At 41.3% G+C, this 144,179-nt stretch overlaps 4 protein-coding genes and 1 long non-coding RNA gene across 10 annotated transcripts; 3 read left to right on the forward strand and 2 right to left on the reverse strand.

Annotated features, from left to right (window-relative positions):
• The first annotated feature begins 30,872 nt into the window (after window positions 1-30,872).
• Window positions 30,873-58,823, forward strand: LOC139409988 (calcium-binding protein 7-like). Its single transcript, XM_071155405.1, has 5 exons — window positions 30,873-32,116; window positions 54,001-54,144; window positions 54,280-54,392; window positions 55,103-55,250; window positions 58,360-58,823. The coding sequence occupies exons 1-5, from the start codon at window positions 32,002-32,004 to the stop codon at window positions 58,482-58,484; spliced, it is 645 nt and encodes a 214-aa protein (XP_071011506.1). The 5' UTR covers window positions 30,873-32,001; the 3' UTR covers window positions 58,485-58,823.
• Window positions 58,824-67,542: 8,719 nt separating this feature from the next.
• LOC139408761 (zinc finger, matrin-type 5) lies at window positions 67,543-74,342 on the reverse strand. Of its 4 annotated transcripts, none has more exons than XM_071153055.1 (6): window positions 74,168-74,342; window positions 73,042-73,218; window positions 71,057-71,119; window positions 70,881-70,961; window positions 70,456-70,564; window positions 67,543-70,293 (listed from the first exon to the last, which is right to left on the reverse strand). In XM_071153055.1, the coding sequence occupies exons 2-6, from the start codon at window positions 73,166-73,168 to the stop codon at window positions 70,143-70,145; spliced, it is 531 nt and encodes a 176-aa protein (XP_071009156.1). In that variant the 5' UTR covers window positions 73,169-73,218; window positions 74,168-74,342; the 3' UTR covers window positions 67,543-70,142. The 4 variants fall into 4 exon arrangements, with proteins under 4 accessions (XP_071009156.1, XP_071009157.1, XP_071009159.1 ...); XM_071153056.1 differs by having other exon boundaries at window positions 73,772-74,342; XM_071153058.1 differs by having other exon boundaries at window positions 67,546-70,293; window positions 73,302-74,342.
• A 7,451-nt stretch (window positions 74,343-81,793) lies between these two features.
• LOC139408762 (uncharacterized) lies at window positions 81,794-84,065 on the forward strand. The gene is made up of 2 exons (XR_011634318.1): window positions 81,794-82,324; window positions 82,665-84,065. It is a non-coding gene; the product is annotated as an uncharacterized lncRNA (long non-coding RNA).
• Window positions 84,066-87,973: 3,908 nt separating this feature from the next.
• Window positions 87,974-97,322, reverse strand: LOC139408763 (scavenger receptor class F member 2-like). The gene is made up of 11 exons (XM_071153060.1): window positions 96,943-97,322; window positions 96,450-96,508; window positions 96,205-96,306; window positions 95,118-95,637; window positions 94,481-94,699; window positions 94,234-94,362; window positions 93,992-94,095; window positions 92,107-92,206; window positions 91,894-91,997; window positions 91,202-91,351; window positions 87,974-90,515 (listed from the first exon to the last, which is right to left on the reverse strand). The coding sequence occupies exons 1-11, from the start codon at window positions 97,152-97,154 to the stop codon at window positions 89,413-89,415; spliced, it is 2,802 nt and encodes a 933-aa protein (XP_071009161.1). The 5' UTR covers window positions 97,155-97,322; the 3' UTR covers window positions 87,974-89,412.
• Window positions 97,323-102,024: 4,702 nt separating this feature from the next.
• LOC139408764 (proline dehydrogenase 1, mitochondrial-like) lies at window positions 102,025-116,835 on the forward strand. 3 transcript variants are annotated; one of them, XR_011634320.1, is made up of 15 exons: window positions 102,042-102,475; window positions 106,415-106,623; window positions 109,602-109,636; window positions 110,524-110,673; window positions 110,898-110,962; window positions 111,084-111,200; window positions 111,456-111,535; window positions 111,659-111,740; window positions 111,973-112,065; window positions 112,721-112,867; window positions 113,352-113,527; window positions 113,798-113,896; window positions 114,136-114,224; window positions 114,642-115,182; window positions 116,748-116,835. XR_011634320.1 is itself a non-coding variant. In XM_071153061.1 (14 exons), exons 1-14 carry the CDS (start codon window positions 102,125-102,127, stop codon window positions 114,830-114,832), a joined length of 1,884 nt encoding a protein of 627 aa, XP_071009162.1. In that variant the 5' UTR covers window positions 102,025-102,124; the 3' UTR covers window positions 114,833-116,835. The 3 variants fall into 3 exon arrangements, 1 of the variants encoding a protein (XP_071009162.1); XR_011634319.1 differs by having other exon boundaries at window positions 102,043-102,475; window positions 114,642-115,384; XM_071153061.1 differs by having other exon boundaries at window positions 102,025-102,475; window positions 114,642-116,835.
• Window positions 116,836-144,179: the final 27,344 nt, after the last annotated feature.

Consider the following 144,179-nt stretch of genomic DNA (forward strand, 5'->3'; position numbering starts at 1 on the left):
GTCAATTAGCCTGTCAGAAGCTTCTAAAGCCAAGACCTCATTTTCTGGAATTTTCTAAGCTGTTGAAAGGCAGTCAATTTAGTGTATGTAAACTTCTGACCAACTGTAATTGTGATACAGTGAATTATAAGTGAAATAATCTGTCTGTAAACAATTGTTGGAAAGATTAATTGTGTCATGCACACAGTAGATGTCCTAACAGACTTGTCAAAGCTATAGTTTGTTAACAAGAAATTTGTGGAGTGGTTGAAAAACAAGTTTTAATGACTCCACCCTAAGTGTATGTAAACGTCCGACTTCAACTGTATCTTAAAGATCAGTGTTGTGTAATATTTTGCCATTAATGCTGTTTCCTCTCTATAGTGGAGGTTGAGCCCGCATAGAAGTGAACAGCTTCATTACTTGAGAGGCTGACTACCCACAGAACTGTAAAATTGGTCTCAAAAATGGTATTGATCCAGCCACTCAAAGCAGCACAGTTGTGACCAGACTCTCAAACATCTCTGTGTGATAGTTCCTCTGTGCTATCCTGCTGCTGTTCTCTGAACCAAGACTCCAGACCCTCACTGCATCACAAGCCCTTAACCAACAATGTGGTTTTAAGAAAAATGAGTGATAAGTAAAAAATAAAATAATAAATAACTAATCATTAAAGAGAAGCGGTAAAATAGCAGTAACAAGGCTATATATACAGGGGGATCCGGTACAGAGTCAATGTGGAGGGGCACAGGTATTTGTGGTAATATATACATGTAGGTAGAGTTAAAGTGACTATGCACAGATAATAAACAGAGAGAAGCAGCAGCGTAAAAGAGGGGGTGGGGGGGGGGGGCAAAGCAAATAGTCTGGGCAGCCATGTGATTAGCTGTTCAGGAGTCTTATGGCAGGCAGTGATGCAACCAGTCAGGATGCTCTCGATGGTGCAGCTGTAGATCATTTTGAGGATCTGAGGACCCATTGTAAATCTTTTCAGTCTCCTTGAAGGGGAATAGGCTTTGTTGTGCCCTCTTCACGACCGTCTTGGTGTGTTTGGACCATGATAGTTTGATGCTGATGTGGACACCAAGGAACTTGAGCTCTCAACCTGCTCCACTACAACCCCGTCGATGAGAATGGGGGCATGCTCAGTCCTCTTTTTACCGTAGTCCAAAATCATCTCCTTTGTATTGATCATGTTGAGGGAGAGGTTGTTATCCTGTATCCAAACGGCAAGGTCTCTGACCTCCTCCCTATAGGCTGTCTCATTGTTGTCCGTGATCAGGCATACCACTGTCGTGTCATCAGGAAACTTAATGATGGTGTTGGAGTTGTGCCTGGTCATGCAGTCATGGGTGAACAGGGAGTAGAGGAGGGGACTGAGCATGCAACACTGAGGGGACCAGTGTTGAGGATCAGCGTGGCAGATGTGTTGTTACCTAGCCTTACTACCTGGGGGCAGCCCATCAGGAAGTCCAGGATCCAGTTGCAGAGGGAAGTGTTTAGTCCCAGGGTCCTTAGCTTATTGATGAGCTTTGAGGTCACTCTGGTATTGAACGCTGAGCTGTAGTCAATGAATAGCATTCTCACGTAAGTTTACCTTTTGTCCAGGTGGGAAAGGGCAGTGTGGACTGCATTCGATCTTAGTCCTGTATTGATGCTTTGCCTGTTTGATGGCTTGTCAGAGGGCACAGCGGGATGTCTTATCAGCGTCCGGGTTAGAGTCCCACTCCTTGAAGCTCTACCCTTTAGCTCAGTGCGGATGTTGCCTGTAATCCATGGCTTCTGGTTGGGATATGTACGTACGGTCAATGTGGGGATGACATCATCAATGCACTCATTGATGAAGCCAGTGACTGATGTGGTGTACTCCTCAATGCCACGCGGAAGAATCCCGGAACATATTCCAGTCTGTGCAAGCTAAACAGTCCTGTAGCTTAGCATCTGTGTCATCTGACCAATTCTTTATTGACCGAGTCACTGGTGCTTCCTGCTTTAGTTTTTGTGTGTAAGCTGGAATCAGGGGGATAGAATTGTGGTCAGATTTGCCAAATGGAGGTGAGGGAGAGCTTTGTAAGCTTCTCTATGTGTGGAGTAAAGGTGGTCTAGAGTTTTTTTTCCCCCTCTGATTGCACATTTAACATGCTGGTTTAAGTCCCCAGCCTCCAAGAGCGCCGCCTCTGGATGAGCATTTTCCTGTTTGCTTATGGCCTTATATAGCTCATTGAGTATGGTCTTAGTGCCAGCATCGGTTTGTGGTGGTAAATAGACAGCTACGAAAAATATAGATGAAAAATATTTTGGTAAATAGTGCGGTCTACAGCTTATCATGAGATACTCTACCTCAGGTGAGTAAAACCTTGAGACTTGCTTAATATCAGATTTCTTGCACCAGCTGTTGTTTGCAAATATACACAGACCGCCACCCCTTGTCTTACTGGAGGCGGCTGTTCTATCTTGCCAATGCAGCGTAAACCCCGCCATCTGTATGTTATCCGTGTTGTCGTTCAGCCACAACTCGGTGAAACATAAGATATTACAGTTTTTAATGTTCCGTTGGTAGGATATTTGTGATCATAGCTTGCCTATTTTGTTATCCAACGATTGTACGTTGGCTAATAGGACTGATGGTAGAGGTAGCTTACCCACAAGCCGTCGTATCCTTACAAGGCACCCCGACCTACGTCCCCGATATCTCCGTCTCTTTCTCCTGCGAATGACAGGGATGAGGGCCTTGTCGGGTGTCTGAACTAAATCCTTTGCGTCCGACTTGTTAAAGAAAAAATCTTCGTCCAGTACGGGGTGAGTAATCGCTGTTCTGATATCCAGAAGCTCTTTTCAGTCATAAGAGATGTGCTGGAAACATTACGTACAAAAATAAGTTACAAATAATGCAAAAGAAAATACACACAATAGCACAACTGGTTCGGAGCCCATAAAACTAACACCATCTTTTCCGGCGCCATTATTAGAATATCTGTCTGCATTCATCTAGGATGGATCTCACATAGCCCAACTGTCCCGTACACAACAATCTGAAATATTTTGCGCTGGTATTGTGCAAATTCTCTCAGTCGTGAGCAATGGATGAAGATTGAAAGTCAAATATCGGAAGCAGAATGTCCTGTCTGCTATCGTGATGGTGTTGGAGCAGCAGACATGGCATGATTTAATATTCGTCCATTGAAACAAACTGATATTTTCGAGGAAGAACATAACAACTGTAATGCTAATTTGAGTGGACATGGGATTACACGAGTTGGACACATGCAGACAATTATACCCCTGCGAAGGTATGCTGGCTTCAGGAAATCCCACATGAGTGCTTGGACTCAGCTTCCATCAATAATATCGAGTTGTGTAATCGTAAAAATAAACACGGGACTGTCTTGTTGCCTTGGCTACGTCTCCACAGGGTGACCTTGGAGGAAGCGGAGAAGCGGGGATGGTCCCTACGCATATATCCACCTAGGCTGGGATGTAATGGGATGGTAGATGTGTGGAATGAGGCCGACAGTGCAACCGGTTCTTGCGGACAATGACTGATTGCCTGGGGAATGCAACCATACATGTTGCATTACTGCTACATAATTGACTTTAGTGGCAGACAAGATCCCCAAGGGCTAACGGTTTATCCACAATATCACTTTTTTTTGCGCAGGAAGCAACATTCTTATGAGGATGTTCATGTCAAGATGTCCCAATATGCAGATCAAAAGGTAAAAAAGGTAAAGCCATTATCCATGACCTTGTGTAGAGTAACATCTGTCAGAGGACAACACTCTCACTAACCCAGGGCCCTCTTCAATTAAAACTGTAACCTGTAACGTTATAAGTCAATGACTGTTCTCCCTGTGTTACGAGAATTCAAGTTTATATTGTCCTGCTGTTCATGCTTTATTTGTTTCACCTTGTAGACATGGTTTTGGTGAGTACATTCATCGAAATGTGCAACAAGCACTAAATGATTTATACAGGACATAGCCTACTACAAGATTAATTGAATTTGGCCCACAGTTCTGCATGTTCTCTTAAACTTGAAAAGCTAACGCTTGTAAACCCTTATGAAGGTCTACTGACCAAAATATTGTTTTGAAGTGATGCCAGCCAGTGTGCAGGAGTTTCTGTTTTAAGTTATTCAGTGTGCTTCGCCAAACACCTCAAGTTGTGACAACTTTTCCTTCTCTAACTCATTAAAACACTTGAAAATGTGAAAAGTTGTGATAAACAACATAACACACAGGGAATATAACCCACTGGAGGCAATTTAGTTAGTAGCTAACACTCCAGGCACATACAGTGAGTATACCAAACACTAGGAACACACCCCCCTCGCCTTCAGAACAGTCTCAATTCGTCAGAGCATGGATCAACAGGGATGTTGGCCCATGTTGACTCCAATGCTTCTCACTGTTGTGTGAAGTTGGCTGGATGTCCTTTGGGTGGTGGACCATTCTTGAATCACTGTTGGAAACTGTTGAGTGTAAAAAACCCAGCAGCGTTGCAGTTCTTGGCACCTGGCATCTACTACCATACCCCTTTCAAAGGCACTGAAATCTTTTGTCTTGCCCATTCACCCTCGGAATGGCACACATACACAATCCATGTCTCAAATGTCTCAAAGCTTAAAAATCCTTCTTCTAACCTGTCTCCTCCCCGTCACCTACACTGATTGAATTGGGTTTAACAAGTGACATCAATAAGGGATCCTAGCTTTCACCTGAATTAACCTGGTCAGTCTATGTCATGGAATGAGCAGGTGTTCTTAATGTACTCAGAGTATTCCTCCAGTCTATCAGAAAACAAAGAGGCAGGAACCAAGGAGAAGTGAACTTGGCTCTGACTCTTTGGCGAGGCTGGTTAATTGAGCTTGACTCTCTTTCCTGGCCCAATGACAGCGTATTTAGTGTCAGCACCCATCAAGCATCTGCCGGTCTGCTGTGTCTCTTACCATGACGGACTGTCACACACAGGCGTTCAGTGACTCGACAGAGACAACCTACCACTGTGTCACTCTCAGTGGTTAACGGTCCCCTCAAGGGATGTGACAAGAATACTAGTTGAATGTCCAGCCTGACCCTTGGTCGCATATGAGCATCCCCACGGAAACACTAACACAAACAGTACTAGAGAAATCCTTTAAATCCTTGTGGCAGTTTTGTTGTCTCTAATATCTGTGTCAAATGGGCATATTATGTCCGCCACATTGTGCATTCATGACTTAAATATTTGGTTTTTTTCCCCCTGTGTGACAAAGGACGATGGTTCCTCCATGGAGACACACGGACAAACACATCTGTATAATGTGTAGTGTATTCCAGTCCTATAAACTGAAGTACCCTGGGATTCCACGGTGCCACACGACCCAGCAGTAGACATAAGGAGTTATTGAACAGTTTTTGTTCTGAAAAAGCCTTGGTGCTTTCTGAGCATCCTGAGACCTAACGATGAGTGTGCCGTCTGCAACTTAATGCTGCCGCTTTGTGACACACACACTGGTCAAGGTCACTGACTGTTGATGTTTCGTTGCCTCAGCTATTGACACAATCATTTCCCGGAATGAACTGGAGACTTTATATTGCTGAACGTCTCAATAACTCATAGTATAGACACTGTCTGTGTTGCATCAATATGCCTCAATTCATTGAATGTGCTGGGATAGTTTCATAAAGCACGTGGAGTCTCCTACACACTCATTAGCCACGATCCATAAGAGGAGGAGAGGCATTGAGAGACTTTACAAGGCCCTAATGTCCAGCATGCTGCCATGCAAAACTGATGAGACTGAGTGTGAGCTGTGTGACATGGTAGTGATGGGAGGCGAGGCTGTGGAGATCAACTGCAGGGGTCACACACAAATCTGTCAGGGCATTTGTTAGAGCCTGCCCTGTTCCGTAATCCCCTCTGGTTGAGACCCCTATCTCTCTCTTCTCTCCCTCCAAGGATTCACCACCGAGAGATGCCCCCCTCCCTCCCATGGATTTCACATGGATTCACAGAGAAGGTCACAAGAGGAATTTCAGTGGAAAGTATATGGCAGGTGGGGATTTTCCATTACACCTCCATTACGACTGACATAACCTGAGAGAAAGGCTGGGATGGAAGAGCTGCACCATTGCAGGAAAAGAGGGGAAAACAGCTGCTTATATGCTACAGCTAGATAGAGACGACGAAAACACACATACGCACGCACGCAAGGAAGCACCCACACCCACACACACACACACACACACACACACACACACACACACACACACACTTAATGTAGGGTTCATACACCAGCCAACAAAGTGAGATAAACAAGCTACATCATGGCTGTTGGCCTCTGAACAATATATTTTTATCTCAGAGAAGCAAAACAAACTGAGCTAGAGAAAATAACACTCATGGCCCTTGTCAAATGAAAACTAACAATTTAACTTTGAGGTGTCTATACCTTGAGGCAGGTTACCAAAAAGTTCCCTCAAAGAACCTACTCAATTTTGACTGATCCTTTTTTTGATATCCCTATTTACTTGTTGTTCAATTACACAGCAAAATGGTAATGCCATAAATCTTACCTACAGTAATGATGTCACTTTTGTATTAAAACAAGCAACATTACATTCAATTCCCTACCAAGTAGTTACCGTAGTTACCGTCATAGATATCCTATTCAATTATTTCAAATTCCTAATTCTATGGTTTACAAATGTATTGTATATATTTTTAAGGCAAAGTAACCATGGTTGCCAAGTAATTTATGTGAAATATCAGGTAAATACCATGTGAAACAGGACGGTGTTACCTTGAGGGTAATCTGGCAGCACCAGACGAGTGTCTGAATGTGGAATGTATTCCATAAAGCCTGTCAGGCTTGAGGGTGAAATGCTCAGAGAGATTGAGGGAGATAGGGAGAGAGAATGGTAGAGATGCAGGAACATGTTTCTTATTCCAGGCAGACTCTCCAAGTGCCCCGACGAGACTAGTCTTCCATGAGGGGCTGGCCATTGAACATGAAGGGTCCCCTTAGAGCTCTTTTCCACCTGTCAGGAAGTTTTCATGTCCAGGCTGCCTGTACCAGGCATGCATTCTTGATGGAGAGACAAAGCAGAGGGATAGCATGTGCACTTTCATGACCAGCGTGACACTCGCCGGGGGCTCCGTGAAACTGCGGTATGCAACTGCCGCGTGGGCCTTGCAGACAACATGATGGCGGAGATCCCACTCTTATCCAGAGCAACTTACAGTTAGTTCAGATAGCTAGGTTAGACAACCACATATCTCAGTGATAGTAAATATATTTTCCCTCAATAAAGTAACTATCAGAAAAGTCAGTGCCAGTAAGGGGGAAAAAGACAAATGAGAATGTTAGTTCACAAAATACTTTTACTTTTCAGGTGGGGAGGGGTGAAGAGGGGATGCGAGGGGGTGGGGTGCTGTGGGATTATTTAAGATACTCTATAAAGGGTTTCAGATGTTTTCGGGAAGATGGGCAGGGACTCTGCTGTTTTAGCTTCAGGGGGAAACTGGTTCCACCATTGGGGTGCCAGAACAGAGAAAAGCTAAGTCTGGGCTAAGCGGGAGCTGCCCTCCCGTAGGGGTGGGAGGGCCAAGAAACTAGAGGTGTAGGGTTTGAACATAGCCTGAAGGTAGGGATGGGCAGTTTCTCTTGCTGCTCCATAGACAAGAACCATGGTACTGTAGTGGATGAGAGCTTCGACTGGAAGCCAGTGGAATGTGCGCACGAGCAACGTGACATTGAAGAACTTGGGAAGGTTCAACACCAGGCGCGAAGCAGAGTTATGGATAAGTTGCAGGTGTTTGATGGCACAAGCCAACAACAAGTTGTAGTAGTCCAGACGGGAGATGACAAGTGCCTGGATTAGAACCTGTGCTGCTTCCTGTGTGAGTTAGGGTCGTACTCTACGGATGTTGTAGAGCATGAACCTGCAGGAGCGAGTCACTGCTTTGATGTTTGCAGAGAACGACAGGGTGTTGCCCAGGGTCACACGTTCTTTGCACTCTGGGAGGGGGACACTGTGGAGTTGTCAACCGTGATGGAGAGGTCTTGGATCGGGCAGGCCTTCCCTGGTAGTAAGAGCAGCTCTGTCTTGTCTAGGTTGAGATTGAGGTGGTGGGCTGACATCCAAGCTGAGATATCTGCCAGGCACGCAGAGATGCATGTCGCCACCTGGGTGTCTGAAGGAGGGAAGGAGAAGAGTAGTTGAGTGTCATCCACATAGCCATGTCTTGACATATCATCATACAGTATGTGTGTGAAACCATCTTGTCAACCACATTAGAGAAACCAGAACCATTTATTTATTCTCATTTCCTGTTTCAACAACCTCACTTTACAGAAGAGATGGTAAGACAATTTCATGAAAATAAAGAAGATAATGTCCAGATTGAGGTAAATACAGATGTGCCTGTGTTTTACTTTAAAGCGTTCAGACATATTTTTATATGTACAACACTTTAACACTGGAAGCTCTATCTGTCTCTGTTGGCCTTTTATCTGTCCTCACAGGATGGAGGAACACATTCATTACACAGCCATTAGTCATGAACATCCATGTTGAATGTCTAATCCGGAAGCCATGTTATTTCCCTGCGTTTATGTTACTGACAAAGCCTGGCATCTGCTGCAGCAACAGGTCATTTAAGAGTTACATTTCGCCACCACCTCTTGGCACATGCTGTTGCCTTGGCATGATCTGTGAATGTGAAGAGATGAGCCGTCATATAGCTGATACACCCACTTGACTTAATTGACTGAACCAGGCTAACAGCATGTGGGAATCAATGTGTGTGAATAGTTCAATGGAACTGTGTCCAAGGTCATTTGCCTAACTGAAAGGAGGTCCATGCTACTTTTTAGATTTAAAGACAATGAGAGAGCAGTCAGTGTGGCTGATGATGGGAATGCAGATAGCTTCCCATCAGTCCCATGTGTACACGAGGAGGCTATTGTGGCATCATTAGACAGTTTTACTGACCTCTGAATAATGCATGCTGAGGAGATATAGGAGAGAACTGAATGAATAGTAAATGAATAAGACCTAATTGCAATTGGGAGTGTGAAGTGAGGAGCGTGACATGATTCAAATGCCATCACAAAACATTATTGGAGTTTCCCTTATGGCCTCTCCTATGGCTACTGACCCTCCCATCCCTTATTCAGGTTGCTCTCAAACTATGTAAGCTAAGGGGCCTATTAGTATTCTTTTGGTATTCCCAGCTGAAGCCACCAACTCTTCAACCTTTATGAAGTTCCCGTGTGCCCGTTCAAAAGAGATTATTCATGAATGTGTGTGTGTGCTCATATGCATTTGTACTGTATGTGTGCCTCTATGTGTGTATGCCTGTCTGTGTGTGTATCTGTGCTGCAGAGTGCAGGCAGTGACTGGGCTGTTTGCCCTACGCTCAAGGCGAAGTGCAGTCTGGGTCTCCAGTAATTCTGTTACTCTGCCTGAGCCTGGCCCTCCTCTGGTAAGAGGGGCTAGTAGGAAGGATGCCTCTTCACCGTCAGCAAATTAATGTAAATGGTAATTCTCACGTGGTGACATGAAGGACATGCAAGAGGATGACACTATTACTTGACTTCTGGCTGATGGATAGGACGGATTGTATCTTTACGCACCTTGAGCAAACAGCAAAGTTGATTAGGTGTGAGCTCAATGACAACGGGACCTAACGACAGACTGTTTTGTCTGTGATAATAGCTTGGTTTTTTTCCAAGAGATTACAGTCGAACATTACTATCATTCTATTGTCAGGATATAATTAATAAAATCACTCATGTGGTTTAAATAGGGCTTAACACATTATTTTATAGGAACAGGGACAATCCTTCAGTGCATGACAGGAACCCAGGCTAATGGTTGATGAGTTGGTCAGTGTGTAAACCAGCTGTCGAGGTTGAAAGGACTGCAAGAGTTCCTTAGAAGTGAATAAGAATATCATAACAAAAAACAAATCTACCACCCACTGAAAAAAACAACTCTGAGCTGATAAACGGAGCAATGAAGATAACAGCTTGTAATGTAGGATGCAACAGAATGAAAAAGCAATTGTCAAAAAAATGAGCTTATAAAAAGAGATAAAATAGGAATGTTTTCCAAGTATTGTACTGGCATGAGGATACATCTTCCTGGGTTGATGAAGTGTATGTAAGTAGGGTTGAAATGAAACAGGAATACGGCAGATTTGATATATAGTGGCTTACGAAAGTATTCAGCCCCCCTTGGCATTTTTCTATTTTGTTGCCTTTACAACCTGGAATTAAAATAGATTTTTTTGGGGTGTTTGTATCATTTGATTTACACAACATGCCTACCACTTTGAAGATGCAAAATATTTTTTATTGTGAAACAAACAAGTAATAATACAAAAAAAAACTGAAAACTTGACCGTGCGTAACTATTCACCCCCCCCAAAGTCAATACATTGGAGAGGAACCTTTTGCATTGATTACAGCTGCAAGTCTCTTGGGCTATGTCTCTATAAGCTTGGCACATCTAGCCACTGGGATTTTTGCCCATTCTTCAAGGCAAAACTGCTCCAGCTCCTTCAAGATGGATGAGTTCTGCTGGTGTACAGAAATCTTTGTCATGCCACAGATTCTCAATTGGATTGAGGTCTGGGCTTTGACTAGGCCATTTAATTGTTTCCCCTTAAACCACTCAAGTGTTGCTTTAGCAGTATGCTTAGGGTCATTGTCCTGCTGGAAGGTGAACCTCCGTCCTAGTCTCAAATCTCTGGAAGACTGAAACAGGTTTCCCTCAAGAATGTCCCTGTATTTAGCGCCATCCATCATCCCTTCAATTCTGACCAGTTTCCCAGTCCCTGCCGATGAAAAACACCCCCACAGCATGATGCTGCCACCACCATGCTTCACTGCGGTGATGGTGTTCTCTTGGTGATGAGAGGTGTTGGGTTTGCGCCAGACATAGCGTTTTCCTTGATGGCCAAAAAGCTCAATTTTAGTCTCATCTGACCAGAATACCTTCTTCCATATGTTTGGGGAGTCTCCCACACGCCTTTTGGCAAACACTAAACGTGTTCACATGTTTCTTCTTTAAGCAATGGCTTTTTTTTCTGGCCACTCTTCCTCAAAGCCGAGCTCTGTGGAGTGTTTGGCTTAAAGTGGTCCTATGGACAGATATTCCAATCTCAGCTGTGGAGCTTTGCAGCTCCTTCGAGGTTATCTTTGGTCTCTTTGTTGCCTCTCTGATTAATGCCCTCCTTGCCTGGTCCGTGAGTTTTGATGGGCCTCTCTTGGCAGGTTTGTTGTGGTGCCATATTCTTTCAATTTTTTAATAATGGTGCTCCGTGGGATGTTCAAAGTTCTGGATATTTTTTAATAACCCAACCCTGATCTGTACTTCTCCACAACTTTGTCCCTGACCTGTTTGGAGAGCTCCTTGGTCTTCATGGTGCCCCTTGCTTAGTGGTGTTGCAGACTCTGGGGCATTTCAGAACAGGTGTATATATACTGAGATCATGTGACAGATCATGTGACACTTTGATTGTACACAGATGGACTTTATTTAACTAATTATGTGACTTCTGAAGGTAATTGGTTGCACCAGATCATATTAAGGGGCTTCATAGCAAAGGGGGTGAATACATACGCACTCACCACTTTTCCTTTTTTATTTTATTTGTTAAATTTTTTGAAACATTTTTTTTTTTCATTTCACTTCACCAATTTGGACTATTTTGTGTATGTCCATTGCATGAAATCCAAATAAAAATCCATTTAAATTACAGGTTGTAATGCAACAAAATAGGAAAAACACCAAGGGGAGTGAATACTTTTGCAAGGCACTGTAGCCAGCTATCCTGTGATTATGCTCCACCCTAGGATAATGCTCAGTGACAGATTGTGCATCTCAAACTAATGTAAAACCAGGCGTATCATCTCTTTCTTCACACAGAGGGTCTGCAGAATGAAAATCAATACTTATGCTGAAACATAAGCTGGTGCCAAAGCCTGTTTATCATGCAAATCCATTTGATAGACAATGGATTTCAGGATGAGTCAAACCAGATAAGGTGGCCATTTTAAGTGGGAACTCAAACACTCATACCACGCACATTCAACTCTGCATCAGTCATCCTTGCTGATGGTGAAAAATAGTCATGTCAGAACGCAAAAGTGTGGAAGAGTGGAGTGTCCTGTTTCTTCTCCCAGTGAATGAATAATAGTAGAAACCGCTGGAGACACACTGTACTGAATAACTGTACTGTAATAATAGAACTATAACACTGACCTGACTGAGAGCCTTTACCTGGAATTACTACTAGTCACCATGGAATCTTACCAGTATGAGTCACTGCATGAGACTGCAGAGAGGGGACTAACGTTTGAAAACCAATTGTGTGGAAATATAATTGTTTGGATGAGATTTGTTGACAAGTAACAGCACTTTTACAAAGAAACCCACAAGGATGCCCTTGAGGTGTCATTTTCCCTTATGTCGGTCAGACTGGAAGGAAGTGACATATCTTCATCTGTCCTGTTTTCATTCTTTCATTCTTCCCTTCCTGTCTTTTTGCTTCTCTCCAAAATAATTTTTCCTCTTTGTCACAAATGCCAACGCTTGTCATTCTATGGCCCCATTGGCATGTCAAAGAGGAGACTGCCCTATTAGCAGTCACAGTAATAGAGATGCCTCTCGGTGTGGCAGCTCCTGTCACCTCAGGAAATAATGGAACACTTTTTGATTGCCTTAAAAAAAAACATGAATATTTTAACACCTGCTATAAGCCTACATTGAACAATTTCAGTTCACGATGGCTTGTTCACCAGAGGCACTCCACTGTCTTTCTGAATAATTTGGAATTAATCAAGTTTTGCCCTTTGGTTTATTACTCATGGTAATTTTTACATCCCAATCAGATTTCAATCAGATTGTCAGGCTCTGCTAAAGGTATTATCAAGGACCATTGTCACAAGATTTAACCATCAAAAAGTAAAACAACTGAATGGGTCATTACTATATTGTTCACAGACTCATAATGACTACGCATGATAAGTGTGAAATGTATTTGAATTATAATGCTGATAGGTCCAAACATACATGCAATAATGACATTTTTGAACATATGTAACTTTTTAAACATTTCTAGGTCATCTTGAACTGACAATTTCCTTCCTTAATTTCCAAATGAGAGTGTGGTGAAAAGAATAACTTGTGCTTGCTTATCCTCAGTTATCATTTCTCCTCATAGGATAATGACCGGTCTTCATCGGGAATCTCAATTGAAAGTCTTCTGTTGTTCTTCAAAGATTTACAAACCTGCTCATTAACTTGGAGCATTCTACACCACCTCATTGATGATACATTTTCGTTAATTATCTAAGTTGCATTGATGGTAAAGACACTATCTTGTGTCTAAGATCTGTGACAAAATACTTAGATCATTGAAACAGCACAAACAAGACATGCTTGTCTTCTGGCTGCACCAGTCAATGGATTTTACCCTGAGTTTCACCCACTGATGCTAGACTTTAATAATTCATCCCAGACTAGTCTGTGAAAGTCATCATGCCAAAATCGAAAAACAGTAGTGATAATATTGCTTAAAATGTAGTCCACTATACTCATGTTGGTCCATCCTGCAAATAAACGGCGTGAATTATTAGCTGACATTCAAGTGTATTAGTGTTTTGAATCTAGAAGGTCATTGTTTTGAATAGACTGAACACTCCATTGCACTGTCGAAGACATTTCTGATGGCTGTGCATTGCTGGCAAGTGCCAGGAGCGCAGCAGAAAAGGACTGTGTAATTTATGTATCTATGCTGTTTTGACTTTCCCAGTGAGCGTAGTGGAAAGCTCCAGAAGGTAACCTAATTGGATACAGAGTGTCTGTGTGCCCTTCACAAACAGAAAAACAGGCTACACTGCTAGATGCTCTACTCTGTAGAACACAGATAGAGAAGGCATGTTTGGAGTTTTTCAAGCAACATATAAAACCACACAGGCACAGGTACACAAATCATATTTTGTCGTGTTTTGCACTAATAAAAGAGAAGGGTTAGGGCAGGGATCATCAACTAGATTGAGCCGCGGGCCATTTTTTTCTTGAGTGGATGGTCGGGGGGCTGGAACATGCTTGCAAATAATTTGTTGACTGCAAATTGACCGATGGTGCCCAAACAGATACAATGTTTGACTAAAACATAATCAATTCAAACCTTGCTTACGTTTGTATAGGATCAAATGTCTCTCTATTATGCGTTGGAGCTGATTTCCTGTGGTTTAACAGTCTTTTATGTCCAACAATAAAAAAATAAAAAAATGTTTATTTTTTTGCTCAGAAAACTTGTGAGGGCAAATAAAACCACCTGTGGGCCAAATACAGCCCGCAATCCGCCAGTTGGGGAACCCTGGGTTACGGATTAGGTTGCAGTGTTTATACCTGTCTGCCACAGACAGTGAGACAAATATCTTCTGTCAAATTCAAGGTAACGATCTGTTTGACATTGGATACACACAACTCATGCTGTACTTCCCATCATCACCTAGTTGATTAAATATTAATGTAATTCCAGTCTCATTATGTGTGCTAACATTCGGAATATCACACATCAACTTCCTGTCGCTATTAATCTAAATAATACAAACCAACACTTTGCAATACAGCCAGGTACTGTCCCGTATATATATGTACAGTACCAGTCAAAAGTTCAAACACACAGTGAATTTTCTTGTTATGACCGCTGATCAGTTATTGATAAGTTTTGACTCAATCATGGGAACCAATTTGTGGGTCCAATACTGCATTGAGTGCGGGATATACGCTCTACAAATTAAATATTGTTATTACTGTTCAAAAGTTTGGGGTCACTTAGAAATGTCCTTGTTTTTGATGGAAAACAACATAAAATAACATCAAATTGATCAGAAATACAGTGTAGACATTGTTAATGTTGTAAATGACTATTGTAGCTGGAAAAGGCTGTTTTTTAATGGAATATCTACATAGGCGTACAGAGGCCCATTATCAGCAACCATCACTCCTGTGTTCCAATGGCACGTTGTGTTAGCTAATCCAAGTTCATCATTTTAAAATGCTAATTGATCATTATAAAATCCTTTTGCAATTATGTTAGCTTCATTAAATAGTACCCGCAAAACACCAGTCTCAACGTCAACAGTGAAGAGGCGACTACGGGACGCTGGCCTTCTAGGCAGAGTTGCAAAGAAAAAGCCACATCTCAGACTGGCCAATAAAAAATAAAGATTAAGATGGGCAAAAGAACACAGACACTGGACAGAGGAACTCTGCCTAGAAGGCCAGCATCCTGGAGTATTTGCGGGTACAATTTCATGAAGCTGCCAGTTGAGGACTTGTGAGGAGTCTATTTCTCAAACTGGACACTCTAATGTACTTGTCCTCCTGCTCAGTTGTGCACTGGGGCCTCCCACTCCTCTTTCTATTCTGATTAGAGCCAGTTTGCACTGTTCTGTGAAGGGAGTAGTACACAGCATTGTACAAGAGCTTCAGTTTCTTGGCAATTTCTCGCATGGAATGGCCTTAATTTCTCAGAACAAGAATAGACTGACTAGTTTCAGAAGAAAGTTATTTGTTTCTGGCCATTTTGAGCCTGAAATCGAACCCACAAATGCTGATGCTCCAGACACTCAATTAGTCTAAAGAAGGTCAGATTTATTGATTCTTTAATCAGAACATCAGTTTTCAGCTGTGCAAACATAATTGCAAAAAGGTTTTCTAATGATCAATTTACCTTTTAAAATGATAACAATAGTCATTTACAACATTTGCAATGTCTACACTGTATTTCTGATCAATTTGATATTATTTTAATGGACAAAAAATTATATTTTCTTTCTAAAACAAGGACATCTTGAAGTGACCCCAAACTTTTGAACGGTAGTGTACATTGTAGTGAAGACATCAAAACTATGAGATAACACATATGGAATCATGTAGTAACCAAAAAAGTGTTATTAAACAAATCAAAATATATTTTAGATTTTAGATTCTTCAAAGTAGCCACCCTTCGCATTGATGGCAGCTTCGCATTCTGGAGTTCCCACATATTTTGAGCTATTGTTGGCTACTTTTCCTTCACTCTGAGGTCCAACTCATCCCAAACCATCTCAATTTGGTTGAGGTCGGGTGATTGTGGAGGCCAGGTCATCTGATGCAGCACTCCATCGCTCCCCTTCTTGGTGAAATAGCCCGTACACAGCCTGGAGGTGTGTTGGGCCAATGTCCTGTTAAAAACAAATGATAGTCCCACTAAGTGCAAACCAGATGGGATGGTGTATCGCTGACAAATGCTGTGGTAGCCATGCTGATTAAGTGTGCCTTGAATTCTAAATAAATCACAGACAGTGTCACCAATAAAGGACCCCCACACCATCACACCTCCCCCATGCTTCACAGTACAAACCACACATGCGGACATCATCCGTTCACCTACTCTGCATCTCACAAAGACACGGCAGTTAGAACCAAATATCTCAAATTTGGACTCATCAGACCAAAGGACAGATTTCCACTGGTCTAATGTCCATTGCTCGTGTTTCTTTGCCCAATCAAGTCTCTTCTTATTATTGGTGTCCTTTAGTAGTGTTTTCTTTGCAGCAATTCAACCATGAAGGCCTGATTCATGCAGTCTCCTCTGAACAGTTGATGTTGAGATGTGAAGAATTTGTATAGGCTGCAACTTCTTGACTGTCTTGACTGTCCACGAGAATACAAATGGGTCAAATCAGGTATACAATGAATAACTTCAATCAGACCCCCTCTCACCCTAGAGCGGGAAGGAAAGAACTAGGCGGGTTAACAACCGGCCTGTTGTAAAGGGAGAAGATTCAGATCTGCGCTCTCAAGATTCACCAAAGCAAACTTTTTCCCGCTGAAACTCTAACCCGTTCATAAGCAAATACTGGAACAATATTTCTGACTTAAATCGTGAGGAATGGTCAGAGGTGATAAATGGAACACTAATGTCATTTTGTTTGTCATTTTGTGATTTTATTAAAAATGTTATAAAGGAAATACTGTAACTTGGAAAGTATAGACACTACATATATGAAGTTTCCATACTCTGTGTTGTGCATGTAATATGACAAATTATGAACGTGTTTTTGTTAAGAGAGAGAGATGTGATTTGAGAAGCTAGAAGATTATTTTTTTAACCTAACTTTGCACAGTGAGTAGTTAGGGAGCCCCTTTTGAGCATATACATAATTGGTTAAGAAAAAAAACACATTAGACCAGAAAAGAGTGAGGCTGCAGCTGCACGTTTAAAGTGGTTTGAATTTTGAATCTCAACACAAGGTGGAGACAATAAACTCACCTCCCAGACAATCATTGATACGGCTGATTAGCTGTTTGAAAGCAACATTTAAGTAGGATCATCCTGTTACTCTGCTCAAACCATCGATACGTTTGGCTAGCCTATCTTTAAAGAAGCCTCTTCAAGAGTGAATGGAAGGAAAGTCAACTCTGTAGTTCGGTTCAGTACTACACAACAAGTCCCCGGCTACCAGACAACTACAAAGAAGGATAACAGTAGAAAACTTGTTGTAACCATTTTGTTCAATTAGAACCTTACAAGTGTGCCACGAAAAGGCCCAACCCCCTTTCCAAGGCTGCCCTGTTCACCAAGAGACCCCCAGCAAACCCAGGCATTTCACGTAAAAACATTCATGATTTCTTACTCAGTGGGCAGCAGTTCGTGTTCAAAGTATGTGGTAGATGAGAGTGGTTTCTGAATGTACCAATGTTAAGTGTCTCTGTACCTCTCTCTCCCTCTCCATCGCTCCTTTAAAAAGCATCAATACTGTTGTCATTCCGCTAGGGACCTGTTTTCAGTGTATTACAGTCAATAGCTAGTGCAGAGTGTGTATGTTTATCTTGTGTTCCCATTTAATTATCTTGTAAATAAATAATTAAACACATTTGTGTAGTAGTGAATCATAAGTAAGGCTCTGGTTTTTGCAGATCCAAGGAGGTTACGACTGTTCAGAATGGTCATATGATACGAGGTTATGATTAATAAGTTGACTGTTTATAGATGTGATAGGTAATGCCCTTTTAGAGTTTAATTCGGGAGATGATAACTCTTTAAAGAACCGCTCTCGTGGTGCCCCAGATACTTATGAATTAATTGTTACATTATTAATTTAATCGCGTAACAATTAAACATAGTTAGTTAAAACTTCTCGAGGATAGGGGGCAGCATTTAATTGAAAAGCATGCCCAATTTCAACTGCCTGCTACTCATCCCCAGAAGATAAGATATGCCATAGTATGTATTTTTTATGTCGAGTAATAAATGCTTGAACTTCTTTTGGACTGGGGGGCAGTATTGAGTAGCTTGGATGAATAAGGTAAACTGGCTGCTACTCAGGCCCCATTGCTAATATATGCATGTTATTAGTATATTTGGATAGAAAACACTCTGAAGTTTCTAAAACTGTTTGAATCATGTCTCTGAGTATAACAGAACTTATGTAGCAGGCGAAACCCAGAGGACAAACCATTCAGATTTGTTTTTTTGAAGTCACCATCTTTTCAATGAGGTTTCATTGGGAATCCGGATTTCTAAGGGACTTGCTTGCATTTCCTACCGCTTCCACTGGGTGTCACCAGTCTTTAGAAATTGGTTGAGATTATTCCTTTGTGTAATGAAGAAGTACGGCCATCTTGAATGAGTGTCACTTCATGTGTACTGTTTGATAGAGGCGCAAGACCAGAAAGCATGCTTGAGTTTGTTTTCTTCCTGTATTGAACACAGATCATCCCGTCTTCAATTTTATCGATTATTTACCTTACCTAAAGTTGTATTACAAAAGTAGTTTGAAATGTTTTGGCAAAGTTTACAGGTAACTTTTGTGATATTTTGTCGTCACGTTGCGCAAGTTGGAACCGGTGTTTTTCTGGATCAAACGCGCCAAATAAATGGACATTTTGGATATATATGGACGGAATTAATCGAAGAAAAGGATCATTTGTGATGTTTATGGGACATATTGGAGTGCCAACAGAAGAAGCTCGTCAAAGGTAAGGCATGATTTATATTTTTATTTCTGCGTTTTGTGTTGCACCTGCAGGGTTGAAATGTTTTCTCACTTTTGTTTACTATGGTGCTATGCTCAGATAATAGCATTGTTTGATTACGCCGAAAAGCCTTTTTGAAATCTGACATGTTGGCTGGATTCACAACACGTGTAGCTTTAATTTGGTATCTTACATGTGTGATTTCATGAAAGTTAGATTTTTATAGGAATTTATTTGAATTTGGCGCTATGCATTTTATCTGGCTTTTGGCCAAGTGGGACGCTACTGTCCCACATATCCCAGAGAGGTTTTAATTGGATAAATAGCAGTCTTCAGATTGATGTTAAAGTCAAGTCACGACAGCATTGACTGACCTTCATGTCTTAAAGTAATGATGGACTGTCATTTCTCTTTGCTTATTTGAGCTGTTCTTGCAATAATCTAGTGCTATCTTCTGTATAGAACTCCTACCTTGTCACAACACAACTGGTTGGCTCAAACGCATTAAGAAGGAAAGAAATTCCACAAATTAACTTTTAACAAGGCACACCTGTTAATTTAAATACATTCCAGGTGACTACCTGATGAAGCTGGCTGAGAGAATGCCAAGCGTGTGCAAAGCTGTCATCAAGGCAAAGGGTGGCTACTTTCTACAATGTAGAAAATAGTACAAATTAAGAAAAACCCTGGAATGAGTAGGTGTGTCTATACGTTTGACTGGTACTGTGTATAGCATAGTATAGTAATAGTATTAAATTATTATATAGTAATATATACTACCTTTTATTGTACAAGTCCAGTAAGTGTGTGTGTGTGTGTGTGTGTGAGAGAGAGCCCTATTTCCCCATATTAAGGCAAAACTAATTTCCCTCATTGTCACGTTCGTTATAAGGATCGGACCAAGGCGCAGACATACAAAACCCTAGACATACAACACTAGAGTACCCACCCTAGTCACACCCTGACCTAACCAAAATATATAGAAAACAGAGATATCTAAGGTCAGGGCATTACAGTACTCCCCCCCAAAGGTGCGGACTCCCGGCTTCTACCTTCGGTGGCGGCTCTGGTTCTGGACGCAGTCCCCCCTCCTTACGCTGATCCCTCCGCTTTTGTGGATGCGGACCACGAATCATCAGCGACAACCCCGGACCGGGGATCGTCGCCAGAGAGCCCGGACCGGGGACCGTCGCTGGAGGTTCCGGACCGGGGACCGTCGCTGGAGGTTCCGGACCAAGGGACCGTCGCTGGAGGTTCCGGACTGAGGGACCGTCGCTGGAGGTTCCGGACCGAGGGACCGTCGCTGGAGGTTCCGGACCGAGGGACCGTCGCTGGAGGTTCCGGACCGGGGACCGTCGCCGGAGGTTCCGGACTGTGGACCGTTGCCGGAGGTTCCGGACTGTGGACCGTTGCCGGAGGTTCCGGACTGTGGACCGTTGCCGGAGGTTCCGGACTGTGGACCGTCGACGGAAGCTCTGGACTGGGAACTGTCGCCGGAAGCTCTGGACTGTGGAGGCGCACTGGAGGCCTGATGTGTGGCACCGGTACTGATGGTACCGGGCTGATGACACGCACCTCAGGGCGAATGTGGGGAGGAGGCACAGGATGTACTGGACTGTGGAGGGGCACTGGAGGTCTGATGCGTGGTGCCGGCACTGGTGGTACTGGGCTGGGGACACGCATCTCAGGGCAAGTGCGGGGAACTGACTCAGGTGGCATCGGACGGCAAACACGCTCCTCAGGGCGAATGCCATGCATACTACGCCAAACCAACAGCTCTCTATCTTCACTCTCCTCCAATTTGTCCAACAGTTCCTCGAAGGTTTCTAACTCTCCCCTCCGTTCACTCTCCTCCAATTTGTCCAATAACTAATCGACAGTCTCTGACTCACCCCTCGGCTTGGCCGACCAACCCGTGTGCCCCCCTAAAGAATTTTCTTGGGGCTGCCTCTCGGGCTTCCGTCGACGACATTGCTGTCCTCTCATGCTCCTAGGCGACTCCCGCCAAGGAAGGCGATCCTGTCCTGCCAGGATTTCCTCCCAAGTCCAGGATCCCTTCCCATGCAGGATCTCTTCCCAAGTTCAGGATACTTCCTCCTCCTGGGCACGCTGCTTGGTCCTTTGTTGGTGGGATCTTCGGTCACGTTCGTTATAAGGATCGGACCAAGGAGCAGCGAGCTGTGCGTAAATTCTTATTCATTTATAGAATGAAACACTGAACAAACTAACAAAACGAAACGTGAAGCTATACAAACGAGTGCTGACAGGCAACTATACATAGACAAGATCTCACAGCAGAAAGTGGGAAACAGGGCTGCCTAAATATGATCCCCAATCAGAGACAACGATAAACAGCTGTCTCTGATTGGGAACCATATCAGGCCAACATAGAAATACAAAACCCCTAGATTACAACAACCCTAGACATACAAAACCCTAGACATACAAAACCCTAGACATACAACACTAGAGTACCCACCCTAGTCACACCCTGACCTAACCAAAATATATAGAAAAGAGAGATATCTAAGGTCAGGGCATGACACTCATCCAGCAATTAAGCAGTCAAATAGAGCTCTAAGTCATAGCTGCCAGGTTAAAATTATTAACTGTTATTTAAAGCTGCAATATGTAACTCTTTTAGGCGACCTGACCAAATTCACATAGAAATCTTTATTATAGATCTGTCATTCTCAATTAAAGCAAGTCTAAGATCTGTTCTATTTGCACTATTTTTATGCTTCCCGTTCTTAAGTTTAGTTTTTTCATCTTTCAATTTTGTGCACCAGCTTCAAAAAGCTGAATATACAATATTTTTGCTTATGGAAAATATATTTCACAGTAGTTTAGATGGTACAATGATTCTCTACACTTGCTCATTTTATCATATAAACTGAAATTAGACGACCTATTCAAATTTTTGCAACCAGGAAATGGCAGAGCAAGTTCTGCATAGTGCATCTTTAATGCAAGTCTGTCCCTGGAGGCTGATGTAATGTCTCAATCTGAATGACCTTGGCTCTTCTGCACTACAGTGGTGTTCTCTCCCTTACTCTCTCTCTCCCTCCCTCCACATCTCCCTCTCTACCTGAGTTTATGCATAGCAGGAAAAGGATAAAGCTCTGTGATCAGACACAGTGACACAGTCCAGGAAGTGTATCGTCAAGGCACGGCTTATACTTAAACAGAATAAAAACACATGCAGTATTTTTAGGTCATCTCACTGTTGTACTGGAATTGAATGAACACCTATCCAATGCTATGTTGATCTACAGAAATGTAAGCCAATATTGAGAGATTAAACATGTAATGAGAGGTCCGTCTCATTTGTTATGAGAACAGAAAAGCAATATTTGGTTTTTAATACCTCTTACACTGATGGATTTAGGGAGTAATTTCTATCGACATCTTGTAATTGAACAACAGTTGGCTCTGAGAGCAGACTTAAGGTTGAGACATGAATGTCATTTGGCCACTTTTTAGTTGTCCAACTCAATCTTGCAAATCACCTAGATAAAACTGCAACAGCAGTAAGCCTTCACTCCCTCTCTCTCTTTAAGAAAAGAAAATATCAACCAACCATCAACAAATTATTCCAACAATCCAGTATCCAGTTGATCATACTTGACGCAGCATATGGCTGAATAGTGTAAATAATAATAACGTTCTGGGTTAACTACTCAATGAGTATTTGTTTGTTTTCCTTCACACTAATTACATTTACATCTCAGCATGGTTGTGGTGCTGAAATCCACATGTAAATGAGGGGAAATGAAAATGAAGACTATTCCCTGCAGTGAGAGCCGCCTCAACAGATGTGTTAATGTCATAGGCAATCTTTACTAAAGGGGTAGAAAAGGTTTATGTATTCCAGGCAAACATTGGGCCCAAGCTCTGATTGAGTTACAGTCACAGTTAATGCTGGGTAATCAGATCAGAGAGAAAGTTGTCCTGGCTGCAGTCCCGTATGGCCCTGGCAATAGCTGTGGAAGAAAATAAGGTCAGTCTCACACCTTCAGTAATATACAGTGCCCACTCACTCACTTGGTGACTCTTGAGAATGCCTCAGTTAGACCCTCATAACTTGTAACGTCCATGTACATCCTTTAACAACAGATAGCAAGCATAACTCAGATCTCCCACAGAGACTCAAGTAAACAGGGTTTGGAAAAGAACACTTTGACTGTTTATTTTCATCCTTTCTTGACATGATTCCCAGCAAACAATATTTGTTATTCAGTGGTATATGTGATCTGGAGTGCCTCTCTAAAGTGAAGGGAACAGCTGCAGAGGATGGATCAACATATTGGCTGCTCTCCACCTTTACCCACCGACAAACTCTCCTCTGAATAAACTGGTTTTAATTGGGCCTTCAAGTGCATAATCTGAAGTCAACATGTACATGAATTAGTTTGATCCATCATCTTCATTTGATGGGAACCGTCCATCAATATGCCTACTGTACCTCATGCTGTCAAAGGGAGAGCAGGGAAGTTGACATACAGTGGGTAGTATAGTTTAGAGAATATAGGCCTATAATGCTGTCAATATTCCACCATAGTCAAGCTAACAATGACAGGCTCATCTGGGGGCTGACTCCCAAGGCTCTGCTGCTGCAGCATTCATCACCACAAACTGTGACACTGCTCTGTCATTATTGCTTATGACACCCATTGCGTTGTGCTTAGGGCTGCAGTTGTGCTGAAGTTGTGTTCAAGAGGAGCATCGTTTGATGAAAGACGAACTGTCTTATATTCAAGCCGAGGGTCTGTTTGAGTGTTTTAATGATTTTATTCCACCAAGAGAAACTTCTTTGAGAAGTGGAAGATTGTCAAGAAAGGGAGTTGGTGTTAAAGCGTCTGTCTCTGATATTGATTCAGCTCCTACAAATCAGCTCTATAACTTGGGAGCCTGATGAGGCATGTCACATCTGTGCTGGAAAAGAAGCACTCTGCCAAACCACCGCAGGCTCATCCTTATACCATTTCTTCTGCTTGGATGTCGAATACTTTGCAGAAAAAGGGAATAGGAAAATAACTTTGGAAAGGAAGTATTTTTATTCAGAGGAGCATCTCTCAACTGGGAAGCAATCTAAAAGAACTACAGAAAAACCTCAAGGCTCTTTCTTACATAATCTGTTTTTTTTTTTTTTACTTGTGTCATGTGGTCCATTTTTTTCCTGACTGTCTGACTGGTGCAGAACTCCACATGAAAAACTTCTCCAAAGAAGACATAAGGAACTTATGTCACTTTCACTTCATGAACATGTTAGCTTATTCTGAGTAATCTTGGTGTCAAAGCAGGGGAACTTTTGTGCATTTGACTGATGGCCTCTGTGGGATGTACAGCTAATGCGTATGCAAAATATTTCTGAAGATTCTCTATACTCATGGCTCAGCATGAGAATTGATACAGTGGTTTAAACTGACTGCCTGTGTGATTTATTGACAGTTTAACAGTAATGACATAAACAACAACAACAACAACAACAATGAAAAACATTTCCTTGGTCACTAAAAGCAGAAAGTTGTCCCTATCTCAAAAGTTTTCCGAAGCTGACAGCACCCTCAAGATTTGTTATTTATGAGCACTGTGACAACCTACACAGCGACAACTGGTCCCTCTCCCCATACTCTCCCACACTAAAGAATAAACTGAATGTGCAAGAAAAATACATAAAAACGCTCTTGCTGTTGATTCTTTGGTTTTTCAGAATTGACCTGAAAGCTCTGGATTTCATTTTCACTGCATATCTGAGTTGTCAAAGAGGCTCATTGCTATGCTGTGTAAATATCATTAGTTATTTTTAGGAAGAAAGGTTTGGTAATAGTACACTTGGAGGTTGGACCAAATACAATGATTTCAAAGTATAAATAAATAAAATCCTAAATATATACAATTATATGCGAAAAATCATTGTGCCTCATTACTCTCAAGCACTCTAGGCAAGTCAAGAGCATACAGAGAATATTAAGTAAGATGTCAGCTTGATACAAACACAGAGTTAGTGACGTCAACAGGATGTTGTCCACAAACTACATTAAGCAGTATTGAGAGGTCTATGTTCCTGGCAAAAAAAGTATTTGTACCTAAAACAGACAACTTGACAATGACTGCGGGTGAAACACCTTGTCACCCCAAAATGTTATTGTTTGGTGACGTTTGGCAGATTTAATGCAGTGTGCCATGGCAGAAGTAACACAACACCCCTGGCATTCTTTCCTGGCAGTATTAGAGCAAGACATCCTGTTGGTTAGGCGCTTAAAGTGGTGATTAAACTGGTGATGATCACAACATTCACACAGGCAACAACAGAGTTAGAGTTAGAATTCCCTGTGTAAAGCGGGACAATAGTAATGGAAATCATAGCTTTTCATTTACCGAATGTTAATTCTGCTGCTTAATGCTATCATCAATCTAAGGAAAATGAGTTCAAATCATCATCAGGAGGAAATTCATTTGTGTCAACCCCACCGCAATATTACGATTATAGCCCCATAGACAGGAATTCATATTGGAAGCATCCATTCAGAGGATCTGCTCTCAGGTTCCTAATACTTTATTCCAGACTGAGGGATAAATAAAAACCAAAGCAAATAAAATAACAAAATACCAAAGTCTCTTAATGGGGCAATCAGCAGTTACTACATCGATTTTGGTATGCACCCATTGATCTTTGAAGAACATAACTTATAAATGCCTCATGAGCTTAATTTAAAACTAGTTAAATGTAACTAAATGCAGTCGAAAATGTAATCTACAGTACCAGTCAAAAGTTTGCACACACCTACTCATTCAGGGTTTTTTCTGTATTTTTACTATTTTCTACATAGTAGAATAATAGTGAAGACATCCAAACTATAAAATAACACATATGGAATCATGTAGTAATCAAAACAGTGTTTAACAAAATATACTTTATATTTGAGATTATTCAAAGTAGTCACCCTTTGCCTTGATGGTATGCCGTCACTGAAAATAAGAATTTGACTTGCCTAATTAAATAAAGGTAAAACAAAAAAATATATATAGCTTTGCACACTTTTGGCATTATCTCAACCAGCTTCATGAGGTAGTAATCCGGAAAACATTTTAGTTAACAGGTGTGCCTTGTTAAAAGTTAATGCGTTTGAGCCAGTTGCATTGTGACAAGGTAGGGGTGGTATACAGAAGATAGCCCTATTTAGTAAAATACCAAGTCCATATTATGGCAAGAACAGCTCATATGAGCAAAGAGAAACGACAGTCCATCATTACTTTAAGACATAAAGGTCAGTCAATCCGGAAAATGTCAACTTTGAAAGTTTCTTCAAGTGCATTCGCAAAAACCATCAAGCGCTATGATGAAACTGGCTCTCGACACAGGAAATGAAGACCCAAAGTTACCTCTGCTGCAGAGGATAAGTTCATGAGAGTTACCAGCCTCGGAAATTGATGATTGAATTGCTGCAAAGAAACCAATACCAAAGGACACCAATAAGAAAAACAGACTTTCTTGGGCCAAGAAACACGCGCAATGGAAATTAGATCGGTGGAAATCTGTCCTTTGGTCTGATGAGTCCAAATTTGAGATTTTTGGTTCCAACCGCCGTGACTTTGTGAGACGCAGAGTAGGTGAACGGATCTCTGCATGTGTGGTTCCCACCGTGAAGCATAGAGGAGGAGGTGTGATGGTGTGGGGGTGCTTTGCTGGTGACACTGTCTGTGATTTATTTCAAATTCAAGGCACACTTAACCAACATGGCTACCACAGCATTCTGCAGCGATACGCCATCCCATCTGGCTTGCATTTAGTAGGACTATCATTTGTTTTTCAACAGGACAGTGACCCAACACACCTCCAGGCTGTGTAAGGGCTATTCTACCAAGAAGGAGAGTAATGGAGTGCTGCGTCAGATGACCTGGCCTTCACAATCACCCAACCTTAACCCAATTGAGATGGTTTGGTTTGAGTTGGACCTCAGAGGGAAGTAAAAACAGCCAACAAGTGCTCAGCATATGTGGGAACTCCTTCAAGACTGTTGAAAAAGCATTCCAGGTGAAGCTGGATGAGAGCATGCCAAGAGTGTACAAAGCTGTAATCAAGGCAAAGGATGGCTACTTTGAAGAATCTAAAATCTAAAATACATTTTGATTTGTTTCACGTTTTTTTGGTGTGTGGTGTATGATTCCATATTTGTTATTTCATAGTTTTGATGTCTTCACTATCATTCTACAATCTAGAAAATAGTACAAATAAAGAAAAACCATTGAAAGAGTAGGTGTGTCCAAACCTTTGACTGGTGGTGTATGTAATTATTTATCATGAGAGGGCCATAAAAATAGTTAGTCTGACACAAGATCAAGGACACAAATACGATAAAAATATGAAATATTTTATATGATGTATTTCCTATTCAATGTATGAATACGGCTTGAAATTACTTATAAGCTTTCTAAATATAGTATAATCATTATAAAATGACTAAGTATAAGATTTCACCTTCCTTATAACTGGAAAATACTGTACATATTTGTACTGTATATTTAGTGTTAGAGAAAATGTGCATATTTTCTAATGGTCTCTCTTGATCATACGTCTTCCCCCATCGCTGTTAAAGTCTCACAGAGCTCTAGCTTGGCTTCTTGAACTCGTTAGGAACTCGCCTTTCATCTCATTTTAATCAGTACGTGTTTTGTGTTTAGAAATCGATCACTGAATGTCCTACAGTGATGAAACCACTGCTTTGTCAATGGCTATGACATAGGATACAGCCAGGAGTTGATGGGCAGTCTGAATATCGAATTAAATGGTAGGAGGGACCTCCCAGCTTCAAGTGATTTAGGATTTCACATCCTACAGGCTCAGACAGGCTCAGACAATATACTATTGTATCTGTGGGAACCAGGGCCATCGCTTAATGCCAGCCATTTCGATCTACTGTGTCCACAGATTGATTTATAAGTGCAAATGTTGATCGGAAACGGTACCAGAATCACACAAGTCCCCAAAAACAGGGGACTTTACATCTAAGAGTTTTAACTGTTGTATCCTATCAGAACCCCAAAATGTACACTTGTTTTACTCCAATGTCTCTAAACAATGTAAATGTGAACAAACACTGTATAACCTAAATATCACTTTGTTATTGTTTCAACTGCTGATTGGCCCATTAAATCTTCTCAATTAAAACCACTTGGAGATTAGGATTATGTTACAACATAAATGGGTAGTTTTGCCAGTCAACAAATGACATCAAACACAGCTGTTTTTGGTCATTTATGTTACTTCTATGGCAGTGTTTTTAGAGTACTGTGGTCATTTGTGTTACTTCTATGACAGCGTTGTGAGACTACTGGCAGACCAACTCATGTACTGCCATAGATAAGCCTTGGAAGTTGAGAGTGTGTTACTTGGATAATGGGCAAGATTTCATTCTGATCACATGCATGCTGTCAGAGAAGTGTATACTCTGGAATTGAGGGTCCTCCAGTCAATTACAGAAACAATCAAAATTGCCAATAGAATCGCCCATGGTAAACTGTAGCAATGCAGGTCCCATTGATGAGATTTTGGGGGTCTTCTTTCTGCTCTGTTAGTTTTACAGATTGTATTTTTCATGGAAGGAAAATCTGTTCTAGTTTGTTTGTTTTACAGATCATAATTGTTTGATTTTCTGTTTTCAACAACATCTCATCAAAAAGGTATTTTACAGGAATTTCTTCAACCTCCACCGATGGGCTATTTACCAGAACAACAGAGGCTCATTTCCACATGTATTTATTTCTCAAATAGATGTAGACCATTGTTATTCACACCAGAGCATTTGTTGGTAACAACTGACATAAATCTTGTCATCGACAATGTGTGTGTGCTGAACAGTAGAATAACGCACTTACAACCAATACATTCTACCTAAGAATTCTTATAATTTTATTGTGTGTTGTGCATGATCTTATGTAATAAATGAGACATCTTAACGCATGTTCAAACTTTTTTAGTCGAGAACGAGGAATCTTTTCCCCTGTGTTATCTAGCATTTCCAGGAGGAGCTACAGTGCATCTGTAACACTGAGTGCAGACATTTGAGAGGTTGATAGCTTTAGGCAAAAGACCAACAACATTTCAAGCCATCAAATCCAATCCCTCGTCTCGTGGATCGACTAAGAACCTTTCTACTTATTTTGCCCTGCCGAGGCATAAAGTCTGAAATCTCTTAATGTAGGTTTGCCCCCAGTGGAGAATGATTTATATAACATATGTTCTCTCTGAAACAGCCATAAAACAAACAAATAAGTAGCAAAAAAGGTTTGTTTTAATGGGATTTTGTCTGTCTTTTTAATGTGACTCCAACATCATTTCACTGTGACCTCCATCACACTATTGAAGAAGTTATGACAGTAATGAAATTGATACTGACAAGTTAGGGGATCTTACTTCATTGGTTTACTGTTACAAAGAGGGACAAATCGTTATTTTTCACCTGTGCAGTACAAGCAAAGAAACAAAGGAAAGAAATGTGTTAATATCGACAGACCCTGTCACCCCTGGGTCTATAAAAATGGTCTGAGACCATTAAAGATTTGACAAGAACAAAAGAGGAACCCATGCTGGCTGTTGGCTGAAAGCAGTCTGGACGTCAAACGCTGTATAGATAGATGTCTGACCTTTTAATACCGCTTGTGGACAAAGAATGTGTACACTGTTGAGGAGCACCTTTTGCCCTAAACCTGCTCTCTCACACGTGCACGTTTACACGCACAGAGACAAAGACACAAACAAACTCATGCAGTGCAGTGCCCACACATTGAAGAAACAACAGGTTATTTTATATGTTATACTAGCAGGGCTAGCAGGACATTAAAAATCTATACATATTTAAAGGTGACATACTCCTTCACCATATATGCAAGGATGCCTTTGTAAACAAGACACGTACTGTGCAGTGTGGGGGGAAATAGTCTCACTAACTGTGGAATGGTGATCTCAGCAAAGAAATGCTAGCTACCTGTTGTTCAGTATATGAACTGCACACATGTTGATGTTAAGGTCAACAGGTGGGTTCCTATGGACATTTCTAGTAGCCTACTGTTTTGTTCTTCTTCTAAAAAGCTGTGCCTGTCTTTCTTGGTTTGAGAGGATGACTCAGGGTCTGAGCCATCATATATCCATTGTACTGTGAAGGGGTTTGGAATGAGAGGGGCCTGTTATTCAGCTTTCATAAAGCCTACTGCTGTCAGAGCCCATGCAGTGCCCAGACAGAGGCTCAGGGAGGGGCGCAGGTGCAGCAGAGAGAGACAATCCCCCAGCATCCAGAGGGGAATAGACCTGTCAGCCAAACCAGCACTAAAACAGCCAAAGAAACCATAGAGAGGCCTCACCACAGGATTCCCATTCAACTATGTAAAGAATCCTATCACATTGCCAACAAACAAGCAGCGCATAAAGATACAGACTTGAGTGATGCATTATTTGTTAAATTATGCTTCATTGAAAACAGATTGAAGAACTTCAAAAGGAAATGGTAGGGTCATTTGGTTTCTTCGATTTCAGACTGACATGCAGCAGAGGCAGTGCGGTAAGTGTCTGAACGTTAGAATGCGCTATCCCTGGTGCTGAAATTGAATTACGGTGCGCGGCTTTGACCTTCCTACCACAGCAGGTGTCCTCCAATAAAATCAAACTGAAGTTCACCTCTTGCAACTCGGGATCAGCCCTTGCACATTTGTGTTATCATATACAAATCTTTAGAAATAAAACTATATTCTTATATAAAACGACATCATGTCTCTATCTCCATGGGTAGGCTATTACACTGTCCATCTATTCATTCGACATACTTGCCGTAAGATAAGATACAGTGACCATCATGTTCAAGCATCACTAGTAAAACGAGTCAGTCATCAATGTCAACCTTGAGAGACACTTTTGTGTTCAATTAGATAATTTAGTCTACCTAGAAATGGGAGGTGGAGGAGGTGTCATCACTGGAGGGGAAAGAAAAGCTTGGGGAGCTAGGACTGAGAAAAACAAAATGAGACCGCAGTGTGCAGAGCAGACGGCTCGAGGAGGATCAACCTCAAAGATCCATCTGAAGACGCAGTGGGTCGCCCAGGAAATCCCTTGACAGTTGAATATTTTGACTACTCTAGTTCTTAGTTTTGATGTTATTTCGTTTTTTTTTTGTCTTGTTTTATTTTCAATGAGAACGTTACAGACGAACATCTCTTCAATAGGCTTCCGGTAGAAGCTTTTGGGGGCTATTAGTTAGGCTACTTACAGTTTTATCGACTGGTCTCCAGAAGTGAAGATAAAGGAAACGGAAAAGGAAAGTGTGAGGAGACGGAAGGCAATACATACCTTGTACAAAACAACGACCTGTAGGATTTAAACAAAAAAGATATATGTTCATGTTAATCCTATCAAACAGAAAATAGAAGTCTTCTTACTTAAACTGCTCTCGAATTGGATTTGTAGTTGACACGTTTTTTTATATATATCTCGCTGTAGTTTATATTTTTGTATCATTATTTTATTCCCATATATGCGGAACAAAATATCTTGCAATGTGCGGATTAAAATAGTTGGTTTTGATGTAACAAAGATATTTGCTATGTTTATTTGAGACAATAAAATAGATAGAATTACGACCAAAAATAAAGTTTCAGCAATATATCTAGTAGGCCTACTTGTGTCCTTCGGTAATTGTAATGCAAAGTTGATGTGACATATAGTCTACACAGGCACTCTTCATGTATAGGCATTACATGCATTGAAGACAAAAGCAGAGACACCTGCCACTTTTTCCGGGACTTCGCGAGCTTCGATTCCGACACTGTTTTCTCCACAGGCTACACCAAAAAACAGTAACGGTCAAGTGACAGAACCTGAACAGAGATCTTTTTTTCCGGTTGCAAAATGTTGTTCTCCAAAGTGGACTATAGCAAAGTTTCGGTTAGCAAACTACAGTGAGCTATATGAAGATCGAGACACAGATTTTCCCTCGCAGAAATGCCAGTGCGAATGCCAGTGCGAACCACAAGGTTCATGTACAAGGGAAATTGCACTATTCCAGATATCCTATCATACCGGACCCCCATTAACCTGCCCGAGGATGAGGTGGAAGGTGAGTCATGATTATTATATCTATTGTTTCATGTCTTGCCTAAATCCATTCTGCATGAGGAGGATCGATACAGCCAGGTCAAGAAAATGACCCTTGCCTTAACGGTGCAATGAGTCACTCGATCTCAACCGTTCAGCACCCTGGAGAGCGCCCCGGAGAGCGCCCCACGGCTACGGGGCTAAATGTTAGCACATCACAATGGTCTCACACAAGAGCAGCAATTACAACTTTAAATGCACGCAGATTGCCCTAGTATGTTCTATCATACTTGTCTTGACTCATTCACTTGTTCAGAGACAACGTACATGTTCCCAGCTGTTAAAATTGCGGTATAAACATATGCCATTTACCAAACGTTTTTATCCAAAGCGACTTACGTGGATACATTTTACTTATGGTTGGGAGACATCAGTTAGCACAACATTTTTGTAATTGTTGTTAATAGTCTGTTTTGATGTAGTTCTACCATCTACAAAGAAATTTAAACCAAAGAGAATGTGTGCACAGCGGTCTAAGGAACTGCATCTCAGTGCTACAAACCCTGGTTCGTTTCCAGGCTTTATCACAATTGGCCTTGATTGTGAGTCCCATAGGGCGAGCACAGTTGGCCCAGCGTCGTCCGGGTTTTGCCGTGGTAGTCAGTCATTGTAAATAAGAATTTGTTCTTAACTGGCTTGCCTAGTCAAATAAAGGTTAAATAAAAATTATAAAACAATTTATAAAACAAAAGGTTCTACCTAGAACCTAAAACGGTTCTTTGGCTGTCCCCATAGGTCAGAGAAACCGTTTGAAGGTTCCAGGTAGAACCATTTTAGAGATCCCTACATGGAACTCAAAAGAGTTCTACCTGGAAGAAAAAAGGGTTCTTCAATGGGGACACCCGAAGAACCCTTTAGAATACCCCTTTCTAAATATTTTTTTCCGGTAGGCATGCCAATCTGAATGAGTACCATGATGAACTATTATTTATTCCAAGGCTTACAGGCTTGGAAAGTATGCCTTGAATATTGCTAGACAATATTTGTTTGAAATTTGCTTGAATGGTCCTTGTGTATCTTTGTAATGAGTGAATTTTAAGGCGTTAACACCAATGACATACAACTTTTAATAGCCTTCTTTGTTTTTATTGCTCTATACAATATATTACATACTTTTGTTCACTTTCTAGCATTCAAAATAATAAATATCTCTAAACCCCCAAAACATGTCACAACTGGAAGAAGCCAATTAGCTTAGCCTAAGTACCTTAAACAATGCATAAACATAATGTTTTGCAATATAAAGAACTTGTATGATGTTTTATCATTGACACACCGTTCAATATAACAAATAAAATAATGTATGATATGTAGGGTTGCACATTTTGGGGAATATTCAGAGGTGGAAACTTTCCTTGGGAATTAACAGGAATATATGGGAATTAATGGAAATATATGCAAATTAATATTAATACCATTTAAATGTAGATGTTTTTTTGCATTGGATATATTTAGCATATCATATGGAGACAGAAACATAAACCTTTTACCTTATCATAAGTAGATGTAAAACATCCCAAAGTCCTTGCTTGGAAGTGTACTTCACCAGACTGCCAAGAACCTTGCCCTCATCCAGGCCAAGGTGGCGAGAAATGGTAGTGATGACACCATAGGCCTTGTTGATCTCTACACCAGACAGGATGCTCTTGCCAGCATACTTGGTCCAACATGTCTGCTGCGGCGTGTATGGGCTCCAGACAGAAGTCTTCACGCTTTTTGATGTATTTCAGAACTGCAGTTTCCTCTGCTTGGAGCAACATTGAAGTGGGCAGGGCAGTAGGGATTTATTCTCTTACATCTGCAAGCAGAGTCTTAACATCAGACAGGATGGCATTGTCTCCCTCAAACAGTGCAATGGCTACTGCTATAAGTTTCAGGAGTTTCAGGCTGCTTACCACTCTCTCTCAAAATACATCATCCAGGAGGATCCTCTTGGTGGGGCTGTCCATATCGGCAGACTGTGATATAGCCATTTCTTGGAGAGACTCCTTCCCCTCCAGGAGACTGTCAAACATGATGACAATACCACCCCAACGGGTGTTGCTGGGCAGCTTCAATGTGGTGCTCTTATTCTTCTCACTTTGCTTGGTGAGGTAGATTGCTGCTATAACTAAATTCCCAATCTGGCCATCAAACCATCACGGTCACCTAATAATCCCCAGTTTACAATTGGCTCATTCATCCCCCTCCTCTCCCCTGTAGCTATTCCCCAGGTCGTTGCTGCAAATTAGAACGTGTTCTCAGTCAACTTACCTGGTAAAATAACGGATAAATAAAAAATAAATAAAAAAACTTGACCCTTCACATACCTAACCATTTCATTTGCTCTCTTGTAGAGTGTATCCATTGTTTTCAGTGCCATGATGTCCTTAAGGAGCATATTCAATGCATGAGCAGCACAGCCAATGGGTGTGATGTGAGGGTACGACTCCTCCACTTTAGACCAAGCAGCCTTCATGTTCGCAGCATTGTCTGTCACCAGTGCAAATAGCTTCTATGGTCCAAGGTCATTGATGACTGCCTTCAGCTCATGTGCAATGTAGAGACCAGTGTGTCTGTTGTCCCTTGTGTCTGTGCTTTTGTAGAACACTAGTTGAGGGGTGGAGATGATGTAGTTAATTAGCGATGACAGCAATACAGTCTGCTTTCGCTATGATTTGCTTGACCTTCACTTGAACTCTGTTGAACTCTGCATCCAGCAAATTAGTAGATAAAGCATGTTTGGTTGGAGGGGTGTATGCTGAGTGAAGGACATTCAGAAATCTCTTCCAATACGCATTGCATGTGAGCATCAGCGGTGAACCAGTTGCATACACAGTTCGAGCAAGACATTCATCAGCATTTCTCTGACTACGTTACTCCATTGAGTAAAAAAAACTTCTGATTCCAGGAGGACCATGAGCTGTTGCTATCGATAAGGTGTCTGATTCATCATTTTCACCTCGAATAGAGGTAGAGGGACTTTGTCAGAGGTTGCTTGTTGTGAGCGCTGAGGGAACTTTATGCACTTGGCCAGATGATGCTGCATCTTTGTTGCATTCTTCACATATGATTTGGCACAATATTTGCAAATGTACACAGGTTTACCTTCTACATTAGCTGCAGTGAAATGTTCTCAAATGTCTCGTCCATGTACACCTGAGAATCAGCTGTATATGTGATGGAAGAGTGCACTGCACATGTGATGTAAGAGTGCACTGCACATGCAGAGAGTTGCAATTCCATTGAATTGGGGATAGTTTAACCAAAATATATCATAAGACCTAGACGTGTATCCCACAAAAAAGGTTCACTGTTATAAGCTAACTTTTTTGATGAATTTAAGCTAAATTCCCGGGCTTAACTTCACATGGAAAAATTCTCGAAAAATTCCGGAAATTTACTGGAAGTTTCCCAAAACTTTGCAACTCTAAATGATGTGTAACTATTTGTCATTTTAATGTGTTCTTCATGGTTGCAAAGGCAAAGGACCCAAATGCCACCGCAATTCAAGAACACCCACATAATGATAGTTATAGTGACTCCATACACTCCTGTTTCACAGAAAACTTGTTGGACCCACATCTTCCAAATCTTTGTTATGTCTAGCAGTAAATGGAATAGCTCTCACTCAATATTAATGATTTGATCAATCTTCTGTATCTTGCAAAACATTATTGATTCAGACTGCCTGTGAGTAAGCATGTGTATGTTACAGATATTATATATTTCAACAGCAATCCCTCAATTAACTCCATTAATCAGATAAATACATTATTTATTGAAGCCCCTGTCTATTTCTCACTCCAAGTTACAGTATTTCCTTTGGAGGCCACCCAGCATCCACAGAGTGTATCTATCTGCCTACTCTAATAACGTTTCTGAGGTAATTCAATTAAAGTTATGACTTATAAGGAATGCATTGGTGCTGCAGGGAAGGGACATATAGAGTAAGACAGATGAGGAGACAGATGATATCACCAAGTGTAACTGTGTAGCAGGATAAAAAACAAATAATTCCACCGGCATTTCCTGAGAGAACATAAAGTAGCAAAGACGAGCCGACACTCCAGAATATAACCTGTGTACGTCTGTCTTTTCCAGATCTGAATCATAGAGAACAAAGTACTTACAATTCAAATGGAAGAAAAAAAACAATTGGCAATTATTAACTTTTTCACACTTTAAGAAAAGAACAATCCAGCGTGACGTGACCCTGAAGTAGAGGACATTATGCCTTTCAGTCCGTATGTGTTGCATGGTATGGCATTGGAACTCACAATCTGTGATGACTGCTGATGATGATGTGTGTGACTCACAGCAGCCAATAAGAAGTGAATATATTCATGACATTGGCTGCTTTTCTGAAGGTCATTGATGATTGACAGCAGAATGTGACATGGGGCAGGGAGGAGTGAATGCTACCTGGAAGCACCAGATGATAATGAAAAAAGCTGCATGGTGAATTCTGAAAACAAGTGGCTCATGGTGGAGATTGTGAACTAAATACATAGATATTAAAACAATCAACAGTATAATACAAATCTTTAGTTAGGGATTGATTGACATTGATGCAATATTGTTCTGGTTCAAGTTAGTTTTGTTGACAGAGGTTGCAAACCATAGAGAACCTATGGGTTTGGGTAATATAGAACCTAGTCTTCCACAGTAGATTTGGTCCTGGGTTACGAGATTAATCATATATCACAATTCGGGCCTTTTTTAATTTACTACTCCAGGAAGAATGGGCTGTGTAGTTAAATTCATAGGGGATGTTTTCATTTTAAAAAGACAGATTCTAAAGTTCACATGGTAACAAAATCTCCCTGGCCTTTGATGTCCAGCTGCATCTCAGCAGAGGGATCATTTAAGAGATCCTCTGTCTGGCATTGGGTAAAAAACAAAACTCTGCCTGAATATACAGTGCCTTGCGAAAGTATTCGGCCCCCTTGAACTTTGCGACCTTTTGCCACATTTCAGGCTTCAAAGATAAAGATATAAAACTGTATTTTTTGTGAAGAATCAACAACAAGTGGGACACAATCATGAAGTGGAACGACATTTATTGGATATTTCAAACTTTTTTAACAAATCAAAAACTGAAAAATTGGGCGTGCAAAATTATTCAGCCCCCTTAAGTTAATACTTTGTAGCGCCACCTTTTGCTGCGATTACAGCTGTAAGTCGCTTGGGGTATGTCTCTATCAGTTTTGCACATCGAGAGACTGAAATGTTTTCCCATTCCTCCTTGCAAAACAGCTCGAGCTCAGTGAGGTTGGATGGAGAGCATTTGTGAACAGCAGTTTTCAGTTCTTTCCACAGATTCTCGATTGGATTCAGCTCTGGACTTTGACTTGGCCATTCTAACACCTGGATATGTTTATTTTTGAACCATTCCATTGTAGATTTTGCTTTATGTTTTGGATCATTGTCTTGTTGGAAGACAAATCTCCGTCCCAGTCTCAGGTCTTTTGCAGACTCCATCAGGTTTTCTTCCAGAATGGTCCTGTATTTGGCTCCATCCATCTTCCCATCAATTTTAACCATCTTCCCTGTCCCTGCTGAAGAAAAGCAGGCCCAAACCATGATGCTGCCACCACCATGTTTGACAGTGGGGATGGTGTGTTCAGGGTGATGAGCTGTGTTGCTTTCACGCCAAACATCAACGTTTTGCATTGTTGCCAAAAAGTTCAATTTTGGTTTCATCTGACCAGAGCACCTTCTTCCACATGTTTGGTGTGTCTACCAGGTGGCTTGTGGCAAACTTTAAACAACACTTTTTATGGATATCTTTAAGAAATGGCTTTCTTCTTGCCACTCTTCCATAAAGGCCAGATTTGTGCAATATACAACTGATTGTTGTCCTATGGACAGAGTCTCCCACCTCAGCTGTAGATCTCTGCAGTTCATCCAGAGTGATCATGGGCCTCTTGGCTGCATCTCTGATCAGTCTTCTCCATGTATGAGCTGAAAGTTTAGAGGGACGGCCAGGTCTTGGTAGATTTGCAGTGGTCTGATACTCCTTCCATTTCAATATTATCGCTTGCACAGTGCTCCTTGGGATGTTTAAAGCTTGGGAAATATTTTTGTATCAAAATCCGGCTTTAAACTTCTTCACAACAGTATCTCGGACCTGCCTGGTGTGTTCCTTGTTCTTCATGATGCTCTCTGCGCTTTTAACGGACCTCTGAGACTATCACAGTGCAGGTGCATTTATACGGAGACTTGATTACACACAGGTGGATTGTATTTATCATCATTAGTCATTTAGGTCAACATTGGATCATTCAGAGATCCTCACTGAACTTCTGGAGAGAGTTGCTGCACTGAAAGTAAAGGGGCTGAACAATTTTGCACGCCCAATTTTTCAGTTTTTGATTTGTTAAAAAAGTTTGAAATATCCAATAAATGTTGTTCCACTTCATGATTGTGTCCCACTTGTTGTTGATTCTTCACAAAAAAATACAGTTTTATATCTTTATGTTTGAAGCCTGAAATGTGGCAAAAGGTTGCAAAGTTCAAGGGGGCACTGTAGTAGCATTCTTCCTGTCTGAAAGGGCAGTTTGGTGGTTCTAGCAATGATGAGATACACATACAATACAACACAACACAACTTTATTATTCCCCAAGGGGCAATTCCTTCCGGGCTGACATGGTGCTTCAGACAGGACAAACACACACTGACAGTGTAAAAAATAAATAGAGACACTTATTAAGGCACCAGTTCAGGGTGCATAGTGCAATTTAAGAAACTTAAAGTGAATGGTATTCACAGTTCTTAATTAATTGTAGGGCTAAACTATCTCTAGAATAGTCCATCCGACTTCCTTACTGTTCCTATTAACCATGCGGATGGCCTCGGGCACAAACGAGGCCCTGCATGAAATAGAATGTGTTTTCATACATTTTATGAAAGTTAAGAGTGGAGATTTTGTTGTTGTAACACCCCAATCAAAATCTGTTTAAAGGCTAGTGTTTTTGGAGCAAAGTCAACAAGAAGTAAAATAGAGATGACAGTCAGATCAGATATGGCTGAGTCTTTCACAAAGAATAATGAAATTCCTATTTCTGCTGTTAGTTGGTCGCCCTGGCCCCAGATCTGGCCGAGCTGTCTCGCCCTAAAATTCCATCGTTGCTTTGAGCAACTTATTTGGCATGGAGAAAAAACTAGCTGTTGGGGGACTGAGACTCTAATCAAAAGACCAACCATGACGGGGCCCAACTCATAGAATTAGATCAAAACAAAAATGCCCAAGATGCCATATGTTGCAGGTGGAGTGCCAGCCAAAGGACAGTGCAGCAGGCAGAGCTCTGCAGCAAATCATTAACTTATTGAGGAAGCCATTTGACTGCTGTTTACTCATTGAGGATCATCCAATGTAACAGGCACAGTGAGCTGTCCAAATTCAGACAGGGGGGTGGAAAAAGGACAGGTTGATTATGAGGGGAAAGGCTTGATAAAATTTGCACAGGAGCCAATTGTCTTTTTTTCCTGAAATAATTGGCTTGTGTTTTTGGCTGGGTGGCTGGCTGGCTGCTGTGACTGATTACACTGTAATACTGCACTGTGCAAGTTCCAATATGAAAACCTGCGTGCTCCTTGAAGATAACACAGCAATGTGTTAATATGATAATTGTGACATTTACATTTTCTCACCAAAGTTACAATTATTATAGTTGTTATATGACAAAAAAACATTTACCAAAATAATGCATTTAAAAATGAAAATACATTTTTAAATATGTAGTGGGGAGGTGCTACTATATTCAACATCAGTGAAAACAAACGGGAATAGGGAATGGCACTTTTTTATTATTCTCCCCAATCCCTAGTCCCTACAAACAAGAGTCAACTCCTCAAAATAATCAGGCTGCACAGTTAATTCAAGTGTACCTCGACAACTATTGCATAGTCAGGAAAGTGTTTTTAACTGTCAGTTGTGGCACTTGAACATGTCTGCCGAGCTAGATAAGACTGGTGGTTCGCCCACACAGCACTGACTTCCTTAGAATGAGGACCCAGGTCTCGGTCTCTCCCCACCCCTCTTCCTGTTTGTCAACGCACAACTGACGGAGCCTGCAAACCTTATTTATAGATCACAGCATGTCAGAGAATCCCCCAGACAGCAGGCATTGGAGTAGGGCTCAGATCACTTTCCACTTTGTATGCAAAAGCTATCTTCATGCATGGTTACAAATGGGAAGAGGTTGCAGTAAGCACCTCATATAAAGGAGAGGGAGGCTTCCGTCTCTACTATCTGTAAACCTGCAAATCGATTAATCTACTATTATATTTGATACAATGTTAACATTTGACAGAGACCCACAAACCTCTAGTCCCCCATCAGCTGATTCCCACACAGTACCAAACACACAGTTGAAACACACTGGACTCTAATCAGGATATAATAGAATGCATACATACAGGTGTAGGATCTTAATTTGACCAGTATTGTCACAGCAAAATAATCCTGCAGCAACAGGATTTGAATGTTTAGTCCATAATGTTGCTTGATCGGTGGTTAAACTATTAACTGGTCAAAATGAGGCTACATGAAAAGTGTGAAACTGTTACTATAACCATGTGTTAGTGAATTTATGTAAATAACGAAGCTCATCTGCAGGAAAACTCTCAGCAACAAAAGAGTGATCAAATTAAGATCTTCCATCTGTAATAGAAAGAATAATCAGCATTATATTGAGCACGATTTACAAGCTTTTCTAAGTGCTATAGAACAAAATGGCATGGCATTGTTTGAACAAACTATAACACTGTAGTATATAGTGCTGTTCTCATCAAACACTGTTACCCTGATCACTTACTGTATGTAGCTGGGTAATTCCCAGAATGAGGAATCCTATGCCAAATGTTGACATATGGTAAGCAGTAGTGTCCCAATGGACTCACCAGCAGTTTAAATTAGTACCATTGAGGCTTTTCCTCTCATTTGCAGGGTCCCAGAATACTGCGAACTATGAGGTGGTTTCCTCACCTTACCTCACCACCACTGTGAAGAGCTCAGCTCTGCTATATCTCAGCAGACAGCTTGTACTGCAATTCCCATGGCACATCAGAAGAAGCTCAGTCTCTTGTAGTATCTGTAAACCTGACGAGATAACCCGGGATTAGTCATAACAAAGATGGAATGGAGATTGTGATCATTTGTTGACGCGCTCTAGGCTTACAGTAAGCTATTTGAAGAGGAGGGCTCTTCTCTCTCTCTCTTAGATGCAGCCTCACTGAATGCAGAACCAATGTCACAGTGCGATTTCAGCTGTATTATCATAAAAAGAAAAACCTGTTGAATGATAGAGAAATCTCATGAAATGGATGAGCAGCCCACTGGGCACACCACGTCATTTCAACATTGATAATTGGGTAATATTTGGTTGAGACGTTATTCAATGAGATTACAACCTATATTCACCCACTCAGAAAGACAGCCAAAAGTTAGTTGAATTACCAATGTGTTGTCACTATCTAAAAGCACAACCAAATTCCAATGGAAAAACAATGTCTGGTTTTTAGGTTAGTTGTAACCCAAATGTCAATCACTGCACTTTCAACAAATTAAAAGCACAGTAAAGTTCAAATGGGAAAACAATGTCAGCTATTTTGTTTGATTATACAACAGATTCTGTTATCACTGATATCAGAACCAAATGACCTGGATTGCAGTTGAGATTACATGTGATCAATGCCGTTCAAGATTCTGGGCAGATTATTACAGCAATTGTGAAAATCTCTCCAGAGCTGTGATGACCAATGCATGCTGTCTTAAACATGCACACAGCTGTATTAAGGCCCTTACTCACACGCTTTATAAGATTACGTAAGACATTTTAAGTTACAGTAACCTCAAAATGTGGCCATGGATGTGTTACTCATTTTAAGGTTGAATGTTAAATTAGTTTGCAAGATAGCCTTAACTTTAGGCTATTTACTGTATTACAAAAGTAGGATTGAATTGTGTTTGGTTGATAACTCAACCAAATATCAACATTTAAAGGAGATGTATCTACTGCTTGGATAGTTCCATCTGAGTCACTGGCTTAATCCCATTCTTTAACTTTTATTTTAATCTGAAATCAACCAGAGCTTGAAACCCTAGGCCTATTTTTTGTCTATTTTTTTTGTGAATTCTGGGTTGAATTTAGCTGAATAGCTGTGGATGACTGCAATTGCTATATAGGCCTAAACAGCATCATTGATGATATACTGTATGAGTGAGAAAGTATGGTCGGTCACATTTAATTTATTACGTTAAACCTACCCTTTGGAATGACTTTGATAGCAACAGTGAATCTATTTATTTGGGGTGGAGATCGCTCAACAATTATTCTCACAATAGCACATTGGTAATAGACAGTGACAAATAAGCAAGGCTGTTCTTGGATAAAACCCTGGATGGGAGACTAAATGGTAGCTGTAGATATAGTGGCTTGTGAAAGTATTCACCCCCTTGGCATTTTTCCTATTTTTTTGCCTTACAACATGGAATTAAAATAGATTTTTTGGGGGGTTTGTATCATTTGATTTACACAACATGCCTACGACTTTGATGAAGCATTTTTTATTTATTTATTGTGAAACAAACAAGAAATAAGACAAAAAAACAGAAAACTTGAGTGTGCATAACTATTCAGCCCGCAGCAATTACAGCTGCAAGTCTCTTGGGGTGTGTCTCTATATGCTTGGCACATTTAGCCACTGGGATTTTTGCCCATTCTTCAAGGCAAAACTGCTCCAGCTCCTTCAAGTAGGATGGGTTCCGCTGATGTACAGCAATCTTTAAGTCACACCACAGATTCTCAATTGGATTGAAGTCTGGGCTTTGACTAAGCCATTCCAAGACATTTAAATGTTTCCCCTTAAAACACTCAAATGTTGTTATAGCAATATGCTTAGGGTCATTGTCCTGCTGGAAGGTGAACCTCTGTCCAAGTCTCAAATCTCTTGAAGACTGAAACAGGTTTCCCTCAAGAATTTCCCTGTATTTAGTGCCATCCATCATTCCTTCAATTCTGACTAGTTTCCCAGTCCCTGTCGATAAAAACACCCCCACAGCATGATGCTACCACCACCATGCTTCACCTTGGGGATGGTGTTCTCGGGGTGATGAGAGGTGTTGGGTTTGCGCTAGACATAGCGTTTTCCTTGATGGCCAAAAAAGCCCTTTTAGTCTCATCTAACCAGAGTACCTTCTTCCATATGTTTGGGGAGACTCCCACATGCCTTTTGGTGAACACCAAACGTGTTTGCTTATTTTTTTCTTTAAGCAATGGCTTTTTTTTCTGGCCACTCTTCCGTAAAGCCCAGCTCTGTAGAGTGTACGGCTTAAAGTGGTCCTATGGACAGATACTCCAATCTCAGCTGTGGAGCTTTGCAGCTCCATCAGTTTTATCTTTGGTCTCTTTGTTGCCTCTCTAATTAATACCCTCCTTGCCTGGTCCGTGAGTTTTGGTGGGTGGCCTTCTCTTGGCAGGTTTGTTGTGGTGACATATTTTTTAAATTTTTTAATAATGGTGCTCCGTGGGATGGTCTGAGCTGTAATTCTCCGCAACTTTGTCCCTGACCTGTTTGGAGTGCTCCTTGGTCTTCATGGTGCTGCTTGCTTGGTGGTGCCCCTTGCTTAGTGGTGTTGCAGGCTCTGGGGCCTTTCAGAACAGGTGTATACAGTGGGGCAAAAACGTATTTAGTCAGCCACCAATTGTTCAAGTTCTCCCACTTAAAAAGATGAGAGAGGCCTGTAATTTTCATCATAGGTACACTTCAACTATGACAGAAAAAATTTGAAAAAATCCAGAAAATCACATTGTAGGATTTTTCATGAATTTATTTGCAAAGTATGGTGGAAAATAAGTATTTGGTCACCTACAAACATGCAAGATTTCTGGCTCTCACAGACCTGTAACTTCTTCTTTAAGAGGCTCCTCTGTCCTCCACTCGTTACCTGTATTAATGGCACCTGTTTGAACTTGTTATCAGTATAAAAGACACCTGTCCACAACCTCAAACAGTCACACTCGAAACTCCACTATGGCCAAGACCAAAGAGCTGTCAAAGGACACCAGAAACAAAATTGTAGACCTGCACCCGGCTGGGAAGACTGAATCTGTAATAGGTAAGCAGCTTGGTTTGAAGAAATCAACTGTGGGAGCAAGTATTAGGAAATGGAAGACATACAAGACCACTGATAATCTCCCTCGATCTGGGGCTCCACGCAAGATCTCACCCTGTGGGGTCAAAATGATCACAAGAACGGTGAGCAAAAATCCCAGAACCACACGGGGGGACCTAGTGAATGACCTGCAGAGAGCTGGGACTAAAGTAACAAAGCCTACCATCAGTAACACACTACGCCGCCAGGGTCTCAAATCCTGCAGTGCCAGATGTGTCCCCCTGCTTAAGCCAGTGCATGTCCAGGCCCGTCTGAAGTTTGCTAGAGAGCATTTGGATGATCCAGAATAAGATTGGGAGAATGTCATATGGTCAGATGAAACCAAAATATAACTTTTTGGTAAAAACTCAACTGGAGGGCAAGGAATGCTGAGTTGCATCCAAAGAACATCATACCTACTGTGAAGCATGGGGGTGGAAACATCATGCTTTGGGGCTGTTTTTCTGCAAAGGGACCAGGACGACTGATCCGTGTGAATGAAAGAATGAATGGGGCCATGTATCTTGAGATTTTGAGTGAAAACCTCCTTTCATGAGTAAGGGCATTGAAGATGAAACGGGGCTGGGTCTTTCAGCATGACAATGATCCCAAACACACCGCCCGGGCAACGAAGGAGTGGCTTCGTAAGAAGCATTTCAAGGTCCTGGAGTGGCCTAGCCAGTCTCCAGATCTCAACCCCATAGAAAATCTTTGGAGGGAGTTGAAAGTCCATGTTGCCCAGCAACAGCCCCAAACCATCACTGCTCTAGAGGAGATCTGCATGGAGGAATGGGCCAAAATACCAGCAACAGTGTGTGAAAACCTTGTGAAGACTTACAGAAAACGTTTGACCTCTGTCTTTGCCAACAAAGGGTATATAACAAAGTATTGAGATAAACTTTTGTTATTGACCAAATACTTATTTTCCACAATAATTTGCAAATAAATTCATGAAAAATCCTACAATGTGATTTTCTGGATTTTTTTTTTAAGTGTTGAAGTTGAAGTGTACCTATGATGAAAATTACAGGCCTCTCTCATCTTTTTAAGTGGGAGAACTTGCACAACTGGTGGCTGACTAAAGACTTTTTTGCCCCACTGTATGTACTGAGATCATGTGACAGATCATCTCTTTATTTAACTAATTATATGACTTTTGAAGGTAATTGGTTGCACCAGATCTTATTTAGGTAGGTTTCATAGCAAATTGGGTGAATACATATGCACGCACCACTTTTCAATTGAAAAAAAAAATGTTTAAACAAGTTATTTTTTCTATGTCACTTCACCAATTTTGACTATTTTGTGCATGTCCATTACATGAAATCTAAATAAATCTACATTTAAATTACAGGTTGAAATGCAACAAAATAGGAAAAATGCCAAGTGGGGTGAATACTTTTGCAAGGCACTGTAGATCAATTCTCCAGGAGAAGGTGTTGCCCACCCAGCCTATTTTTTAAAATATTTTTTCATAGTGGATTTAAAGTTGAAGATCTGATGTTATTTTAAACGTACAAATAATTCAACATTATCACGTTTCAGGTAAGACCCAAATGCAGACTGTGTTGAAGTAACAATGTTTATTACAGCAACGGTGGCAGGCAAACGACAGGTCAAGGCAGGCAGGAGTCGGTAATCCAGAGTAGTGGGGCAAAGGTACAGGACGTCAGGCAGGCTCAGGGTCAGTGCGGGCAGAAAAGGTCAAAACCGGGAAAACCAGGAACAATCAATAATTAGGAACAGAGGTAAAACGCCTGGTAGTCTTGACGAAACAAAACAAACTGGCAACAGACAAACAGAGAACACAGGTATAAGTACCCAGGGGATAATGGGGAAAATGGGCGACCCCTGAGGGGGTGGAGACAAGCACACGGACAAGTGAAACAAATCAGGGTGTAACAAACATATTCTATATAAAGTATGTTTGTGTTGAAATGTGGTTGCCATGATGAAATGTCACCCTCAAAAACAACAATTGATTACTTTTTACAAATCCTATGTATTTTTCACGTAGATTACATGTCACAATACTTGACAAACTATGTTGAAAAATGTTGATTCAACCAGCTTGTGCACAGTGGGAGGTCTCTATAAAAAATATATCTGACACCAGCTTCAGCAAATACAGTGAGATGGCTGTGAATAAAGTAATTTAATCTTTGATAGATGTATGCACAACCAAAGAGGCTTTTAAATATTTGACGACCATATAAAAACCATTATCAGTCAGTTGGCTCCACACAGTCTAGCTATTTTTTTTCCATTTTGGTTTCATTGTCGTTAGTCATCGGTTGGGAAAGCATTAGGGACAGTGCAGAATACAGCTATATCGCCCATACAAGAGCTACAAGCCGAGTGAGACAGATGAGCAGAAAAAAACTGTCCTTCTCAGAGAGAGAACCAATGGTCCTGAGGCACTGGGGAAGACTAGAGCTCAGGCTCAGAGGTTATCTTGTTTTTCAAGGGGAACGGCGCAGGCAGACCCCTGTCGAGATCCCCTTTCTGGGCTTGCTACACCATAAATGGTTTATTTCTGCTCTATTCATTAAAGAGCAGATTGATCGAGTAGATTTTAATACACATCTAGATTGGAATCTTTTTTCAAGTGACTTCCAGGTGGAAATGGAGGAATTGACTTAGAATGTAAATGAATTCTACAATAATGGAATGTGGTTTGGTGCGTATTCATAGTGCTGTCACTGCTCAGGAATGTCAGCAATTCCAAAGATCAGACTTGTACTGTGAGCATTAATAATTGTAGACGACATGAGACTTCAACTCCAGTCAATGATCTGCAGCTGTGCAAAGACTTTGAAACAAAATTGACAGGCGCAGGCAGCAAGCTAGACTTTGTCATTTTACGTTCTTGAAGCAACAGACCATGACTTTAACTCAATACCTCTACAGCTTAAGCTAACTTTGGAACTAACTTTGCAAAAAATGACATTTGAAATTAAATCAGGATATGCCAAGGAACCTAAAAGGCGTTCAAGTGTAACTCTTCTTGGAACAGGACCAATGCGGTGGCCATACCCTTGACATTTAATGAAGAACTAAGACAAATCAAAATTACAAACTCGTTTTCCAAGAAGGTGGTCCTAGTCAAGAATCTATGACCCTCAACCTCTCTCACTCATTAATAACTCATTCCTAATCATATCTGACAAAGAGCCAAGGTCACTGGCTAGCAAAATCATACCTTTATATTCAGTATTTGTCAATGAACATATGTGTATATCAGTGGGGCTGTGCTGAAATAGTAAAGAAGTACAAGCAAAAATAAGTGATTTATTGCTGCCCACATAACAGTCAGTCACTGGTGACTGTCTCTAGAGCCACAACACTCCAAGGGGTGTTGCATTTGTCATTCTGATGGCATCATATCTCAACAGTAAATGACAACAAGAGTTGGCACTATATGAGCTATGAGACAATTGTTCAATCACACCCATTGGTCAGGTGGAAGTAGGACATTGGTTGCTATTATTGTTGTGAGGCATTGAGCAGGGCTGAATGATGTCTGATGGCCAGGGCGATGTGACCCCATCTCTCTGTTAGAGCTCATGGGATGTCAGTCTGACTGATGCAAAGACTTGAAATCCCAAATAGGGTTATGTGAGACTTGTGAGGGAGGAGGAGGAGGGGGGGGGGGGATCTCTCTTTCAGTGAGATGATGAAGGAAAGACAAAGGTGATAACCTGACAGCAGATCAAACAGAGCCAACAAACAGAGCCACACAGGAGGGAGATGAAAAATAAACAAACATCAGCCTAGCTGTCTGCTTCCAAGAGAACACACTAAACAATGATTTTATTGTCAAAGGACTGTCAACGCAAGCTATTGAGCCACTCCTTTTATTGTTTTAACCGCCTATCTCTATCATTGTATGTGGTGAAAACCTCATTATTATCACAAACTGTTTATTACAATGAGGCCCTGGTATTTGTATCACCCTTCCTTATACAGCCAAGAGTAGAGAAATCCATAAAACTACTTAGAATAAATCAAATCAAATCAAAAATCAAATCAAATGTATTTATATAGCCCTTTGTACATCAGCTGATATCTCAAAGTGCTGTACAGAAACCCAGCCTAAAACCCCAAACAGCAAGCAATGCAGGTGTAGAAGCACGGTGGTTAGGAAAAACTCCCTAGAAAGGCCAAAACCTAGGAAGAAACCTAGAGAGGAACCAGGCTATGTGGGGTGGCCAGTCCTCTTCTGGCTGTGCCGGGTGGAGATTATAATAGAACATGGCCAAGATGTTCAAATGTTCATAAATGACCAGCATGGTCCAATAATAATAAGGCAGAACAGTTGAAACTGGAGCAGCAGCACGGCCAGGTGGACTGGGGACAGCAAGGAGTCATCATGCCAGGTAGTCCTGAGGCATGGTCCTAGGGTTCAGGTCCTCCGAGAGAGAGAAAGAAAGAGAGAAAGAAAGAACTATAGAGAGCATACTTAAATTTACACAGGACACCGAATAGGACAGGAGAAGTACTCCAGATATAACAAACTGACCCTAGCCCCCCGACACATAAACTATTGCAGCACAAATACTGGAGGCTGAGACAGGAGGGGTATAATACGGGTATAATAACCCTTTTTGGTTCCAGGTGGAACTGTTTTTAGTTCCAGGTAGAACTTTTTTGGGTTTCATGTAGAATTCTCTGTGGAAAGGGTTTTACATGGAACCCAAAGGAGTTCTACCTGGAACCAAAAAGGGTTCAGGCTCAGGTGTAACTGTTTTTGGTTCCAGGTAGAACCCTTTTTGGTTCCAGGTAGAACTCTTTAGGGTTTCATGAAGAATTCTCTGTGAAGGGGTTTTACATGGAACCCAAAAGACTTCTACCCAGACCCAAAAGGGCTCTACCTGTGTAACAGTTTGCTTTCATGGTTCTCCTCACCACTACCTTGGCTCGAACCAGCAACCCTCTGCATACATCAACAACTGACACCCTCAAAGCATTGTTACCTATCGCTCCACGAAATCCACGGCCCTTGGAGAGCAAGGGAAACAACTACTTAAAGGCCTCGGAGCGAGTGACGTAACCAATTGAAACGCTATTAGCGCGCACCCCACTAACTAGCTAGCCATTTCACCCCGTTTACACCTGGAACCAAAAAAGTGTTCTTCAAAGGGTTCTCCTATGGGGACAGTCAAAGAACCGTTTTAGGTTGTAGATAGTACCTTTCTTTCTAAGAGTGTACGGAAAAAGATAACATTGGCAATGGCATATTAATCTCCATCGTACATAGGATGTGAAAACTGAACAATAGCTATCAAAACAACTTACTCATTATTATTATTATAGACTATTATAAAAATCATTAATCATAGTTTTCCTTTGATGTGCTTTCTGGGAAGCATAACAGTTTGCTATAAAAGCACTCACTGTAATTGTAACGTGTGATTTGTCTTGATCCTGCTGTTGTGTCCCAGAGCAGTAAGGTCAGTCTGACCCTGTCCGCAGAATAGTTGGCGCTCTGCCTATGGTTAGGGACACACAGACACATTTATTTTCAGTCCTCAGTACACAAAATAGGTTCTGATATGCCTTTTATCAATTGCAAACATTTAACGGAAGGTTAACACATGAATGCAAGTGCTCAAAGTATTCATCACAACTAAAGTAATGGGAGTCTCGACTAATTTGTTTGCATTACTATTACTATTACTATTACCATTCTCCTGTCAAATGGAACTGAGTTTGTGGTGTCTAATTACTTCACTATATTGTAAATCAGACCCCATGCATGTTTTATAGTGGATGCTGTGGAGGTATTTGATGATTGATCCCACAAGCCAAATCCTTCGGACTTTGTCTCAGCTCACTAAATATAAATGGCCTATGGCCACTCAGTTGCTCATTGTTTCACAGTAAACATACAATTGGGTTACTGTCTAAATAACCTGGATTATGCATTCAGCAGGGGAATATAGAATCCAGTTCCTCGAAACACATGCTCCACTTTGCAGTTAGTCGTTTTCAAACCCGTTGAGTCTTGTTAAATTAAGTAACTGCAATATTTAAAACCTATTTTGCACTAGAAGGCTTATTTGCCAACAAATGTGGATTTAAATTGGCACAAGTTGAGGGAAAACAGCCTATGCACAATTTGCATGGATTGTGTACAGATTTAGTATAGCGTTTTGATTTCATTTGTATACCTCATTTGAGCACAGTATTGTTGAAGTTTGGTGTGCTGAAATCTGATATGAATGTATGCTTCTACACCTTCTACACCATACTTCTATACCTGCATTGCTTGCTGTTTGGGGTTTTAGGCTGGGTATCTGTACAGTACTTTGAGATATCAGCTGATGTAAGAAGGGCTTTATAAATACATTTGATTTGATTTGATGTATGCATAATTGCCTCGCCTGGTTCACCAACTACTTCTCAGATAGAGTTCAGTGTGTCAAATCGGAGGGCATGTTTTCCGGACCTCTGGCAGTCTCTATGGGGGTTAAATTCTCGGGACGATTCTTTTCTCTGTATATATCAATGATGTCGCTCTTGCTGTTGGAGATTCTCTGATCCACCTCTACACAGACGACGCCATTCTGTATACATCTGGCCCTTCTTTGGACACTGTGCTAACAAACCTCCAAACGAGCTTCAATGCCATACAACACTCCTTCCGTGGCCTCCAACTGCTTTGAAATGCTAGTAAAACTAAGTGCATGCTCTTCAACCGAATGCTGCCCGCACCCTCCTGCCCGAATAGCATCACTTCTCTGGACGGTTCTGACCTAGAATATGTGGACAACTACAAATACCTAGGTGTCTGATTAGACTGTAAACTTTTCTTCCAGAGTCACATCAAGCATCTCCAATCCAAAATTCAATCTAGAATCTGCTTCCTATTTCACAACAAAGCCTCGTTCATTCATAATGCCAAACATACCCTCATAAAACTGACTATCCTACCCATACTTGACTTCGGCGATGTCATTTACAAAATAACCTCCAACACTCTACTCAGCAAACTGGATGTACAGTCGTGGCCAAATGTTTTGAGAATGACACAAATATTCATTTTCACAAAGTCTGCTGTCTCAGTTTGTGTGATGGCATATACTCCAGAATGTTATGAAGAGTGATCAGATGAATTGCAATTAATTACAAAGTCCTTCTTTGCCATGCAAATGAACTGAATACCATGTGCATTGCTTTGCACAAAAAAGGGCTTCACAGGCAGGGATATTGCTGCCAGTAAGATTGCACCTAAACCAACCATTTATTGGATCATCAAGAACTTCAAGGAGAGTTGTGAAGAAGGCTTCAGGGCGCCCAAGAAAGTCCAGCGAGCGCCAGGACCGTCTCCTAAAGTTGATTCAGCTGCGGGATCGGGGCACCACCAGTACAGAGCTTGCGCAGGAATGGCAGCAGGCAGGTGTGAGTGCATCTGCATGCACAGTGAGGTGAAGACTTTTGGAGGATGGCCTGGTGTCAAGAAGGGCAGCAAAGAAGCCACTTCTCTCCAGGAAAAACATCAGGGACAGACTGATATTCTGCAAAAGGTACAGGGATTGGACTGCTGAGGACTGGGGCAAAGTCATTTTCTCTGATGAATCCCCTTTCCGATTGTTTGGGGCATCCGGAAAAAAGCTCACAAGGTGAGCGCTACCATCAGTCCTGTGTCATACCAACAGTAAAGCATCCTGAGACCATTCATGTGTGGGGTTGCTTCTCAGCCAAGGGAGTGGGCTCACTCACAATTTTGCCTAAGAACACAGCCATGAATAAAGAATGGTACCAACACATCCTCCGGGAGCAACTACTCCCAACCATCTAGGAACAGTTTGGTGACGAACAATGCCTTTTCCAGCATGATGGAGAACCTTGCCATGAGGCAAAAGTGATAACTAAGTGGCTCGGGGAACAAAACATCGATAGTTTGGGTCCATGGCCAGGAAAGTCCCCAGACCTTAATCCCATTGAGAACTTGTGGTCAATCCTCAAGAGGCTGGTGGACAAACAAAAACCCACAAATTCTGACAAACTCCAAGCATTGACTTTGCAAGAATGGGCTGCCATCAGTCAGGATGTGGCCCAGAAGTTAATTGACAGCATGCCAGGGCGGATTGCAGAGGTCTTGAAAAAGAAGGGTCAACACTGCAAATATTGACTCTTTGCATCAACTTCATGTAATTGTCAATAAAAGCCTTTGACACTTGTGAAAAATATCTAAAGACACTGAAGCAGCAAACCTTGTGGAAATTAATATTTGTGTCATTCTCAAAACTTTTCTAACTTTAAGCATCAGCTGTCAGAGCAGCTTAGCGATCACTGTACCTGTACACAGCCAATCTGTAAATAGCACACCTAACTACCTCATCCACATATTGTTACTTACCCTCTTGCTCTTTTGCACCCCAGTATATATCTCTACTTGCACAACATCATCTGCACATCTATCATTCCAGTGTTAATGCTAATGTCACAACTTTTGCCGAAGTTGGTTCCTCTCCTTGTTCGGGCGGTGTTCTGTGGTCGACGTCACCGGTCTTCTAGCCATCGCCAATCCATTTTTCATTTTCCATTTGTTTTGTCTTGTTTTCCCACACACCTGGTTTTTATTCCCTCATTACGTGTTGTGTATTTAACCCTCTGTTCCCCCCATGTCTTTGTGTGGTATTGTTTGTTGTTAGTGCTTGTGCACATGTTGACTGGTGCACGTCGGATTTTGTACCCATGTTGTTATTTTCTTGATGCCGTTGGTTTTGTAATTAAACTGCTCCTGCTATTACCTAGTTCTGCTCTCCTGTGTCTGACTTCCCTGCCACCAGTTACGCACCCCTTACAGCTAAATTGTAATTATTTTGCCTCCACGGTCTATTTATTGCCTACCTCCCTACTCTTCTACATTTGCACACACTGTACATAGATTTTTCTATTGTGTTATTGACCATACGTTTGTTTATGTGTAACTCTGTGTTGTTGTTTTTGTCGTACTGCTTTGCTTTATCTTGGCCAGGTTGCAGTTGTAAATGAGAACTTGTTCTCAACTGGCCTACCTGGTTAAATAAAGGTGAAATAAAATAAAATGTAAAATAATTTGCTCACTTTGTACTAGCTGATTCTGGAAGGCCCTCACCTTATTATCTGTTGTGTTTCCCTGTCCTGCTCAGGCTCAGCCTTTATTTGTGGATCTTCTTATGCACACATTTCTCAATAGTGATGTACTGTATCTAGGTAAACTCCAGGTCAAGGATATTTCACACCTGATCTAAACAAACTTATCAAGCCCTTTACCATTTTGATGAGGATTTTGTTTATTTCCTCTAAGATCTGGTATGGAAACTATTCCAAACCCCCTAGCTACTGCTAATAGGCTTGTAGCCTCTCATCATGTGCTAAAGTATTCTGTTTGAAGTGAAAAAGGTACAGTTGGCATCAAATATGCAAAACTTCCTGTCTCTCTGCTGTTTGATGCAAATACACACTCAGAGATTTAAAGCTCTACAAATTCAGCTGAGCAATATAAATATCAGCCAACTAGCTGCAATAAGATATAGACCTAAAGCCACCTTACTCTAAGTCTGAGCCTTATTAACAGTTATCTGTGGGTAGTTTGAAAGGTCAGGACAGCTATGTTGTGTGGTGGGGAAATCTGAACTTCCCATTATCAGTGCATTAGTACATCAGACTAGTCTCAATCCTCCTATCTGAGTTTTGTTCCTTCATTTCTCCACAGAGATCCGTGAGGCCTTCAAGGTGTTTGACCGAGATGGAAACGGATACATCTCAAAGCAGGAGTTGGGGGTGGCTATGCGGTCACTGGGATACATGCCCAATGAGGTGGAGCTGGAGATCATTATCCAAAGGCTGGACATGGATGGTGAATCACAAACACACACAATTTTAAATGCTGTTCACTGAGATCATTCAAGATAAGGCCTTTGCTCCATTACATGTGTAAAAGTGTCTGGCTGACCGACATATTGACTAAATATCCACACTCCTATCCCTGCAGGTGATGGCCAGGTTGACTTCGAGGAATTTGTTGCACTGCTTGGACCTAAACTTATTGCTGCTGGGATGCCTGATAAGTTCCATGGGGCGGACTTTGACTCAGTATTTTGGAAGGTATCTGCTATCAGCCCACTCATCTACCTCCTTCCCCTCTTTCTTTATCAGAGCTAATTATGGCTTAATATTTCCTCATTGGAGTGAGATGATTGTCCTGAGGGCTTTCAAAGCTTTTGTGATTATAAACCACAGTCAGTCTAATTAAAATTACCATAAAAAACATGATAGGAGCTAAATAATCATTAAAGAGAGGGCAATTCCACTGTGGTTATGACATCACGTATTATATTCCTAATTGCCGTTGCAAGCTTTCCCCAGAGATTCAAATTTCTATTCAATTTATTCATGAGAGAGAGTCTATTCCAGAGCCATGTGCAAACAATTAAAACAAACACTTTATTAGTTGCTTTATCGTTTAAATTCTTCATCACTGTGATGAATGGATCATTACATTGGATGTCATAATAGTCAGGAGGCTGTTCATGATTTTAAATGTTATAGCAGTACAAAGAATTCACATCTAAAAAAGCTCCAGGCTAATCAAAATGTATGTTTTTCTAAATGAAATGTGTGAAATTTGATATAACATAATCCATTAATGGAAATGTATTCACCACAACTGTGTCGGTGATGGGATGGGATAGAAACCTTTGCACCACCTCCAGTTGTCTTACATAGAAATGCTCCTCTGTGTAACCTTGCTCAAACATTGATATGCAGACAGATACCTGTGCTCAAGTGTTTGTGTCTGGTACTGTGTCCCCCAGTGTGACATGTCGAAGCTGACAGTGGATGAGCTGAAGAGGCTACTGTATGACACCTTCTGTGACCACCTCACCATGAAAGACATTGAGAACATCATCATGACCGAAGAGAGCCACCTGGACAGTCAAGCGTGCCAAGTGGACATTGACAGTAAGAGGTTTCAACCACTATCAATAAGTGTGACCGGTGTAGGTTGTCCCTTCGTTGTGTTTTGATCGGCTTACAGTTGACCAAACGATCAGGGTTAGTGTTGATCTTTTAGTCTCTGATAACGACAGGACAAACTTCCATAAACAAATGCTGTGCTGCTCTTACAGTTAAAGTCAGAAGTTTACATACACCTTAGCCAAATACATTTAAACACAGTTTTTTTTATATACAAATGCTGACATTTAATCCTAGTAAAAATACCCTGTCTTAGGTCAGTTAGGATCACCACTTTATTTTAAGAATGTGAAATCTCAGAATAATAGTAGAGAGAATGATTCATTTCAATTTTTATTTCTTTCATCACATTCCCAGTGGGTCAGAAGTTTCTACAGACACTCAATTAGTATTTGGTAGCATTGCCTTTACATTGTTAAACTTGGGTCAAACATTTCAGGTAGCCTTCCACAAGCTACCCACAATAAGTTGGGTGAATTTTGGCCCATTCCTCCTGACAGAGCTGGTGTAACTGAGCCAGGTTTGTAGGCCTCCTTGCTCGCACATGCTTTCAGTTCTGCCCACACATTTTCTATAGGATTTAGGTCAGGGCTTTGTGATGGCAACTCCAATACCTTGCCTTTGTTGTCCTTAAGCCATTTTTCCTCAACTCTGGAAGTATGCTTGGGGTCATTGTCCATTTGGAAGATCCATTTGCGACCAAGCTTTAACTTATCTTGAGATGTTGCTTCAATACATCCACATAATATCCTACCTCCTCATGATGCCATCTATTTTGTGAAGGGCACCAGACTCTCTTGCAGCGAAGCACCCCCACAATATGATGCTGCCACGCCCGTGGATGGTGTTCTTCGGCTTGCAAGCCTCCCCCGATTTTCTCCAAACATAACGATGGTCATTATGGCCAAACAGTTCTATTTTTGTTTTATCAGACCAGAGGACATTTCTCCAACAGTTATGATCGTAGTCCCTATGTGCAGTTGCAAACCATAGTCTGTCTTTTTTATGGCGGTTTTGGAGCAGTGGCTTCTTCGATATAGGACTAGTTTTACTGTGGATATAGATGCTTTGGTACCTGTTTCGTCCAGCATCTTCATAAGGTCCTTTGCTGTTGTTCTGGGATTGATTTGCACTTTTCACACCAAAGTATGTTCATCTCTAGGAGACAGAATGCGTCTCCTTCCTGAGCAGTATTACGGCTGCTTGGTCCCATGGTGTTTATACATGCGTACTATTGTTTGTACAGTTGAAAGTGGTACCTTCAGGTGTTTGGAAATTGCTCCCAAGGATGAACCAGACTTGTGGAGGTCTACAATTGTTTTTCTGAGGTCTTGGCTGATTTATTTTCCCATGATGTCAAGCAAAGAGGCACTGAGTATGAAGGTAGTTCTTGAAATAAATTCACAGGTACAATTCCATTTGACTGTTTGGTCATAATGACCATCGTTATGTTTGGAGGAAAATGGGGGAGCCTTGCAAGCCGAAGAACACCATCCCAACCGTGAAGCACGGGGGTGGCAGAATCATGTTGTTGGGGGTGCTTTGCTGCAAGAGGGTCTGGTGCCCTTCACAAAATAGATGGCATCATGATGAGGTAGGAAATGATGTGGATATACTGAAGCAACATCTCAAGACATCAGTTAAAGCTTGGTCGCAAATGAATATTCCAAATGGACAATGACCCCAAGCATACTTCCAAAGTTGTGGCAAAATGGCTTAAGGTCAACAAAGGCAAGGTATTGGAGTTGCCATCACAAAGCCCTGACCTCCATCCTATAGAAAATGTGGGCAGAACACGTGGGCAGAACGCGTGTGCGAGCAAGAAGGCCTACAAACCTGTCTCAGTTACACCAGCTTTGTGTAACGGTCGTCGTCGGTGGAAGAAGGTGAGGACCAAGGTGCCGCGTGGTATGTGTCCATATTTATTAAATGAACACGGAAATAGTTCTGGCTGGTGCAGACACACAACAGAAAACAGAAAACAATCACCCACGAAACACAATAGAAAACAGGCTACCTAAATATGGTTCTCAATCAGGGACAACGATTGACAGCTGCCTCTCGGGCTTCCTTGCCAGCCGTGTTCCCTCAAAGCGCTGGCTCCCTTTAGCTACTGCCTCCGCTCTCCTGGCTGCCTCCACCTGTTCCCGTGGGAGGCGATCCCTTCCAGCCAGGATCTCCTCCCATGTGTAGCAACCCTTGCCGTCCAGAATGTCCTCCCATGTCCATTCCTCCTTATAGCGCTGCTGCTGCTGCCACCACACTGCTTGGTCCTTTGGTGGTGGGTGTTTCTGAAACGGCTGTCGTTGGTGGAAGAAGGTGAGGACCAAGGTGCAGCGTGGTAAGTGTTTATGATTTTTAATAATAATCAAAACTAAACACTGAATAACAATGAAACAACCAAAACAGTTCTGTCTGGTGCAGACACACAAAGACTGAAAACAAACACCCACGAAACCCAGGTGGAAAAAGGCTACCTAAGTATGATTCTCAATTAGAGACAACTAACGACACCTGCCTCTGATTGAGAACCATATCAGGCCAAACTCAAAAACCAACATAGAAAAACAAACATAGACTGCCCACCCCAACTCACGCCCTGACCATACTAAAACAAAGACAAAACAAAGGAACTAAGGTCAGAACGTGACACTCTGTCAGGAGGAATGGGCCAAAATTCACCCAACTTATTGTGGGAAGCTTGTAGAAGGCTACCCAAATCGTTTGACCCAAGTTAAACAATGTAAAGGCAATGCTACCAAATAATAATTGAGTGTATGTAAACTTCTGACCCACTGATAATGTGATGAAAGAAATAAAAATTGAAATGAATCATTCTCTCTACTATCATTCTGACATTTCACATTCTTAAAATAAAGTGGTGATCATAACTGACCTAAAACAGGGAATTTTTACTAGGATTAAATGTCAGCATTTGAATATAAAAAAGGTGTTTAAATGTATTTGTCTAAGGTGTATGTAAACTTCTGACTTCAACTGTACATATCTGTCTCTGCCGTTTTCTCGCTCTGACGTTCTCTCTATCTATATATACAGTATATAACTCTCTCTGACCTTCTCTCTATCTTCACAGCCAGCCCAACACAACAGAAGCACACATGTGTGCGGAAGAGCCTGATTTGTGCCTTCGCCTTTGCATTTATCATCAGCGTAATGCTTATTGCAGCTAACCAGATGCTTCGTAGAGGTATGAAGTAGAAAGCCCTGCCCTCCACTACCAGAAGGGTTGTTTCCTTTGTTATCCTTTCACACTCAACCCAGTGACTAAGCATAGACAAATTGAACTGATAGATAGGATCCAAAATTACATGTAATTTTTTTCAGAGACATATATTTAATGACCATTCTGTCCTGAGATCCATTAAGAGCCAAAACACAGACTGAACACCCTGATACCAAAACTGTCAACTGGACTAATGGATGTAGGCCAGGAACCTGAGGGACAAAATGTCTTGTTTACCCTTCACCATTAGTTTCAGATGTTCTGAAGGTTTCCACCAAAAACACACTCTATCATACACAAAAAGAAAGAACAAATACTAAGCAATTATACAATCTCTTTGATTCAACTCACCATAATGTTGCCCTATACCATTCACAAGGTAATTTATTAGCCTTCTATTTCCTATGAGATAAATGAGTAAAGCTGTAGTGTCTGTGCTCTATTGCTAACCATGTTGTCTGAAACATATAGACATTACTAGTGTATATCATGTGGCATTACAGCCTGCCCTTGCAAAGCACGTAGCCAACGGAATTTTTTCCCCTACATACATTTGTATTCAACAGCACATAAAGAACATGCACAGTACATACACAACATAACTCTGCAGTACCAACGGCAGTTTCTAAAGAAAGTATCCTACCTGTTGTAGAGAAGGAATTTAGAGATGTGGAGATATCATTTGGGGAATTTAGAGATGTGGAGATATCATTTGGGGAATTTAGAGATATCCTTTGGGGAATTTCGTAGACACAGATAATAATAGTTATCATCAGCAAACCTGAGATGCATCTACCAATCTCTATCTCTTGAGTCACTGTTCCGATTGCTGGCTCACCCCAATTCTCCTTCTAAACACACAGCACATGTACATGTAAATAATACCACGTAGTATGATTTGTGTACTTCCTCTGTGGTGTTTACCTTCAAAGTCAGATGTACTTATTGAAATGATTATGCAAATGATAGTTATTATTGCAAAAAAGTACACCGTAGATTAACGTTTTGTGTAAATATATTCTATTCTGTGAATGTGGAGACAGTTTCAAAGGACATTTAAACATATTTTTTGTTTGGCTTTTGACATGGTCCACCAAAAACAACATTAAGCTATTGTTTAGATTTTTACATGGTTCTATTTTCTTAATGGAAGAAGAGATACTTTATATCAAAGATCAAGATATCAAGAATGCAAACATATACTTTTTTTATTTTTATTGGGGTTCTTATGTATGATTCCCAGGTTTACTGAAACATCATTCTAATACATTTAGTAACCTGCTAATTGCCATGTACTTAAATTTGACATTTTGATCTTTTGTCATATTTCTTTTTTTAGAAATCTATGTTTTCTCCTTATCATATATGAAGAATTTAACTATCATTTTAAAGAAATGCTATATATATTCTCTTGCTCTTTTTATCACAAGCTGAATCAAGTCTGTATCATACCAGAAAATAGTATATCAAATAATGAAAAAGAACAGGGCTTGCAATAGTCTACCTTGATGAGGGTGACAAAAGGTTGCTCGGTTATCTGTTCATATATGAGAAATAACTATTTGACATTATATGCATTTGCGCAAATGTGAAATAGCCAGTGTAATAGACAATACATACAAAAATAGTAAAGCAATGATATTGTATATGACCGATGTTACATTGCATTAATGAGGAGAATATGTTAATGTACAGTTTGTTGAGAGTGATCTGATGTTTTTTCATATCCCTCAATGTGTTGTCATATGAAGCAGTTTTGTTCTCTATATGGGACTGTGATTTTCATCAAGTCAAACATAGTGCAGCTCTGATACTTTGTGCCAAACGCGGGGGGAAATGCACATATCAATAATTTCAGAATAACATGTTTTAGGGATCGAATATTCTTGATAGAAACATAACTTGCAAACAAATGTATTTCTTATCAGAAACAAATGTCTTGCAAATAAAAACTAACGCAATATACTGTATACTGTATGGACATGGTGTATAGAAATGACCTCTCATGTGAACCTTCAAGTGTCCTCGCACTGTCTGTTGTTGCCTTTGGTTGAACTTTCTAAGGCATTCTTTCAGCATCAGTAATCTCATCCTATGCACTGTAATTGCACATATGTACCCGTCACCACATCAAATATACATTTATAAACATGATGTCTGGATGCATGTTGTCCAATAAACAAACACAAACGTAATAGCCTTGTCAAATGTTGTTTTCATACCTACCGTACGGATACTGTAACTTTTAAGGGAACATACATGAGTATTGTAATGTTTTAAGCTCTAGTGTGTACAAGTCTCCCACGCCACGCAAGCGTTCACACGCCACATCTATTTCTATGGGCACAAGCACTGTTTATGACACAAACTGTTCACACCCCTCTTGTTGGTGGAGAGAATTTTGCAGGTTCAAAGCTTATTTCCTGCAATTCTACACATTTTGTCATGGGGTGCAAAGAAAACTTTGCCGTTTTTAAAGCAGATTTACTTGCAATTCTATACATTTTGCCATGTCTAATATGTTTTCATGTGTTATTTGAGTGACAAAAAAAAATTACAACAATATGCATGGGCTAAAAAACAAAATAAAAAAACGTTAGCTGACATGGGCTAGTTGACCTGGACATTTCTGACAAGTTATAAATAGCTCTCTAAGGTATGCTATTGACTAGCATAACAAGAGGAACTGATGATGCACTACCCAATTTTGAAATTGCACCTTGTGCATTCTACTATTACAACTTTTAAGAGTACGTTTAAAGCCGGACTGAGTTCCTGAACAAAAAAAACCCAATATATACATATATATATATATATATATATATATATATATATATATATATATATATATATTATATATATATTATTGTGATTTTGTGTGGGGGGGGGGACCGCGCGCCACCCCTGCCGACCCCTTGCGCCACCCCTTGCGGGCGCGCCCCACAGTTTGGAAACCATGTGTTATGTTGTGAGCCAATAGGTGATATATACATTCATATAGGATGGTCTCAAAATCTACTCAGGGAAGTTACTAGAATGTGACAGAAATGAGGAAATTATACCGAATTGTGTAGCTGCTTTCTAATGAAGTTTGAATATGAATCTTCCAGCTGCTTTCTGTGACAACACCATTAGTGTTGTGGCTGTATCAATAGGGTTTAAACCCAACAGGACAGATGGGGGTCCTCCCTTCAGACAGACGTAAGGAGCTCTGGTTCCCTGGGACTCAAATCCCAGCATGTGAAGACAGGACAACTTCTTATACCGAACAGTGGCAGACATCATTAAGAGATAGCGCTGGGTGATATGGACAAAATCCGTATCGCAATAAACTGCCTGAATTGATGCAATAACGATAAATAGTACGATACGTTCATAACAATGTGCACCACCGTAAAAAAAATCCTTTAAACTACTACTACTGGTTTGATGGTTGTATGGGTCCCGTTAACAACCACCCATAGTAGCAAACATATTTCATTTCAAACTTCACATTTCTCTAGTATAGGCTACTTGTTGTAATAAACTACATCAGCAAAATGCCTGCGATAAGTAATCGGTATGGTCGGTGTCGATAGTTTTCAGTTTATCATCCCACTTCTGTTACGAAACATCCCAATGTTCAGTAAACCATACAGTGATGGAAAAGGAGACAGACTGGGTAGGAGACAGACTGGGTAGGAGACAGACTTGGTAGGAGACAGACTGGGTAGGAGACAGACTGGAAATTGGAATGTCAATGTTTTTGGTCCATTTCACTTTCTTTTCAGCCTACCATATTAAATCACATGAGAAGTCATACCAGAGAGGAGAGTGAATTGAAAGTTCTGTTTTAGGTGACTATAATTATGAATCAATTATTCATATGGCAAAATACCAGGAAACCTGTATGAAATTCCCACCCACAGCCTCTAGGGTCTGAACTACAGAAAGGAACTTCTTTCTGCCCTGTTTCCTAACATGATGCAAATTATAAAGACAGTGAATACTCAAGTGTGATTGATAAAGTGACATTATCTGAAGATAAATCAGCAGTAAAACATATGGCTATGCTGTTGTATGAAAATGTATTTTCAAAGGATGGATGGGTGGTATATTAACCTGACAGCCAACCTAGCATTAATATTATATCACCATGAATGTAAAATCAATAGTGTAAAATCAATACACCACAGTAAAGGCAAGGTTCCGTTGGAAACAGATGAAACATAGTTGACAATAATAAGTTACTGTCCCATTGCAAATAAAATCTGTCATTTGATCACGCAGCTCAATTTTCTATGAAACCAAGCAACTAAGCTAAAAATATTCAAATTCCTACACAGTATTCTTCACTTTGTTTATTGTTGTTTCACCAGTTACTGCCCAAAGGGTTCCCAAATCTCTGGTTGTTTACGTGTCAGAATCCTACTTGACGATATTGTGTCTTGACAAGCTGATGACCCGAGAGGCTCTAACATGGAGGCTCTCACTGAATTCTGAGTTTAGTTCCAAACAAGGCATGCCTTCTCTTTACCCCTCTGACAGTGACAGGGCTATGACTCACACACAGGGAAAGCACTCCCTTTCTCCCTCGAGGTCCTCCATCTCACAACACGAGTCTGGCAGACTGTCTATAACATTCCCCTAAGGGGACTTTGGCAGACACTAGTTGCTGGCTTTAACTGGCCAAAGATCTCTCAAAGGACTCTAATGGCCATAAGGGAGGGCTCCAGAAGTGATGAGACAGAAGGGGATGGATGTGACTGGCAGGACAATTCAGACTTTCAGACAGACTTTGGATCATATTGACGACTGTATGTTTGGTCTCCTGGGAGAAGAACAGAAATGAATTGTTTACTTGATCATTAGGAACTTTTGAATGCTGGTAAATAGCCAAAGTATACAATAAAGTGAAATTATGTAATGGATCTAAAAAAGGAAATGGTGCCCATACACCACAGTGCTGTTTATAATGGCTTTCTTTCAGCAGTGCAGATATGCAGAAACTAATTCAAATTGAATGATGGTAATCTATGCCTTTATTCCTTTTCCATCTTTTTTATTTTGCATATCTGGTTTCCTGACTCCTTATCACCCTTCCTAGACTGTAACACATACCATCTTAGCAAAGAGAAGAGTCGAAATAAATGATATTCTAGGGGACTACAAAATCTAATAATATCGACATCCCTTTGAAAACATCTAGACAACTTCCCAGGCAATGAAAAAAAGAAATCCCTGAGACACATTTTAAGTTTAGCATATTTTTGTGGATAGAGTTAGACTCAACACTTCTGTTTTAAAGATTCATACAACATGTTATTCTCCTGAGATTTGCCAAGCCGTTGAAAGTATTTATACTTGTTCGAAGAGAAACAAAGGTCGGTGCCGTTTCAGATGGGGGAGGATGATTCGTTTTTTTATGAGCACGGGCTTATTTATATTACAGCATATTGGATGACTGCCATTCATATTCCATTCACCCAGCTCAATGTAACATCAATAGGTTTAGGCTACTATAAAACACAAAAAAATGTCCTGTACCGATCATGAGTTTGCTACAACCTAGCCTATTATTTAAAGTTTACAATGTAGGTGCACAGGTAAAGAGAATTTTGAGTAATCAAGGTGACAGTGACACATTCAATACCGCCTTGCACACTCTTGCCTGCATCTATCTGATCTGGGGTGTAACCATTAGTCCAACAGTTGCAAATTTGAGTTTCTATTGGACAAGCATGAAACGTTAAGAAACGTTTTCAACAGAATCGACGGAATGAATACACCCCTAATCACACACAAACAGCTCACTTTCATAGCTGCCACATAAAAACAGCATGATCACTTTACTCATTGTATATATAATTCCTTCTTGCAACTATTTATGTGCTCTCCTCCTCTCTCCTTTTTCCTTCGCTTGTGGACTTCAGTGCACAACGTGTTAGCTGTCTGTGACCAGGCGGAAAAACCTTTCCAGGCCAAACCTTCATATTATGACCGCTAACCGCTACACACAGCCTACATCATTGTCACTTCATAGTCAACTAGAACTATTAGAACTTAGTAAACCCGCCACAATCATGCAGTACAGTGTAGAGTCAGAAAACAGTTAAGCAGCTACACCAACGGCCCCAGTTACAATATATTAATACAACCAAAAGCTTACATTGACTTGGAAGAGTTCCAGTGTTGGATAGCTATAGCTAGCAAGCTAACATAGCATGCCCCTTTGTTTGAGCCGGGTGTTTGAGTAGGCTAAACTAGCTAGCTGCATAAGCAGTTTAGCCATTACACCGGTGGGCCCCGGTGGCAATAAATGAATAAAACCAAAAGCTTACCTTGACTTGGAAGTTCCAGTATTGAATAGTCATGGCCAGCTAGCTAACAAATCATCCCTCTCTGTTTGAGGCAGGTGTTTGAGTAGGCTAAACTATTTAGCTGTATTTGCTAGCTAAGTAAATGTGAAAGTAAAAAAACACAACCAAATCTCTCTCTCTCTCTCTGTTGCGTTTCCTTAATTTTGGAAATGAATGTTCAAAACTGTTCAACCATTGTCTTTCTCTCTCTTTGAGTCAACTACTCACCACATGTTATGCACTGCAGTGCTAGCTAGCTGTAACTAATGCTTTCAGTACTAGATTCATTCTCTAATCCTTTGATTGGGTGGAGAACATGTCAGTTCATGCTGCAAGAGCTCTGATAGGTTGGAGGACATACTCAGGAAGCTGTCATAACTACTGTGTAAGGCTATGGGGGGTGAGAACCATGAGCCTCCTAGGTTTTGTATTGAAGTCAATGTACCCAGAGGAGGACAGAAGCTTGCTGTCCTCCGGCTAAACATGGTGCTACCCTACAGAGTGCTGCAGAGGCAGAACATTGTGTTTTAATCAATTATTTGGTTAAGTGAATCTGTATTTAGTATAGTTTTATCTAAAAATGTTGTTTCTTTTTGTTTCACTATTTTGATTTTTATGAAATTCATTGAGGAGGATGGTCCTCCCGTTCCTCCTCTAAGGAGCATCCACTGAAGAGAAAGATGAAATGGTTGGACGGTTTTAAAACAGGATCTACGTTTGGAATAGTGCCTGCAGGTACTGAATTACTGAGAGGCAAGAGAACAACTGGGGGTAAAGCCTTGGACTTGTTCCCCAAAAGGCGATGCAGAAGGTTGCTCGTCTCTTAATTAAATGTTTAGACTTTTGGTGCTTGTCTCGGGGAGAGAAGAATGTGCCCAATCTCAATAATGATTCATTCATGCATTTCGGACTACCTACCAATGATGGGTCCAACCAAGCAGCCGCCTACACCACGAATATATGATACATTATCCCACTTTGTCTTTACCAACTATTATTGCGGCATAATACATTAATCAACCTTTATTTTCCATTAATTTTCAATCAACCTTTGAATTCCAAACAAGGCAGTGAAATGTTTATTAGATACTTATCAGCCAAATATTAATTTCCAATTGTTTTATGTTGTTGTTTTCTTGAACTGCATAATGATCTACATTCTTACCATGATAATTCCATGTGTTGACCCTAATTCCAAGCTATCTACTAGTGGGATATATAAGATGAAAAGATTACATTAATGATTAATGACCAATCTGTGAAATGAGGTTTGACCTGGCTGGCATGTGCTGCTCCTCAAACAACTGAATCAACATCAACATCTGTTCCTGGTGCGTATGCTTTCAGCAGACAAGCTGAAGACTTGCTGCTAAGGAACCATTTCTCTTACAACTGTGTGTGTTACAAATCAAAAGTAAAAAAACGGTAGTGTTGATTTGGTGTTTACTCTGCATTTAACCTTAATCCCATACAGTTCTGATTCGATGCTTGAATGACTGGATTGTGAAAAACAAACCGACTCACAGTCACAGCGAATGGACCTCTGCTACTGCCTGGTGCCTAGAGCACAAGTCAATAACGAAACATCTGTAGGGACTTCTGAAGAATAACAAAAACAACACAAGCTGCTTTTAGTAACACCTATGTCAAACGCAATCACTCTCGCCAGAACGTTCAACGTCAAACTGTTGTAAAATAGCCTACTGCGATATTTCCAAGACACAGGCAACTTGTTTAATCATGGATTCAAGGAAGACCGCCTCTATGTGCAACAGAGCTCTATTGGGACTCGGCTTTGTAAGTCTCTCTTGCTGAGTTGAGAGAGAGCTTGTTGATGTGTCACATTTCAGCAGGGAATTGACTCAGTATTCAGTACTGCAACTATTCATTTGTGGAGGTTAAGGTCTTAAAGAGCAGTTATTGTGGTACTGGAGAGCAGTGCAGCTAAAGGGCACAGAGTGTACTGACAATTAAGCAATCAATGCAAGCTGCATATTAATGACATTGAAGTTACTAGTGATAGCTAAACACTGTTGCACTTGGAATTGTGTTTGGGTACAATGACTGTACATGTTGGTGAATAGTTTGAGTACATGCAAAACTACAAGTGTGGATGCAAGTCATCCACAGTAAAATGTAATAACTTTTTGGTAATTACCATCTTGATTATGTGAAGTTATTGTATGCCTGGGAATCTCAGGGCCAGTGACACATATCAAAGCTCTCGGTGGCAGTTACGCAGACACAAAGGCTTTGAGACAAGTCATTAAGTGTAGTCCTGCTCCAATATTGGCCTTGCAAGTTTTTATCACAGAGCCCAGAGATGCGAGACATAATGCGAGGTCATAATAATCATCAGAATATTATTCACACTGCCGGCCAACCAACCAGGGAAGGATCCAGCTGTCCTGTCATCTCCCTCAGGGAGCCTATCTGAAACAAATTGAAAATGTTCTTTTAGGGTGTAGCAGTTTCGGTTTCAATCTGTGTCACTGTCACAGGAAAGGCAGACGCTGCCAGCAAAGGGTCCCTGTCACAGGGTGATGGGACATCCTACCAATATCTGGGCTGGACCGCAGCTGCCTGGCACATATGGACAGGCCTCCATTAACACACTGAAGTAATGTCCTGAATACCACTTGTTCTGTTATCCCCTAGTTGTTCTTGCAAGTGAAACAGGGGAAATAACAATATGTCCAGTTAAAACACTATTTTATTACCAGAAGATAGGAAATTTAAAACCATTTTGTTACAAAAGTGGCCAGCCATCCTTGGCGAGGTAATCACTCGTGGACAGACTACGTAAACATAAATGGTATCGTAGATCTGTCATGATACGGGAAGGTTTGATAACGAGCAGCATTAGTTCCCATGCTTTGGACAAATCACAATTTTCTCATCTTTCTAAAAACATAAGGGGAGGGAACATTTGGCCAATAGACTTGCTTGTAACTCAGAGAGAGGGTGGAGCTCTTTGTTCCGGTTCCGATCCTCGTTCTCTTAATACGGACCCAGAACTTAATCGGAGGTAAAACAGTATGCCATCCATTATAAATAAATCATCCCAACATGGACAAACCACTTTCCATTCACATAGAATATGTGGAGGGAAGCAAATTACAAAATACAAAAGTATTTTTTTAAATAAACTCAGCAAAAAAAGAAACATCCCTTCTTCAGAACCCCGTCTTTCAAAGAGAATTTGTAAAAATCCAAATAACTTCACAGATCTTCATTGTAAAGGGTTTAAACACTGTTACCCATGCTTGTTCAATGAACCATAAACAATTAATGAACATGCACTGGTGGAACGGTCTTTAAGACACAGTTATGAAAAATTAGGACACTAAAGAGGCCTTTCTACTGACTCTGAAAAACACCAAAAGAAAGATGTCCAGGGTCTCTGCTCATCTGCGTGAACATGTCTTAGGCATGCTGCGAGGCATGAGGACTGCAGATGTGGCCAGGGCAATAAATTGCAATGCCCGTACTGTGAGACGCCTAAGACAGAGCTACAGAAAGACAGGACGTACAGCTGATCGTCCTCGCAGCGGCAGACCATGTGTAACAACACCTGCACAGGATCGGTACATCTGAACATCATATCTGCAGGACAGGTATAGGATTGCAACAACTGCTCGAGTTATACCAGGAACGCACAATCCCTCCACCAGTGCTCAGACTGTCCGCAATAGGCTGAGAGGATGGACTGAGTGCTTGTAGGCTTGTTGTAAGGCAGGTCCTTACCAGACATCACCAGCAACAACGTCGCCTATGGGCACAAACCCACCGTCGCTGTACCAAACAGGACTGACAAAAAGGGCTCTTCACTGACGAGTCGCGGTTTTGTCTCACCAGGGGCGATGGTCAGACTCGCGTTTATCGTCAAAGGAATGAGCGTTACACCGAGGCATGTACACTGGAGCGGGATCGATTTGGAGGTGGAGGGTCCGTCATGGTCTGGGGCGGTGTGTCACAGCATCACCGGACTGAGCTTGCTGTCATTGCAGGCAATCTCAACTTACAGGGAAGACATCCCCCTCTCTCATGTGGTACCCTTTCTGCAGGCTCATCCTGACATGACCCTAAAGCATGACAATGCCACCAGCCATACTGCTCGTTCTGTGTGTGATTTCCTGCAAGACAGGTATGTCAGTGTTATGCCATGGCCAGCAAAGAGCCCAGATCTCAATGCCATTGAGCATGTCTGGGACCTGTTGAATCGGAGGGTGAGGGCTAGGGCCATTCCCCCCAGAAATGTCCGGGAACTTGCAGGTGCCTTGGTGGAAGAGTGGGGTAACATCCCACAGCAAGAACTGGCAAATCTGGTGCAGTCAATGAGGAGATGCACTGCAGTACTTAATGCAGCTGGTGGCCACACCAGATACTGACTGTTACATTTCTGTTAGTCACATGTCTGTGAAACTTGTTCTGTTTATGTCTCATTTGTTGAATCTTGTTATGTTCATACAAATATTTACACGTTAAGTTTGCTGAAAATAAAAGCAGTTGACAGTGAGAGGACGTTTCTTTTTTTTTTGCTGAGTCTATCACGGTAGCCACTCCTGTTCTGCTGCTTTCCTGAGGCCATCATTTAAAAAGCATTAGAACCTCACATTCTGTACATTTCCAACTCAGAATACATACGAGGACCTACTCAACAAAATCTCTGCATGCACGCAACTGAATTTTAATGTAGTCGGTGATGGAGAAAATCAATTAAAATGCGTTACAAATTCACTCACTTCTATCAAGTAAAAGTTTGGGCCCTAATAGCAATTAATGATCCGTTCTTGCATCACCACATCAAACTTTGAGCAAAAAATGATGAACCAGCTTTAAAGCTCCCATGCAGTCTTAATCATTTTTAAATCACTGTATGTCTAATAAATGACTGAGTGTGTTTATTTCATGAAAATATTTATTTCCCTGGGGCTCCTTTTGCCATTGAAATGCTCAGTCTGATTGTGTGGGCGTGTTGATAGAAATGTAAATATATTAACATACACAACCCTGATTGGCGGATAGGATCGTCTTGACTCTGAGCCTACCCTGCTTACCCCTTCAAAGTAGGATGCGTATACAAATAAAAGATGACTGGTCATAGGTCAGAATAATCAGATCAGTTACCAAAAAAAATCCACCCCACCTGAACAGGTTGAAATTCCAGTTCTTTTTTTTTCTTTCTTTTTTACAAACAGCTCTTACACGAAAAAGGCATTATCATAATTTTAACAAATTTCAGGTTGTTATTTTTGACCTCAGTGTGGAACTGCCATTAACTGCACTGCCCCTTCAACCCCATTCAGTTCTGACTTTGACTTTCCATCCTCCAGGGGGAGGGGGCAGAAGGGAGGGAGGAAGGTCAGGAATGGTGAGGAAATGTGGCGGTATGTCATTCTCTGGTTGATTATCTTCATCCTCCTCATCTTCCTCTTTCAGAACACTGTAGAGAGTAAATAGAGTAAAATAGTTTAAGAAAAGGGGAAAGTATATTTTCACACTAACTGTATCAAATCTGACTCCATGCAAGCGTAAATAACATTTTAGCATTAACATGCACTGTATGTAAGTACTGACAGCCTTTGACCATTGATTCATACTGTACCTTCCACTGCTTAGGGCGGCTCTCTTCTTCTCTCTCCTGGTGAGCCACTCCTCTATGCTCCGCTCAGGGGACGCTCTGTGCTCCGGGTCCTCTCTGCTCCGTCTTTCATCTAGACATTAGACTACACCTCTTAATATGGATTTCATTAACACAATCACCTTTGGAACTTTGAATTCTGAGTGAAATTAGTGAAGATGATTACTATTAGAGATTTCATTGAACCACCTAAATTAACAGAGTGGCATTGTGTGTTCGTAATTGAAATACCAGAGTACTTGCCACCATAATGACGGAAAATTGCACTTCTTAAAAATGTTATCATCGTGCAAGGTGCGACAACAACAACAGCATTGCCCATAAATTAACACTCTCAATATGAGGACCATGTCCATGGCAGACAGTGCCATCTTGTGGAAACAACTCACCTTCAATCTGCATTCTTAGGTTCTCCATGTCCCTCTCTGACATGTGAGAGAACCTACAGTTGTTGCCAAACACACACTGGCCTGATGCAAAGGACAAAACAAAATAAAGTATTACACACCGATAGTTGTAAGGATCTTTCATTAAAATGTTCATTATATATCTTTGTTGTCTTTACCCGTCTGAAGAAATTTCCTGCAGGGTTTCTTAGTTTGTTCATCATACAGGATGGCTGCTGCATCTGTGATGAAAGAAGAGGTGTCATATTGTCCTCAGCCTGTTACGACAAGTACCTGTCAGATGTCGCCAGAAGATACCAACCCTAACGGAAAACGTACAGTAGAGCCATAGCAGCCACTTTGGAATGGCAGTGTCAGCCAAGTATCTCCTTTGTTGTTCAACGTGATGTGCAATTCAATAATGGCTGCTGTGGCTACTGCTAGCTAGCGTGAAGACGATAAGGGCAGTTTTCCAGGAAAACTGGCTGTAAGTATTTCAATCTTCTCGATGGAGCAGTGTGGATAAAGGTAAACATTTGGAGTACAGTGGCATATCCCCATCCCTGCATTGAGGTATGTTTTCTGACCACAGGGCAGCTCAGTGTAAACAAGCGTAAGGGTAGGATTGGTATCCTCTGGGAACTGTCATAACGAAAATGGACTGCAATTTCATTTAGAAAAGGACTCGAACTGAAATGTGTTTGATCACATCATTCTGAATTGAACCCCAACCATCTCTTTATGCTGTTATTTTTGTTTAATCATGTTACATGTCTCCTAATTGGTTACTGTGTCAAACATTTAAGCCCTGATCTGATGATCTGAAGTCAAAACAATGTCGGCCCTGCTATTTAAAAAAAAAATATGTCTACTGAAATGCCAAGTAAATAAAGCCTTTTTAAATCAAGAAGTGCCTGCATTCATTCTTTAAGAGTGCAAGAAAATAATTGTTTCTACATTTAACGTTTACGAAGTGGTGACCACCATTCTCTTTATTTTTTTCTGCCTGTCTATAGAGTGCCCTTTTTCAAAGAGCACCTTATACCAAGACTCCATTATTAAAAAAAAAAAGTAAATCAATTTTTAGAGTTACAAATTAATGATATGTACCCACTGGTTCTTAAAAAATACAGCTTATAAATGCCTCATGAGCTTAGTTTAACTGTATTCAGAATACTAAATATATGCTTGTTTTACGCCAATGTTTGTAAACAAAGTAAATGTAAACAAACACTGTATAGTCTAAAAAACATGGTTAAAACAATAATTCTGATATTATCGATGGTCAGGCCCTGTCCTTGCATCCAAAGCTCTGTCTAGGCATTTGGGAGTGATTACATTTCTCCAGCCCCATTCCTCAGTTTTCTACGGAAACAGTGGCTTTGTTATTCTTTTAACTACTGTTTGGCCCTTTAAGAACACCATGCAGTTTTTTTTGACCCCCCAAACCATGTTGGACAAATGGTGCATTCAAGACAACTGGGAACTCCCACCCCAAAAAAAATCTGACTGGGAAAACACTTATTTATTTACGGTCATCCAACTCAGATATTTAACCAGGTAGGCCAATTGAGAACAAGTTCTCATCTACAACTGCGACCTGGCCAAGATAAAGCAAAGCAGTGCGACAAAAACAGAGTTACACATAAACAAATTACAGTCAATAACACAATAGAAAAATCTATGTTCAGTGTGTGCAAATGTAGACGAGTAGGGAGGTAGGTAATAAATAGGCCATAGAGACGAAATAATTACAATTTAGCATTAATACTGGAGTGATAGATGTGCAGATGATGATGTGCAAGTAGAGATACTGGGGTGCAAAAGAGCAAGAGGGTAAGTAACAATATGTGGATGAGCTAGTTGGGTGTGCCATTTACAGATTGGTTGTGTACAGGTACAGTGAAGGGTAAGCTGCTCAGACAGTTGATGGTTAAAGTTAGATTGGGAGATATAAGACTCATGCTTCAGAGATTTTTGCAATTCGTTCCAGTCATTGGCAGCAGAGAACTGGAAGGAAAGGCAGCCATCATCCTAGATTTCTGACTACCCTGACCTGAAAATCACTAACGTAAAGATTTCTCCTAGTCTGAGCTGTTAGTTTTTTTTTGTTCTCAGTTGGATTAAACACACCATGAAACTCTTGGGAAATGAAATGACTTACCCCTGAAATTGTCAAACCAGGCCTTTTTAGATCTGTGGTGTTGAACACCATACAGGTGTTTTTTCCTGTTGTGCATGTTGTCCTGAAAGGACCGGTCACAGTAGTCACAGTAATACCGCTTCCCCATGGTTGAGATGCTGGCCTTCACTTCAGTCAGCTGTAGGTACCCTCACATCTCTGAAACAAAACACACAATGATTTGCAACAATGACCACCACAATATAGGCCTAATCAAAGTGCTAAGACCTTGAGGTGCTTACCATAAATTCCACTTCAACTTACTGAGCTGGTGGGTAGGACAGTTGGTCCTTTAAAACAGAGGGAATTTGAGCCAAAATATCTAAAGCTACTTATTATTAAACAACTTTCCAAACGTGGGTCTGTTTTAGACCCAAGTCCTCTGCTTACCTCATGTCAAAATACAAGTACCCCACAAGTTATTCATTTTTTGTCAACATATGGCGCACCTGCTGGACTTTTATTTTGATATGAGGTAGGTGGAGAAGAAGTGGGTATATAGCAGAACCACGTTTGGAAACTCTTTAATAAATGTTATTTCTTTAGACATGTTGACTCAAATTCCCCCGTGTTAATGACCAACCGTCATGACCACCGGCACAGTACGTTTGTGTAAGTAACGCTATATTTAACTTCTGAGGCGTATTCATTACGCCGAACCTGTTGCAAAACGTTTCCGAAAGCAAACGGAACGAAACGGGGAGGGACTAACCTTACTTTTTTTCAATACAAACGCTCGTGTTGCTCCGTTTGGTTCTTAAACGATAAACGGAGTCCGAAATTAAAACGCCCCAGGCTTCCTACGCTACGGACTGTTTTTGTGCAACTCAATGCCAATACAAAAGGTACCAACGCTGTAGTGTAAACACACCAGCGTTGCTAATAGCAGCTACTACTGGGTATGCAGGCTTTTGCTCCAACCTTACTCTACACAACTGATTATATAGGCTACTAATCCCGCAACCCCCTGCTCATCAGGGATTTGATTAGTTGAAGCAGGGCTGGTGAGAGCTGACTGCAGACCCTCACTCCAGCCAGGAGGGGAGTGGAAGGAACGGAAGCTAACGCAACCTTTGTCTTTCAGTGTAAAGAAATAAGCAATACGAACCCTTTTATGTGAGAATTTAAAGACAATCCAAGGGACACTCAGTAAAGGTTTTCAGCCAACGTTACATTTTAGGAAATTGTTTAGCTGTAAAATGTTAAGTTGTTATGATTTCGACAAAAGATTATTCGGAGCGAATTAATTTGTCAGCATTTTATCAGCAACACTTAAAATAAGTGCATCCGGGTCACGGAATAGCGGACTATTTCAAAATAAAAGTCCCCCGCGTAATAGTAGAAAAGTGTCATTGCCCTGTAGTTATTCATGATGTATGTTTAAACATTAATAATGATTCATATTTGTTCATATATAAGTGACATTTGCATTGCATTTGTGTTTTAGAACATGCTCCAAGGTAAAATAAATGCCCCCAATGCAAATGCATGACATTCGTTTATAGAGAAAAAAATATTATTTGTGCTGACATAAAAGTGAGGTGGGGAGTACTCAAGTAGGCAGGGTCTACAGAATCTAGATATGGTGTCATTTCATGGGGCTCTGAATAATACGGAGTGTTGCTGGACTTTTACTGTGGTCAAACAGCTGAAAATGTGTTGACTGGACACTATATGGCACAAATACAGCACTGTACAGGAAAAAATCTTATTTGTGCTGGTGTAAAAGTGGGGTGGGGAGTACTCAGTAGTGTCTATAGAATAGTTATAGGGTGTCATTTCATGGGGCTTTGAATAATATGGAGTGTTCCTGGCAGTGGCATAGCCAGAAATCCATTGATTGCAGTGCCAGCAAAAATGAAGGTGGGCCAAAATTTGGACACTCATTAAATAATCATAAAAGCATAGCCTACCATATACCCAACTGTAATCGATTGCACACAACAAACCATCTAACATGTGATTTTGCATTACAGAACAAATAGTCTTGTAGGCCTATGGAAATCCATGACTCTTGCATTTAACATGTGACTGACATAGAGCTACACATAATAAACCACAAGCCTATAAGTAATAGACTATGAGACTAGAACATAATGCCTTGGTATAACAATAATAATTCTAACCTAACAGAGTTCACCATCTGTCCGAATACAGCCCAGCGGGTGATTTTATTTGGCCTCCCAAGTTTTGTGGTTGTACATAAAATCATGTAAAAACATCAGCTAGTCAACTCCAAGTAATTTACGTTTTGGAAATCTGTTCCAAAGTATTCCCACCCATAATAGATACAGTATATGTGATCGTATACAAATGTAAGCAAGGTTTGAAATTATTATGTTTTAGTAAAATAGTATATCTGTTTGGGCTTCTTGTGGTCAATTTTCAGTCTACAAATGATTTGTAATTACCATCCGCTCGGCTGAATGAAGTTGATTATCCCTGCTACATAGACTAGAACAGTGGTCACAAACCTCTTTTTAGTCGAGATCCCTTCATGAGTCAAAATGCAAGCCGAGTGTCTTTCCTAAAAATGACAGGCTATTAACATAGATTGGAAATACATTTGTTAAATACATTTGCCTATTTTCATATATAGTAAGAAAGGTCTGATTTTCTCCATGTCGGCCTATCCCTTATTATAAATAATGTAGTGTCCCTTATATTTCAAAAGTTAAGTCTTAAGCTAGGCTATATGATAACACTGGTCAGAGGTCAGTTGTAGCATATTACTTACGACGCATAAATTCAAATAACTGTTTGTTTGTTTTTTCACTGGACTGATGGTCATGTCTCAGAGGTGGAAGAGAGGATGATGTGTGTGGAGTGGATAAGTGTTTCATGCTTTTTAAAAGTGCTGAATAAAAACAGCACTGTAGTTCTGGTCATTGTCTCTGAATGTACTGAAACTGTCTTTAAGGACCAGGATTAAATCATGGCAGTCAGTGATTGGTACAGAAGGAGACTGGAGGCCCTTCATGGCGAAATCACTGATACCAAATTACTTGGCAAATTCTACAGACACGGTTTCTTGAAAAAATAGAACATGGAGCTTTGTTTGGCCATTTTACTTGTTTTTCCTAAACAAGTTGGCTAGTGAGTCTTAGCTAGCTAGCTAATATGAATAGCCTACACGTTGTAGCCTAGCTATTGTTTAATGCACATGGATTCAGTGCAAAGTTCACTGGTCACGATGGCAACACCCACCCGTAGCACGCGCTCCAGCAGGTGTATCTCACTGATCATCCCTAAAGCCAATACCTAATTTGGCCGCCTTTCGATCCAGTTCTCTGCTGCCTGTGACTGAAACGAATTACAAAAATCGCTGAAGTTGGAGACTTTTATCTCCCTCACCAACTTCAAACATCTGCTATCTGAGCAGCTAACCGATCGCTGCAGCTGTACATAGTCTATCAGTAAATAGCCCACCCAATTTACCTACCTCATCCCCATACTGTTTATATTTATTTACTTTTCTGCTCTTTTGCACACCAGTATCTCTAGTTAACACCAGTGTTAATCTGCAAAATTGTAATTATTCGCCTACCTCCTCATGCCTTTTGCACACAATGTATATATAGACTCTCTTTTTTTCTACTGTGTTATTGACTTGTTAATTGTTTACTCCCTGTGTAACTCTGTGTTGTCTGTTCACACTGCTATGCTTTATCTTGGCCAGGTCGCAGTTGTAAATGAGAACTTGTTCTCAACTAGCCTACCTGGTTAAATAAAGGTGAAATAAAAATAAAAAATAAAAAAAGTGGAAAGTGCAAGATCCCGCACATTATTTTATTATATAATATGTCCTTGAGTGTCCTGAAAGACCTCTGCCAAATAAAATGTTGTATTATTGCCAATATACACTGAGTGTACAAAACATAAAGGACATCTGCTCTTTCCATGACATCGACTGACCTGGTGAAAACGATGATCCCTTATTGATGTCTCTTCCTAAATCCATTTCAATCAGTGTAGATGAAGGGGAGGTGACCAGTTAAAGAAGGATTTTTAAGCTTTGAGACAATTGCCTATGCCCCTGGTTCCTGACCTTTTACTGTGGTGAAACAGCTTAAAATGGGGTCCCTGACACTATTTGGTACAAATATAGCACTGCACAGGAAAAACTAGTACTCAGTTGAGTCTGTAGAATCCATATACAGTGTATTCGGAAAGTACTTGACTTTTTTCACATTTAGTTACATTACAGCCTTATTCTAAAATTGATTAAATTGCTTTTCCCCCCTTATCAATCTTACACACAATAGCTCAAAATGACAAAGAGAAAACTGGTTTTTAGAAATGTTTGCAAATGTATAAAAATAAATAAAACATTTACATAACTATTCAGCGATTACAGCCTTGAGTTTCTTGGGTATGACACTACAAGCTTGGCACACCTGTGTTTGGGGATTTTCTCCCATTCTTCTCTGCAGATCCTCTCAAGCCCTGTCAGGTTGGATGGGGAGCATTGCTACAACGCTATTTTCAGGTCTCTCCAGAGATGTTAGATCGGGTTCAAGTCGGGGGAAGGGAGGCTGATGGTTGTGCTACAGGAGGACAACAAGTTAAAAACAACCATTATTTTCCATTCAATCCCCTAGTACAGTATAAAACTTGTGAAAACTGTATTTCATCCTCATTTTGTGCTTGTTTAGAACTTTAAAAGAGCCTTCTAATAAGACATTGTAATTTACTGTACCTTGTCAAAGCAGCACCCACCCATGATTTGAAGCTGAATGAAACAAGGTAATAATCTTGTATTTTTCTCACAAATGACAATAGAGCGATATAGGCGATATGATCCATGGATTATGACATTTCCTAGTGAGCACATATTTTATGAGGCAAATAAAATGTTCACACAATTGCCAAAACCAGAACACAGGTTCCTCTGACTTTCAGTCCAAAACCCAAGTCAAAGAAGTGAACATTTTGATTGATTGCTATTGTGTAGACCACCAAGGACGGTTTAAGAAAAACGTTAGAAGGCTATGTATAATTGGGGTGATATAAACCTATAGAAACATGATTTTATTATACTGCCTAAAAAATATTTTATTTGTCAGGCCAAGCGATTGACCTGATGCATTTCTTAGCACGTGGCCGGCCATGGGCTGATTTAATGAATGTGTAAAGGCTCATCAACGCCTATTTCATGCAGTGTATTTGGAATGCATTCAGATCACTTCCCCTTTCCACATTTTATTACGTTACAGTGTTACTCTAAAATATATATTTTTTTTAAAAGTTAAAACTCATCAATCTACACACAATACCCCGCAATGACAAAGCGAAAAAAAGATGCTTGATGAAAACCTGCTCCAGAGCGCTCAGGAACTTAGACTGGGGCGAAGGTTCACCTTCCAACACGACAATGAACCTAAGCACACAGCCAAGACAATGCAGGAGTGGCTTCGGGACAAGTCTCTGAATGTCCTTGAGTGGCCCAGCCAGAGCTCGAATTGCTGGGTAGCATTTCCTGCAGAAACCTCATATCCCCTAAACCAGAGAAACGTGACAATGGATATTTACACACACCTTGGTTGGACTTACCTTGGTTGACTCAGTTTGGGGAATCAACTGTCTTCCAACTTGATCTCTTCAGCGACCATTGGAGAGAGGCCTCGTTGCTTTATCAGGTATGCAACAGGGTCTCAATACAGTGATTTAGTTGTTTATTGGTCAATTTTGTTGTTACTATTACTGTTTGTGTATGTATGCTTATGTGTTGTTAATTGAATAGAACTACATGAGTTAGGTAGGGTCAATTTGAATTGAAGACAGTCAATTCAACGAGTGATTTGATTTACAAAATGGAGAGAAAATCATTGACATATAGCTTTTCCTTATCAGCTTATTTAGAAGTAAATGAAAATACAGTTGAAGTCAGAAGTACATACACTTAGGTTGGAGTCATTAAAACTCATTTTTCAACCACTCCACAAATGTCTTGTTAACAAACTGTAGCCTTGGCAAGTGTTTTAGGACATCTACTGTGTGCCTGACACAAGTCATTGTCCCAACAATTGTTTACAGACAGATTATTTCACTTATAATTCACTGTATCACAATTCCAGTGGGTCAGAAGTTTACATGCACTAAGTTGACTGTGCCTTTAAACAGCTTGGAAAATTCCAGAAAATGATATCATGGCTTTAGAAGCTTCTGATAGGCTAATTGACATCATTTGAGTCAATTGGAGGTGTACCTGTGGATGTATTACAAGGCCTACCTTCAAACTCAGTGCCTCTTTGCTTGACATCATGGGAATATCAAAAGAAATCAGCCAAGACTTCAGAAAAACAATTGTAGACCTCCACCAGTCTGGTTCATCCTTGGGAGCAATTTCCAAACGCCTGAAGGTATCACGTTCATCTGTGCAAACAATAGTATGCAAGTATAAACACCATGGGACCACGCAGCTGTCATACCGCTCAGGAAGGAGACGCATTCTGTCTCCTAAAGATGAATGTACTTTGATGCGAAAAGTGCAATTCAATCCCAGAACAACCGCAAAGGACCTTATGAAGATGCTGGAGGAAACGGGTACAAAATTATCTATATCCATAGTAAAACAAGTCCTATATCAACATAACCTGAAAGGCCACTCAGCAAGGAAGAAGCCACTGCTCCAAAACTGGCATAAAAAAAGCCAGATTACAGTTTGCAACTGCACATGGGGACAAAGATTATACTTTTTAGAGAAATGTCCTCTGGTCTGATAAAACAAAAATAGAACTGTTTGGCCATAATGACCATTGTTATGTTTGGAGGAAAATGGGAGGCTTGCAAGCTGAAGAACACCATCCCAACCGTGAAGCACGTGGGTGGCAGCATCATGTTGTGGGGGTGCTTTGCTGCAGGAGGAACTGGTGCACTTCACAAAATAAATGGCATCATGAGGAGGGGAAAAAGATGTGGATATATTGAAGCAATATCTCAAGACATCAGTCAGGAAGTTAAAGCTTGGTTGCAAATGGGTCTTCTAAATGGACAACGACCTCAAGCATACTTCCAAAAAGGTGGAAATTCAGGAGGGGGGGACTGTCTTCTGTTTGCCTACTAACGAATTGACAAACTCCTCGACCACTTATTAATTTCCGGGTCTCTTTCCAGTTCCACTATATGGCCTTTTCCCAAACAGGAAAACCTACCTATAGAGAATGATGGAGGCCTCTAGTGGCCAAAAGGCAATATTAGCGTAGGCAGCGCCATTGAGGGCTTCCACCATGCTTCTGCCATTTTAAAATAGTGGGTATTCCTATGGGTTGTAGCCTCAATGGCGCTGCCAATGCTGTCAACCATTCATTTTATAATGGATTTTAGAAACACTTAAGGGCTGTGTTTTGTGTAGGCTTACCCTGGTGTGACATTTTGATAACCGTGTAAAACTCTCAAAGGTTACTTATCAATATATTCACCTGTATTTACACGCAAAAAAATGAAATGCTAATTAACTGCTAACGTGGCTATCATAAAGAACTACAAATACCATGGTGATCGGGACAGACTGCCGAATCGAGTCAAAGGTAAGAATCTCTGGATTAACTATCTCATGTTAGCAACTAATAAATTGGCAACATTTATTTAAATGTACAATTCTGTGAACTGTCTTGTGCAAGTTTTAAATTGACACAATACCTGTTCGCAAAGGTGTCGGCTAGAGAAAGATTTACATGGTTATCAAAACGTCACGCCAGGCAGTTGTGGGAAAAGTACCCAAATCACTCAAGTAAAAGTCACCTAGTAAAATGCTATTTGAGTAAAAGTATTTGGGTTTTAGATATACTTAAGTATCAAAAGTAATTGCTAAAATATACTTAAATATCAAAAGTAAAAGTGTAAATCATTTCACATTCCTTATATTAGGCAAACCAGAAAGCACATTTTTCTTGTTTTTTGTTGTTGTCTATAATTCCCTATTGGAGGAAAAATTAATGGTGGAAAACCGTTTGGAACTATTTCCCTGTTTGACTGCTAGGTTTTATGGGTATCATGACACCTCCACCGTGGCACAAATATAATGGCACAGATATAAAGATGAGTCCTCTTTCTTTCTCTCTTGACCTAGACTACATGTGGAGACGCAGAGACGCCCAACTCAGTGGAAAATGTGCTTCCTTCCAGCAGGCAGCGTTTTTTTTTGCCCACCAAGCAAGTTTTTGTATGGAGGTCAATGAGTGTCGAATTTGGCCAACAACAAAAAATGCATCACTTATTTGCTGCATGAGGTTTATTTGATCTAATAGAAGTTCAGTAATGCTTAAGTTGTTACGAGTGTACTTATATAAGTAACATCCTGGCAACTTGAGAAAAAACACTTAATATCGGAGATGGCTCTGCATATTCATAGTATGAAGCTAGTAGCATAGCATCTCTCTCGATTGACGTCACCCTCTTGAATATTTAAAATTAGATTACAATAATGAGCTGTATCCACCAATCAAAAGAAAGGATAAGCAACCCGCCGCGCTGCTATGTGGACAACGACTCCCATTGTTAGGCCGGAGATATATTGTATCTTGTCACTATATCCATAATCTTTGCTACTTTCCATCTTGAGGTACACCGCAGTTTGTTGTACTTATATTTGTTAGACAAGTACGTTTTTTTTTTAAGACCATGTATTTATCGTCAGTATTTTGTTTTATAATTTCCTTTGGCGCACAAGGATATGACCTAGATGTTTACAATTTAATTTCCCATCATACACTTCGGTTTCCGTTATTCTGACGTTATTTCCCCTTTCTCTAATCACTGTCAGCCAACATGTCGCATGCGAAAGGAGTCTACAGTTTGCTCTTCAGGAGAACATCTACTTTTGCCATTACCATCATGTTCGCAGCAGTGTTTTTTGAAAGAATATTTGACCAAGGAGGAGATGCCATATTCGAGCAATTGAAGTCTATTGACAGATCTTCTCGTAACCTCATTTAGCCCGACATTGCTTAGGACAACTGCCAATGGTTGGCGTAAAGCCCAAATCAAACAAAGTGTTTTACGCGCTGGAATGATGCCGCGTTCAAAACAACTGGGAACACAGAACTCGAAAATCACCGACTTTAAAAAAACAACTGGGAACTCGGAAAAAACGATTTGAATGGTCTTCCAAGTCTGAGTTTTATAACGCGGCCCGAGTTCCCGAGCTGGAATTCCAGTCAGAGCACCCTTTTTTTCCGAGTACCCAGTTGTTTTGGACTCTCAGAATTCGGAGGTTCCCAGTTCCGAGTAGTTTTGAACTGGCACCGTGGCGTCAAATTAGAAAGTACGTTTCTCGTGTCTGAGCGGATACATTGGGCGAAAATATGTTTTGTACATTTGTTAGTTCTGGAATTGTGACATGTATATTTAGTGTTGATAATACTGTAATACTGTCAGTGCCAATAATATTGTTATAGATTCTCATGACTATTAAGTTGGCATACGCGCAGCAGTGTATGTGAATTGAAGCACTCTAGTATTGTGCGCACATTTTGATTGGGTATTGCTTATGATTGCTTATGTCCTTTTAACTTGTTTGTTCAGCAAAATTCTCTCCATAGTTTGGATACAGCATGAGTCGTTATACGTGTGCTCCAACTTTCAATGTTGTGTTTGGTTCGTAGAAACTCTGGAAACACATCAAATACCAAAACGAGGAGGAATAAAGAAGTGGCCTTATGTTGCGGCAGAAATGAAGCAAACGCCACACTTCAATTTCCATTCCTGAGTCGGTCTTCGTGAACCATCACCTGCATTGACCTGTCACTGCGAAGCTGATTGTTCGCTATCAGAAACTCCATGGCATGGGAGTTTAAAAAAGACTGATCAAAACATGGAAGTGTTTCAACTTGACCTTGTATACTGTGATCTCCTCTCCCTCACCATTTGTAAATGTACTGATACTTTAAAACTGTTAATAAATTCAAAGTAAGCATGCTTTGATTTGTAGAATCAGTTAAGTAGCTAGCTCGCCATCAACTGTACTTGACATTTGTCTCTTGTTAGATATTGCACACTGTTACCCCACCACATCTACTATTTTAGCATTGTAGAAGGCAACAAGATGTCTAGTTAATCACTTTAGTACAGTGCTGTGGAGTTCTGTCGTGGAGATTGTTTTGCATTGCACATCAATAACTTGGGACTTTGGGGCAGTAATATTTGGCCCATTTTTTTATTTATTAGGATCCCATAACTGGTAATGAGACCTGATTGTGTTGCCATTAGGTATGACTATGGACTTATTGAATAGCGTTATTAATGGATGCTGTGAGAAGTACGCAAACGTCATAAATAGCACCTATCCACAAGTCAAAGAAAGCGCAAATCCAATACAGGTCAAAGGTCAACAGCACTGGGTTTATCCTTCAGTCAGTCCTAGAAGAAACACAGGCCTATTCCTAATTAGATTTGCTCAACTTCTGTGTCCTCTCTAGCCTCCTTTTGAACAGGTCAAGGTGAGCCTGTGAGAAGACAAAGTGGACACATCCGCTTGTATGAAATTACTCCAATTGCGCATCAGGCAAATTACTTGCAGGGTGGAATCCTAAAATAAATTTATCTAGTTGTGCAATACATTTAATAAAGGGTTAAGTAGCATATTGTTCTTAAATGTCTGCATGCTCTTCTCCTTCGGAAAAATAATAGCTGATTCAAAGGGGGTAGGATACACTTGTCTATTCAGGTAGAATATACCTGTGCTTCCTTGCCAGAAGGAGGCTATTGATTAAGGGAGGACCATGGGAGATTCTCGTATGGGAAAAAGACCATCCTCTTGCCTCAGTCCTCCTCTGTGACCCGGAAATCGATGTGGTCGAGGAATGTGTCAATTCGTTAGGACACTCTGTTTGCCTACTAACTTTTCTTTGTTTGGATCACTTTACACATTTTATTTGGGCTTCACCCCTGTAAACATAAGTTGCCTTATGTGGAGGTTCTCCTGTAAATGTAATTTGCCTGATCTCTCCCTCACCATTTGTAAATGCTGATACTTTAAAACTGTTAATAAATTCAACATAAACATGTTTTGATTTGTAGAATCAGATAAGTAGCTAGATAATCATCAACTGTACTTGAGTCTCATTTGGAGGAGCCATTTCATACAAGCGGATGTGCACACTTTCCGCCGTCTCGCCTTGATTATCTTTTACCTGTTCAAACAGGCAAGAGAGGACACAGGAGTTAGGCAATTCTGTGGAGAAGGACAGTCTCATTTCAAGCAAGTGCATTTCCATCCGCTTTCACTCTCAATTTAACTTTGACCTTTTCAAAAGGAGTTGAGAGGAGGCAGGAGGTGAGATAATTTAATAAAAGGCCCATCTTCTGAATTGAAACACTCAGCCACTTCTTGGTGAGAGAGGACGGAGGACAGACATTTGCCAAAATGAGAGAACCCCAAAGGTTATTTACCAGAATATCAGAAGATGGTTGTCGGTAACCGTTCGCTCACAAGGCACTGCTGTCTTTGGTTTCCCTCACTGGGAGAATTTATCTATGGTCACAGGTGTGACAGCCAGGTCCTGCTCTGTTGGGTAACACACAGCCTCAGTCCCCAACTACCGGTTGTTCAGTTTTTCAGGGGAAATGGAAAGAGCCTGTGAAGCAACTTTTTGGATGTTAATAAGGTGACACTCAATCTTCTCCACATTTATGGGATTGGTAGTGCAGAAGAGATCCCCAAACAGTTTTCTTTTCTTCTCGTCAAGACCAGTATGTAATGGGATCTATACTGAAGAAAAATACAAACTAAACTGTTTCAATTATTTTAATAAGTTACAGTTCATATAAGGAAATCAGTCAATGTAAATAAATTCATTTGGGCATAATCTATGGATTTCACATGATTGGGCAGGGGTGCAGCCATGAAAAAGCCTGGGAGGGCATGGGCCCACCCACTTGGGAGCCAGGCCCAGCCAATCAGAATGAGTTTCCCCCACAAAGGGGCTTTATTATAGACAGGAATACTCCTCAGTTTCATCAGCTGTCCGGGTGGCTGGTCTCAGACGATTCCGCAGGTGAAGAAGCCGGATGTGGAGGTCCTTGGCTGGCGTGGTACATGCGGTCTGCGGTTGTGAGGCCGGTTGGACGTACTGCCAAATTCTCTAAAATGACGGAGACGGCTTATGATAGAGAAATGAACATTCAATTCTCTGGCAACAGCTCTGGTGAACATTCCTGCCGTCAGCATGCCAATTGCAGCTACCACAAAACGTGGCACATCTGTGGCATTGTGTTGTGTGTCACAACTGCATATTTTAGTGACCTTGTATAGTCCCCAGCACAAGGTGCACCTGTGTAATGACCATGCTGTTTAATCAGCTTCTCGATATGCCACACCTGTCATGTGGATGGATTATCGGGGCAGCAGGTAGCCTAGTGGTTAGAGCGTTGGGCCTGTAACCGAAGGTTTGCTGGATTGAATCCCTGAGCTGACATGGCACAATTCTGTCATTCTGCCCCTGAACAAGGATGTTACCCCACTGTTCCCCGGTAAGCTGTCATTGTAAATAAGAATTTGATCTTAACTGACTTGCTTAGTTAAATTGAAAAATCAAGATATCTTGGCAGTGGATGTACATTTTTTATTTATTTTATTTATCCGCTATTTTACCAGGTAAGTTGAGTGAGAACACGTTCTCGTTTGCAGCAACGACCTGGGGAATAGTTACAGGGGAGAGGAGGGGGATAAATACATTTGTGCTCAAAATTTGAGAAGCCTTTGGTGTGTATGCAAGTTTTTTGGTATATTTTATTTCAGCTCATGAAACATGGGGCCAACATTTTACATGTTGCGTTTTATATTAGTTTCAGGCATTTCTTTTACCCAGCTATAGTAGGTAACTCGAGGAAGACAGTGTCCAGCAGATGGAGCAATTCCCTCTTTTTGTAGTCCATTCAGCATCCATCTATTTTTATCCATGTGCTGTTTATGTAAAGCTTTATATCCCACATCTAAGGTTGGTATAACCCAATGATTTATATATGCAATAGTGCCTCCATCTTGGCACTCCCCCTCCATTGTAAAAAATATTTTTGAAGCTATAGAAATATATTTATTAATTTCTACATTTAATTTAAAAAAAAATTTAACCAGTCAAGTCAGTTAAGAACAAATTTGTATTTACAGTGATGGCCTTACCGGGGAAGAGTGGGTTAACTGCCTTGTTCAGGGGTAGAACAACATATTTTTACCTTGTCAGCTCAGGGATTTGATCCAGCAACCATTTTGGTTACTGGCTTACCGTGATAACCACTAGGCTACCTGCCGCCCCAGTTACAGACACCTTAATGCATACTTTTAAATTATATTTAGTCAGCTAAACATAAAAATGAAAGTATTATTTATCTTGAGATTACTAATGTTGATGTCGCCACTACAATAAAGAAATACTTGTACATGTAATTTTGTCCTTGAAACATTGCATTGAAATACTGTCAAATTCCATTCATTCCTATGGAGGACTGCTTCTACTGGGGAGTGCCAATATGGCCGACAGGTGGCTTCAAAGCCTCTCAATGGCCAATGCATAGCATCAGCAATCCATGGTTTATATAAATCATTGGTACAACCCAGATGTTTTGACCCATTTTTCTATAGTATAAACATGTAGTCAGAGCACCTGCATGGACACAAAAAGGAATGATATACAGCCAGATTGCGGATTCTGGTCAAGTATAATCTCTGGGGGTAGAGAGAGATCATGAGCAGTTTTATTGTGGATGTTGTGATTGTGTCCAGAGAATAAATGATGAGTTCAAGAAGACTAGAATGTGTTCCTGACAGACAATGAACTTGACTGTTAGCAGAACAAGTATGTTAGCATGGAAAGATGGAGCCAGTTTTGGTATTGCTTGCAGAGATGAGATAACGTGTGCTTTGGCCTACATGTTGGCGATGATAGCAGCTTTTTCCAGTTTATTGTGGCACATATTGATTGACACCCTTATTTGAGTGGCTCCAATATGACCATGTGACTGATAGAAAGTTCTTACACAATATACAAAGGAAATTCCCTCTTTGATGAGTCACATCATAACACTTGTCCTGGCTATGATCATGTCTGTTCGTTCTGGGTCGCCTGTGCTGGTTTACAATTCTGATATTTCATGATGTCTGTACTTTCCATTCCTGTTTCGGAGAACAGAGAAAATGAAAAGATCATGGTGTAGCGTTGCCTACACAGAAGGTTCCCACCATCCCCTTCATACCACAGTGACTAGACACTCGCAATCATGTAGTCATTCCCATAGAAAAGTCCTGCCATTTGCTTGTGGTGTTATATACAGTACTTTTGGAGCCATGTATTTGACTTGAGACAGTTTTTAGTTGCATAATCAGTCCGTTAGTAATTGCATAATCTGCTTATTAGTAGTAATAATTTGTTATTGTTTAGGATGTTAGAGCCGGAGAGTGTTGCTGGGACAAAGGGAAGTGCAGAAAGTGTCTATGTCCACATATGTTATTGTTGTATATTCATATTTCTAAGAAAGTAGGTAAAGAGCCACAGCTGACTCTCAGTTCCTGGTAAGGTCAGGCAAGATTCTGTGGAACTAGGGCAGTGAGAGACGTGGAGTTTAACATTGAGGTGAGGAGAAATTTGAAGAGAGAAGAAACCTCTGGGAGGGGGGCTAGAGGGGCCCACCCCAACAATACTCCAACTGTAGTCTTATCGCACACACATGTACACATCCCTTCTCATGAAGGTTCTGGAACACCAATAGGAGGAACATACTTAGTTATTGCCCAGCAACACTGATTGTTTATCCTCGATAGACGAGGAGGTGACTCCTAATCAGAAGGCATAAATATATGCTTATGTAAAATTGTGTGCTATGCAGCTGCAGCATTCAGTTTGGATGGAATAAATCTAGTCTGAGCTTCCTTTGGTGTCCAACTGGATTTGTACCAGAACTTAGAATCTAACACATGTATGGCCCATATCCAAAGTCATTTTTTTAATACAAAATTTCAGAAAATACAATTCTCAGTGAATGATCCTGTACCATCTTGGCATTCCAAAAATATATTAAGACAACAAATTCAAACCATATTTAGGTAACAACTTATGTTTTTCTGAGACCAAGGTTTCCAATTAGGTCATACTGATGTTTAGGTGTTATCACTCTAGGTTTTCTGCTTTGCTTAGCACAAAATATTTGCTTTTTTTCCTCAAGTCGTAAATGTTTTTCCATCGATGTAATGGCTACAAGATGTTAATGCTTTCATAGGGTGTATCTATGCTAACCACTGTCTCCCAAGAGGATTCTGGGACAGGATTGAGTTGGCGGTTGCTTCTCAAGGCCTGGCATTCAGTTACAGATCAAGCTACACGGAGATGTTTAAACAGGCAGTCAAAACGTAATTCTAGTCCCCTTCCCACCACTAGTCCCGATCCCTTTTCCACAGTAAAACTTCTAGAATTAAATACTGATGTATAGACACCTATGCGTGCAGCAATACACACAGTCATGCCTTGAAAGCCTGTTTGTACACTCAACCATTGGAGCCTCTATAAATGTGTTCATTATGATCTAATGTTCACAACAAGGCAGCTGGTCTGTGAGGACATGTTCCTGCATAATTTCAAGTGATCTGCAAATCTTACTATGTTACTTACTTGCAATGTTACTTATTTACGTTTAATAACTTATTTTCAAGCCCTTGCTGCTCCTAAACGTGTCTTTGCTTTGTCTGTGACTCCTGATAGCAAAGGGAGAGATGTTCCTGTCTAAGCAGGTCACATCATGGATTCAAGACGACCGGTGCCAACAGTCTGGATTCAATTAAACACCATATGATCTTCTGTAGTCTTTACAGCTGCCTCAAAGTCTATCATTCTCCCCCAACAAACTGCACACACACAACTGTAGCACATGTGTCAGACAGCCACAGGGCCCTCTACACAGACCCCAGACTGTTCCACCATCAATACACCACACCTCTTGTTTGTCTGAGGCCCAGTCGTGGCTCCAAAGTTCTGGGCAGTGGGATCGACTTTCCAAATTAAAATATTGATTAGATATGGGAGATGCAAAATCCAGATTTTGGGGTGTTTGGTCTATTCGATATGAACAAATTAGAAAATGAATAAAATAACGAGGGCAAATAATTATTCTGTCTTAGCACTTTTACTAATATATTGATTTGACAATAACTAAAGTGAAGGAATATAAAAAGTTCAAATATAAAGAATACTGCATTGTATAATAACATTTCTCAAGATCAAAAACATCCACTCAAGGGAAAAGATTCCATCGTTAATTTGATTTGGTGCTAAACACAATGAAACATGTGTCCAATCAATTATTTCAAGCATCACAACATGTGCGTCATTGTTTTTCCAGAATTGAGAAACATCCAGACTGGCTGTGCTAATTTGAAGCCTTTGGTGGCATCACTGCAACCTTTGGAGCTGTAGTCTGTATTTTTGAGTCTACATTACCTTCCTTGCTCTTTTTCCGAGGAGGCTTTTTCATTGGGGTCTTATTTTTGGGCTCTCCCTTATCTGAGCTGCTTTCAGAGTTGTTAGAGTCTTGTTTCTCTTGGTATTTGGCTTCTTTAGATGGACTATCTGGCATAGGCTTCTGTGAGCTGTCGGATGTGGGAAGCAAATCCTTTCCAGCTCCAGGCTGGGTGCCCGAGGTCTTTTGGGGCGGGGTGGGCTTCTTTCTCTGGGCCTGGAGGTGAGACAGGCTCTCTTCACAGCTGCCGGCCTCGCTCCTGTTCAGGCTCTGAGTCTTCTCCTTCAGCTGAGCAGTTAAGAGAGAGGCTACCTCAGAGTGTATGTTCGGTTGGTTAACCTCCCTGTTTAGGGATAAGCTGGGCCTCTTCTCTGGGGACTCTTTGGGGATTGCAGCTTTCCGATCAACACGGAAATTGCCCATTTTCCTCAGGACACTCTGCACTGCCCCATTGATGTGCTCTATCTGCAACAGACCTGGTCTGCTTTTATTAGGCTTCTTCTCACCTAGGGAGCTGGCCCCAACTGTACCTGCAGACTCTGGGGCGTTGGGAGCTCGCTGCTTGCTGGCTTTCTTTCTGGTACAAATGTTATCCTCAGCCACAGTCTCTTCCTGACTTATCTGATTCTGATTTGGCCCAGGAGATGCATGGATCCATGAGAGCTTGGGCTTGGTGGAGGGGTCTGGTGGCTGTGGTTTAATCCTCTCAGCAGCTATAGGCTTTCCATTATATTTGACATTGTTTGACCCGCCATTGTTCTCTGGCTCCTTGCTGGACTGCTGTGGTGGCTGAGGGGCAGAGACCCTGAGGCAGAGGGTGCTGGTGGCTGACTCTGTGCCACTGCAGGAGCCCTCACTCTCTGATGACTTCTGGAGTGGCAGCTCACTGGTGTTAACTGAAGCCTGCTCAGTCATATCCCTGTCCTCCGGCAATGTGTCTACCTCAGAGACATCATCATCAGCTAGTACTGTAGTCTCTGTTGTGTTGATTCTGTCCCCTTTCTTTTTGTTCTCTTCTCAGAGGGCGAGAGAAAGGGCGAGAGAGAGGGCGAGAGAAGTTCAAACGTCAATTTTTATTCAATTAAATAAAAGATCATCAGAATCCGTCTCCCCTTCAGCTCTAAAGATATTAAGGAAATAAACACAAATGCTTTGGGAATGTTTTAAGTACTGGATTACCTACTATTAACATTTTCCTGTTCATGCTTACTTTAGAAGCAAGGGCTTTCATTGGATGATACTGCAGCAGATTAGGCAGTGCATTTAGGGCAGATCAGTGAAATGATGATCTATCAAGAACTGTAGTTTACACATCACCCTCTGGATCTTACACCGGATATGACTATGCAGCAGTTGTTTTGACAAAAATCTAGTCATTGCAGAAAATCAGTGAATCATACAAAAACAAAACGTTGTGTGCAGCCAACAACTCATCACCTCATAATGTTCTGTCATTCCAAAATGATCTCTTGTTTTTGGAATGACATTCCCATCATTATCGGAGCTCAATGTGAAAAATGTAACCTTCCTTCACATATTTTGTACAATAATTTGCCTTAACGAATTCCCATCACCTGCAGAAATGAAGGTTCTAGGATAGACAGGTGTCACTGTCACAGAGAGAACAGACAGAGGGGTTTTTAATGCAGCCTTCTTATCATGCAGGAGTGACAGGGAAGATTTAGTCTGGGATACCCACCGTCAGGCACAGCACAGACATGTCCGTCCTCTGTGGTCTCTACGGAAGAGAAGGACGCTCTGGATGACCCGGAGGCGGTGGGTTGCTCCACTACAGAGGGGGGCTCAATGAAACTACAGTTGAAAGTATTCTCAGGGTCATGGTGGGACACTGTGGAGAACAGAAACCGAGCAAACACTTAGCCTCTTAACAGTTAGAGCCTACATTCGCTAAAGCTTTGAACTTATTTGTTAACAACAATAATCCTTCACTACATTTGTCCCTTCAAAGAAATTGTGTTACACATGGGACCTTATATTTCCCCCTGACTTCCTGTGTCATACATCAGTCCACCCAGCCCAAACATCCCCCTTCTAGCCCGCTGCCCCTGTTCCAGTAGAGAGAAATTGCAGGTTAAGATCATTTTTGACACTTCCTGTCGGTGGTCTAGAGGGGCCCTCGATGGAATGTAGAGAAATCGGGAGGATGAAGAGGGGACAAGCAGGACGCTGTTTAAGTATGGTTTTAAATAGACGCTGAGTTCACTGTCACAGCCATTCAGAGAGCAGGCAAAGCAAAAAACCAAGGAGAAGGGATGCTACTTTGATTTAGGAGAGAACTATCTTTGGGTATTGGACTGGTTTATCGTCAATCATGAGAACCCAGTGAAAACGTACGTTAACATTCATTGAGTTTGTGCAGGTAGGACCTACCAACAACGTTGGGTAGCTTCTGCCGTCTCAGTGGGATATGAGGAAGTTTAGAGCTGATTCGTGTGAACCCTCCACATAGTCTTCTTTTGGACCTTTTCTCAGGGCTAAATGCAATCAACAGAGAAACCAAAGAAGATGTGAAGTATAAATTTAACTACAGCTAATGTGACAATATATTTATTGTGCCCCAATACAAACAACAATCATTCTTACTCGTTCTGTCTGCAGACGCAGCAGCAACACAGCAAGGAGAGGAGCAGGAGACAGGTGACCAGCACACCTGCTGCCATCACACCCATCCTCTGGTTAGGCTCTGTTCAAAGAGCAGAGGTCATACATCTGTCCAACTTGCCACAGAATAGACTCCTTTTAAAAATAAATACAGTGGGGCAAAAAAGTATTTAGTCAGCCAACAATTGTGCAAGTTCTCCCACTTAAAAAGATGAGAGGCCTGTAATTTTCATCATAGGTACACGTCAACTATGACAGACAAAATGAGAAAAAAAAATCCAGAAAATCACATTGTAGGATTTTTAATGAGTATATTTGCAAATTATGGTGGAAAATAAGTATTTGGTCAATAACAAAAGTTTATCTCAATACTTTGTTATATACCATTTGTTGGCAATGACAAAGGTCAAACGTTTTCTGTAAGTCTTCACAAGGTTTTCACACACTGTTGCTGGTATTTTGGCCCATTCCTCCATGCAGATCTCCTCTAGAGCAGTGATGTTTTGAGGCTGTTGCTGGGCAACACAGACTTTCAACTCCCTCCAAAGATTTTCTATTGGGTTGAGATCTGGAGACTGGTTAGGCCACTCCAGGATCTTGAAATGCTTCTTACGAAGCCACTCCTTCGTTGCCCGGGCGGTGTGTTTGGGATCATTGTCATGCTGAAAGACCCAGCCACGTTTCATCTTCAATGCCCTTGCTGATGGAAGGAGGTTTTCACTCAAAATCTCACGATACATGGCCCCATTCATTCTTTCTTTTACACAGATCAGTCCTGGTCCATTTGCAGAAATACAGCCCCAAAGCATGATGTTTCCACCCCCATGCTTCACAGTAGGTATGGTGTTCTTTGGGTGCAACTCAGCATTCTTTGTCCTCCAAACACGACAAGTTGAGTTTTGACCAAAAAGTTATATTTTGGTTTCATCTGACCATATGACATTCTCCCAATCTTCTTCTGGATCATCCAAATGCTCTCTAACAAACTTCAGACGGGCCTGGACATGTACTGGCTTAAGCAGGGGGACACGTCTGGCACTGCAGGATTTGAGTCCCTTGCGGCGTAGTGTGTTACTGATGGTAGGCTTTGTTACTTTGGTCCCAGCTCTCTGCAGGCCATTCACTAGGTCCCCCCGTGTGGTTCTGGGATTTTTGCTCACTGTTCTTGTGATCATTTTGACCCCACGGGGTGAGATCTTGCGTGGAGCCCCAGATCGAGGGAGATTATCAGTGGTCTTGTCTGTCTTCCATTTCCTAATAATTGCTCCCACAGTTGATTTCTTCAAACCAAGCTGCTTACCTATTGCAGATTCAGTCTTCCCAGCCTGGTGCAGGTCTACAATTTTGTTTCTGGTGTCCTTTGACAGCTCTTTGGTCTTGGCCATAGTGGAGTTTGGAGTGTGACTGTTTGAGGTTGTGGACAGGTGTCTTTTATACTGATAACAAGTTCAAACAGGTGCCATTAATACAGGTAACGAGTGGAGGACAGAGGAGCCTCTTAAAGTTACAGGTCTGTGAGAGCCAGAAATCTTGCTTGTTTGTAGGTGACCAAATACTTATTTTCCATTATAATTTGCAAATAAATTCATTAAAATCCTACAATGTGATTTTCTGGATTTTTCTTTTCACATTTTGTCTGTCATAGTTGAAGTGTACCTATGATGAAAATTACAGGCCTCTCTCATCTTTTTAAGTGGGAGAACTTGCACAATTGGTGGATGACTAAATACTTTTTTGCCCCACTGTATCTGTCGTGTGTGTTTTTATGGCGGATACATATGTTACCAATAAGCTCTCTGGAAAAATAATACATGACACTTTTTTCCCTCGTCACATTACACAAGTCTGTTTTAGGAAAGGTTCTTACGTAGGTTGCATGCTCCAGTCACTATGTTGCAGTTGTTGTCATGGCAGGAACAGGTCTGGGTACAGTTAAGCCCATACTGACCTGCTGAACAGCTCACATTACAGCTGCATAGGAAAGAGTGTGAAATTTAATTGATGAAATTTTCAAAATTGGTCTTGACACCATCCATATTACTTTCTCTATTTGTTACATTCAATTAGTTTTCTTTTTAAATATTTGCATGTAAAATGCTTTGCACTCACTAGGCACCAGAGAAGCCAGGATTACAGAGACAATTTCCTGTGGCGAAGTGACATATCCCATTGAAGCAGCTGTTGCAGTCATTGACACAGTTCTCTCCATAGGTTCCATTTGGGCACTTGACCTCACATCTGTGAAGACAAATGGTTGAAGATCACGCACAAACTCAGACGGGATGTAATTGCCTTTCTTATCTACATTTGATTAGAGATGACGAATGTGATCGGAAGCTCATAATCGTATTCCTACCGATCACCCATCCAACCAGGGTTGCAGTGGGGGCATTTTCCGTCGATGCGGTTGCAGAAGTGTCCGTCTTTACAGGATGAGCAAACGTCCTTGCAGTTTTCACCAAAGAACCCAGGAGCACACATCTGGTCACACCTGGTGCCATTCCAACCGCTTTCACATGCAATGCAATGTCCCTCTGCCACCTTGCAGGGCTGCTGGCCTTTGCAGTGACCACACCTGGAAGAGCAGTAAGACCAAGTCCTGAGTAATATTGTAACAAAAGATGAATAGCATGGACTAACTAAATTCATTACAGTAATATTCATGCTGGAATAGGGTTTCCAAATGGTTGGTTCCCTCTTCCAGAGCCTTTCAGCCAAGGCTAGTTCCCTTGTGGTTAGAAACTGGCTTGTGACTAGAGGTCTTATTGCCAACAGCTTCAGGTGGCCAAACACTTTAGGTGTTTCACAGCTCAAAACAGTTTGCAAACCACATTAGATTTGCCAGCTTCACCACATGGTTACCACAATGGGCACCGTACAGCAGACTGAACGAGCAAAGAGCAAAGCCATGCATGTCTTATCCAGCTAAATAACCTCTGGCTACCAGAGTGGTTTCAAGTAAGTCCGCTTTGTCTAACACAGCTGTCACACACCTGTTTCTGCAATTTTGTCCGTAGAATCCAGCTGGACACGTCTCCCTGCACAACTTCCCTCTGAATCCTGGCTTGCAGGTGCACGATCCATCCGCCGGGTTACAGCGTCCTTGGAGACACTGGCACTTGTGCTCGCAGTGAGTACCCCACAGACGCTCTCGACACTTGCAGCGACCGGTGAGCTGGTCACACGGAGAGGCATTGCAGGCACACTTGGCACCGCAGTTCCTCCCATACCAGCCAGAATGGCAGTGGCACTGGCCAGTTCCCACATCACACATAGAGTTTACTCTGCAGTAACAGTTGTTAGAGCACTGAGGGCCCCAATAGCCTGGGAAGCACATACAAGCGCCTGTCTCCTGGTTGCATTGGCCCTGCTGGCAGTCGCAGGCTCTCTCACAGTTTGGCCCCCAGCGATTAGGGTTACAGGTGCAGGCCCCAGTGACATCATCGCACCTCCCGTTGGGATGGCAATCACACTTACCCTTGCAGTCAGGCCCCCAGAACTTAAACGGACATTCTACAGAGCGGATGTAAGGCAAATATGTATAGACAAAGAGATCATTTGTACACTAAGTTCTCTGGACGTAGACTACTTAGTTCTAAGAAGTAGGCTACCTGGACTGGCTGTATGTGAAAATGACTGCAGTGTTAACAGACTTACACTACCTTTCAAAGGAATTTATGCTTGAAATCAATGGAAAAATTACAATCTGCAATTGCTACTTCCATTTTACCTTATGTATAAATTAATTATATGTACCCATTGATTCTTGAAGAATATAACTTACTAAGGCCTCATGAGCTTAGTTTATTAACTGTCGTACCCCGTCAGAACCCCAAATATACGCTTGTTTTACTCCAATGTTTTTTAAACAAAGTAAATGTTAACAAACATTTTATAGCCTCAAAACATGGTTAAAACTATAATTTTGATATCATGGATGGTTAGTACTTGCATCCATAGCTCTGTCTATACATTTGAGCTTTTATTGAAACAGGGACAGGGAGGACACTTTGTTATTGTTTCAACTGCTGATTGCTGCTTTAAGGATTGCTGTGAGGAAGGAACAGGGAACTAACTTACTCATATCACAAGTGGCTCCAAAATAACCATGACGACAGCGGCATTCGTGGGGTCGCACACAAACTTCATTTTCTTTGCAGGTGAAGTTACCCTCACAAATTGCTGAAGAAAAACCATTGGGCAAGTTAGTTCACAATAAATAATTATGCTTTTAGAAATGAAGAGGAAAAATGGTTTGGGAGTCTACTCCCAATGATGTGGTTCAGGTTTGTTGAATGGGATAATACAGGCTTTCGAGTACTCACGTATTAAGCACTCATCTCCTTGCTGTGCCCAGCCACTACAACATTGGAGCCTGTCAGATCTGGGAGGGAGAAAAATAACATTAGTTCATCTGGAAATCATCTGTATTTGATTTATAGAAACTAACATAATTTAACTCCTTCCATCCAAACTAATGTTATGATCACATTTCAGTCATGACAAATAGACGAAGACATTTACATACTGAACATTATCCTAATCACATTCAGATGCAAATCTGTCACAGCATTCAAAATGCAGGGAATTACTGGCACAAAGACTCAATGTAGCAGTAGACTAAATGAGCAGAGATCTGAGGAAGATTATCTGTGAATATAAGGGCTTGGGTATTCAGAAAATCTCAAACTTTAACATATCTAAAACAATTGAATGCTTGTTTATCTACCTTTACAGACATGAATCAGGCTACTGTAATAGTTGTGTCCATCAATTTCAAGCATAAAACCTATTTAAAACAGGTACACAATGACTTACTCAGTTTTGCATACATTTCTGCCGCTGGGATTTAGTTCTTGGCTGTAAGTCCAACAACAGAAGACACTTAGAAGCACAATGACTAAGACATATCTTGTTTCCATGTTGTTATGAACAGCATCCCTCCAAGGGCTTTCCAGTGGAAATATGTCAGACTTTTTTCCAAAAAAGGAAATCAACTCTTTTCTTGTGTTGTCCAAAAAGTTACCCATCCAGAGGGTGGCGGTATACAGTAGTAAATGAAGTAGCCTACCGGTAGGCTGTTACCCTAAAGTCGGTACTTGAATGACAATTTGCAAATTCGGTATGAAGAGGTTGTAATTATCCCTGGGACCTCCCCACAGAACCAACCTCACCACAGACTGCAAAAAACTCCCCACCCCCAGTAAAACAGACTACCCTAAGAAAACATTACCAGTTACAGAGCAGACCTAGCACTTAGCCAATGGCTCCCTCTGTTGTTGACAATAGGAAGCTGTACATCCTCACAGTACACACACACTCTCTCTCTACAGATGGACTATCCAAATCAAGGGTTACCGAACAATTTGAGAGAGAGAACTTGACACAAAGGACATGTTTCTGTTCTGTTGCATATGCTTTATGTATTTTCTGTGTCCAGCAGCGTCCTCAGAGCATGCGCCGACCAGCTGGCTGGTGTGTTTACGGACATATTCAATCAATCCCTATCCCAGTCTGCTGTTCCCACATGCTTCAAGAGAGCCACCATTGTTCCTGTTCCCAAGAAAGCTAAGGTAACTGAGCTAAACGACTATCGCCCCATAGCACTCACTTCCGTCATCATGAAGTGCTTTGAGAGACTAGTCAAGGATCATATCGCCTCCACCCTACCTGACACCCTAGACCCACTCCTATTTGCTTACCGCCCCAATAGGTCCACAGACAATGCAATCGCAATCTCACTGCACACTGCCCTAACCCATCTGGACAAGAGGAATACCTACAGTATGTAAGAATTCTGTTCATGACCATAGTGCCCTCCAAACTCGTCATTAAGCTCGAGACCCTGGGTCTCGGTCCTGGACGTTCTGACGGGCCACCCCCAGGTGGTGAGGGTAGGAAACAACATCTCCACCCCGCTGATCCTCAACACTGGGGCCCCACAAGGGTGCGTTCTCAGCCCTCTCCTGTACTCCCTGTTCACCCATGACTGTGTGGCCATGAGGGCCTCCAACTCAAAAATCATGTTTCCAGACGACACTATAGTGGTAGGCTTGATTACCAACAATGACGAGACGGCCTACAGGGAGGAGGTGAGGGCCCTCAGAGTGTTGTGTCAGGAAAACAACCTCACACTCAATGTCAACAAAATAAAGGATCGTGGACTTCAGGAAACAGCAGAGGGAGCACCCCCCTATCCATATCGAAGGGACAGTAGTGGAGAAGGTGGAAAGTTTTAAGTTCCTCGGCGTACACATCATTGACAACCTGAAATGGTCCACCCACACAGACAGCGTAGTGAAGAATGCGCAACAGCGCCTCTTCAACCTCTGGAGGCTGGAGAAAATTGGCTTGTCACCAAAAACACTCACAAACTTTTACAGATGCACAATCGAGAGCATCCTGTCGGGCTGTATCACCGCCTGGTACGGCAACTGCTCATCCCACAACCGCAAGGCTCTCCAGAGGGTAGTGAGGTCTGCACAACACATCACAGGGGGCAAACTACCAGCCCTCCAAGACACCTACACCACCCGATGTCACAGGAACGTCAAAAATATCATCAAGGACAACAACAACCCGAGCCACTGCCTGTTCACCCCGCTATCATCCAGAAGGCGAAGTCAGTACAGGTGCATCAAATCTGGGACCGAGAGACTGAAAAACAGCTTCTATCTCAAGGTCATCAGACTGTTAAACAGCCATCATTAACATTGAGTGGCTGCTGCCAACATACTGACTCAAATCTCTAGCCACTTTAATAATACAAAATTGGATGTAAGAAATGTATCACTAGTCATTTTAAACAATGCCACTTTATATAATGTTTACATACCCTACATTACTCATCTCATATGTATATACTGTACTCTATACCATCTACTGCATCCTGCCTATGCCGTTCGGCCATCACTCAACCATATATTTATATGTACATATTCTTATTAATTCCTTTACCCTTGTGTGTGTTTAAGGTAGTTGTTGTGAAATTGTTCGATTACTTGTTAGATATTACTGCATGGTTGGAACTAGAAGCACAAGCATTTCGCTACACTTGCATTAACATCTGCTAACCATGTGTATATGACCAATAACATTTTATTTGATTTGACGTATGATAACTGGTTTGACATTTATTCAGGCCATGTATGCATATGTATTGACTTGGGTGAAGGGTTATCTTTTCAAACAGAAGCTGAATATAAAACCTTTATGACTGCATGGTTGTAAAATTCTGGCTCCCAGACGGTATTAAGGTGTAGGATAAGCTCATCGATTGCTGTATCCCCAGACAGAAGATGCCGCCAGGCAAATACACTAGCACACCTTAACAATAGGCTTAAATTTTCCGCATTGACTGACCTCCATGTCTTAAAGTAATGATGGACTGTCGTTTCACTTTGCTTGTTTGAGCTGTTCTTGCCATAATATGGACTGGGTTTTTCACCAAATAGGGCTATCTTCTGTAAACCAACCCTACCATGTCACAACACAACTGACTAGTTCAAATGCATTAAGAAGGAAAGCAATTCCACAAATTAACTTTTAACAAGGCACACCTGTTAATTTAAATGCATTCCAGGTGACTACCTCATGGTTGAGAGCATTTTTTTAATGTATTTATTTAATCTTTATTTAACCAGGTAGGCAAGTTCTCATTTACAATTGCGACCTGGCCAAGATAAAACAAAGCAGTTCAACACATACAACAACACAGAGTTACACATGGAGTAAAAAAAACATACAGTCATTAATACAGTAGAAAAGTAAGTCTATATACAATGTGAGCAAATGAGGTGAGATAAGGGAGGTAAAGGCAAAAAAAGGCCATGGTGGAGAGGTAAATACAATATGGCAAGTACAACACTGGAATGGTAGATTTGCAGTGGAAGAATGTACAAGGTAGAAATAGAAATAATGGGGAATAAAATAAATAAATAAATAAAAACAGTAGGGGATGGGGTAGTTGTTTTGGCTAAATTATACATGGGCTATGTACAGGTGCAGTAATCTGTGAGCTGCTCTGACAGCTGGTGCTTAAAGCTAGTGAGGGAGATAAGTGTTTCCAGTTTCAGTGATTTTGTAGTTTGTTCCAGTCATTGGCAGCAGAGAACTGGAAGGAGAGGCGGCCAAATGAGGAATTGGCTTTGGGGGTGACCAGAGAGATATACCTGCTGGAGCGTGTGCTACAGGTGGGTGCTGCTATGGTGACCAGCGAGCTGAGATAAGGGGGGACTTTACCTAGCAGGGTCTTGTAGATGACCTGGAGCCAGTGGGTTTGGCGACGAGTATGAAGAATGCCAAGAGTGTGCAAAGCTGTCATCAAGGCAAAGAGTGGCTACTTTGAAGAATCTCAAATATAAAACATACTTTAATTTTAACACTTTTTTGGTTACTACATGATTCCATATGTGTTATTTCATAGTTTTGATGTCTTCGATATTATTATACAATGTAGAAAATAGTCTAAATAAAGAAAAACCATTGAATGAGTAGGTGTGTCAAAACTTTTGACTGGTAGTATATATATCCAGACTGGCATTATACTATCGCATCAGGGGCTTAAAACTTCTTCGGGATCAATGGTTCCCCCCAAGTGACGGTTGAGCTAACGTAGGCTAATGTGATTAGCATGAGGTTGTAAGTAACAAGAACATTTCCCAGGACATAGACATATCTGATTTTGGCAAAAAGCTTAAATTCTTGTTAATCTAACTGCATTGTCCAATTTACAAAAGCTATTACAGTGAAAGAATACCATGCTATTGTTTGAAGAGTTATAAACTTGAAAAGTTATTAATAAAACAATTAGGAACATTTGGGCAGTCTTGATACATTTTGAACAGAAATGTAATGGTTCATTGGATCAGTCTAAACTTTGCACATACACCATACCTGCCATCTAGTGGCCAAAATCTAAATTGTGCCTGGGCTGGAATAATACATTAAGGCCTTTCTCTTGCATTTCAAAGATGGTACACATTTTTTTTAAACTGTTGTTTTTTTTCTTTGTATTTTCTTTCACCAGATCTAATGTGTTATATTATCCTACATTAATTTCACATTTCCACAAACTTAAAGGTGTTTCCTTTCAAATGGTATCAATAATATGCGTATTCTTGCTTCACTGCCTGAGCTACAGGCAGTTAGATTTGGGTATGTCATTGTAGGCCAATAATTTTTTTTAAAGGGTCCGGATCCTGTGCAGTCACAAAAACCATTAAAGCGCTATGATGAAACTGGCTCTCATGAGGACCCCCACAGAAAAGGAATCCCAGAGTTACCTTTGCTGCAGAGGATAAATTCAATATAGTTAACTGCACGTCAGATTGCAGCCCAAATAATTGCAGACACATCTCAACATCAACTGTTCAGAGGAGACTGGGTGAATCAGGCATTCATGGTTGAATTACTGCAAAGAAACCACTACCAAAGGATAGAAGAACAGACTGGCTTTGGCCAAGAAACACGAGCAATTGAAATTAGACTGGTGGAAATCTGTCCTTTGGTCTGAAGAGTCCAAATGTGGGATTTTTGGTTCCATCCGTCATGTCTTTGTGACGCAGAGTAGGTGAATGGAAGACCTCCGCATGTGTGGTTCCCACCGTGAAGCATGGAGGAGGAGGTGGGATGTGTGGGGGTGCTTTTCTGGTGACCCTGTGATTTATTTAGAATTCAAGGCACACTTAACCAACATGGCTACCACAGCATTCTGCAGCTATACGCCATCTCAAGATTTATAATTCAACAACCCAAATGTCACCTTTGATTTGATTGTAGTTCTTATGAAGGACATGCTGTCGCCTTATTATTTGCCGAACAGTGGGAAGGGGGAGTTCCTCATAACACCGAGTTCATGCTAAACGCGTCAGAGTAGGCGGTCCTTGCCTTATAAACACTGCGCATGCGCACCAACTGTCAGTCGAACTACGAACTAGAACTGCTATAGCTACGCGCCCTCTAACGCAATATTTTTTATGACTTTAAATACAGCTAACTAATGTCGTACACTAAAGTAATACCAGGTCTAGTCAGGGCAAATTCTGACAACATCAAGAGAATATGCTTGTCTCAGGGGAGATTTCGGTCCACGGTCGCATCCAAGCAACGTAAGGAGGTTGAAGGAGGGAAAGAAGAGCAGCAACTTGTTGAGTGCACCGTGGTGAAAGCTGTTCAAGCAGACCTCATCAGCCAAACAAAAAATAACACCGATGCTCAAACACGGAAGATCGCAATCGACTTTGATAATACACACGAAGCGTATAAAAGTAAAGATAACATTGAGCTGCTTAGAAGTCTGTTGGTCTTCAAGCTTTGCACATTCGACTTCCTCGTTGACAAGAACAAGGAGGTAGGGACATTCTTTTGATGAGATTGTTTTTGCTACATTGTGGTTAGTAGTAAATGGTGTGGTTAGTAGAACTATGATACAAGTGATTAACATTTCTGACTGTCAAATAACCATTATTCAAAAACACAAAATGGCATGTTAACAGGGGTCCAGGGAGTCTCGCAGTGAAAAAGCTAAAATTCACTACTTTCATTCAATTGCTTGCTCTGACCACATATTGTAGCTTGCTTTACGCGCGACCCACGTGACTACATAACGAGCAATACAAGGATGTAGAGAGGCCAAGTACACCTGACTGCAGTGTGCAGTTCTGGGTGGGGCTCATTGTGGGCGGAGGCCCACGTTTGACCCCACCCACCGGTGTTTTTTTTGTCCATTTGAGGTTTGACAGTCACACACTGAATACGAACACACGTTTGTGCAAGGCGTCGTAAGAAATATTATATAAAGTGGTACCAGCACATAACACTTTTTGGTTCATGCTATATTTGAGACAAGCTACTGATATTGTTGCAGTGAACAACATTCTTGTTATGTATGTCATGTACTGGTAAAATTGTGTTGATAAATGTTATAACTTTGTAATTATATTATTTAATTGAGTATATATATATATATATATATATATATATATCAGTTACTACCTGTCCTGATTTATAATGCTATTTACTTTCCTCATGAGAATGGAGACCATATAGGCATACTGACATGTATGAATGTGCTTTGTACACTAAGTTATACCAGCTCCAGTAAAGAGATCAGAGACTCAGGTGACTTCTACGTCATCTTTACTAAACCACATAGCACAGTTGCCCTGGGGACTGTTTAAGGGCCTCTGGGTGCTCTTGAGGGGCCACTGGATGCTGATGGTATGTCAGGTGCTTCAGAAACTGTGTTCTGTTGATTATAGTTCCTGTGCAATAGCAACATTGAAAGTGTGTCACATTTCTGCAACTGAAGCCACACTTTATGATTGTGAACTCTGGAAGAGAGGAATAATAGTAAAGTAACAAGTTATACAACTTAATTAAATACACTGATGTAACTGAAAAAACAGGGCAAATCAAAAAACGTGAACGTCAAATATATTCCAAAAACAAAGAAAGAAATAGTACCTCTGTGCCTCACTGACGCATGACCTTTGAAGTGGTTGTTGACTTTTGATGTGGTTGTTGACCATATATTGTTCAGCCTTATATGTGCAGAAGGGCCAGTGATGAAGTTGACTGCTGCTGCATTTTTTTATTTTGGGAATCTCGCTCTCCAAAAACACACTAACGTGTCTCTATACTAGAGGTCGGCCGATTAATCGGAATGGCCGATTAATTAGGGCAGATTTCAAGTTTCCATAACAATCGGAAATCAGTATTTTTGGGCGGCGATTTTTATTTGTATTTTTTTTTCATATTTTTTTTATACCTTTATTTAACTAGGCAAGTCAGTTAAGAACACATTCTTATTTTCAATTACGGCCTAGGAACGGTGGGATAACTGCCTTGTTCAGGGGCAGAACGACAGATTTTCACCTTGTCAGCTCGTGGGATCCAAACTTGCAACCGTACAGTTAACTAGTCCAACGCAATAACGACCTGACTCTCTCTCGTTGCACTCCACAAGGAGACTGCCTGTTACGCGAATGCAGTAAGCCAAGGTAAGTTGCTAGCTAGCATTAAACTTCTCTTATAAAAAACAATCAATCATAATCACTAGTTAACTACACATGGTTGATGATATTACTAGATATTATCTAGCGTGTCCCGCGTTGCATATAATCTGACTGAGCGTACAAGTATCTAAGTATCTGACTGAGCGGTGGTAGGCAGAAGCAGGCGCGTAAACATTCATTCAAACAGCATTTTCGTGCATTTTGCCAGCAGCTCTTCATTGTGCGTTGGGCTGTTTATGACTTCAAGCCTATCAACTCCTGAGATGAGGCTGGTGTAACCGAAGTGAAATGGCTAGCTAGTTAGCGCGCGCTAATAGCATTTCAAACGTCACTCGCTCTGAGCCTTCTAGTAGTTGTTCCCCTTGCTCTGCATGGGTAACGCTGCTTCGAGGGTGGCTGTTGTCATTGTGTTGCTGGTTCGAGCCCAGTGAGGAGCGAGGAGAGGGACGGAAGCTATACTGTTACACTGGCAATACTATAGTGCCTATAAGAACATCCAATAGTCAAAGGTTAATGAAATACAAATGGTATAGAGGGAAATAGTCCTATAATTCCTATAATAACTACAACCTAAAACTTCTTACCTGGGAATATTGAAGACTCATGTTAAAAGGAACCACCAGCTTTCATATGTTCTCATGTTCTGAGCAAGGAACTGAAACATTAGCTTTCTTTCATAGCACATATTGCACTTTTACTTTCTTCTCCAACACTTTGCTTTTGCATTATTTAAACCAAATTGAACATGTTTCATTATTTACTTGAGGCTATATATATTGATTTTATTGATGTATTATATTAAGTTAAAATAAGTGTTCATTCAGTATTGTTGTAATTGTCATTACTACATATAAATAAAAAAAATCAGCCGATTTAATTGGCATCGGCTTTTTTGGTCCTCCAATAATCGGTATCGGCATCGCAAAATCATAATTGTAGACCTCCACGAGTCTGGTTCATCCTTGGGAGCAATTTCCAAATGCCTGAAACAATACAAACAAACAATAGTACAAACAATAGTATGCAATTATAAACACCATGGGACCACGCAACCGCCATACCGCTTAGGAAGGAGATGTGTTCTGTCTCCTAGAGATGAACGTACTTTGGTGCGAAAAGTGCAAATCACTCCTAGAACAACAGCAAAAAACCTTGTGGAGATGCTGGAGGTACAAACAGGCACAAAAGTATCTATATCCATAGTAAAACGAGTCCTATATCGACATAACCTGAAAGGCCGCTCAGCAAGGAAGAAGCCACTGCTCCAAAACTGCCATAAAAAGCCAGACTACGATTTGCAACTTTACATGGAGACAAAGATGGTACTTTTTGGAGAAATGTACTCTGCTCTGATGAAACAAAAATAGAACTGTTTGGCCATAATGACCATTGTTATGTTTGGAGGAAAATGGGGGAGGCTTGCAAGCCGAAGAACACCATCCCAACCGTGAAGCACGGGGGTGGCAGCATCATGTTGCTTTGCTGCAGGAGGGACTGGTTCACTTCACAAAATAGATGGCATCCTGAGGAGGTAGGAAATTATGTGGATATATTGAAGCAACATCTCAAGACATCAGTCAGGAAATTAAAGCTTGGTCGCAATTGGTTTTTCCAAATGGACAATGACCCCAAGCATACTTCCAAAGTTGTGGCAAAATTGCTTAAGGACAGTAAAGTCAAGGTACTGGAGTGGCCATCGCAAAGCCCTGACCTCAATCCTATAGAAAATGTGTGGGCAGAACTGAAAAAGCGTGTGCGAGCAAGGAGGCCTACAAACCTGACTCAGTTACACCAGCTCTGTCAGGGAGGAATGGTCCAATATTCACCCAACTTATTGTGGGAAGCTTGTGGAAGGCTACCTGAAATGTTTGACCCAAGTTAAACAATTTAAAGGCAATGCTACCAAATACTAATTGTGTATGTCAAATTCTGACCCACTGGGAATGTGATGAAAGAAATAAAAGCTGAAATAAATCTTATTATTATTCTGACATTTAACATTCTTAAAATAAAGTGGTGATCCCAACTGACCCAAGACAGGGTATTTTTACTAGGATTAATTGTTAGTAATTGTGAACATCTTGTCATCCAGAGTCACATTTATGTATTTTCCAAGCTATAGCTCACAATATTTTAACATACAGCAGGTTTTTAAAGGACCCCCCAAAAAAAATTGCGATACTGGTATCGTCAAAGCCCTACACATTTTAAGGAACACTACTCGAGCTGGGGAGTTGTGGGTCTAACTCAGTTGATTATTTGCTCTGTCTCAGTTGATGGACCTCAGCAAGAAAGTGTTTGGCAAGCGGCTGTTTGAGAGGCTGATGAAGATGACGTTCTACGGGCAGTTTGTAGCTGGGGAGGACCATAACTCCATCAAGCCTCTGATCCATAAGAACCAGGCCTTTGGCGTGGGGTCAGTCCTGGATTACAGTGTGGAGGAGGACCTGACGCAAGAGGAGGCAGAGAAGAAGGAGATGGAGTAAGTAGTCTCTGTCATCCCTAGTCTATATCTCACAAACCCGGCCTCTATAACTCTAATAAAGGATATAGGGCTCCACACTTCAAACACAAGCATCAACATTTTAGTTATTGATTAGGAATCATTGATTTATTTATAACTATGTGCTATGGAGTGAGATGCCTATATTACTACCTCATTGGCTACTATGTAAACATGTTATGCAATTGACCTACGGCAAAATGCCATTGTCAAAATCACCCTATCTGATCCAATACTATTTGGCAAGGTTACGGCATACAGTTCCATATGTTGTACTTTTCTCTGATTTTACTGTAAGTTCTCCCTGCTATGTCTGTCTTTCTCCCTTTGAAACCCACAGCCTTACACGTGTTTCATATTCATTAAAACCGGTGTTTACAACGTCCCACCATAAAACATTTTTCTTGCGTCACTTTCAGTATCTGACGTTGCCCAGCAATACTCAGACACTATTGGTCAGTTCAGACATACCCCTCTCGCCAGATTTGTTGAGCTGAAGGAGCACATTTATTCCAGTCCCTTTGAGAATGCAGTCACATGAGGTGGATTGAAACAAGCCAGCCTTGTTGGGTAACTTGACGCAGCCTTTCAAAGGAAGCCCAGGGAGTGTTATGTGATGTGTTTTGGAAAGCAGCCCTCTCCTGTTTGGTCAGGGATTTTCTTAGACGGGCTATGCACACATTCAAGCTGAACTAACAATCGGAATACTGAAGCGGGCCCACTGAATGGTTCCAATTAAAGTGTACATTTGAGGAAGGGGCTTGAGTCCAGCAGAAATACATTCAATGTTAACAAATGTTATATTTTGTGTTACAGAAAGATTCAGTGATGCATACCATTTATGCATGCATAGCGCGCATTTCGTCATTAAAAACATGTTGCAGAACACATGTTGTGAACAAAATCCTACTTTCTCTATCAACTCAACCATAAGGAAATGTCCATATATGACAGTATTGGGGTCTACAAATCATTGCAAGTTATGGAACAGATTAGAGAAGGCTGTGTACTAGGTGGCTCAGTATTTTGGGTTACCCATCAGCCAGCTGCCTCCATCTCCCTTGGTTTCTGATGTAAACTAATGATTAGGGAAGGAGTTGCTGCATAGCAATGTCTCAGCAACAGGTCAAAGGTGAGCCAGGGGGTGGGGTGATGGATGGTGGATGGGAATAACAGTGAATGGGTTAGTGATACCATCAAAGACAAACTTGGTAACATTCTGGCCTTGCCTCATAATTGCTGTCGAACTCTTCACATGAGGAGACTAATCTGCACCTTTAGAGCCAAACTTCATGGATGGAATAACGCAAAACATCCTCTCCTCTCGTGTTAATAATTGGATGTACCAGGGTGAAGGATGACTCATATTCACTGGAATTGTTCAGACAAGTAAGGCTTTAACACCCCCTTAACGTGATGATGGTCCGTCCGTACAGGATCAACCTTTTGTGAATTAATCATTGTGGGAGTGTACCAGAGTTCCGGTCAACCTTTTATTTTTATTAGCGTTGGCAAAGGACATGCTTTGAGTTTCAAATGTCAAATTTCCATTGAGATTGTAGAGTTCAACATGTGCAATTATTTATCCCCAGATAACATTTAGTGATGTTGCAAAAAATAGATAGCTACATATCACAATATTTTTTGGGGACAATATTATATACACTGAGTATACAAAACATTTTTCCATGACATAGACTAACCAGGTGAATCCAGGTGAAAGCTATGATCCCTTATTGATATCACTTGTTAAATCCACTTAAATCAGTGTAGATGAAGGGGAGGAGACAGGTTAAAGAAGGATTTTTAAGCCTTGAGACAATTCAGACATGGATTGTGTATATGTGCCTTTCAGAGGGTGAATGGGCAAGACAAAAGATTTAAGTGCCTTTTGAACAGGGTTTGGTAGTAGGTGCCCTGACAAATTGAGGCTCTTCTGGGGTCAAAGGGGGTGTAACTCAATATTAGGAAGGTGTTCCTAATGTTTTGTATACTCAGTGTAGATATTTGACTCCCAAGTATCGATTGTGGAAAAATAAATAATACAAATAACATGTGTTACTGTAGGTAAAGCTTGTCGGATCTACTTGCGCCAAAACTCAGTGAGCCAACATTTTTTCAGCACTTTCATTTCCCTGACTGATCAAAACCTGTTTTCTCGTGCTCTTTCTTGTTCCTCTGCAGCAGACATATAGTGAGCAATATGCTTGGGACAGCAAATCACGGTATCGAATGGCAATACATATAGAATTGTGAGAATCGCAATACATATTGTATCGGCACCTAAAGTATCGCGATCGTATCGTGAGGTCCCTGGCAATTCCCAGCCCTAATAACATTGAGCGACGCAGCCACTGAGACAACAAAATAGCTCAAGGAGATCAATTCAGTAATGTGCTAATGAGAGCTCAATATCCTTCATTTTATTCAAGCTTGGGTTTTAGAGTGGTGGATCTAGACTGGATTAACCTAGGCCATGTGTGATGCACTGAGGTTTTGAAACAGCCCCCCTTGTGACTCACAGTCAGCACTCTGTTATCAGAAGTCCACAACAGCACAAGGGATCAAATAGCAGGACATTTGTACTTCTACCTAACGTTAGGCCCCCTGTGCTGCCAAGCGTACCGTTTATAGCACTGTCAACATATTGGCACACACACTGGATAGGTTGTCAAACGCCGTGCTCAAACTGATATTAACAGCTCCTGCATGGGGAGCCTGTCACACAACGTGATAATCTTTAGCGCATGACCTTGAGTTATGAAATTCAAACTCCTAATGCATTTGAAAACCTCATCTTACACCTTATCTACGTACTTCAACATGATGTCCAACATCTTATATGGTACTAAACACCTGAACACATTTACAGTTATCATTTGCTGTTATAGTGGAGGTGGCAGACCAGCATTGATATTAGACCTAATAGTGTTAATTTGATGTTTCATCTGTTTCAGCTCCTGTGTGTCTGAAGCTGAGAAAGAAAGTCCAGGTGTGTATTTGCTGGCGGAATGTCAAAAGTTGTCATTTACAGTACTTTATGATGGACTTGTTTTTAATGTGTACTTAATTTGTTGCAGTGCCAGCTGGAGAACACTTTGTAATGCAGGAACATGACTACAGTAAATGTTACTACTTGACAGACTTTTATTTATTTATTTCTGGTGCATCAAGCAATCTGGTTGGTGGATGTGGGGGGAGTGAAAGCAGCGGGGGTCACGTTGCCAGAATGTCTGTTACTTCAGCCGTGTGTCTGAATGCTAACCTCCTGGGTCTATGCCAGCGGTCATTTAAGGGTTGATATAGGACTCTTATAGCAGGTGACATGAGAGTTTGCATGGTTGAGGCAAGTGGTTTCATCTGGATTTACTCTGGAGGCTAGGGGAGGGGTTAAAAAGGGCAGATATGCATGTTAAGTTAGGGAGAAGCTGAAACCCTGGTTCATGTCATGTGCTGCATGTTTTGGGGCCCTGGACTTAAATGTATGCAACTCTCCCCCCGTGTATTTTTTCTGAGTGGCACTAGATATCTAAACATCTATTTTCTTTGACTTCTTTTGACGAATTGTCCACATTTCCAAAAATGGGATGGTATGCGTATGAGTCAGTGAAAAGAAGCACAGTCCTGCTCATGCATGTGTTTATGCTGATATATGCTAAGACTGATGTCACTGTTGCCACACGTTCTAAAGAAAAAGATCTTCAGGTATCTGTGCCAAATTAGGCCCGCGGTAGATGATTTAGCCGACGGTGGTGTGGGTCATTCCTATTGATACTAGGCTACTCCTGTCCTTTTCTCCCAGTGGCCGGTGTGACTACCCTAGTCTAGAAGAAAGTCTGGTCGCCTAGATAGACGTCTCATGTTGTCTTCTGACTGTAGGCGTTGACCACCGTGAGAAGAAGTACAAGGCCCACCGTCAGTTTGGGGACCGTCGTGGGGGCGTGGTCAGTGCCAGGACCTACTTCTATGCTGACGAGGCCAAGTGTGATGCCCAGATGGAGACCTTCCTAAACTGCATCAAAGCGTCAGGCGAGCACACAATAAAAATGCAGTGACTGCATCAATTCATGCTATTTTTCTAAACGTCTTTGAAAGGTCAACCTAACAATCCTTGAAAGGTCAAACTCATTGCAGATGTTCTTCTATCATGCTTAATATGATTCTTATGATCTGTTTATCAATGGTGTTGTTTCTGCACTAAATATTATGTTGCTGCACTAAATATTATGTTGTATCTTCATTATTCCTCTCAGGGGGGGCCTCTGTAGATGGATTTTCTGCCGTTAAGATGACTGCCCTGGGCCGCCCACAGTTTCTGGTGTGTAAGACACTGGCTGTTAGACGCCCCTTTTTAGCCCTTGATTTAACATTGGCAGTGATCGTGACAGTCCAGATTTATTTGTATAAAATGGTGCCCTTTCTGCTTCTCCCCTCTCCAGCTCCAGTTCTCAGAGGTGCTGGTGAAATGGAGGAGGTTCTTCAACCTCCTAGCAGCACAGCAGGGGAAGTCTGGCATGGATGCACTGGAGCAGAAACTGGAACTGGAACAGCTGAAGGTGCGTATCGCCTGGAGCAACACTCACAGTAGAGATGTGACTGAGGTCAAGCAGATTCCCAGCTTAAAAAGTAGATTCCCAGCTACTGAAAAGACTCCCTAGCGCTAACAGACTTTATTTCTGTGACAGCCTGTATGGTTTCTTTGAGACAAAAACACCTGTGGGGGAAAAAATGCTAGTAATTCCTTCTATCCTTAATGTTTCATCAGTATTAGGCTAGTTATTGAAATTATAAAAAAATGTTGTTTCCCGTAGGAGAGTTTGACTAAGCTGGGTGTTGGAAATAAAGACGACATTGAGAACTGGTTTACTGGAGAGAAACTGGGCTCATCAGGGTAAGAGGTTAAACTCACCTGGAATGCATCATGAGCACAAAGTCTATCTACTATAAAATGGAAAGGATGTGTGTATAGGACTGGACTTGACTTTGAATCTGCCATTTTCATCATGTTCTCCAGAACAATAGACCTCCTGGACTGGAATAGCTTGATCAACGACAGAACAAAGATCTCAAACTTGCTCGTCATTCCCAACGTTGAGGTGAGCTAGCCACATATTACACATTTACATACATTTACATACATATCCTTACAATATTTAACATGCAGCCAATGCTATCCACCTGAATTTGTTTGTACACAGAAACTCGAAGCACAAGTCCATCCATCCATGCAGAGTGTACATACATTATATGCATGCATACATTAATGCATTTTGTAGTTCAAGTCAAAGTTTACTCTTAATGAAATGTGCGTTTCCGCTGGTCTTCTAGAATGGTCAGCTGGAGCCTCTGTTGAGGAAGTTCACTGTTGAAGAGGAGAAACAGATGAAGAGGATGCTGCAGAGAGTGGATGTTCTGGCCAAGGTAAGGCGATTCTAGAGTTCAGTATAGGGCACTGTTGCCAAACATGGTTTTACAATTCAACAGTTGGTTAACGACAGTATATTGACCCAGCTGTTCACATATGAATTGGATCATGGGATGCAGTTAATCTCACATTTTACGAGAAACCTCAGTGAGCAGGCCAGGCCGTACGTTAGTTTATTGGAAATAAACCTTTTGTCAATAGTTTTGTTTGTCAGATTTACTAACTTCAAAAAAGAATAACGCAACTTCAGAAATGTCGTCATTGTTGGGAAAGGTTTCAGCCCCCTCTGTTTGAATTATAATTGCCCTCCTCCAATAGGAGCAAGAGTCTACTTCTATGACGTGTTGTATCCAGAGTCTGTTTGCTCTGAAGTGAGTCTCTATAGATAAAAGTAATAGCTTGGTCCCTAGATATTACATTATCATGGCTGTACTAAAGGCAACAGTAGATGGCAGTGGCCAAGTGCCTCCAAATGCTCAGCAACAGAAAAGAAGGCATAACATGACCACTGAAATGTTTCAAGTGATCCAGACAAATGGCTTCACTTTTGTGTTGAAGTAAAGCACCATTTGTATCCCAGGAGGTACCTAGGGTTAAAGCTGACTATCAGCGGAGGTTAACACAAGGCTGTTGTTGCTTTTCATATCCCAGCATGCAGTGGACAATGGGGTGAGGCTGATGGTGGACGCTGAGCAGACATACTTTCAGCCGGCCATCAGCAGACTGACCCTGGAGATGCAGAGGATCTTCAACAGAGAGAAGCCCATCATCTTTAATACCTACCAGTGCTACCTCAAGGTGAGTCCTTGACACCGTCCTCAACCCCCCTCCCATCTCTGGTTGTTGTTCATCTTCATGTGGAAACATGTTCCTTGCATTTTTGTCTAGCTCCGGACTGTTGGGACTACATGTACAATCTCATAGATTATGTAGCGTCGGGAGGCCATCTGTCTGTGTATGGACTTGTCATGCCCCTAGGAATAGAGGAAAACAGATTTCATAACCCCTTTCATAGTTAACCCATAAAAGCCTTCCATATTTAACCTATAAAAGACCAACCTACTATATAAACCTTTTAAACCTGCTATATCCATGTTTATGCTGCATCTTTGTAGTTTTATGATAAGGTGTGTACACATAAATCTGATATGAACATATTAAACAAAAATAACATGACTGTGTTCCTCATTTACCCTTTATAAGAGATGTAATGGACACTCGGGTGATTTGTGTTGTTAACCATAGCGTTATATAATTGTGTGACCTATTATGACTTCTACAGGAAGCGTATGACAATGTGTCTGTGGACGTGGAGCTGTCCCGGCGTGAGGGCTGGTACTTTGGGGCCAAGCTGGTTCGCGGCGCCTACATGTACCAGGAGAGGAGCAGAGCGGAGGAAATCGGTTATGAGGACCCCATCAACCCAGATTACGAGGCCACCAATAGAATGTACCACAAGTAAGGCCCATAAATGTGCTCCGGTGTGAAGTTGCCCCAAGGTACAGATCTAGGATCAGCTTCCCACCCCCAATTTTAACCTTAACCATTAGTGTGGAAAATGCTAAACTGACCTAAGATCAACTTCACCCTACTCCCAGTGGTGTTCTGTGTGACTTTAGTAACTTGGTATTTACTTGTTTGAATAGGGATATGCATTATGTGATGAAGTCATTATATCAGATCACTGGATTAGCTGAAGTTCATTGTCTCTTCCCTGATCCTCTGAAGGTGTTTAGAGTTTGTGTTGGAGGAGATCGACCACAACAGAAAGGCTAATGTCATGGTGGCGTCACACAACGAGGACACTGTCAAATTCACCCTGGGAAAGTAAGGCCAGCCTCTGGGCTTTATTCAATCAAGAGGCAGTTAGACTCGTTTAGGGTAGGATGTGCATCAGCTAGTGAATTCGCACATACATGTTGTTACACAAAACACCAAAACAATAGTGACACAACTTCATAGAAAGCAAATGTATTATATAAATGCTTATGTCAGTGAGGTGATGTTTATTATTGAGCAGTGTTATGTTTTTGAATATTTGCAACCCGTCTGTGTTGTTTTGGCAGGATGAACGAGATGGGTCTGTCCCCCACTGAGAAAAAGGTCTATTTTGGACAGCTGCTCGGCATGTGTGACCAGATAAGCTTCCCTCTAGGTACAATAATATCAACACGGGACTGTAGATTGTTGCTGTATAGTCAATGGGTTTATTGGAGATGAAGATTTATTGATTGGCATTTTGGTTAGGAATCTTCTGAGAGAAATCTTCAGAGTTCTTGAAGGCAAGCCTCCTTTAGGCCTCCATACCACAGACTCAACTATAGATGACTGCGAAACAAACAACGTCAGGATCTCACTCAGTCACCTTATACCATACCATAGTTCTCCTTACACATTTGGTTGTTATATATAATATTGCTTTCTATTGTTTTGCAAAATTAGTTTAGAAACTAAAACGTTTAGACAAAAATAACTAATGTTTTTTTGTGCTCGGGTGAAACATATTGCCTGTTGTTGTAGCTTCTCCAGTCACATAACATGTTTCACACTCCCTCTCCGTCTCTGAGAATAGGCCAGGCTGGATTCCCAGTGTACAAGTACGTCCCCTACGGCCCAGTCAACGAGGTCATCCCCTACCTGTCTCGCCGTGCCCTGGAGAACAGGGGCTTCATGAAGGGATCCCAGAGGGAGCGCAGCCTGTTGTGGAAGGAGCTCAAACGCAGGCTGCTCAACGGACAGATCCTCTACAAGCCTGTGTACTGACTGAGCTGACTGACTGGCACACCAGCACTCTGCCCCTTTAAAACATTCCAGTGTCTTAACTGAACCTGCCCTGGTCACAATGGAGGAACCCGAACTGCCACTTAATTGGAATTTTCACATAGTCATGCACTGATGTCAATGGGAGACTAAAGTGAAAATTTGACTTCCAGTAAGTGGAAGTTAGGGTTTACCCCTCTGGCTTTAGAATGTACTGTAGGTAGGTGTGTCTAGTACTGAGATATGATCCTAATGCCAAGTGACCCTCTACCTTCCTTTTGCTCTATTTATTGCTGTTGAAAGTGTCCTTATTATATACCATGATCCTTATCCACTGCTTTTGTCATGGTTTAGTGGCTTACAGTGGCTTGCGAAAGTATTCACCCCCTTGGCATTTTTCCTATTTTGTTGCCTTATAACCTGGAATTAAAATAGATTTTTTGGGGTGGGTTTGTATCATTTGATTTACACAACATGCCTACCACTTTGAAGATGCAACATTTTTTTTCTTGTGAAACAAACAAGAAATATGACCAAAAAATGTAACACTTGATCGTGCATAACTATTCACCCCCCCAAAGTCAATACTTTTTAGAGCCACCTTTTGCAGCAATTAGAGTTGGAAGTCTCTTGGGGTATGTCTCTATAAGCTTGGCACATCTAGCCACTGGGATTTTTGCCCATTCTTCAAGGCAAAACTGCTCCAGCTCCTTCAAGTTGGATGGGTTCCGCTGGTGTACAGCAATCTTTAAGTTACGACAGATTCTTAATTGGATTGAGGTCTGGGCTTTGACTAGGCCATTCCAATACATTTAAATGTTTCCCTTTAAACCACTAAGTGTTGCTTTATCGGTATGCTTAGGGTCATTGTCCTGCTGGAAGGTGAACCTATGTCCCAGTCTCAAATCTCTTGAAGACTGAAACAGGTTTCCCTTAAGAATTTCCCTGTATTTAGCGCCATCCATTCTTCAATTCTAACCAATTTCCCATTCCTACTGATGGAGAAAAAAAACACAGCATGATGCTGCCACCACCATGCTTCACTGTGGGGATGGTGTTCTCGGGGCGATGAGAGGTGTTGGGTTTGATTCAGACATAGCGTTTTCCTTGATGACCAAAAAGCTCCATTTTAGTCTTATCTAACCAGAGTACCTTATATTTGTTTGGGGAGTCTCCCACATGCCTTTTGGCGAACACCAAACCTGTTTTCTTTTTTTTTTCTTCAAGCAATGGCTTTTCTGGACACTTCTGTAAAGCCCAGCTCCGTGGAGTGTACGGCTTGTGGTCCTATGGACAGATACTCTAATCTCAGCTGTGGAGCTTTGCAGCTCCTTCAGTGTTATCTTTGGTCTCTTTGTTGCCTCTGATTAATGCCTGGTCTGGGATTTTTGGTGGGCGGCCCTCTCTTGGCAGGTTTGTTGTGGTGCCATATTCTTTCAATTTTTTTATAATGGATTTAATGGTGCTCCGTGGGATGTTCAAAGTTTTGGATATCTTTTTATAACTCAACCCTGATCTGTACTTCTCTACGACTTTGTCCCAGACCTGTTTGGAGAGCTCCTTGGTTTTCATGGTGCTTGCTTAGTGGTGTTGCAGACTCTGGAGCCTTTCAAAACAGATGTGTATGTATATATATATATATATATATATACTGAGATCATGTGACACTTAGCTTGCACACAGGTGGACTTTATTTAAATTATGTTACTTCTGAAGGTAATTGGTTGCACCAGATCTTATTTAGGGTCTTTATAGCAAAGGGGGTGAATACATATGCATGCACCACTTTTCCATTATTTTTTATTTTTTTAAACAAGTTTTTTTTAATGCTATTTTATATATGTCCATTACATGAAATCCAAATAAAAATCCATTTAGATCACAGGTTGTAATGCAACAAAATAGGAAAAATGCCTAGGGTATGAATACTTTTGCAAGGCACTGTATTTGGTGGTATTTTTTATGTAAATAACTTATTGAGTGGTTGTATTAAACTGTATTTGACTACAGATTTTGTCTGGATTTATTTAGGCTCCTCTTTAATGTGTCCATTGTCTTTGTTTCCTTTCATGTTCAGAAACAGTTTTGTCAAAATGGAGTTGCCTGTTTAGAGATTCTCTGGTACTTACAGTATGTACATGGTCCTGTGGCTCAGTTGGTAGAGCATGGCGCTTGCAACGCCAGGGTTGCGGGTTTGATTCCTACGGAGGACAAGTATGACAAATGTTTCCACTCACAACTGTAAGTTGCTCTGGATAGGAGTGTCTGCCAAATTACGTAAATGTATCATTTTTAGCCAGTAGTTCTGAAAGTAGAGCACACAAGTTAATAGTGGTCCCTGAAAATTGTATACTACATCAGATACAGTGCGTTCTCGGACCCCTTTTCCACATTTTGTTATGTTACAGCCTTATTCTATTTCCAAAACGTTTTGGGACACTAAAGTCCATGGAGAATAAGAGCACCTCCTCCCAGCTGCCCGCCGCACTGAGGCTAGGAAACACTGTCATCACTGATTAAATCCACGATAATCGAGAATTTCAATAAGCATTTCTCTACGGCTGGCCATGCATTCCACCTGGCTACCCCAACCCTGGCCAACAGCTCTGCACCCCCCGCAGCAACTGGCCCAAATCAGCTGGGCTAGACAATCTGGACCATCTCTTCCTAAAATTATCCACCACCATTGTTGCAACCCCTATTGCTAGTTTGTTCAACCTCTCTTTCATATCGTCTGAGATTAACCCTAACCCACAATTTTGAATCCCACCGTACCTTTTCCGCTGTGTAATCCAGTTTCCGAGCTGGTCATGGGTGCACCTCAGCAACCCTCAAGGTCTGAAACGATATCATAACCGCCATCAATAAAAGACAGCACTGTGCCCCCATCTTCATCGACCTGGCCAAGGCTTTCGACTCTGTCAATCACTGTATTCTTATCGGCAGACTCAACAGCCTTGGTTTCTCTAATGACTGCCTCGCCTGGTTCACCAACTACTTCTCAGATAGAGTTCAGTGTGTCAAATCGAAGGGCCTGTTGTCCCGACCTCTGGCAATCTCTATGGGGGTGCCACAGGGTTCAATTCTCGGGCTGACTCTTTTCTCTGTTTCTATCAATGATGTCGATCTTGCTGCGGGTGATTCTTTGATCCACCTCTACGCATACGACACCATTCTGTATACATCTGGCCCTTCTTTGGACACTGTTAACAAACCTCCAAACGACCTTCAATGCCATACAACGCTCCTTCCGTGGCCTCCAACTGCTCTTAAATGCTAGTAAAACAAAATGCATGCTCTTCAACTGATCGCTGCACGCACCTGCCCGACGAGCATCACTACTCTGAACGGTTCTGACAACTATAAATACCTAGGTATCTGGCTAGACTATAAACTCTCCTTCCAGAGTCACATCAAGCATCTCCAATCCAAAATGAAATCTAGAATCGGCTTCCTATTTTGCAGCAAAGCCTCCTTCACTCATACTGCCAAACATACCCTTGTAAAACTGACTATCCTACCGATCCTTGACTTCGGCGATGTAATTTACAAAATAGCCTCCAACACTACTCAGCAAATTGGCTGCAGTCTATCACAGTGCCATCTGTTTTGTCACCAGATCCCCATATACTACCCACCACTGCGACCTGTATGATCTCATTGGCTGGTCCTCGCTACATATTCGTCGCCAAACCCACTGGCTCCAGGTCATCTATAAGTCTTTGCTAGGTAAAGCTCCGCCTTATCTCAGCTCACTGGTGACCATAGCAACACCCACCTGTAGCACGCGCTCCAGCAGCTATATTTCACTGGTCATCCCCAAAGCCAACACCTCCTTTGGCCGCCTTTCCTTCCAGTTCTCTGCTGCCAATGACTGGAACAAATTGCAAAAATCACTGAAGTTGGAGGCTTATATCTCCCTCTCTAACTTTAAGCGTCAGCTGTCAGAGCAGCTTACCGATCGCTGCAGCTGTACACAGCCCATCTGTAAATAGCCTATCTAACCAACTACCTACCTCATCCCATATTTGTTTTTGTTTTTCTGTTCTTTTTTGCACACTGGTATTTCTACTTGCACATCCTCATCTGTCACTCCAGTGTTAATTGCTAAATTGTAATTACTTCGCCACTATGGCCTATTTAATGCCTTACCTCCTTACTTCATTTGCACACACTGTATACCAATTTTTCTATTGTGTTATTGACTGTATGATTGTTTATCCCATGTGTAACTCTGTGTCGTTGTTTTTGTTGCACTACTTTGCTTTATCTTGGCCAGGTCGCAGTAGTAAATGAGAACCTGTTCTCAACTGGCCTACCTGGTTAAATAAAGTTATTAAAAAATAAAATGCAAAAATTCTAAAACTGATTACATTTTTCACATCAATCTACACACAGTACTCCATAATGGCAAAGCAAAAAACAGTTTTTTAGACATGTTTGCCAATTTATACAAAATACACAAATACCTTATTTACATAAGTATTCAGACCCTTTGCTGTGAGACTCGAAATTGAGCTCAGGCACATCCTGTTTCCATTGATCATCCTTGAGATGTTTCTACAACTTGATTGGATTCCATGTGTGGTGAATTCAATTGATTGGACATGATTTTGAAAGACACACCTGTCTATGTACGGTCCAACAGTTGACAGTGCATGTCAGAGCAAAAACCAAGCCATGAGGTTGAAGGGATTGTCCTTAAAGCTCAGAGACAGGATTGTGTCGAGGCACAGTGGCCTCCATCATAATTAAATGGAATAGGTTTGGAACCACCAGCTGGCTGCCCAGCCAAACTGAACAAGAGGAAGCCACTCCTCAGTAAAAGGCACATGACAGCACGCTTGGACTTTGCCAAAAGGCACCTAAAAGGACTTTCAGACCATGAGAAACAAGATTCTCTGGTCATGTGATTTGTTCACGTGTTCGTATGTGTCTGAAAACCATGTGTTTTAGGTAGTATGATATAATGACAGAGTCTTATTCAGATGTTCTCCAATTTGCTTAAGGAATAAATCATGCCAATGAGAAAAGTCCTGTGCATGTTATTCCTGAGTTTTGCAATGTTTGTCGCTGATAATAGTTTGAGAGAAGGTCTATCAACATGTTATCTTAATGCAAATATACTTTTTTTAGAAAGGGAAATGTCTAATCTTTTAGGGTATTGATGAGAAGATGGAGCTCATGCTTTGTCAAATGATAAGCAGTGTTTTGTTGAGTTATAATTTCAGTTCAGTTGTTGTTGCCTCAACTGTCATATCTGTGTGTATCTGAAATCAGATGTTAATGTAGATTATCAAATAATATGCCGTTCAGATACTGTATCACCAAATTATTTAATGTTTGGGATAGGGGGCAGCATTTTCACGTTTGGATGAAAAGCATGCCCAGAGTAAACTGCCTGTTACTCAGTTCCAGTTGCTAATATATGCATATTATTGGTAGATCTGGATAGACAACACTGAAGTTTCTAAAACTGTTTGAATGATGTCTGTGAGTATAACAGAACTCATATGGCAGGCAAAAACCTGAGAAAAATCCAACCAGGAAGTGGGAAATCTGAGGTTTGTAATTTTTCAACTCTTTGCCTATCGAATATACAGTGTTTATGGGGTCAAATTGCACTTCCTAAGGCTTCCACTAGATGTCAACAGTCTTTAGAACCTTTTTTAATGCTTCTACTGTGAAGGAGGGGGGAATGAGAGGGGATTGAGTCTGTGGTCTGTCAGAGTGCCACGAGCTGGTCATGTGCGTTCACGTGAGAGTTAGCTTGAGTTCCATTGCATTTCTGAAGACAAAGGAATTCTCCGGTTTGAAAATTATTGTAGATTTATGATAAAAACATCCTAAAGATTGATTCTATACTTCGTTTGACATGTTTCTACGAACTGTAATATAACTTTTTTGACTTTTCGTCTGAACTAAGCGATCGCGCATTGAGCATTTGGATTACTGGGCTAAACGTGCAAACAAAAAGGAGGTATTTGGACATAAATGATGGACTTTATCGAACAAATCAAAATGTATTGTGGAACTGGAATTCCTGGGAGTGCATTCTGATGAAGATCATCAAAGGTAAGATAATATTTATAATGCTATTTCTGACTTCTGTTGACTCCAACATGGCGGATATCTGTATGGCTTAATTTGTTGTCTGAGCGCCGTACGCCGTACTCAGATTATTGCATGGTTTGCCTTTGCCGTAATGCCTTTTCCTTTCCCGTAATCTTCCGTAATCTTTTCCGAAATCTGACACAGCGGTTGCATTAAGGAGAAGTATATCTCTAATTCTGTGCATAACACTTGTATCTTATATTAAAGTTTATGATGACTATTTCTGTAAATTGATGTGGCTCTGCAAAATCACCGGATGTTTTGGAAGCAAAACATTACTGAACGTAATGCACCAATGTAAACTGAGATTTTTTGATATAAATATACACTTTATCGAACAAAACATACATGTATTGTGTAACATGAAGTCCTATAAGCGTCATCTGATGAAGATCATCTAAGGTTAGTGATTCATTTGATCTCTATTTATGCTTTTTGTGACTCCTCTCTATGGCTGGAAAATGGCTGTGTGTTTTTGTGACTAGGCTCTGACCTAACATAATCATATGTTGTGCTCTCGCTGTAAAGCCTTTTTGAATTCGGACACAATGGGTAGATTAACAAGAAGTTTATGTTTCATTTGGTGTATTGCACTTGTTAATGTATGAAAGTTACATAGCTCTAAAAAATATTTTTTAAATTCGTGCTCTGCCTTTCCAGCGGAATGTTGTCGAGGGGTTCCGCTAGCCATAAGAAGTTGTTTAATTAATGAAAAGGTGAACAATAAATGAAAAATGAACAAATGAAGGTCTGTATGTAGTTGTTTTCACATTGATGTGTAAAGCATGCAATGTTTTTTTTTGGTTTTCTGTTGCAGGATTCATGTTACCTGTCCCGTGAATGAAAAAAACATTCTGTAATACATTAACATTAATGTAACAGTTTATCTTCCGTCCCTCTCCTCGAACCAGGGACCCTCTGCACACAGACAACAGTCAACAGTCAACCTCGAAGCATCGTTACCCATCGCTCCACAAAAGCCACGGCCCTTGCAGAGCAAGAGAAACAACTACTTCAAGGTCTCAGAGCGAGTGATGTCACCGATTGAAACGCTATTAGTGCGCACCACCGCTAACTAGCTAGCCATTTCACATCGGTTACATTAACAGCACTGAAGCATTACAGAGGGGTCCAACCTCAGTGTCCAACTTGAGGTGTCCAACCTGATCATCTGGAGTTGGCATAATGAATGAGGTAACAATGAGTTACACATACACAGATGTTTCTAGTCTTTCCCTCCTGTTGTCTTTTGTTGATACATGTGTGTGCCAGGTGCCTAGCCACTTAGTAGAGATTGTTATGTAAGTTTGAAAGTTAAAATAAGCCTGCTTATGCAACTGGTTAATGGAACCAATTAGTTGGTTCTCATGCCGTCCCTGGAGGGGGTGCGTCACCTGAGTGGGTTGAGTCACTGATGTGGTCATCCTGTCTGGGTTGGCGCCCCCCCCCCTTGGGTTGTGCCGTGGCGGAGGTCTTTGTGGGCTATACTCAGCCTTGTCTCAGGATGGTAAGTTGGTGGTTGAAGATATCCCTCTAGTGTTGTGGGGGCTGTGCTTTGGCAAAGTGGGTGGGGTTATATCCTTCCTGTTTGGCCCTGTCTGGGGGTGTCCTCGGATGGGGCCACAGTGTCTCCTGACCCCTCCTGTCTCAGCCTCCAGTATTTATGCTGCAGTAGTTTATGTGTCGGGGGGCTAGGGTCAGTTTGTTATATCTGGAGTACTTCTCCTGTCCTATTCGGTGTCCTGTGTGAATCTAAGTGTGCGTTCTCTAATTCTCTCCTTCTCTCTTTCTCTCTCTCGGAGGACCTGAGCCCTAGGACCATGCCCCAGGACTACATGACATGATGACTCCTTGCTGTCCCCAGTCCACCTGGCTGTGCTGCTGCTCCAGTTTCAACTGACCTGAGCCATAGGACCATGCCCCAGGAATACCTGACATGATGACTCCTTGCTGTCCCCAGTCCACCTGACTGTGCTGCTGCTCCAGTTTCAACTATTCTGCCTTATTATAATTCGACCATGCTGGTCATTTATGAACATTTGAACATCTTGACCATGTTTTGTTATAATCTCCACCCGGCACAGCCAGAAGAGGACTGGCCACCCCACATAGCCTGGTTCCTCTCTAGGTTTCTTCCTAGGTTTTGGCCTTTCTAGGGAGTTTTTCCTAGCCACCGTGCTTCTACACCTGCATTGCTTGCTGTTTGGGGTTTTAGGCTGGGTTTCTGTACAGCACTTTGAGATATCAGCTGATGTACGAAGGGCTATATAAATACATTTGATTTGATTTGATTTGAGTTGGTTAATAGATTAAATCTCCCATAACACGTGATTTTCTGACCCTACATGTTAGCTCATTCCACAAAAATGTCCAGCCTGTTAGGAACATCGAACTTTCTTTTACATGCATTTAGGATGCTCCGGCTAGCCAATAACTATGACAATTAAAAGCAGTCTATAGACTGTGCAAACCATGAGACTGCAAATTATAATTCGCCCAACCATTCACGCAAAAGTGACAATGGTAGGATGCACGTGACATTATCATCTGTGGCTTATGATGCCCCCTTGAGGTCAAAATTAACATAGGATGTCTCACACGGAAATTTACATAACCTAAGACATTCATGCAATTTGGAAAGGACATGATATGATGGCTCCACTTCTAAAAAGGAATATAAGCAGTCATTGCCAATGTTTTGCCAAGTTGTGTTGAAGGAGAAAAAGATACAAAGTTCAAATATTTTCCTATGATTTGAATAGTATCTGATGTTTTATTTCTGTTTGTGTTGCTCTCTAGAGTCTAGAGACCTTGGTATCTCTCCATTCCAGAAGTGATTCTAGCCTTCAGACATTGCTGTGATAACAGGCAGGGCAGACACAATCTGTCTCTGGCAAGCAAGCACAGACTGCAGCAGATGGTCGAGACAGTATGCAGAGCTATTGTTCCACTGCTGTGCAACATTACTCAATGTTCCATGGCATTCAAGCATTGTATAATAAACATTGTACTCCAACCAGCGCACCACACATGCACCTACAAAGCTTTATTATAATAGCTTCGGTGGGGTGCATGGGGACATAGAAATGTAAATCAGGTTCAGTTAGATACCATCATAGAGTGACATTTAATGTGCAAGTTCACCCACAGAGAATTTATTGCATGCTCCTGTGGTTCAAATCATTTCTCTATACTGAATCTGTATTCGGTGAAGATTGGGAGTTGGTGGGTTTCAGGGGATGGATATTAAGACAGAATGAGGATGACACACAGGGCCGACAGAGTGATGTATGAGGGGTGAAATGGGTTTCCCTCCATGATTTGCAGATGTGCTAGTGTTTCCTACACAACATTGTAGTGTACAGTGCATCATGTATCACAGCTGTGCCAGCGTGGAACATGTTCTCTAGCTTTGTAGTTGGTAAACACACACACACACACATCTATGGTAGATTACAAAGAACAACACAGATGACAGTGAGAGAAAAAAAGTGTTATACAGATAGCGGAGTGTTGGAACACTTTTATTCTTTATTGTACAACGAGTGATACAGAACAAAAAGACTTAACGACTGGGTCGCGTCTCCAACAACCCTAGATTTGTGTCAGGGACTGTATTTTGTGGAAGCATGAAAAAGTATGATTAATTAATCAAAATAATGTTTTTAATGAAAACATATCAATCATTATTTGTTGGAAACCCATTGTATAAAAGTGATAATGCCCTCGAAGCTGGTGTTTGGAAGATATATTGGCCCGGTTTGCCGGGCCTCGACATCGTCTCGGGCCAAACAACACCTGTCCCACTATATCCTCCAAACACCCGCTTCGAGGGCATTATCACATAATTATCTCTGGTAACCTTTCTCTGGCTACAGTAGATTACTGTCAGACAGGAAGGAGGAACTGATGTATTTATCTGACAGCTTATTGAGCAGAATGAAGGTGAAGATGAAGGCCTGGCATTCCCTCTGTGTCTCCTACACAATATTCACATGAGCATATTCTTCATTGAGGTCCAACTAGACGTGAATTGTGACGATATAAACATTATACCATGTCGTGACTTTTTGAGAGCAATGCCGCTAGTAGGTTAAATAAAGGTTAAATAAAAAATCAAATAAACATGTGCACCATGCCACCACAGAGTTTCTAATCCCTGAGGAGGAATATCGGGAGACTTCCGGGAACACTTGCGAAACAGACTAGGCCGGGGTTTGGGGTTTGAGAAGTCAATGAGAGAAGTGACCAATTTTTTTTGTTCTCAATCTAAAGGCACAACCTGTTATATATTCAAGGCAATGTCTTAAGTAGTTGAAGATTGACAAATTGACACATTTTCGTAAAGAACACTTTATATCGGAGCAGACGACTGTTAGACCCAACGACGTGTTTCTACGCATGAGCTTTGCCAGCCGACATCGCCATGACATCGGGAGAAGCAATTTTAGGCTAACTTCATACTGTACTGTCTTTGATGGTACAGTCGCAGACAGAACAATGAGACAGATATTTCACCGGATGTAAAATGTGAAGCATCCGCTTGGTGTTTCCAATCACTACAAAATATGGTAGTGAGAGGAAGCCCAGTGCCCGGCAGTGGGAGAAGATGAAACGAGACATTCTGGCCGACATTCTGCAAATGTTCTAATCCATGAAACACTTGATCTCAATACAATTTTCTGTTCCCAAAACTATAATCTGTTACGAACAGAGTGGAGTGAAGTTTGTAGACTTTACCCTTTGCCAAAGTCAAAGGAGTGCAACGACTAATTGAGTTATTGCACACACATCACAGAGTAGGCGTTCCCTAACGGAAATATGCAAATATATGCTTGAATGCACCAATAGGATCTCGCTAGCTCGTGCTTGGCTCTGCCCACGATGACTCATTTGTTCCCATTTGAAAGGGTGGGACGATCTTGGTATAGATATAAGAACCTTTGGTACAGTGTTATACATTACAACCACACGATGGCAGTCAAGTCAAACCCAGCAGCTAATGGATTCAGTAGTAAACAAAAGTCACAGGATTTACCATGTTGTGTCCTGAGAGCTGAAGGGAGCTAGAGAGCATTGTAATGTGAGCCAATCCGATCTCTGATCTCTGAGAGGGTGTGACCGACAGGATGTGGAAGTCTCCTGAGCAGCAACAGTCAAAACAAGGCATAATAGAGGGTTTCCTCTCTACTTCTGCCCTTACTTACTCAAACCGAGTGACTATGGGTGTGGCTAGCGAGTGACTGGGGCGAAGCCTACGACCTACACATCTCAAGCAAAGATTATATAGACAAGATAGAGCAGTCAATGCACTATCAATGGAAATTCATTTCCTAGCCAATGAGAGGGCAAATATTAAGTAGTTTTAAAAAAAAAGTAGGATGCTTCCACTTCAGTGTATTCGTAACAGCCTAACCATTAAACAACGTATATTAGATCAAATAAGCCAAACTTAGCAAATTATCAATGACATTTTTTGTTGACCAAATTCGAAACTCTCCTTGACCTCAATACACAAATTCCTCACTTATTTTCTTGGACAGATTTTGGGTGGAGTAAATGTAACTGGTGTGAAGTGGCTAGCTACTTAGCGGGGTGTGCACTAATAGCGTTTCAATCGGGGACGTCACTTGCTCTGAGACCTTGAAGTAGTTGTTCCCCTTGCCCTGCAAGGGCCGTGGCTTTTGTGGCGCGATGGGTAACGATGCTTTGAGGTTGGCTGTTGTTGATGTGTGCAGAGGGTCCCTGGTTCGGGGCGGGGAGAGGGACGGAAGCGAAACTGTTACATAAACGCTCTTGCTTCGCCTCTTCCTCTTTTACGTTGTGTTTTTATTTAACCTTTATTTAACTAGGCAAGTCAGTTAAGAAAAACATCTTATTTACGATGACGGCCTACCAAAAGGCAAAAGGCCTTCTGCAGGGATGGGGCGGGGATTAAAAATTAAGTAAGTAAAATATATAAATATAGGACAAAACACATATCACAACAAGAGCGAAACCACAACACTACATAAAACGAGACCTAAGACAACAACATGGTAGCAACACAACATGGTAGCAACACAACATGACAACAACATGGTAGCAACACATGGCAGCAGCACAACATAGTAGCAACACAAAACATGGTACAAACATTATTGGGCACAGACAACAGCACAAAGGGCAAGAAGGTAGAGACAACAATACATCACGTTAAGCAGCCACAGCTGTCAGTAAGATTGTCCATGATTGAGTCTTTAAACGTAGAGATGGAGATAAAACTGTCCAGTTTTAGTGTTTGCTGCAGCTCGTTCCAGTCGCTAGCTTGCAGGGAACTGAAAAGAGGAGCGACCCAGGGATGTGTGTGCTTTGGGGACCTTTAACAGAATGTGAATGGCAGAACGGGTGTTGTATGTGGAGGATGAGGGCTGCAATAGGTATCTCAAATAGGGGGGAGTGAGGCCTAAGAGAGTTTTATAAATAAGCATCAACCACTGGGTCTTGCGACAGGTGTACACAGACAACCAGTTTATAGAGGAGAATAGAGTGCAGTGATGTGTCCTATAAGGAGCATTGGTGGAAAATCTGATGACCGAATAGTAAAGAACATCTAGTCGCTCGAGAGCACCCTTACTTGCAGATATATAAATTACTTCTCTGTATTCTAGCATGGGTAGGATGGTCATCTGAATCAGGGTTAGTTTGGCAGCTGGGGTGAAAAAGGAGCGATTACGATAGAGGAAACCAGGTCTTGATTTAACCTTAGCCTGCAGCTGGGAAATGTGCTGAGAGAAGGACAGTGTACCGTCTAGCCATACTCCCAAGTACTTGTATGAAGTCACTACCTCAAGCTCTAAACCCTCAGAGGTAGTAATCACACCTGTGGGGAGAGGGGCATTCTTCTTACCAAACCACATTACCTTTGTTTTGGAGGTGTTCAGAACAAGGTTAAGGGCAGAGAAAGCTTATTGGCGACTAGGAACACTTTGTTGTAGAGCATTTAACACAAAATCCAGGGAGGGGCCAGCTGAGTGTAAGACAGTATCATCTGCATATAAATGGATGAGAGAGATTCCTGCTGTTGTTGAGAAGAGCGCGGGCCTAGGATCGAGCCTTGGGGTACTCCCTAGTGACAGGCAGTGACAGAGACAGCAGATATTCTGATTTTATACACTGCACTCTTTGAGAGATTTAGTTAGCAAACCAGGCCAAAGAACCCTCAGACACACCAATACTCCTTAGCCGGCCCACAAGAATGGAATGGTCTACTGTATCAAAAGCTTTGGCCAAGTCAATAAAAATAGCAGCACAACATTGCTTAGAATCAATGGCAATGTTGACATAATTTAGGATCTTTAAGATTGCAGTGACACATCCATAACCTGAGCTGAAACCAGATTGCATACTAGAGAGAATACTACATCAAGAAAACCAGTCAGATGATTATTGACAATTTTTTCCAAAACTTTTGACAAACAGGGAAAAATAGAAATTGGCCTATAACTGTAAGGATCAGCTTGATCACCCCCTTTAAATAAAGGATGCACCGTGGCTGCCTTCCAAGCAATGGGAACCTCCCCAGAAAGGAGAGCCCTGTTAAAAAGGTCAGAGATAGGCTTGGAGATGATAACGGCAGCAACCTTAAAGAAGAAAGGGTCTAAACCATCTGACCCAGGTGTTTTTTTGGGGTCAAGTTTAAGGAGCTACTTTAGCACCTCAGACTCAGTGACCGCCTGCAGGGAGAAACTTTATAGTGGGGTAGGGGAAAAAGGAGGGAGTAGAATAAGAGCTAGTCGCATTAGAAGAGGTGGGAAATGAGGAAATGTTGGACAGGCATGGAGTCAAATAGGAATCCTGATTTAATGAAGTGGTGATTAAAGAGCTCAGCCATGTGCTCCTTATCAGAAAACAACCATATCATCAACATTAAGTGACATGGGCAGCTGTGAGGAGGAGGGTTTATTCTCCAGGTCTTTTACCGTTTTCCAGAACTTCTTGGGGTTAGACCCACAGAGAGAGAACTGCTCCTTAAAGTAACTAACTTTGGCCTTCCGGATAGCCTGAATGCACTTATTTCTCATTTGCCTGAACGAGAGACAAATACATTTTTTGAGGTAGAGTAACTCTGTCAGATAACAGTCGAACCAGGGGCTGAATCTGTTTTTAATTCTCATTTTCTTTATGGGGGCGTTTGTTAAAAATAGCACTGAAAATATCAAAAAAGAAGGTCCAAGCGTCTTCGACAGAGGGGATCAAGCTGATTCTATACCAATTTACAGAGGCCAGGTCATGAAGGAAGAATTGCTCATTAAAGTTTTTTAGCAAGCGTCTATGACAAGTCAGGACAGGTAGTTTCACTGAGCAGTCATTACGAACACAGGTGGTAAAACAGTGATCACTAAGGTTATTACAGAAAACACTAGACTGATACCTATCAGGATTATTTGTGAGGATAACATCAATGAGAGTAGCCTTTTCTGGGTGTTTGGAGTCATGCCTTGTGGGATTGGTAATAATCTGAAAAAGATTTATGGAGTCCCATTGCTTGAGGACTTGGTCAGGTGGTTTAAGCATGTCCCGGTGTAGGACACCTAACAAATTCAGACTTAGTAAGTGGCCAGAAGAGAGCTTAGGGCAGGTAGGGTACAGGCCTATGCTGATGTTGGACGATAGCACCCAGCAATAGTCAACAAAGAGCTATTTGAAGGTTTAATGCGTAAAACCAGCAAATCAAATTGTTTGGGGACAGACTTGGTGGAGACAACCGAGCATTGAAGGTGTTCCTTGGTAAAGATTGCCACTCCACCACCTTTTGAAGATCTGTCTTGCCAAAAAAGGTTATAAACAGAAAGATTAACATTAGTGTTCAAAACACTTTTTCTTAACCACGTCTCAGTAATGACCAACACATCTGGATAAGAGCCGTGAACCCACAGTTTATAAAATTGAGGTAATAAGCTTCTAGTGTTAATTAACATGCAGAAAACCCAGGCTTTTATGAGAGCAGAAATTAGTGAAGGAGATGTCAGATCACAAGTCAGAATTGAGGCTAGCAACAGTAGATGGGCCAGGGTGTACATGGACATTTCCAGGTATCATCAGAAGTAATACAATCAATGATTTATGACATTTGAATGTGCATTAGATGGCAAAAAGATCATATTGTACAGCAATTTCATCAGGTAACATGAATACAAAGTCGACGAGAGGTGGTTAGAATAGGATGGGAGAGTCCAAGAGTCCATGTAACCAATAGAGAGTCAGAGTCCTGAGTGTGGGAACGAGCAAAGTCGGTCCCATGGTTGGGTAAACAAGCAAGTTCATAATCAACAGAGCATGAAAGGAGAGTCATGAGGCAAATAGCATAAAGCACAAGAAAAAAAATATAACGACTTGGGGCTAGCCATTGTAAGTTCAGAGTCACTCAGTGTGTGTGTGCTGGAGGCGAGTGAAAGCTCGGGAGAGAGGGGGGAGTGTGGTGGGGGTACCTGTACCAGACAGGGAGAGACTGGCCAGGGCAGACGGTGAACATATCACCAGTTGGAATCCAAGCAGCAGTGGAGCAGGCAATGGAAGCAGGTGTCACACCCACTTGGGAGAAGCTTTCTTCTGGAGGCAGATTCCTTGTAGAAAATCCCAGCTAACTAGCTAACGTAGCTAGCAAGACTCTGTCCAGCTTTTTTTTCCACGTTGAAAAGGAGGTTGTTAGCTAGCAATATCTCTTCAGTTTCCACGAATTGTCCTTTACGACGTCCAAACAAAGTTGTTCTGTGGCTGTTGTATTTTGGAGATTGCGAGGAGGATATCTTCTGATGTGATCAAGGCAACAATATTGTTTCTTAATGAGGTAATTTACAACTGAAGTGTCCTGGCTGCATATCAGTTCAAAACAGAGATGAAATCAGGCGGTACTGTATTGTAATGACCTCTGCACAGATGGAGGGGGCTTCCATGGACTCTGCATTTGGGTGGGGGTGGCTGTGAAACTCTCCTGCCATTGTTGGGCTTAAGAGCTTTGACACCTCTCACTTCACACCTCAGTGCTAATTGATCTGATCTGGAGTTTTGATTTGGAGCGGAATCCTGTATATGTCCTTGTGGAAAAATCCAAGTTTATCTAACTTTAAATCTATCTTTTTGTAAAAACATGCTGAAAAATGTGGGAACCCCATCTGCTCATGATCTCGCTCGCTCTCTCGCTCTCTCGCTCTCTCGCTCTCTCTGTCTCAAGGAACAATGAAACTGTGTGGGTTACAGAGGAACCTAGTTTATCTGTCCTTTCTGATCTTGTGTTGTTCTCTGGAGACTGCAGAGAGGTAACCTGATAAATTCATGTTCAACAACTGCAGATCTGAGTTGATCTAGATTCGGACATGACAGGGCTCAGAGATAACTTTCAGCTCTCCTGCTAAAAACAAATTAGCCCCGTCTGAGTTAAGACACAGCTACAGAGCCAAGTTCAACAGCACTGCACACACAAATCTGACAGGAGACAGACAGGCTAATTAAAGCCTCTGAAGATTAATTGGGGAAGTGATGTGGAATTAAACTCCACTCTTCATTCTGTACAGAATCAGAATCAGCCAGGAGGTGCAACACAGAACAGGCTTCACAGAGAGAAATTGTGCAGTTAGCTGTGCATCTTGGACTAAGGGGTAGACGTAATATAGTAAAGACAACGTAGGACATTCCAAGTAGTATGAATGTTACATTTCCTATGGTATGTATTTATTTGTGGATGTTCATCAACCATTTCGTATGAGATATTACAAATTACAATTCGTATGATATGCTACGAATTACAATTCGTACAATATGTTATGAATTTGCGGAACTTAGCATATGTTGCGAATTCCAATTTGTTGAAGCAAACTTTTGCTAGGGGGCTAGGTGGCTAACATTAGCTAGGCTAGGGGCAGGGATTAAGGTTGAGGTTAGGGTTAAGTTTAAAGGGTTGAGGTTAAGGTTAGCTAACATGCTAAGTAGTTGCAAAGTTGTCCGTGATGAGATTCAAATACGCAACCTTTGGATTGCTAGAGGCTCACATTATACACTCACCCATCCACCACAACCAATCACCCTACTTTCATTCTTGCCTTAAGTAGTCTTCTGTCTTATGTAACCATACCAAACGTAACATATCATACTCATTTAAGTGTCCTGGATTTAAATGTAATATTTTACGTCTAGTCTATGAGACCAAGTTGAGCTGTGGTCCAAACTATCAACAAGCAAAAGGAAGGTGTTGGAATAAGTCTTGACTATAAATCAATGACCCACTGGCCAGTGCTGAATATACTTTATTACAAACAAAGCAGAAGGCAAACAGTTTGAAAGGATGTTTAAAATGGCTATTAATGCGTTTAAGATACAAACACCATGGGAGTAAACAAAAACTCCAGATCATTTTGTGTCCTACAAACATTTCCTAATTGTCTTGATGGAAATGGCCCAAACCAGATTAGTAAGAACACCATACATCTGATAAACAATTAAACTAATACTAATGATCACGTAAAAGCAATAATGAGGAGATAAATTACTAATTGGTCGAGCGGCTATTAAACTGTCAGGACAATCGGCGATGAGAGTGAAGATGTTCAATGGATTGGTACAATTTCACATTCTCTTCACGCCTTTCTTCAACTTAATGACTTAAACTGCGTGAAGAATTATCACTTGTAAATGATTTTGTTTGGAGCCAAACAAGGCAATACTAAAGCAATTCTCCACTCCATTCCATAGCAATTAGGCTGAGCCATAGCACCAAATGGGTCATAAAGTAGAGCGGAATAGGAGTAACTTTGTCTCTTTAATGCCCCCCCTGGCTGTTGAAGGTTTGGATATGTAGCTGGGCCCTATCAAAGCCTCGTGGTGCCTAAATAAATAATTGAACAGGTAATTATCTGAGGTGTCAATCTTTCCCCGGCAGACATAGTAAAACTGCATCATCAGACATATGTCAGACACAATGTACTAGGACTGTTACAGGGTAAGGCAACAAAGCCTTCTTTCCCAGTGTTTTAGAGTGTGACTGTTCTATGAATCTGGGTTAATTCTACATAATCTCACCCTGCATCCCATGGTAGACCATTGCAATCAACCCTGGATGAGGCAGAGGCCAATCCAGTAATATTATCCTGAGACAGCTGTTTCCATGAGCTGCTCAGAATCAGAATCCATTTCATACAATTTGGATTAATTAATGTGTCACATTTTTCCGCTGTGCACCGGCAAGAGGGAGATGCTGTTCGTCATCGGGATAATGATGGGACTGAAATGAGATATGCACACCGAAAGCTCTGCCTGTAGGGTTTATGAGGTGAACAGAGTTTCACAATCACAAGCACATACACACTCATGCATGTGCGCACACACATACACACACACACACACACACACACACACACACACACACACACACACACACACACATACACACATACACACACACACACTGTGTCAGAAAGCTGTTTGCTGTTTATAAAACTTGTTTTCACACTTGATACACACTTGACACAAGTGAGATCTTTCGCTGGATTAATTGGATCTTTGATTAATTTAGGATTTTTACACAGTCTGGTCTATTCTTTTTTTTTGTGACAAACTTTTTATTTCGTTTTGGCAAATAGGACATACCATATTTATTTCTATACTATACCAAATTGGGATGGGGCGAAATGCTAGTACCTGGAAATACAATTTAAAGTTTGGTACGGATTGTCCTCCTGTCTTTCCCTCTTTGTAAATGTGATCATTTGTCCGGGATACTCTGTCATATACATTTTTTAAACGTCACAATGAATTTTGTCCCAATAGCCAGAAAGGGGAGCCATAGGAAGCATTGAACTACAAAAATACAGCTGTGCAAATATATTAATTCTGACAATAGTTATTCTGCTGGTTAAAGCAACTGGGATATTATTCCATCTACTGAGTCAGATTGAATTGATTTGAGCGCTCTGTTGAAGTTTCTGGCAATGGTTTTATCTAAGGAAGGAAATATATCTACTCCCAAATATTTAAAATGGGAAACGATTGGGATTCCATAAATAGAGAAATTTAAAATGAAGTCCTCCATCAGGGAAAGATGCATTTTTAAACTTGAGATTAAGCTGAATTTATCAATGATCTTCAATGCGTTTGGGAGTGATTGAGAAAAGTATTGAGTAAAATATCATCTGCGCATAATCTGCATTATATCATCTGCGTATATCTGCGTATAATGAAAAAAATTATCAGTAGATTTGAGAGAAATTGGTGATATTTCCGATCGTCGAATTGCCTGGGCCAGGGGGTTCCATGGATAATAAGAATAGCAAAGGTGAAAATGGATCACCTTGTCTACTGTTTTTATTTGTCACATGCACTGAAAACACCAGGTGTAATCGACCTTAGCGGGAAATGCTTACTTACAAGCCCTTAACCAAAAATGCAGTTCAAGAAATAGAGTTAAGAAAATATTTACTAAATAAAATAAAGTAAAAGTACAAATTAAAAAGTAACGAGGATATATACAGGGGGTACAGGTTAGTCGAAGTAATTTGTACATGTAGGCTGGGGTAAAGTGACTATGCATAGATAATAAACAGTGAGTAGCAGCAGTGTAAATTAAAAGGTGGGTTGTGTCAATGTAAATAGTCCGGATGGCCATTTGATTAATTGTTCAGCAGTCTAATGGCTTTGGAGTAGAAGCTGTTAAGGAGCCTTTTGGACCTTGACTTGGCGCTCCGGTACCGCTTGCCATGTGGTAGCAGAGAGAACACTCTATGACTTGGGTGACTGGAGTCTTTGACAATTTTTTGGATGGTTTCCCAAGGGGTTACACAGCATAGCTGACCTAAGCTGCAAATATAGAATAAGGAGCTGGCTGGTAATGTTTATCACATTTGTACCCTCTCTTGTATTTCTATTAGCGACGTTGAGTTTAGTGCTAACTGACCATTATACCAGTAAAGAAAGTGGGAGGACCCGGTGTACAACTGAGCAAGATGACAAGTACATTAGAGTGTCTAGTTTGAGAAACAGATGCCTCACAAGTCCTCAACTGGCAACTTCACTAAAAAGTACCCGCAAAACACCAGTCTCAACGTCTACAGTGAAGAGGCGACTCCGGGATGCTGGGCTTCTAGGCAGAGTTGCAAAGAAAAAGTCATATCCCCGACTGGTAAATAAAAATAAAAGTTTAAGATGGGCAAAAGAACATAGACACTGGACCGAGAAACTCTGCCAAGAAGGCCAGCATCCCGGAGTCGCCTCTTCACTGTTGACGTTGAGACTAGTGTTTTGTAGATACTATTTAATGAAGCTGCCAGTTGAGGACTTGTGAGGCGTCTGTTTCGCAATCTGGACACTCTAATGTACTTGTCCTCTTGCTCAGTTGTGCACCTGGGCCTCCCACTTTCGTTTCTGGTATAATGGTCAGTTAGCACTAAACTCAACACATCCTCCACCGGAACCCAGCGTCTCTCCTCTGGACGGTACTCCTCCCACTCCACAAGGTACTGAAGGCCCTTCGCCCGAAGCCTCAAATCCAGTATAGAGCGAACGGAATACGCAGAGGAACCTCCCGCTCCTCAGACTTCTGGGGAGGGCCAGCCGCCACCGGCCTGAGGAGAGACACATGGAACGCCTAATCGCCCAACACCCGTGCCTACCTCACTAATGCTCTTGTGACTGAATGGAAACAAGTCCCCGCAGCAATGTTCCAACATCTAGTAGAAAGCCTTATCAGAAGAGTGGAGGCTGTTATAGCAGCAAAAGGGGGACCAACTCCATATTAATGTCCATGATTTTGAAATGAGATGTCTGACGAGCAGGTGTCCACCTACTTTTGTCATGTAGTGTATTATCCCATTTCACTACCTTTTCAAGCTTTTTTAAATAAAAAAGCAAGCTTTGCTTTTATACTTAAAAGACCACCAGGCTTGATTGACCTGTTTTGTCTTGTAGTAATGTGGTGCATGCATGTATTTCCTTAATTAAACCTTTATTTTAGCAATACATGTCATTGAAAAAAATGTATCATAATAACACTTTCGGGTCAGTAGGTGTCTAACATAACAAGAGGTGGTGGTGTGTTGGACACATTCCTGATTTCTGTAACTGTTAGCTTACCTGTGTAATATTGACATAAGCTCAAAAACATGGTCCTGTTTTATCAATTGCTGTGCTGATCAATGAACAGTTCATTACCTCTGTCAAAATCAAATGTTAAAGTTATGTTTGCACTTGATTTTGTTTTTGCAACAATGATGGTGACGCAACAATAATACACATTTACCATAGGCCTATATCTAAAAATACATACAGCCAAATGACATATATACTTTATACCGGTATGCATCATTTTAATAGCAGGACACTGTTATGTCCATTATCGCTCTGAAGAGTATGAATTATGCTCTTTGAAAAGGCTTATGGCGCTGGGCTTGAACAAAACAACTGCATAACCTTGTGGATCGTCAAGAGCAATTATTACCTCCTGATACAAACGACAAACTGCTGAGAAACACCTGCAAAATGCAAAGTTAGTAGAGTACAAAATGCTTAAGAGAAACGACAGACATGTTTACAAATCTGAAATTGGATAGGTGCTCTAAACCTTTGACAACAAACCTTTAGCTACAAATGTCCTAAGTAATGCTGGCTACCACCCGGTTACTCAACCGTGCACCTTAGAGGCTGCTTCCCTATGTACTGTAGACATAGAACACTGGTCACTTTAATAATGGAACACTGGTCACTTTAATAATGTTTGCATTGTACACAGCTGTCCAACTCCAATCAAAGAGCACACGCGTCCTCATTTATAAATGGAAGTATAAATATGAAAACAGGAGGGAGAACGCACAGATTTGGAACAGACCATACATTTTAAGTATTGATAGTGTGCAAAGTACCAAGTTTACTGCGTGCATTTGAATTGGCATAAGTCGTTTGTCAGTTCCACATGTCAGTTCTGACATGTCATGTCAGTTCCAGCTTGCATTTCTCCATCACAGGCGCATTCTCACAATCTGCCATGAAGCACTGTGTCCCTAGACAGTACTGTAGGGATGGCGTGCATCTCACGGATGAGGCCACTGACCTCTTCCTTGAGAGTATGGGAGCTGGTGTCTCCTCCGTTCTAACAAGACGCACTCAGTAGTACAAACCACCACACTCACTGCCACTTGCCTGCCACTCCACAAACCCAAAGGCTCCTAAGAGCCACCTAATACATGAAACTAAGTGTTAGTGTATGTGTGTTAGTAGGGGGCTGTCAAAACTATAAACAAAATCATTTTCCAAATGTATCCTCCAGGAGGCTAACCCACAATCGTCAGATATACAGGCGGTACTTCTAGCCATTACAGTACAAACCCTGCAGTTAAAACAGATTTTGACAGAACATTTAAATGAACAGTATTGAAGCGTTCGTTCCAAAACTATTTTGTTTGTTTATTTCTCTTGCTTGGTTAAAATACAATAGTCTAAAACAGTTGATTTGTTAAAAACAGACAAATTTAATCACGTAGCTAACCAAGTTAGCAAGAATGTCATTTTCTATTGACTGCGCACAGCATGGCACACAATTTAAGCAAGCAGAGAGGCTGTTAGATTAATCTGGTTCTATGGCCCGTCACATTGTTGGGCGAAAGCGGGGATGGAAGGCAGATAAAATGTTTTTAGCAAAAGCAATCACTTTTGCACGTGAAAACACAGAATCCTGCTCATTACTAGAAATGCTTAATTATGTCACTTTTGTTTTGAGACGACTTCGCTGTCGGACAGAGTGGGCACCTAGATCACATCTGGGCTGTCGGACAGAGTGGGCACCTGGATCACATCTGGGCTGTCGGACAGAGTGGGCACCTGGATCACATCTGGGCTGTCGGACAGAGTGGGCACCTGGATCACATCTGGGCTGTCGGACAGAGTGGGCACCTGGATCACATCTGGGCTGTCGGACAGAGTGGGCACCTGGATCACATCTGGGCTGTCGGACAGAGTGGGCTCCTGGATCACATCTGGGCTGTCGGACAGAGTGGGAACCTGGATCACATCTGGGCTGTCGGACAGAGTGGGCACCTGGATCACATCTGGGCTGTCGGACAGAGTGGGCACCTGGATCACATCTGGGCTGTCGGACAGAGTGGGCACCTGGATCACATCTGGGCTGTCGGACAGAGTGGGCACCTGGATCACATCTGGGCTGTCGGACAGAGTGGGAACCTGGATCACATCTGGGCTGTCGGACAGAGTGGGCACCTGGATCACATCTGGGCTGTCGGACAGAGTGGGAACCTGGATCACATCTGGGCTGTCGGACAGAGTGGGCACCTGGATCACATCTGGGCTGTCGGACAGAGTGGGCACCTGGATCACATCTGGGCTGTCGGACAGAGTGGGCACCTGGATCACATCTGGGAGGCAGCCCGGTTCCAAATCGAATATGATCAACTTTCAGCCGATGTTAAACACACCTACATGGGCGCCCGGATGAGATTAATCGAACCCCCTCAATGATTCTGATGTTATTTTACCTGGGTGCACCTAGCTGCAGCACCCACCACCCCTGACTACTTTTTACTTGTTGAAGGCAACTTCAGATTTTCTAGGAACACCCTGAAAAGTAACTTGACACTGTGTTACTCAGTTAGCACAAATGTGGTTTATAATCATGTCAAGGCAGGAGAAGGAGCGTATGACGGTAGAAGCTAGAATGTATTCTACATGTTTGAAACAGCGATGCTGTCCGTCGAATGTGGTGAGTCTAATGGGAGCATGCACTTGCACACTTGCAGTGCACAACTGAATTGAGGGTCTGTTTACATGTGCGTTTGGGGTTCAAACATTGACTAAAGCTATATGCGGTTCATGACTAGCTAACTAGTTTCTTAACAAAGCAATTTTTGTTTTCTTGGCCATGGTTGTGTTGTAGTCTTGGTTGTTTTTATTTGAGGAAATGTAACATGATAAATATGTATAAATCCTCTGGTTGGTTAGTTGGTTATCAGCCAGTCTCAGCTGGCTAGCAATCTTGCTGCCAATTTAGTGACGCTAGTTAGCTAACAGCAAACTGACAATATTGAAATGTCCATGTTAGATATGCTTAGCTAGCCAGTCTAATAACGGTAACTAACTCACTTTTGTACATTGCACTGGTCCGTACAACTGACCTTATTTTAGTGCCCAAAAAAACGTAATACTTCCAGATCAACTGAAATATCAATACCATTGTAAAGCACAATTTCTCCCCTTTCCAGATAAATCCACGACGAGACCTTCATGATGCCCGTCTCTGCATGATTGAAGAAGGCAATGAGCTCTGCCGGGTATTTTTTTAAATGGAGGGTGGGGAAGCGAAACCTACTGCGTGATAGTGAAGGGGGAGATATGTCGTGTGGGGAAACAGCTTTTTTCACCCGATCTGTCCAACGTATCACCTCTAAAATGTAAATAAAACACTATAAAGAGTTGATATAATGTGTCATTGCATACCTATTTGAAGGTTTGTGTCGAATTTGAATCTGTTTTTTAGGGCGGCTATCTTCAGAAGTAAACAGCGGCTTTTGAGAGTCACGGTGGTTTGCAGTGATGACGCAAAAAAAATGTATGCATTCAGTTGCACAATTGACTAGGTATCCCCCTTACCCTGACCCCTTTCTTGTTTTCAATGTGCGAGAGAAGGGCTGCCCCTGGTGAGTTGCTCAGTGCATGCCGAACGTTACGTAGATACACCGCGCCAGAGGTGTCCGTTTTTTCATATTTTCTCGAATACTATTAGTCCATTACCATGTCAATCAACACTGAATCGAAACTTAGTTCACACCCCGGATTTTGATGCAACACAGTCACTACAGCCCCATTTAGTTTTCATTGCAGCCTCGTTTGAGTGCTGCGGTTGTGCAAATTTGTACGGAATGGGGTTAGTCACCGTTACAGATCAATAACATTTGTGGGGTGATTCAATTGTGTATTGTTGTGTTTTGTTGTAGATGGTACAGAATCTGATTCCACCAACATACGCCTCCAACCCCTAGCTCCAGAACCAGCTCATTCTTCTCTCTGCAGATTCTCAAGACACAATACAAAGACTACAGAATTGCCCTGCAAAGGGCTACTATTGACAAGAATAACCTGTCAAAGTCAATGGGCAGGGGGAGGTTTACAGACAGTTATTTGAGAAGAGGAAGGGGTTTTTGGTTGTGCAGGGTTGTGCTTAGACAGTAAATGCATTGTTGTGTATGAGAGCGATTAAGGTGCCATTTCTCCTCAATCTCCCATATACAACAATTCATACTTTGTAAGAACTGCCTTCCTCAGACTTGTTATACCTTCTTTAGCCCCCCAGCCCATTCACTTTGTTGACTGATCGTTCCTCTCAAAAGCATCTCACAATATCCCCTCATTATCCCGAAACAATACGCTAGCCGGTCCCATTCGGTTGATACCTTTACTAACAAAGGTGTTTTGCCCTACACTTTCACAAAAAGTGTAAAATGCTAACACCACGACCATGTATTTCCAGGAGATGTGCAGTACCAGCAAATATTTTGCTAGAGGACCAAACAGTTGGTGGTTAAGAAGACATACACCACTTTTGGCAGAGTCTTATCCAGCTGGCCGTTCACCGCAGACAGGACAAGCCCACCGCCATAAGCACAAAGAGTCTCAGCTTCCCCAACCCACCATGCTGAACACCATTGTCAGTGTATCGAAGCCGGATAAAGGACTATAGCTGTGTTTACAAAGGAAGCCCAATTCTCACATTTATTTTCACTAATTGTTTTTTTGAACAATCAGATCAGTTCTGAAAAAGATCTAAAGTGATTAAGACCAATTAGTAGAACAAATATCAGAATTGGGCTGCCTGTGTAAAAGCAGCCAGTTTGGCTCAGCATAAGACCATGTAGAACAGGGATCTCCAACCCTGTTCCTGGATACCTACCCTCCTGTAGGTTTTCGCTCCAACCTCAGTTGTAATTAAGCTGGTTAATCTTATCAACCAGCTAATTATTAGAATCAGGTGGGCTAGATTAGGGTTGGAGTGAAAATCTACAGGATGGTAGCTCTCCAGGAACAGGGTTGGAGAGCCCTGATGTAGAACCACCATCAAATAAATATGGATATTTTCCATCAATCTTTGAAATTTGTCTGCCCTTATTGATCCACAGAAGATATTTATATAAACTGTACATGGCCCTGTAGCATCAAACAGATACTAGACATAGATATCCAAAGAATGTTTGTTTATTTCTCAAAAACTATAATACAGGGGAGTGTACTCTATTTAATGCTAACTCAAGAGAACTGTGTATTCAACAAGAATGATATATGGTAAAATTAACATGCATGCAAAAAAAGTGTATGAACGGTGTAGCACAGTTCAGTGTGTCTGAGTGTGTCTCATATGTAGAGACACACACGTGCAGAGAACTGTAGCTTCAGATTGTTACACCAGATAATGTGATTTACCCAAAGATTTGCCGACATCTTGTCTATTTCAAGTCTTCTTTCATTGATCGAGACAGGTTGGTGTCCACCCCAAAGTGCTGCATGTCATGATGACATGACCAACATATTGTTGGATTACTTTATGGAGCTAAAAAAGTATTTTTTTTTTATAACGGAGCATTTTCTAAATGCAAGCTGACCCACTGCAACTGGACAGAGACATTTTATGGGACTCTTGTACTCCAGAATCGAGAATGAAGATGACATCGCTAAGGTTGGTCAAATTTGCTGTGCTAAACAGTACTTATCTTGTAACTCCCAGTAATGTATACACAAAATCTTTGCTTAAATCACATTATCTGGTGTAACAATCTGTAGCTAAGAGAACCGGCGATAGGCAGATGATGGGAGAGGTGGTCATGATGAAATTACCATTCCAATGAAACATACAGCATGTTCAGGGAATACTTGTAAAGTTGTGGGAGGAGTGTTGTCATGATCAAACTGACATTCAGCTCCTCATGAGTCATCCGCTTGAAATCGGGCATAATGTCTAATCGCTCGATAGGGATACAGTTCACGGGATAAGCTTTTGCTACACATACAGGCAAAGGAATTCTATTTCTGTATCTAGAATCCATTCCAGGGAGAATCCCAGGCAACACACGGTATCGTCTCTAAGACAAAAAAACGAAGCGATTCAACTATATTGTACAGTTTGAACATGAGGTTGAACCGCGCCAGCATAACATCAACATTAGAGTAGACTAGTTGAACATGCATACAGTACATGTGCACAGGCAGAGAGATTACATTTACAATAATATCTAGCCTAATAGAAAGAGATATGGCATAACCCTCAACCTTTGCACAGGGACCAGACTGTACAAATTAGCCTAGGTACGTAATCAGACAGTATCTACATACAGCCATGTCTATCAGGCATGCTTTGGAAAAATATTTGTTTTTATAGTAAAACCAACTGCAGTTTTCGAGATTTACAAGAGTAAACTGTTGTATTATTGTTTCTCCTCACTGTTTTCTAGTAAGCATAGCCTTCTAGCTTGCTAGATATGCAATACTTGTTATTTACATCTGTTTGGAATCCTATCTTGCATCATGCCTATACTTTTGTGAGATTCAAATGCATGCACAGACATAATCATAACAATGTCAACCTTCATCAATTATGTTACATAGCTAGCTAGTAAAATTATTTACAGTTGCTGATGTTACACATTTGCTAACAAGTTACAAATGTAAGACATGGCGCATAACAAGTTAGCGCCAAGTCTAGGTCCAAGAGGCTTCTAAACAGCTTCCACCTGGAAGCCATAAGACTCCTGAACATCCAATCAAATGGCTACCCAGAGTATTTGCATTGACCCCCCTTCTACGCTGCTGCTACTCTCCGTAATTATCAATGCATAGTCACTTTAATAACTCTACCTACATGTACATATTACCTCAATGACCTCGACTAACCGGTGCCCCCGCACATTGACTCTGTACCGGTATCCTCTGTTTATGACCTCGCTATTGTTATTTTACTGCTGCTCTTTAATTATTTATTTAAATTTTTCACTTATCTATTTCATACTTAACACTTATTTTTCTGAAAACTGCATTGTTGGTTAATGGCTTGTAAGTAAACATTTCACAGTCTACTTGCACATGACAAATACTTTGATTTGATTTGTTCATTTATCAAAACCCATCTCTTTCACACCAGCTACTGCACCCATAATTCCACTTGTGAAAATAGCTAAAATATTTCTGACATACCCCTGTACCTATATGTTACCGCCAATGCTAAGATGTACCAGTGATAAGAACTTTGCACACCTGGATTGTACAATATTTCAACATTGTTCTTTAAAAAATTATTCAAGCTCTGCCAAGTTGGTTGTTGATCATCGCTAGACAGCAATTTAATCCTTACCCTAGATTTTCAAGCCAATACTTTCACTAAGCCACTCAAGAACATTCAATGCCATCTTGGTAAGCAACTCCAGTGTATATTTGGCCTTATGTTTTAAGTTATTGTCCTGTTGAAAAGTGAATTAATCTCCCATTGTATGTTGGATCGCAGACTGAACCAGATGTTGCCTGTGCTTAGCTCTATTCCATTTTTTTGTATCGTAAAAAAAAACTCCCTTGCAAATGACAAGCATACCCATAACATCATGCAGCCACCACTATGCTTGAAAATATGAAGAGTGATCCTCAGTGATGTGTTGGATTTGCCCAAACATAAGGCTTTGTATTTCTTTGCAGTTTTACTTTAGTGCCTTATTACAAGCCAGATGCATGTTGTGGAATATTTGTATTCTTTACAGGGTTCCGTCTTTTAACTAAGTCAATTAGGTTAGTATAAAGCCCCACAGTGGTGCTGTCATAATACTCATAAAACCTAGCAGTCAAACAGGGAAATGGTTCCAATAGTTTTTTCCCCATATGGGATTTTAGAAACACTTAAATTAAGTGTCACAAGTTTAGAAAGGGGTAGGCAGTCGCAGATTTAGAACTACTGAATTTAATAAAACTGGACGAAACCCAAGGTGCAAAATAAAGTACTCAGGAAAACAAGGAGAGAGCGAGAGAGAGAGTGAGAGCGAGAATTGGAGCCAAGTGTGTGTAATAATGACAAGACAAGTCCGGGGTTGATGAGTGCAGAGCCGGGCCAGCAGCAGGTTTGGCAGCAGCGAGAAGGCCGGCGACACCGAATGCCCGAGTTTGACTAAAGGGGGAGCCAAAGCGAAGGCTGGTGTGACTGTACAAACCCCATCTGCCGAGAACGGTCCAGGACGTC

Source organism: Oncorhynchus clarkii, chromosome 5, assembly GCF_045791955.1.
Source record: "Oncorhynchus clarkii lewisi isolate Uvic-CL-2024 chromosome 5, UVic_Ocla_1.0, whole genome shotgun sequence".
In the NCBI taxonomy this organism is placed as follows: Eukaryota; Metazoa; Chordata; class Actinopteri; order Salmoniformes; family Salmonidae; genus Oncorhynchus; species Oncorhynchus clarkii.

What these genes read in the sequence shown, in the direction of transcription:
- LOC139408764 (XM_071153061.1), top strand. Translation starts at nt 102,125, where the DNA reads ATGTCGTACACTAAAGTAATACCAGGTCTAGTCAGGGCAAATTCTGAC. An exon ending in TGGAACTGGAACAGCTGAAG is followed by an intron (nt 111,201 to 111,455) that starts GTGCGTATCGCC and finishes TGTTTCCCGTAG; the next exon opens with GAGAGTTTGACTAAGCTGGG. An exon ending in ACCAATAGAATGTACCACAA is followed by an intron (nt 113,528 to 113,797) that starts GTAAGGCCCATA and finishes GATCCTCTGAAG; the next exon opens with GTGTTTAGAGTTTGTGTTGG.
- LOC139408761 (XM_071153055.1), bottom strand. Translation starts at nt 73,168, where the DNA reads ATGGGGAAGCGGTATTACTGTGACTACTGTGACCGGTCCTTTCAGGAC. An exon ending in CTGGTTTGACAATTTCAGGG is followed by an intron (nt 71,120 to 73,041) that starts GTAAGTCATTTC and finishes CTTTCATCACAG; the next exon opens with ATGCAGCAGCCATCCTGTAT. An exon ending in GCCGCCCTAAGCAGTGGAAG is followed by an intron (nt 70,294 to 70,455) that starts GTACAGTATGAA and finishes TACTCTCTACAG; the next exon opens with TGTTCTGAAAGAGGAAGATG.
- LOC139409988 (XM_071155405.1), top strand. Translation starts at nt 32,002, where the DNA reads ATGCCAGTGCGAATGCCAGTGCGAACCACAAGGTTCATGTACAAGGGA. An exon ending in CCAAAGGCTGGACATGGATG is followed by an intron (nt 54,145 to 54,279) that starts GTGAATCACAAA and finishes CTATCCCTGCAG; the next exon opens with GTGATGGCCAGGTTGACTTC. An exon ending in TTGACTCAGTATTTTGGAAG is followed by an intron (nt 54,393 to 55,102) that starts GTATCTGCTATC and finishes TGTGTCCCCCAG; the next exon opens with TGTGACATGTCGAAGCTGAC.
- LOC139408763 (XM_071153060.1), bottom strand. Translation starts at nt 97,154, where the DNA reads ATGGGTAACTTTTTGGACAACACAAGAAAAGAGTTGATTTCCTTTTTT. An exon ending in AGGAGATGAGTGCTTAATAC is followed by an intron (nt 96,307 to 96,449) that starts GTGAGTACTCGA and finishes GTTTTTCTTCAG; the next exon opens with CAATTTGTGAGGGTAACTTC. An exon ending in GACTGGAGCATGCAACCTAC is followed by an intron (nt 92,207 to 93,991) that starts GTAAGAACCTTT and finishes CTCTTTGAACAG; the next exon opens with AGCCTAACCAGAGGATGGGT.